This window comes from Onychomys torridus, chromosome 11 (assembly GCF_903995425.1).
Source record: "Onychomys torridus chromosome 11, mOncTor1.1, whole genome shotgun sequence".
Taxonomy (NCBI): domain Eukaryota; kingdom Metazoa; phylum Chordata; class Mammalia; order Rodentia; family Cricetidae; genus Onychomys; species Onychomys torridus.
The window spans coordinates 46,620,028-46,764,206 of NC_050453.1; positions in this window are offsets into that span (position 1 = coordinate 46,620,028).

Consider the following 144,179-nt stretch of genomic DNA (forward strand, 5'->3'; position numbering starts at 1 on the left):
GTCCTCCCCCCTCCCGCCCCCAATCCCACCTTCCCCCCAGTGCTTCCACTCCATTCCCATGTCCTCCAGGACCAAGACACCCCTGGGGACTCATTTAAACCTGGTGGATTCAGTACAGGCAGGTCCAGTCCCCTCCTTCCAGGCTGAGCATGTGTCCCTGTGTAAGCCCAAGGTTCCAAATAGCCAGCTCATGCACCAAGGACAGGTCCCTGTCACACAGCCTGGGAGCCTCTCAAACAGATCAAGCTATTCAGTTGTCTTACTTCTCCAGAGGACCTGATCCGGCTGGAGGCTCCACAGCTGTTGGTTCATAATTCATGTGTCTCCATTCGATTGGCTATTTGTCCCTGTGCTTTTTGCAATCTTGGATTCAACAATTCACGCTCTTGCAGTCCCTACTCCTTCTCAACAGTTGGACACCTGGAGCTCCACCAGGGGCCTGGCTGAGGATCTCTGCATCCACTCCATCAGTTACTAGATGAGAGTTCCAAGACGACTACTAGGGTGTTTAGTCATCTGATCACCAGACTAGGTCAGATCAGGCCCTCCCTTGACCACTGCCAGCAGTCTATGAAGGATATATCATTGTGGATTTCTGGGGACCTCTCAAGCACTCTGCCTATTCCTGTTCTCATGTGGTCTTCATTTATCATGGTCTGTTATTTCTCATTCTCCCTTTTTGTTCTTGATCCAGCTGGGATCTCCTGCTCCCCTAAACTCTCTTTCCCTCGAACCTTGCCCTTCATTACTCCCACTGTCGTCCAGGTTGTTCATGTAGATCTCATCCATTTCTCTGTCATTGGGTGATCCCTTGTTGCGACCGCCTCGCCCAGCAAGGATGACGCAACACTGGGGCTCTTCTTTACACTGTTTATTCAGGACCTTGTTAGCAGCGATGTCTCTCTCAGGGGCAAGCCTCTCCCAGTCCCTAAGTAGGTCTGGGCTACCAACCCCAGACAGCCACGTGGGCACTATCCACAGGTCCACACATATGCCAGCGGCACACGAATCCAGCCATAGCCAAATAAGGAGCTGTTTACCACAAAGAGTACTTGCCATTGGGAAGGCAGAGTGTGGAAGCCAGAGCCATCTTTATGGTGCGGCTACACGCAGCTCTCTACAGTTCCCCCTTTTGTTTTACAGAGCAACAGGCAAGAGTAGAGGTCTGATCTCTGCTAAAATGGAACATGTACTAATGTTTGTCTAGGCCTCGTCCACCCAGAGAACACTAGACCCGTCTGATACCCTTTTCACAGAGGTGGGAGTTAGGGTACCAACCCACATGCAATCAGACTAGCTCTTCTTGAGGTCAGCATATCTTAGCCTCAAGTGCAGTGCACAGGCCTCGCATCCTGTGCCTAAATATCTTTTAAAGTAGCCAACCAGGCTTGGGGGGACTGTCCTGCTTCAATGGCCATAAAGGCTTGGATAATCATGGCCACATGGCGACGCTGTGAGATCCTAATGCAACAAATGCACCACAAGCATACTAGGGAGGTGAGCACCAGTAAGCCTACTGGGGCTCCTATTCCCGCCCACTCCTTCATGTGATCCATGGCTGTAGCAATCCAGGAAGATAATCCCTCCACCAGTCTGGTATCCATTCGGGTCGAATTTACAGTGACAATAGCCACCCTCAGCTGGTCCATCAGGTTATCAAACTCTCCGGTCCAATTGCCTAAAAGATAACTAGACAACCTTTTAGATAAATCTGCAGCATGGGTAAAATTATTATATTGGACACTAGTCACACATAACCCTTCATACTTCCATTGGCAGCCGAGTTGGGCAATCTGACAGAGGGTATCAATTTGCTCTTGAACCAGGTCAATTCTCTGGTTGAACACCATCAATCCTCCTCGTATTTGAGCATTGACGCCCTTTTGCACATCCAGAGCATGTGCCACATTGGCAGAAAGATTATTCAAGGCCTGTGCCGTCTGTACAGTATGACTCATGGCAAAGGCGGCTGTAGCGGCTCCAACAGCCGCCAAGGAAATAGCTGTAACAATGGCGGCAGTAATGCCAAAATCTCTTTTTTGTCTAAATAGGGTAATAGCATTAGGAGCATCAACTGGCATAGGCACCCAGCGAGGCATACGGGTAATTATGGCATAAACATATTTAGAAGCATTCCAGCATTGAGTATAAAAACAGGTATTATTATGGCAAGATACAGGCCTCTCTTTGCTCACTATAAACAAAAATGGAGGATTCATACAAACTGGAGTAGGATTATAAGTAATATTAGCCAGTGGCTCAACTCCGTCATACACACAGCCTGTATCAGTTCTGGCAGTGATGTCTGTGGATAATGGGCCAGGCACAGAATCCCAGGAGCCCCAAGGCTTGGAGCTACTCCATGAAAACTGACTAATCCCATGCATTCCCCCAGCAATCATAACTAGGGGCTCTAAATTCATGCAACTTCCATTAATGCCGCCACACAATAGCCAATTATCAAAAGGATTAGAAATATACAACTGAGAGGGATTTTGCTCACTATGATTACTACCTGCAAAAGTCTGATTAAAGTCTGTGCTTATTCCAGGAGAAAAGGTGAAACTCTTCCCTTGATTGGCCCAGATCACAGTACGAGACTGACAACCTGTCAGGGCCAGACGTTCCCTCCATCTTGACCCCAACAAAAGGGGGCCCATTTTGGTTGACCAGGTGTATCATTTCCCAACACTTTAGCAGGCCACCATCCAGAAACCTAAGAGGCATTGGCTGAAAAACAAGGGCCTGGTCCAGGCAAATCAAACCATCCAGTCATCTGGTTATATCTCAAGACACATGGGGAAACATTTGATCTGTTTCTGACAATTTGGAAACAAAGAGTTCCTTTTAAATCAAAAGACCTATTTTCTCCTATAGGAGCTTCCTCTGGGTCCATAGGGAGGTATGGAACATCCATACTTTTATTACTTCTGAATAGCCATGGGAATAATATTGCATCATGACGGACTGGCATTGGTCTCGGGAACACTGACAGTATCCCCCATCTTAGGTCCATCATTCCCAGCTGAATCATCATTAGCGCGAACAGGGAGATCACCGTCCGCACAGACATGTTCTTCTTGGCAATGGACTCTTCTCACGAGGCGCTCAGGAACCAACACTGGGTCTTGCTGATCCTGTGGGAAAACACAAACAGAACCTCGTGCCCATGTCAGCACAGGATCAGGTCCATGCCAAACACCTGTCAAGGCATCTTTCCATTTCACCATTCCTTTAGAAGGACTGTGCTGACAATGATGCCTGTCTGCAGCAGAACAATTGGAAGCATCCAAATTTAAAAAATTCAGAGTAAATAATGCAAGAGAGAGCCTGTCCTTAGGGGTATGGCCATAGCCTATTCCCCCTTTTTGTTTTTGAAGCAATTCCTTTAAGGAGTGATGAGCACGCTCCACAATGCCTTGACCTTGTGGATTATATGGTAGGCCATGTACAAGTTGCACATTCATCTGTTGACAGAAGTAAGTGAACTTCTGTCCGGTATATGCAGGACCATTGTCTGTTTTTAACTGTTGAGGCTTACCCCATGCTGCCCAAGCTTCTAAGCAATGAGCAATAACATGAGAGGCTTTCTCTCCTGCCATTGGGGTGGCATGAATGATTCCAGAGCAGGTATCAACAGATACATGTACGTATTTGACACGTCCGAATTTAGAGATGTGTGTAACATCCATTTGCCATATTTTTAGGGGGAGCAGACCACGAGGGTTAACTCCTAATCTAGAAGGATGATGAAAAATGACACATTGGGGGCAATCTAGTACCACCTTTCGTGCATCAGCACGTGAGATAGAAAACTTTTGTTGTAATGTCCTTGCATTAACATGAAATTCTTTATGGAAAGCATGTGCTCTTTGTATGGCAGAAGCCACAAACATCCATTCCTGTCTAGTACACTGGTCCACTATATCATTGCCTTTAGCCAATGGACCTGGCAGACTGGTATGTGCGTGGATGTGTTGCACAAAAAAGGGATTCTTACGTTGCCAGATCAGTTTCTGTAATTGGCCAAACAATGAGCTAACAGGGCTAGAAGATTTGATGGGCCCTGCACATTCAAGGCTTTTCAAAGCATTGACAACATAACTAGAATCTGACACTAAATTAAATGCAAACGGACAAGCCTTGAAAACTTCAAGAACTATTGAAAGCTCCACCTGTTGGGGTGCACCTGGCAAGAATTGATGCTTTACAGGTTCAGTAGAATCCACCATATAAGCACCAAAGCCTGTCTTAGACCCATCTGTAAATATAACACTTGCTCCTGGAATGGGCTGGGAAGCAGTTACCTTAGGGAAAACTACAGGATGTTCTTTAAAGAAAGTTAATAGTGGATGTTTAGGATAATGGCAATCTATGTGTCCTGGATAGGTACAACGCAGTATTGCCCAATCATCTATGGCAGCACATAATATCTTGACTTGAGTAGAATCATAAGGAACAACTAGCATTTGTGGTGATGTTCCAAAATATTGTAAACACTGTTGAATACCCTGTTGTGCAAGTAATGCTACAGCAGTAGGATAATACTCAATTGATTTTGCAGGTGAGATTTTAGCATAAATCCATAATAAGGGTCCTTTTGCCATAAAATCCCCGTAGGTTGTAACTGGGTAGGCAGAATGCACAGGGTAATATCATATTTTGCACTCTTTGAAGAAAAGTCCTTTGTAGCCTATCCTCTAATTTTGTTAAGGCTTCTCGGGCTTCATTGGTTAGTTGCCTCGGTGAATCCAAGGCTGCATCTCCAATTAGAATATCATATAATGGTTTTAATTCATAATTGGCCATTCCTAAACTTCCTCTTATCCAATTTATATCTCCTAATAATTTCTGAAAATCATTCAATGTGCAAAGATGATCCTTCCTTAACTCTACCTTTTGTGGCATGATATGATAATTAGTTATTTTAGAGCCAAGATAATTGACAACTTTGCTCTGTTGCACCTTCTCAGGGGCGATACAGAGTCCCTTTTGCTTTAGCAGTTTTACATTTTTTAGTGCACTGCTCATAAACCAACTGCTTAATTAATGGCATGGCTGTATCAGGATCATCAAATATCTTTCCAGCTGCATCCACTAGGCGAGCTACGAAGTCTGAGAAGGGTTCCATAGGTCCTTGGACAATTTTAGTGAGATTACCATTAACTTCTCCTCTATTGGGCAATGCCTTCCAAGCTCTGATAGCAATGTTGTTAATTTGCTCATAAACCTGGATAGGATACCCATTTTGCTGATTTGTAAATCTACCTTGTCTAAGTACCATATCCATATCCCAAGCAGCTTGGCCTCCACCAGCAGCCCTGTTAGCTGCAGCCTGTTCACTAGCGAACTCTATCAGAAAGGCTTTCCAATCTAAATACTGACCAGAACTTAAACAGGCTCGTGCAAGGTTCATCTAGTCTGATGGAGTCATAGCATGTCTATGCAGAGCTTCCAACTGAGCTACTGTAAAGGAAGCTGTAATACCATATGTCCGGACAGACTCTGCTAATGATTTAATAATCTTGAAATCTAGAGGTTCATGATATCTCTGATTCTGAGGATTCTGAAATACTGGGAATGCAACTTGCATTTCCGTTCTGACTTTTCTCCATACTCTAGGATTAAAAGGCACTCTGCCCTCTGCCCCCATTGCTCCAGGATACGGAGGGGGAGCAGAAGGGACCATGCTCTCATGGCCCTTTTCTAACTGTTTGGATCCTCCTCTCTCTTTTCTTTTTCTTTTTAACCTTCACTCGTTGCAATAACTCACAAACGGATTCCACATCCTCATCATCCAAGACAGAATCGGAGAGATTGGAAGCACATGAGTCTTTCAACTCAGAAAGGCTAGGATATAAATTTGTATATTTTTTTTTACCTTTTGCCTCTTTTTTAATTTGTCCTGTCTTTCCAGGTACTGCTTTCTCTGAGGTGGTCTGTTCAGATACTGCTTTTTCTGAGGCTGTCTTTTCAGATCTTTCTTCCTGAAGTATTTCTAGAGCAGTTTGGCCATTCTCAACCGCCTCATTGCATCTCTGATCTTCTAAACATCCTCTTATTAGTTTCCAGACTGGTCTAACCCCATGCTTAAGTGTGCCTTGCTCTGCAGCAAAATCTAGGTCTCTTCCAAATTTCTCCCAGGAAGACACTGTAAGGCTTCCTGAAATTGCAAACCAAGGACCAACGACATCACACTCTTCCAGAAACCGCTCTAGGGTGCTTTTTTTTATTTTCAATTTTTTAGAGAGAAGCAGCTCATTAAGAGCCAGAAAAATTGGGTGCGAGGAGGAAGCACCCATGTTAGTATATCCTTTCTTTCCTCAATTTGAGAAGTTTCTGGGAGGTTTCTCGGAGCCTTTACCAAACAGCTCCAGCCCTCCAGTTTCACTTGCTTGTTTTGTTATTCTAATTACCCGTCCGATATAGCGGCTCTACTGTCCCGCTCCCCCTTTGTTTACAGGTGAGCGCAAAAAACCTGCTTTTGTGGCGGATCCTCAATTTACCTGAGGACGTTCCGGTATACCCCCTGACTGTGGAAAGTTCTGAGCCCCACGGAGAGACGTGGTAATTTTTCCCCGTACAGGCCACCACTTGTTGCGACCGCCTCGACCAGCAAGGATGATGCAACACTGGGGCTCTTCTTTACACTGTTTATTCAGGACCTTGTTAGTAGCGATGTCTCTCTCAGGGGCAAGCCTCTCCCAGCCCCTAAGTAGGTCTGGGCTACCAACCCCAGACAGCCACGTGGGCACTATCCACAGGTCCACACATATGCCAGCGGCACACGAATCCAGCCATAGCCAAATAAGGAGCTGTTTACCACAAAGAGTACTTGCCATCGGGAAGGCAGAGGGTGGAAGCCAGTGCCATCTTTAGGGTGCGGCTACACGCAGCTCTCTACAATCTCTGTGTCTTTCCTAGGGTCCCATTTTCTAGGTAGCCTTCCTGGAGTTGTGTAGCAGTCTAGTCATCTTTGTTTTACATCTAGTATCCTCCTATGAGTGAGTACATACCATGTTTGTCCTTCTGAGTCTGGGTTACCTCACTCAGGATGATTTTTTCTAGATCCATCCATTTGCCTGCAAACCTCATGATGTCATTGTTTTTCTCTGCTGAGTAGTACTCTATTGTGTATATGTACCATATTTTCTTTATCCATTCTTCAGTTGAAGGGCATCTAGGTTGTTTCCAGGTTCTGGCTATTACAAACAAAGCTGCTATGAACATAGCTGAGCAAATGCCCTTGTGGGCATTCCTTGGGTATATGCCCAAGAGTGCTACAGCACCGGAGATCACTTTTTAAATAAAACATCAGTAGCACAGACACTGAAAGAAACAATCAATCAATGGGACCCGTTGAAACTGAGAAGCTTTTGTAGAGCAAAGGACATAGTCAACAAGACAAAGCGACAGCCTACAGAACGGGAAAAGGTCTTCACCAACCCCACATCTGACAGAGGCCTGATATCCAGAATATATAAAGAACTCAAGAAATTAGACATCAAAATGACCAACAGTCCAATTAAGAAATGAGCTATAGAACTAAACAGAGAATTCTCCACAGAGGAATTTCAAATGGCTGAAAGACATTTAAGGAATTGCTCAACATCCCTAATTATCTGGGAAATGCAAATCAGAATGACTCTGAGATACCATCTTATACCTGTCAGAGTGGCTAAGATAAAAAACACAGAAGACAGCTTATGCTGGAGAGGATGTGGAGCAAGGAAAACTCTCCTCCACTGCTGGTGGGAATGCAAGCTTGTACAGCCAATTTGGAAATCAATATGGCACTTCCTTAGAAAATTGGGAATCCATCTCCCCCAAGACCTACTTTCAATCTTTTAGCATGCATCACTTTTTAAAATTGATTGTTTCCCTAGTTCCTAGGTATTTTTTTTCTTTCTTTTTTCTTTTTTTTTTTTTAGCAATAGTTCTCATTCCTCCCTCATATGCACTGATACTAGTCACTGGATTTATTCATATAATATGATCTCTCCAAACCTTGTTATTACTATCATTATGAATAGTTATCTTTTACATCAGTTAACAGCGAGAAAACTAAACTGAGGTTATTTTCAGTTTAACTGGGTTTTTTTTTTAATTTCTATTCTCTTAGGAAGTCTTGAGGAACCTCCAAACTTAATTGGAGTAAAATGATTGACTGCTTCTGGACACTGTGACTAGGAGTGTGAAAGTTTGTTTTTATTGTTTGTTTTTCCCACATCTGCACAAGTATTTAATTTTAAAACAATTTCACTTGGAATTCCAGGATGGTTACATTTTTTAAAAAATCTCTCTGTCTGTCCTAATGGTTCCTTTTTTGGTTTCTCAGGAAAACATACCTCTAAACACTGCCATTGTTGCTCTATTGGTAAGTTATGTTTCCTCCATTGAGGTGTTTCTGTCCTTAAATTGGTTTTTTAAACCTATTCAGATATCTCATATTGAAATGAGAAAAGATGAAATAGAAATGAGACACAGAGAACAAAAAAATTAAAACAATGTAATATGTTGATATGCTAAATATTGTAAAATCTTAAATGTAAATTAAAAAAATAAAACAACCACTGGGTGATGTTGTTGCTTTGCTTTAATCCCAGCACATAAAAGGTAAAGGCAGGTGGTTCTCCATGAGTTCAAGGCCAGCCTGATCTACAAAGTGAGTTCCAGTGTAGCCAGGACTGTTACACAGAGAAACCATGTCTTGAAAACAACAACAACAACAACAACAAATATTATAAAAACTAAAATAAATAATACATTTAAATAATGTCCAGTGAAATCAGGCCCAAAGAAAGGGCTTAGCATTGAAGAACACAAACCTTTCTTTCAGAGGATTTGAGTCTGATTCACAGCACCCATGTTGGACAGCTAACAAGAGCTTCTAACTCCAATTCCAGGGGCACTGTACACCCTCCTCTATCCTTCTAAGGTACAACCATATTCACATCACACACACATACACACATACAGAGAGAGAGAGACAGAGACAGAGACAGAGAGAGAGATAGAGAGACTGATGTAATAAAAATTTGAAGTTAAAATGTAAATGAATACACTATGCAAACAATTGAAAGAATTGATTAACTTTTTTGATATTAAAATAGCTATAATTCAGGATAATGACTAATACCATAGATAAAGAAGGATATTATATAATTACAAAGGATCACTTACCAAACATATAACATTGCTGTAAGGGCATGTGCCAAACAACACAGCTACAAAACTTTGAAGAAAATAGAAACAAGTCTGTGTATTCTGACTCACAAGATTTAAATTCATGTCAATAAATTCCACAAAAGAAGACAGAAAATAATTAAATATAGAACAAAAATATTTTCCACCAACATAATCTAATAAATATCTATTAATTTGCCAAAAATAGTAGAAGAATACAAAAGCTTATCGATGTGAAACATATATTTAGATTAAGTAATTTACACCCAAAAGATTACTCTGTATTTTGAACATCATATCCACTAATCACAGTGAGCTAAATTAGAAATCAGTAAGCAATATGCAGATATTTGGAAAGTAAAATGTTTCTAAGCAATCAATACTTTAAAGTTGAAGTTTCTTGAGAGGTTATAAACTATTTAGAGCAAGAGATAGTGGTGTAACTTGTAATTCCAGCAGGTCTGTCAGGGATGATTGAACACAAGCTCCAGCCCACCAAGAATTTCATAATGAAAATATGTATCCTATCAAATAACCAAAATAAGAAAAATAAAATGAAAATATAATTACATTAATTTATTTAAAAAATAAAGCTGTAGGATATCAAAATATGTGCGACTCAGCTAATTCAATAATGTATTGTCCTAAGTCTTTATGCTAGGAAAAATTTTCAATAACTATTATAGAATATTATTTTCAGGTGTGTTACTTTTTTATGTTGCATTTGTTTAACTCTATGAAGCTTTGTTACTATGCCTGACTAAAGCACCTGATGGTCTAATAAAGAACTGAAAAGCCAATAGCAAGACAGGAAAAGGATAACTGGGGCTGGCAGGCAGAAAAAATATATAAAAGGAGAAATCTGGGAGGAGAGATCTAGGAGCCAAGAGAGGAGGAGGACATTGGGGGCTAGCCACCCAGCTGCATAACAAGCCACAGAGTAAGAGTAAGACTTACAGAAGTAACAGAATGGGAAAAGCCCAGAGGCAAAGCTAGATGGGATAGTTTAAGCTAAATAAATCTGGGTAGCAACAAGTCAAGCTAAGGCCAGATATTTATAACTAAAAATAAGCCTCTGTGTGTGATTTATTTGGGAGCTGGGTGGCAGGGCCCCCAAAAGATTTAAACAACAACAACAAATAAATAACCTAAGTTTTAATATTAATAAAATGATACAATTCATACATAATGAGCATACAGAAGGAAATGATAAAGATAACGACAGAAAACAGTGGCTATGTAAATTTATATGTTATAGGTACTGATATATGACACTACTTAGTCATAAAGAGTGACAAACCTGACTAACTTTAGAAAGGCTGAAAATATTAGTATTAGAAGAGAAACAGGAAGAACAAGTTCTTCAGATAACAAATGGATGATACAAGGATTGGCAATATGATTGGACACATGTTATTTGGCTAATTTATGAAGCAGATACATTGTACCTCATATAAAAACAACCTTGTCTCACTGGACATGTCTTAAGATATTTTAAGATGCATTAATATTAATTCTACATCATTTCTTTTAATTTAGAAAATGAAGAATTACTCCCAAATATGTACTTTGAAGCAAGTCTGGCAAAAATCATAAAACAAAAATGTAACTGTTAGCCTATGTCTCATAAATGCAGATACTAGGACTTTTAGCCAATTATTGGTCACTTAATTCAGTACACACCACACACACACACACACACACACACACACACACACACACACACACACAGCACGTCTATATTTAACTCTGTACCTATAGAAAAATTATATGGAGTATTTATTTTATTGTAACTTGTAACTCTCAAAATCTTTCTCTCTGTGTTGACTGTTTGTGGTCATAAAACACTTCCAGCTAGCTAAAATAGGAGCAGGAATCCATTTCCAGAAAGACTCCACACTCTATGTATTAATTTCAGAGGCTTGCCATCTGAGAATAAATCATTCAGAGCTATTTAATTTCCTTCATTTTAGCTTAGAAGGAAAATGGAGTTTGGTTTATAGTATTCATTTCATATGTTTATTTCTTTGAAATTTAATTTTCAAAGCAATTAGTCACTCAACTTGAACTTCTCCTCAGTAAAGCAGTACTGCCAAGAAATTTACCTTTGCATATGTGGTATTCTAGGCACCTGCTGGATCATTCAGTATTTAATCAAAGAAGTGGAGATACACTGAACAGTCCAGAATAATAGAGGTTCTCAACCTGTTGATCATGAGCCCTTTGGGGGTTAGATATCAGATATTGTGCATATTAGTTACTTACATTAAAATTTATATAGTAGCAAAATTACAGTTTTAAAGGAGCAACACAATAATGTTATGGTTGGGGTTACTACAACATGAGGACTGTATTAAAGGGTTGCAGCATTAGGAAGTTTGAGAACCAATGCTCTAAGAAATAATTGGAAATTAATCTCATAGGAAGAAAATTAAGGTATGGAATAAGCAGTGGAAGTATAATAGAAAATAACTGAACAGTCCTTTTCAAACACTGAAGGAACTAATAGACAAGTAGAAACTTGCAGCAAAATTTGGAGAATGTAGACAGGTGCACTTGCTAGGAAGAAATCACAAAAGTGAGTCAAAAGTCTGCAGGAGATTGGTGTTAATGTTTCTTCTTGTGGGTCTAAGGAGTTTTTCACCTGGGATATGTAGCATCCTTCTGTGAGCCCAGAGGAAGAAGACAGACAATAACCTGATTTTTTTTTTTTTTTTTTTTTTTTGAGACAGGGTTTCTCTGTAGCTTTGGAGCCTGTCCTAGAACTCACTCTGTAGTTCAGGCTAGCCTCGAACTCACAAATATCTTGCTGCCTCTGCCTCCCGAGTGCTGGGATTAAAGGCATGTGCCACCACCACCTTGCCCCTGATACCTTTTTTCCCCTGAATTAGATGTTTTATTTAAAAGAATAATGCCAGTGCTTCAAGTAGGAACATACATTAAAAATCCACACAATTTGTATTAACTAGTGGCAAATAGTAGGGTGGGAGAGGGAGGAGAGGGGAATCTGTGTTTGGTATGTAAAATGAATGGAAAATCTCTTAATAATAAAAAAAGAAAAATATGTACATAAATAATATTTAGCTGATTTATTTAGATTGTTTCAGGTATGCCATGCACTTTAAAATTACAATCTGATATTCTTATTGAGCCTTTTTTTTTTTTTTACCATGGATCATTTTGATGAGTACCATGCCCAGCCTATATGTAAGAACTCCAGGTAGTAATTACTGTGCTCTCTTTCCTCTAAAACTCCAGGTTAAATTCTCTTTACAAAGAGAACCTGTGAACCACAAAGGAAGAACAGTCTCAGAAGCATCATTTTACCTCAGTCAAGTTGACCCAGTCCCAAAATAATCATGGCTGCTATGAAAATTATGAGTATGAATAATTCACTTGTATGTGAGGGGTGCATAACATGTGCTTATGGAGGTGGGAACACATGCTCACCAATGCACATATGTAGAGATTAGAGAACAACTTGTAGGAGTCAGTTCTGTCCTTCCATTAGACAGACTGCGGGAAGAGTACAGATTGTCATTTTTTATTTATTTATTTTTTAATTTTCTTTAACACTTTATTTTTTATAGGGATATTTGTGTTTTAATTTTACATATCAGCCATGGGTTCCTATGTCTTCCCCCCTCTCGCCCCACCCCCACCTTCCCTCCAGCCCCTCCCCTCCATTCCCATCTCCTCCAGGGCCAAAACTCCCCTGGGGATTCAGCTCAACCTGGTAGATTCAGTACAGGCAGGGCCTGTCCCCTCCTCCCAGGATGAGTAAGTGTCCCTGTGTAAGCCCCAGGTTCCAAACAGCCAGCTCATACACTAAGGACAGGTCCAGGTCCCACTGCCTGGGTGCCTCCCAAACAGTTCAAGCTATTGATCTGTCTCAGTTATCTAGAGGGCTTGATTCAGTTGGAGGCTCCTCAGCTTTTGGTTCATAGTTCATGTGTTTCCATTAGTTTGGCTATTTGTCCATGCTTTTTCCAATCTTAGTCTCAACAATTCTCACTCATATAATCCCTCCTCTTTCTTGCCAATTGGACTCCTGCAGCTCCACCTGGAGCCTGGCCATGGCTCTTTGCATCCACCTCCATCAGTCATTGGATGAGATTTCTAGCAAAACAGTTAGGGTGTTTGGCCATCCGATCACCAGACAAAGTCAGTTTGGGCTTTCTCTCAACCAACCATTGCCAGTAGTCTACAGTGGAGGTATCTTTGTGGATTTCTGGGGACCTCTCTAGCACTTTGCTTCTTCCTATTCTCACATGGTCTTCATTTACCATGGTCTGTTATTCCTTGTTCTCCCTCTCTGTTCTTGATCCAGCTGGGATCTCCCACTCCCTTAAGCTCTCTTTCCCTCCAGCCTTGCCCTTCATTACCTCCACTCACCTCCAGGTTGTTCATGTAGATCTCATCCATTTTTCTGTCATTGGGCTATCCCTGTATTCAACTTCATATGGAAAAACAAAAAACCCAGGATAGCCAAAAGAATCCTGTACAATAAAACAACCTCTGGAAGCATCATGATCAACAACCTCAAGCACTGCTATAAGGCTATAGTAATAAAAACAGCTTGGTACTAGCATGAAAACTGACACGTGGGCCAATAGAACTGAATTAAAGACCCTGACATTAATCCACACACCTATGAACATATAAGTTTTGGCAAAGAAGCCAAAACTGTACAATGGAAAAAAGAAAGCATCTTCAACAAATGGTGCTGGCATAACTGGATGTCAATGTGTAGAAGGCTGCAAATAGATCCATATCTGTCACCGTGCACAAAACTTAAGTCCAAGTGGATCAAAGACCTCAACATAAATCCAGTTACTCTGAACCTGACAGACAAGAAAATAGGAAGTAGCCTTGAACACACTGGCGTAGGAGATCACTTCCAAAATATAACACCAGTAGCACAGTCACTGAGAGAAACAATCAATCAATGGGAACTGTTGAAACTGAGAAGCTTTTGTAGAGCAAAGGACATGGTTAACAAGACAAAGTGACAGCCTACAGAACAGGAAAAGGTCTTTACCAACCCCACATCTGACAGAGGCCTGATATCCAGAATATATAAAGAACTCCAGAAATTAGACATCAAAATGCCCAACAGTCCAATTAAGAAATGGGCTATAGAACTAAACAGAGAATTCTCAACAGAGGAAGCTCAAATGGCTGAAAGACATTTAAGGAATTGCTCAGCATCCCTAATTATCTGAGAAATGCAAATAAAAACGACTCTGAGATACCACCTTACACCTGTCAGAGTGGCTAAGATCAAAAACACTGAAGACAGCTTACACTGGAGAGGATGTGGAGCAGATTGTCATTTTTAACTGCAATTCATCTCACTAGTCATATTGACAGCTATTCACCTCCTAAGGAGTCATAGATGCAGCATTTTTCATGATAAAGTTGCATATAACTAGAGCAAGAAATAGATCTGTAGGACAAAGTGCCTGTGGAATTCATTTAATAAACGTCTAGTTCACTATGGGTATTGCGGGCAAATACTTGACAATGTGATCATCTACCTCAACACAGTTGTCTTTGGAAATTTTCCCATAGGAAGAAACATGAGTATACTCTGGGGAGACTGTTGTCTGTCATGCTGCTGATCATTGCACTAATGAAATTTGTGTGTTCATCATGTGTGTATGTGTGTGACTTCTCAGTTCCACTCACTGCTTCAGAAACTGAGAAAGGATAATATTCTATTTATCAGTCTTTTTATCACAAGTTTTGTAGAGTTCTCTGTGACAGATGAACTCTATGCTCAGTGATAAGTCATTTTCTCCTTGAGAAAATGCCATGTAGGTGGTATATGCTCACAAGATAATCAGTGACTTAATTATTTAAATAGATAGTAATTGTTCTTGAAGATATTATTAGTATTATTTCTTTTAGTTATCTATAAAAGACATGCCACATATATTGGTTGTAACACAAGAGTACTTATTTTAACCTCAACATCAAATATAAGGCAGACAATTTTAGCCTGCCACTGAAAGAATGCATTTCTCCCATTCATCTCTTGGCCTTGATTCTTAGAATTTGCCTCAATATATAATTGAAGTTGGCTTGCTTCTGCATCCCTGCCCTACAGAGAAGGCTAAATTAGGAGAAATGGACAGAAAGGCTAGCTCTTATCAATAGAAGGATGGAATGAGATTCTTTAGGCCCAATCTTTGTTCTTCCATTTTTCAAACCCTATCATATCACCATGTTTGCTGAAGGGGAGGTATTAACAGGGTAATTGTTTCCCCAATTAATGTAATTTATCTATGTGAAGAAGTGACTAATATTAGGTAAGAATTAGACTCTATATTAATGTTGCCTTTGAATTGACTGCTTCTGATTTGAAATTAAAGAACCTCATTTGTTCAGGTGTCACATATAATTTCTAGTGGCTGAAAAAAAAAAAAAACAGCGAAAAACAATTTATACCTAAGCCAACACCCTCCTCCTTTGGTGTCTGGCAGTGAGTGATTTAAGGTCAGCAAACTTTACATGAATAAATCTTTTAATAACATATCAGTTCTTAGTTCTCCATTTGCTGCTAATGTTTTAATTTAAACAATCATTGTTGATTTACTCCTGTGTTCTTCAATACATTCAAATTAGACAAAAAGAAATCTATATTTAAGTCTTCAACTTTTATGTCTATTTTGTGAATTTATTCAGAAGTAAGAAAGGAAAGAGGTGTAATTAAATGCCACTCCACTTTTAGCACATATTAATTTGTTTGATCTTAATAATAGCACAGTGAAGGTGTGAAGCAGTTTTGTTATTCCGAAGTAGAGATAAGAAAATTAGCCTTAGAAGTCATTAATCCAAGTACTAAAGTTGTCTGAACTGGTTAATAGATGGAAGAATGAGTATTACATTACTCTCTTTGAAGTTGAATTCCTGAGTCATTAGCAGATACTTAAAAAAGTTTCATAAAATATTCTGATGACTGTGTTAGAAGGATCTTACCCTCCAAGGATAGAGAAAGTTATAGAATATGTCAGCCTTCATAAAACATGTTCATAGTAGGAAATGAGGGTACAGCTTCATACCACTACCTATGTTGTTATTTTAGGAATGACCATGGAATCATTAATGCTTTATCAAGGAACAATGGTGGTTTTGGAGTCAGATTTGCTTGACTTAACACTCTCAGATTATGTGTTGCTGTGTTAAATGGACTTTGCATGCATGTAAAATGATGACCTGAGATTAATACTCAGCAATGTAAAATTATGACAGTAATAGCAAACTTTTTAAATTAGAAAGTCACTTATTCAAGTGTCATTGGCTTAATCTAAAATTATTTAAATATTTCATAAGGTTTTGAACATATCAGATACAATCTGTTAGACCTTTAAAGTTCAATATATAATTGAATATTTTGAAGAGTGGTGAGCTATTAGACATACATTTGTCTGATTTCTAGTACTTCCATGTTTATATGGCTGTGAAATAATATCTAAAATATTCTTGTGTAAATGTTCATGAGTACATGTTCACATTTATTTTTATATAAATACTTTTTTGGATTATTACTGAATCAAAGTACAACTTCATGTATATATTTATTTATGTATAACTACATATATGAAGAGAGAGAGAATGACTGACAAATTATAGATGGAGAGATAAATCAACATCTCTTACTTTGGTTTGTTTAGTTTCCTTATGTAGATGACTGAAGTGTAACTTTTTCCCCAAGAGAATGTGACAATTTCCTTTTTGTTCTGTTCTATGAGATTTGTAGTATTTTCTAATCAATAGTTTATTCTCCCAATGATTTAACTTCAGCTTTGCAGGGGTCACTTTCGGTGGCTTTCAAAGAAATTTCCATGCATTAGTGACCATTGATGTTTTGTACATTTTTAAATCTTTAAAATTTGTCTTCATTTTTAATTTTTACTAGAGAAATACTGATATATGCTTGTTTTCTATTGGCTTTCAGTCTTTGTCTATCCCTAAGAATGTCACTTCTCTACAGCAACCAGAGAAAAATATTTTTTATCCTTTGCAAAATATCAGGAAACTTTATTTTAAAACAAAATAATAGTACAGGTTAGAAATACATTGTCAGAACTAACAATGTCCCCCATGAGTACAAGAGTGTAAAATGACATGGAAATGATTTTAATTCAGATTTAATTTCATTTTTTAAGCTCTTACCTTTACTGAACTTTAATAACTTTATAAACCCATTGTCTTTATTTGCAGCAGAGCTAACGCTAGACTGCTACCTGCCAATACTAACAGGCTACCATTTTGATCTGATGTGTATATATATGTGTGTGTGTGTGTGTGTGTGTGTGTGTGTGTGTGTGTGTGTGTGTGTGTGTATGTATGTATGTATGTATGTATGTATGTATGTATGTATGTATGTATTTCAGGAGTTAGTCCTAGAACTTACATTCTTGACTCATTTAATATCAGACACCAGGTTTGAAATACCCTAAAATCTCTCTTAAAATTTAGAAGGCAACTCCTGAGCAGAAATCAGATGCTCCCGACCAAGTACCAGGACTGTGCATTTTGGCAATAGACTAACAGGAATCCTTAATACTGGCTTCCAGATGTCACGCAGCAAATAAGCTCTGCACAGAGTTTAAGCATTGGGAGAGACTTAGAGTTGCTCCCTTTTACTCTCTAGTTTCTGTGCCCTTGAAAGCTTGTAGATCCTTTACCTAATGTTCAGTTCACTAATCTTTTTAGTCTGTTCACTGTTTCTGATAGCCTGAATTCAATCCTCACCCCTCGCTCAACATGGCCTTATGTGTTCCTGACAACATTGAATTCACTGTATATACTATGATGATCTTGAACTTCTAAACTTTCCGAATCCATCCCCTGAGTTCTGGGCTTTTAGTCATGTGCCACCATATTCTTTGTTGAGAATTGAACCAGGGTTTGCACAGGCCAGGGAAGTACCTACCCAGTTGTGTCGTATCCTTAACCTATATATTTTAAATTCTAACTATATTTTACTATGCTAAAAAGTCTTTGTTGGCAGTAAATATTGGTTTTGTTTTTGTTATTTTTTATTATTTAAAGCAGTTTTATATTTAAATATATTTCGACCATATTCATGCCCCCCAGCAAACCTTTCAAATTCTTTCCCCTTCCTAATCAACCAACTTCAATTTTTTTCTCAAAATAAGTAATTCTATAAATAAAAAAGTAATTAAATAAAAGCCCCTAAAACCAAAAAACTAAATAAAACAGTACCCCTCCAAACTACTAAACCATAACCAAATAAAAGCGCACAAAAATATCTGTGAGCCCATTATATGTTGAAAAACTACTGAACATAAAGGCTGTCCTGGAGTGGTTGATATTCTTGGTGTCACTCAAGTGAAGACAACTGCTTTTACAGTTGCTGACCTTTATCATGGCAGGTAGGTTTTCATTCATTCATTGGTTAATCATTTTTCATATATCTTTTGAAACAGAATATTTTTAACATAAATTAAGAATCTCCAAGTCATTCTCAATCTTCCCCTATATGATTAAGAAAGAGTTCTTCTTCTGATCTTGCTGACAAGGATAAGCTTCTACTACTAATTTCTACTAACGATGTTCATCATCTACAATTCTACACAGTGTGTATCATACTAACTGAAGTTTCATTAATCAACCTTTGCTTTAAATTAAATCTCTAGCCTCTCATGTCACATTCAGCCAAGAAAGTCACTGTTTATACTATATGCCCAACACAGGCATGGATATCTCTGGACAGTAGAGTTGTATGATGTGTGGCTTGAAGGAGATTATACTTGAAATATGAAACATGCTTTAACAGCAACCTGGTCAATGTTAGCTCACCTTATTCATTCCTATCCTTCAGAGGTCATGTGAATCAACTTCTACTCTCCCATAATTCTAAGCTGTATACTACATATACCAACTTTTCCTGATATTCAATTTTACAATTTTAGTTTTGAGAATTTCATATATTTTGTTTTTCCTGATACTTATTTTCATCATTTTATTCTCAAAAATTTCATAATTTTGTATCTGTCCCATTCAACGCCCACCAACTCCTCTCAGACAACTCCTTTTTCTCCCTCTCACCTTCATGTCTATGAATATATACATATATATATACACATATATACACACACATATATATACATATACATACATACATACATATATATATATGTGTGTGTACATATACATTTATACATATGTACACACATGTAGGAGCACACACACACACACACACACAGTCATATATAGTCAACCAGCGCAGCCCATTATGGAATTCATGTCATACTAATGACAGTTTCATTAATTAATTTGTTGATATGAGTATCATATACATTAAAACATAGGCAACCTACATAAATGTTAAGCTAAGTAAACCATAAAGGATGAAAGCATATCACATTGATGATTTGTGATCATTTTCTCATTATTTCAACACATGAAGATGTATATTAACCTTAGGGGAAGAATTTAATTTATTCACCATATAATAAGTTTTGGAGGTTTTGATCACTTAGGCATATTATGTGGGTTTTTTTTAGTATTATTTTATTTATTCTACATACCAACCACAGATCCCCCCATCATTCCTCCTCCCGCTCCCCTCCCCGTACACCTTCCCCTACCCTCTCCCCTTCCCTCTTCCAAAAGGGTAAGTCCTCCCATGGCCGGGCAGCAGAGCCTTGTGCATTCATTTGAGGCAGCACCCAGCCACTCTCCGCTGCATCAGTGGTGAGCATGGCGTCCGACCACAGGTAATGGGCTCCAGAAAGCCAGCTCATGCACCAGGGGTGGATCCCGAGATGAAGAGAGTGCAGTCTTTGATGAGTAGTAACTATTCTAATGTTAGGATGTGTCGACTCTCATATAGCAAAAACAGAATAGCAAATTCCTTAAGCTCTGCACGATTTCTTGTAGAAATAATCCTTCAGGGATAATATTGTTAAAAACAAATATTTCATGGATGACATCGACAACAATCATTGTTCAAAAGAAGTAAGTCAGTATCGTGGTTTAACTTGAGAAACAGAGTAAGACTGGAGCAAATATTAATTTAAATGTGGAAGGGACTCATCTTTTTCTAAGACCCCGTCTCCAATAGACTGCACAATTCACTGCAGTGTCTCCATCAGATAACCTCTGTGTCTCTAATGCTAAGGAAACTGCAGTAGTACAGGCTGGGATTCCGTAAACAGTGTCCCCTAGAAGATGCTAGACCCCAGAGATTCTTTCCTCACACGGCATACATTTGACTCAGCTTTCCATGAGTAGAACAGTAAAAATCAGCATCCACATTTCAAAACAGCCTGTTTTGTAATAATTTTTCCAAGGGATATTTCTTGGTCTTCTTGGCTTATAAATATTAACTACTGTTGGCTTTTGTTCTGGCTTTGTTTTCTGAGACACGGTTTCACTATGTAGTCTTAACTGTCTATGTATGTCAGGCCACCTTGAGTTTGCAGCAGTACTTATTCCTTAGCCTTCTGTGTTTTGGGATTACAGGCATGAGACACAAACCAAGGATCCTATTACATTTTTGAAGACTGAATTGTTAAATATTATAATTTTATGAAATTAAAAACAATGGAATTTTATTAATATTTCTATAATATATTTGTTACATTTTATAAAGATGTGAGATTATTTACTTCTCTCAAATTTTATTAAAAATGTAATTCATAGATGTATAGTAACTTTAATTATGAAAGCTATTAAATATAATTCTATATGATGTTTAAATATTATTAGCTTGAGAAACAATATTAGCTATTGTTTAACATGCCTCTGTCATTTATTTATATAAAAATGTTTACATAAATAAGAAGCAACAAGGTGGACATTAAACAGTTAAGTGTCTGTGTAAACTGACTTACTATTACGGAGGCATTTCTAAAAAAATTAGAATAAATCTGTCAGGTTATTGTTCGAATCAGATATGTTGTTAATTACTTTGACTTTTAAATCAGAAATAAATAATGGCTGTGTTTTTTGTGAGATAAATGTTGATTACTTTATGGAAAATGACATAAGAGTTATAATAGCTTGCATAGCTTCTTTATTCAAAGCTATTCAAGGATAGATGAATAGATGAATGAAAAGTCTCTCCAAAAACATAAACCTTGTGGATCATCTAGTTACATCAGATGACATCCTGAATTTAATTGCTAATCAAGTCAGTGTACGTAGGATGAGATCAGGAAGAAGACTGTCATCGTATAAGCCTTCCTATTTTGTTCCAAGACTTCTGGACACTGTCTTGAAGAAAAGTGGAAACAGAAGGTCTCTGCTGAGTATCTGTATCATTTCAAACTCAACTGAACATGCTCTGTACAGCACTCCCTGAGATTCCCTCCTAGCATAGCTGAAATTTTGCATTCCTGGAAGGGAAACATAGTGCTAGGGGGAGGTTATGATTCACAACCAATACAGATTTTTATATATTGAAATATGTGTCTCTTTTATTATCATATTGGTTATTTTCCTCATTTTTATCTTTAATCAGAAACAAGAATTAGGTTGGGTTCTTTCATAGTTGTTTTTTTTTTTTTAATTTTTTATGTTACACTATAAACAGATAATTTTACCAGTTCCTCTTCCTCCCTCCAAAATACCCTTGTATCCTTCACTTTGCTGTTTCTTGGAATCATTGTCTCTCTTTTTTTTAATATTCCTAGGTACATAAATGAACCTTTCTCAATCCATAGAATATTGAATATATAATATGCAAAATAATGTATGTATAATATGCAACTTCTCTTGCAAGAAATAGAGATCATTACAGAAAACAACTGATCAAAATGCAGAGATGAGGAAATCATTGGGTGACCAGTCTCAAATGATCAATCTATAACATAATTTCTGCACATGTGGCTCAGGGATCATTGCAGAGTGGGTAGAAAGATTGTAAGAGACGAAAGAACTTGAAGTTTGCTCTGAGATTGTGTCTCCTAGAAATCTCAGAGAGGCTGCATCTATGAGGTCTAATGGTTGCCTGAACAAGACCTGAACAAGGATGACACGAGTGGACATACAAACATAGCAGTTTACAATCTTGAGGGGACTGCACTCTAGATAAGGAACTGTGGGCAGGGCTGGAGAGATGGCTCAGAGGTTGAGAGCACCAACTGCTCTTCCAGAGGTCCTGAGTTCAATTCCTAGCACCCACATGGTGGCCCACAACCATCTGTAATGAGATCCGGCACCCTCTTCTGTTTACATAATAAATAAACATATCTTAAAAAAAAGAACTGTGGGTAACTGAGGTAATTCTGAGAGTGGAAGAAATGGAATATATCATATCTACCTCTGTTTTTCCCTCTCATTCTTTCCATATGCCTGTAACATGACCACCTTCCCAACTTACCTCACCACTCTCTTTTTATAATCCACTAAGTCCAGTTGGTGTTGTCCATATGTGCATTGGAATGGGGCCATCTACTGGAGTGTGGTGATCCTACTAGTGTCCCTATCCTTTAAAAAGAATGGTTCTGCCTTTCTAACATCGAGCACACCAATAATTGCACAGTATGGGGAAAGTCCTGGAGAATATTCTTCCATTTGTGACAGAATGTTGACTGCCGTGATCTTGTGTAGGCCTTGGACAGTTACCTAATGTTACCATGAGTTCATGATTGCAATAGCCACACCATATCAGGAAGACAGACTCTCACAGCCCTCCTCCCATTTACTGACTTTTACATTTGTTCTGTCCCTATTCCATAACAGTGACTGAGCTTTGGGGTGGGGATTTAATTTACATGTCCTATTTTGACCTATGCACTCAAGTTATTGTTCTTGTCATCCTTCTGACCAGTCATGTATTTCTTTGTTGACTTCTGTGCAATACATAAAGGAGCTTCAATGGCCAAAGTAGTCAAGACACAGATAAACCAGATGTCTGGACAGTTATATATTTACATGTACATAATCTTTTCCCTTATGATGGAGTCTTCACATTTTTTTTTTTCGAGACAGGGTTTCTCTGTGTAGCTTTGCGCCTTTCCTGGAACTCACTTTGTAGACCAGGCTGGCCTCAAACTCATAGAGATCTGCCTGGCTTTGCCTCCTGAGTGCTGATATTAAAGGCGTGCGCCACGACCACCTGGCAAGTCTTCACATTTTATAAAATGTGATCAAGTCATAGAAACTGCATTTGATCTAGCTCTAGTTTTTCACTAGAAGCTACTTGGTCCGTACCAACTTGAATTCTTCATGTCTCTTGTCAAATGTGTATATTTTATTCATCAATAGGGTCTTACTATCAAGTTCTGTTGGGAATCTAAGACTGTCTTGAATCTCTTCATATTCAGATCATTTTACATGGCAGAAACATTCTGGAAGGTACATACACAGCAGATTGAGAAATCCTGGCACCCCTCTGTTACCTTCCATGAGAAGAAAACTAATGAAACTATTTTTCCCATTTGCTGTGTCCTTGGAGGCAAAGATAAGCAGAAAGCACAGAGTTGAGATACAATCCTATGTTGCTGACCACTTTTTTCTTTTTCATCAACTATACATTCAGATCCAAAAATGCAGTAAGAAGGTGATGGAGTGATATTCCCTTACCATTTCTGTCATTTTTCAGATAACATACTGAGGGCAAAATGGCTTAGTGACCTAAATGATGTCACAAAGTTAAAGAGATTTTCTTTTCTAAATAGTGGTACTTAATACATTGTTAACTCTGTTTCAAGTTAAAATGTTAGGAAGCATGACTCAGAATTTTATGAGGCATGGAAATTTATCTGTTGTGTCTTTGATTTTTAATGCTTAAAACAGAAACTGGTTCTTTCACACAAATCAAAATGTTAAAAAGAATGTAGGTTTTGTGGAGCAGGGAGTTTCAAGAGACTGGATTGCTCTCTCAGGACTAGCTCACCTTATGGAGAGCCTGAAGAGTAATATGGCCACACTACAAAAGTTCTTTCTTCATCACAAATCTTAAAGACAAACTGTCATCTTATCCTGTCTCCTTATAAAATTGTGGAAGTCACTCAAATTACTTTCTCATTATTAAACAAAGACAAATTTAATCTTCAGTTCCTATAGCACATGTGTAATTTCACATATATGAAAAAAGGACATTCATTCCTTTTAGAAATGTTTAATTATATGAATATGCAAGTGTGAATTCACATAAACAAATTATCTTAGATTCACTTTTTGTAAATATATGCAAATTATTCCAAAGTAGGTTATATATCTGAATATATAAACAATCAAGTAATTAATCATAGAGATATCTTAAATGGAAATTTCCATGAACCATAAAATATTAAAAAAGTAATCATAATAACTCATGTGCTAATTGAAGGATACAATTAATATAATAAAATGCAGCACACAATATTTTTAAGAGAAAGTGTTTTAAATGCATATATTTAATTATGTACAGAATATAGAACTTTTAGGATCAAAAATAATAGAAACATGTCTTTGAAACTTACATTCTTACTTTCCAAGATTTTCTTGCATTTTTCTTCTGTATTTTTTTCTCCTAAATTTTACATTATTTTGAAATGTTGAATGCTATCTAAAAACATACTGTGTTAATTTATAGTGTTTTTAAATAAAATGTACATTTTTGTAAACATATGAAGTAATGCTAGCTCTCAAAAGACCTCCATTGGCCTTTTCCTGGACTCAAAGGTCTATTTTAATGACAATCTTTATTTTTAATTTTCTTTTATATTTCATATTTGCATTAATAAGGTGTATAATTTTCATTCCTAGGATTGACACAAATTAAATATGAGTTATATTTTCTTACTATCATGTGAGTTTAACACTTAACTCTATATACATTTTTTTTCATGTTTGTGGGATGATTCCTGGAATGACATAAAATTTATACTAAGAATTTAATTTTTATCATTTGTATTACTTGATATGTTACTGATTTATACTTTTTCTTTTACTATGGATTTCAAAAGTAAATGCTAGCTTTTACCTTTCTCCATGCCTTCACCTTTCACTGTGCTCTTTCAGTAAGTAAGGTTTCCACTAATACTTTACTCTGCTTGCATGTGTGTAGAATATGCTTTCCGGCTGCATTATAGACAGCCTAGGCAATCATTTAGCTTTCACCTTTTCTCGGAAAGAATATTCACATGCAATTTTAAGGGGAATTTTGAGTATTTTGTTTTTCAAGATGACAATTCAGTTAATATATACACCATCTCAGAGCTGGGATATTGGTTTCTATTTATCTAAACTCTTTGATTCATTTTGTGAAGTTAATATATATTTTATTTTATTTTTCTTCTTCTCTCATACATCATGACCACAGTTTCCCCTTACTCTACTTCTCCCAGTACTCAACACTACCTCCCCTCTCTCCGTTTTCCTTCAGAAAATAGCAAAGCTCCCAGTGACATCAACTGAACACTGCAAAACAAATTATGAGACTAGTCACAAATCCTGATCTCAAGGCTTGATAAGTCAACCCAGTAGGAGGAAAAGAGTCTCAAGAACAGACAAAATAGTTAAGAGACACTGCCACTATCACTTTTAGAAATCCCGTAAAAACACCAAGCTACACAATCATAACATATATGCTAAGGACCCAACACAGACCTATGAAGGCTCTGAGATTGTCTGCTTCAGTTCCTATGACCCCTTATGGGCCCTGCTTAGTTGATTCTATGGGTCATTTTTTTGTGGTATTTACAAACCCTGTTTGCTTCAAGCTTTCCTCCCCCTCTTCCACAGGGTTCTTAGTCCTGCATAATGGTTGACTATGGATCTGGAATCTGCACACATCAATTGCTGAATGAAGCCTCTTTGATGATGACTGAATGAGGTATAAAACTGTGAATATAGCAGAATATCATTAGGAAACGTTTCACTGACTTAAAAAAATTTGACAATTGTATTTGGTTTTATCCTAGGTCTCTGGGCTATTTGGCATCCAGTTTTGGGTTATGCAGGCAGTGTCTGGCATGGGCTCCATTTCGTGTCATGTGGGCCTCAAGTTGGAGTAGTTATTGATTGGTTCATCCCACAAGTTCTGTGCCATCATGATGACCCACCTATTGCATCTTGCAGGCATGACAAATTGAACATTGAAAGTTTTGTGGCTGGGTTGGTATCCCAGTCCCACCACTGAAAATCTTTCTCAGGCTCACTATCATCCATTACTAGAAGTCCTCACCAGGTTCACCTTCTTAGATTCTAGGAAGTTTCCACTGCAATAGTTTTCTACAAGGCACCCCAAATGTCCCTCAATTCCAGTCCTCTCTCCCTGTACTCTCCCTGCCCCAGGCTTGATCTCTTCTATTCCCATCCACACCCATCCCTAGTCTACCAGCAAAATCTATTCTAGTTTTCTTCCCAGGGAGATCCATGCATTTACCCTTGAGCCCTCCTTGTTACTTAGCCTGTCTGGATCTGTGGATTTTATCATGATTATCATTTACTTAGCAACTAATATCCACTTATAAATGAGTGCACGGCTTTGTTTTTCTGGGTCAGTGGTACATTACTCAGGATAAGTATTTCTACTTCCTTCCATTTGCCTGAAAATTCCATGATGTCATTGTTTTTAACTGTTAAATAATAATACACCATTGTGTAAATGTACCACAGTTTCTTTATGCATTTTTCAGTTAAGGGACATCTTTGTAGTTCCTAGGTTCTGGCTATTATGAATGAAGCTGATATGAACATAGTTGAGCAAGTGTCCTTGTGGTAAGATGTATATGCTCTAGTAGTATAGGAGACACAATCTCACACCAAAATCTCTGGCTCCTAAAATTCTTCTGCCTCATTCTCTGGAATGATCCCTGAACCTAATGTGAGAGCTGTTTTACGGATGTATCCATTGGAACTGGGCTCGATACAACATTTTAAAGATTTTTTTAAAATTGGGAACCACAATACATGACAAAAAGAAAACACTGCTATATCTCATTAATTCCCTTCAAATATGAATGTGTTTGTTCACATATCAATGATGTGTCAGTTATTATTTTTATTCATCATGAAGTTTCCCCTTATTTTCTGTTTGAGTAAAATGAATCTGGGTTCATGATTTTTTTTCCTTTTACTTTCTTTGTATTATTTTAAAATTTAATTTATTTATTTGATCAAATCTCACCAAGACAGTGACAGCAGAGGGTCAGTAAGAGTCTGATAAGAAAAAACTCTGCTGGTAGATGCTGGTGTTCTCAACTCCTACCCTATAGGAAACTTCTTGGAAGCTAAGTCATAAAGCAGACATGCATCCCAACTGGCATGGGCATGCTCATAAGAGCTAAACTTCAACAAATCACATCACTGGACCACAGTGAAGCAATGTGATGATAAGAAGCGCTAAAAGGAAATCCTCCAAATTTTCATCTTTTAAGACAATAAATTCAAATCAATATTACATTACTATAAAAATCATAAGCACTAATTTCACCATGAAAAATTAAATAAGTAGGCAATTATATATCTATTTCGTCTTCCTCTTATACTCAGGTATGGCCAGTTAATAAGTCAAATGGACTTGAAGAATAATTATGGGCTAAAACAGATTTAATAAATTTGTAATAATATTCATGGTTACTTTATAAAAAATATATTCTTTATAGAAAAATGTTAAAATAGACCCTTGCCCTTGATGCATAGCTTTTGACTGAGAGAATTAAGTTTTCTCTGTACTAACTTTCAAGCTCCATCAGAAGCAGTTATACATTATTCTAAAGGGATCTGTTGCCCAGAAAATAATGAGTACTTGAGATGTTTTAGAGAGAGAAACATGAATGAAAGACAAGCAGATCAATCTTTTAAAAATGTAGGATTCAGTGGTCTGGAGCAGGATGAAATATCACTCTCAAGTTGAAAGATAGCTTGCTATAGATTATACCACCTTCCTTAAAAGAAAGATGTAAGACTTAGAGGTTTTGTGGATAGACAAAAAAAAAAAAAAATAGCACAGCACCTTCCTAATAGATTTAGCTTTTTGGTGACTAAGGCAATCCTCTGCAGTATTTTCTGTAAAATGTAAAAGTTGTTCCACTACCTGGACCTCATTTTCTACAGAATCTACTGATCTCTGAAGTGTCTATGTGATTGCAAATAGAATGGAGCCTCTGACTGATACCAAACAGGAGGGAAAGGTTATCACAAGATGTAAGTAACATATCCATTGGGTCAATTGATTATGAAAAATATCCTTTAGCTCTTTAATGATACATATGTATATATAATATATTATGCATGTAAATATTTTAATTGAAATGACTATTGAAAAACTCTTCTCTCTCTGACTTTTATTTTATGTTAAACTATAGAAAGTTATCTATCCAATTTAATGTTCTTTGAGACAGTAAATGAACATGAGGACAAGTAACGAACACTATGATAGAAGGAGAGAGCAACATTACCAGACACCAACCTTCCACTGCCTCTAAATAAGAACAAATTACCATGTCCTGAGCATTTGAGACTGTAGCAGGAGTGAACTGAAAATTCTACAGCAGTATGTAAATGAAATTAAAAACATGTTATAAATGAGAACAAAAAGAGAATACAGTGAAAAGCACAATACTCTCACCATGATATGTCTACTCATTTTGGTGAAAACATGGAAATTGGTTATCTACTTATTGGTCTGTGAGTTTAAATGTATTCATAAGAGATCACATGGAAACTGAATAATAAGTAAATAAGTAAATATTTCAGTTGCTCATTTCCAGTGTTGCCCCCTCATCTACTGTTTCAATAATTGTGACTTTGCTTAGTCATTTCCAGCTGTGCTCCACAAACACTAAGTGGAAAATTCCAAAAATTTATAAGCCACTGGTTATAAATTGCAATGCATCCTGACCAGTGTGCTAAAATTGTATTTACTAATTTTGGTTTATTTTTCTTTCCCAGGTAATAAATAATCTAGCAGGGGTAATTTCACAGAATGCCTGGCAGTACAAGAAGAAACCTTACTTTGGCTTATGATTTCAGAGACCTATGGCCCAATATCGGTGAAAGTAAGACAGTGTGGCTCCATCCAGGGAAGGGGACCTAATAGCAAAAGCTTGTTCTTTGTCGCCAGATTAGGAACCAAAGTGAACAAGCAGAACCAGAGCTGTGTACAGCATTTAAACGCCTGCTGCTAGTGACCTACTTCTACCATAAGAAGATGATTTCCAAAGGATCAGTGAACTTCAACATAGTGTTGCAAGTTGGGAAGTAGGTGTTCAAAAGATGAACTCATATGTGATAGTTCATATTCAGAGCATAATGCTACATATTTCTAGAAAAGCCATATCACACTCTCTGCCCACTTGCTATTCACTTATTTCAGTTATTGAAGATAAATCTATGTTGGCACTCTGTTGGGCACCTAGTAAGAAAGTGATTCTGGAAGTAAGTGTATACTAAACAGATGCCATAGAATCCTTGTTAATTTATATAAAATTATCCAAATTATGAAATTAATAAGTAAAAGAAACTTTTATATTGAGACTGATAATATCTACTGTAAGTTATTGTTGTTAATCTCTTGATAGGTGGGCACATGCCTATTTATGTGACTATTTTTGTACATGATAAAGCATAGGCTGAGTTTGCTATTACATGCAGTTTCAGCCATGTACTGGAATGTATCCTTTGTGTAAAGAGGAGACCACAATATTGTCTATAGGTCCATTTTATCAGTTTTCCTGTTCCTGGAAGATTGATGAGATCATTAAAACACTTTTATCTCTCTCTTTTTTTTTCCAGTTAGCAGTAAGCTTGGTCAGTAGAGGATACTGGAGAATACTGCTAGGGTAATTGTTTCCAGTTCTGGTGTGTTCACTGTGTGTGGCTCCTGCAGAGTCCACAGCTTTATCCAGAATCTGGCTCCCAAGGATGCCCAGTTTTCAATACCAAGCTCTGACTGTGCAAGGAAGCCTGGAGGACTAAGCCAGCAGTTGTTCTTGGCATCTTACCAGCCTAGGTTGCATTTGTGACTGTGTCTGTTCTTTGTGCAATGCTAACATTTTCTCCACACCAGCACCTGGTGTTTGTATAATCAGCATGATAAAGTTAGCAACTCTCTTCCACAACTTTCTGGAGAAGGTCTATAAGAAAGTGTCTCTGAAGACACAATACCCAAGAGCAGCTTCTCTAACAACTTAGAAGTTGAGATTTCCAGATCCCCATGGGACAGTTTCCTAGTTCCCTCAGTACAACATCACAATGGCTTGAGATGCAGAATATCTTTAAAACTGGTCCTGTTATTAATATACATTTAAATTTTCCCTTTGCCCATACTCACCAATTCCTGGTTATTACAATTTCTTATCAAGATGCACACACACACACACACACACACACACACACACACACACTCACACACATACACAATAACACAAAACCCCTTCCCATTATACCAAACTAATGCATGACTTTTCTCTCTGTGCTGTGAGTAGTGTTTTATTTACAGAAAAGAACTTTGTGGGTTTTTTTTTTTTTTTGTATATGTGTTAGATTGATTTTGCTGTGTATATAAAAGTCTACTCATGTAAATTTTTCTACGTTTTACTAAAGATACACATAATCCTTCTCTCATACGGTATATTCTCCAGCTCCTCCAATATTTCCCCCACATTCTCCACCTTTTCTGTTTCTCATTAGAAAACAAAGAAGTATCTAAACAATATTAAGAATATTAAACAAAAGAAATGCAAACAAACTGGAATAGAAAAGAAAAAGCAGACAAAGAGAAGAAAAAGAGCCAAGGAAAAAGCATGAGATATATGTAGGCACTGACACACAAACTTGTAGCCTACTGTAGCTTTATTTTGAATTAATGATAAAGATTTTCATATTAATGCCAGGTGATAGTGGCACACACCTTTAATCCCAGCACCTGGGAGGCAGACCCAGGTGGATTTTTGTGAGTTCAAGGCCAGCCTGGTCTACAGGGCAATATCCAGGACAGACACCAAAGCTACACAGAGAAACCCTGTCTCAACAAACAAACAAACAAACAAACAAACAAACAAAAATATTTCTATATTACCTATTATTCATTTTCATATTACCTATTGTTCATGTTATCCATAGTATATCAAGTGTTTCTTATTTTTAAGCTGCACATTGAGATTTCAATGGATTTTGTTTCTAAATTTCTGAATGCTTTCCTACAAGATGGTAAGAGAATCTTGCATAGTTCCCATCAGTACAGCTGTCTTTAGTGTTTTGCTTCTCCTCCATTTATGTTATTTTTGTGTCATTTCTGTTACCTCCCATATGGATTCATTATTGTTTGTCTTTTTCTGTAAACTGGAGTTTGGGTCTGTATTTATACATGGGGTTCATAAATCAGCAGATCGGTACTCCTCAACATCAAAAATGAACTTCTTCATTCTACAATATCCTATGACCTCCTACATGGATAGAGTTAAGCTGTCTGAAAGATACAGAAAACTCCAATCACTAATTTTACTCAGCAGTCTTTCAAAAGAAATGTGACTCAGGATGAAGAAAATCCTGTATGTGTGCCTTTGCAATATTTTCCAAAGAAAAACTAGCCTTCTGTTTCCACACTAAATAAGTGAATGTCTGAGATATACAGATAATTGCATGAAATAATTGAGAACTAGCCAACTATCTCTCTTTTGTCATTATAGACATCTACGTGTGTGTGTGTGTGTGTGTGTGTGTGTGTGTGTGTGTGTGTGCACATGTATGTGTAGATAGGTACATACAGAAATACAGGAAGAAGTACATTATTACCTCTTGCCATCTAATAATACACTAATAATATTATATTATATATTATATATAATATTATATACAAACAGATATACTAAATGAAAAGTAACTTGTAATGTTTATTTAAACCTAAAAAAATGACAGTGCTATGACATTCCAATCCAGATTCATTTGTTCTGATTATTGATTTTCACTCATTTGAATTTTGTATTTTATTGGCAACTGCCACATTCAGAGGAATAGAAGAATAACAAAAAAAAAAAAAGATGTGCTGTATGATTTGCGAGAAAATGGTATATATTTTTGTTACTTTTATAATTTTCTTTCTAAAATACACTTTTATTTCTCTGACAGATTTTTTTTATGTGAAAACATCAGGATATTTATCCAAGGGGAGAAGTAGAGACTAAATGAGCCAGGCAGTATGCTACTCCTCTTACTGCAGGAGAAAGCATGGAGGCAGAACTGTGTGTGTGAATTACGTATTGAAGCCAGAATCTTGGCATGCACCTACTGTTCTACTATTAATATTTGTTTCTTTGCACAATTTCAATGTCTCTGAACTAGGTCAGCACCATGTAAAGAGTTCAAAGAAAAACATCAAAATTAATATTACAGTTAAAGAATATAAATTAAATACTTTCCTCGGGAAACCTGAAATCATTACAGCCAAGATGCAGTTTTTTCCTATCCTTTGATGACCTGGTGTTTGCAGAAAGACTTCTTAAAATATATACTTTTTTCACTGGTATAAATCTGAAAAATTCAAATATCAACAGCAAGAAAAACATGAAGCAAAAGTTAAAAATCCATACTGTGAATACATAGAATTTATTTCTACATTCTGTTAAAGGCTTGGTCACCACATTTAAAGTAAGTGTGTTACTAAGGAAAAAATGAGTTATTTGATATGTTATTTAAGTGAAAAAAGTCTTAAATTTGATTTCTTTGGTAAATATGGACATATTTTATTGTCAAAGATTATTTCTTTTCTTCAAATTGAATTTTTCTTTTTTCTTTTATTTTTCTCTAATACATTTTATTGCAATAATACTTTCCCCTTCCTCCACTTTTCCCAGGCCTTTTCTGAAACTCTTCTCTCCTGCAGATCCACTCTTCCTCCATTTTCTTAAAAAAAGAAGAAGAAGAAGAAGAGCAGGCCTCCCAGGGATGTCACCTGAATAAAGCATAAGAATTTACAATAAGACTAGGCACAAATTCTCATATCAAGGCTGGATGAAATGACCCAGTTGGGGGAAAAGTGTCCAAAGAACAGACAAAATAGTCAGAGACAGGCCCACTTCCACAGTTAGAAGTCCCATAAGTACACCCAGCTACACAACCCTAAAGCATATGCAGAGGATATCTCTCAGGCCCATACCTGGTCTGTGACTATGGCTTCAGTCTCTGTGATGACCTAAAAGCCCTGTTTAGTTGTGGTTATATGGGCTGTGTTCTCATGGTGTCCTCAATCCCTCTGTCTCCTCCTTCCGCTCCGACTTTCTGCTGGGTTCCCCTGGATCTTCTGAGTGTTTTACTATGGGTCTCTGCATCTGCTCCCTTCAGTGTCTGGATGAAACCTCTCTGATGACAATTGGATTAGGTACCAATCTATGAGTATTATAGAATATCATTAGGGATGATTTCATTGATTTTTTTTCCACAATCATGTTTTGTTCTATCCTGGGTCTCTGGGTAGTCCAGTCTCTGGCTCCTGGGCATCCTGGCAGTGACATGGTCTTCCTCTCATGGTATGGTCCTCAAGTTGGAAAGAATAGTCATGCCACAATCCACAGACCCATGGAGCCTAAGCAACAAGAAGGGTTCAAAGGGTGATGCATGGGTCTCTCTGGGGGGATGCATGGGTCTCTCTGGGATGAGGAAATGGAATAAGATTTTCAAGTGCACTGTGGGCAGGTAGGGATGAGGACGGGAGGAGTCAGGTAAGGCAGAGGAGGGATGGAGGGAGAGAGTGCTGGGAGAGATTAATGGAAGTAGGGGGCATTAGGGGGTGCAGTGGAAACTCCCAGGAATCTTTGCAGTGACTTTAGTGAAGATATTAGTAAGGAGAGATACAGGACCTGCACTGGCTATCTTCTATAACCAGGAAAGGGTTATTTCTTTGCAAAGGTAACAAATCCATTTAGAACTGAAAGAGACTTTGGTAAACAGCATCTGAATGAATAAAAGTCATTTTTATACTATGGTTATTATCATATTAGTTATTTAACATACAACAATATGCTACCTAGTTCAAACACAGGGGAAGAAATGAACATGTATGCCAGTGAGAATGGCACATGTAGACGAGGCCACCTAGTCAGAACACAAATGTATGTGACTATCTGGTGAGATGGTAGATGAGAGCACTTGATGTGCAAGAAGGAGCCCCTGAATCAATTCCTCCAACAGATAAAATCCAGGTGTGGCGGCTGTGTCTCTAATTCCAAGTCTGAAAGTGAAGGAAAGAGATAGCCCGTCTTAGAGAGTGAACAAGTGGAATGGGGTTCCCAATGTTTCCTTCTTGCTTCTGCACAGATGCAGATGAGTGTGCACACAAACATACACATACATAAAGAAATAATTTTTAAAAATATTGTATTTCTATAATTAATGGTTGACTCTAAGAAAACATTTATAGGACAGTTACTGAAATGCACAGAGTTCTTGTGCTCTTACCCAGTGTCCTCTGTGGTTGTTTTTGGAGCAGAGCTTGGTGGGACTGTGTCTCCAGGCTCAACAGTATGTACTGTTGAGAACTGAAGCAAGGAGCTGGAAATGGACTTTCTGATCTCTCTGCTTTTGCAAGCCCCCTGTCCCTTCATCCTTTCTTTTTTCCCTGCCTTATAATCTCTGTTAAATATCAGTTTGGTATACTTACTTACAGCCTCAATGAGGCAGGCCAAGAATAAGAGCCTGTTTTTACCAATCTTAATGACATCTATAATCTTACCATAATTGACTGTGGTGTTTCTTTCTTTTTCTTTCTTTCTTTCTTTCTTTCTTTCTTTCTTTCTTTCTTTCTTTCTTTCTTTCTTTCTTTCTTTTTTGCATACCCTTTTTGAAAGGCATGTGATCATCAGGTTCAGCCAAGCAGAGTCCTTCCCAGGGGCCTGGTAATTCCAGTGGGCATCCATTGCTAGTAATACCACCTCTACAGCAGCAGGCTTGTGGTTATTTAGTATATGAAAATAGTCTATGTAGATGCATCAAAACTCCTGATGTGTTTTTCTTTTTCATCTGATGTGAAAGTAGAAGTTGGAATATGGTATACATCATGTGAGTTTAAGTGGTACCATTTGCACCAGATGATAATTTGGATAGACAAAAAAAAATATGTTATAAAATGGATGAGGGTTTTCTGAAAAGAAGCCTAATAGTTCTTCTATTTGATTCACATCAGAAGGGGGAAAGGGACATGTATTTAGGTTAACCCATCATGTCCTGTAACCTCTCTCAAGAGAATCCTATGGATAGATGTGTGGGAGAAATACTTGTGAGAAAGGGAGGAAGGATGTGGAAGGCACAAAGCAGGACAGGAAGAGGGAGGAGGAGACAGGATCCTGAAGACACAGGTGAGGAGGGGGTTGGAGTTAGGTGGCGGGGAGGTAGAAGTAAAGAATTCTAGACTGGGAGGAGAGGAAGGAGACTGAAGACTGTAGGGTAGCAGCTGAGAGGTTGAGGGGGTTTAGGGGACTGGTAGGCTAAGAGCACCCCCTGCATTCAGAAATCAAGCAACACAAATCAAAGGCAAAAGAGGAGAAATCCCCAGAGTTCTAGAGTAAGTCTCAGTCTAGGTCTAATACTGGTATGGCCTTACAGTCCTGGTGAATTTGTGGTGCTTGCTCTTAGGTATTTATACAAAGCCTTATGACTACACAAATCTCTACAAATTGAGTTTATTAGATTTCTTTATACCAAGCAAAATCAGAAAGCAACCAGATGTCTTTCATTAGGTGAATGGATGAACAATCTGTGATAAAACCTAATACTGCAATACTATCCCGTCCCAAAATGAAATGGACTATGATATCTTGAAATTAAATGGGTGGCTTTTAAGCGCACATGACAAATGAAAGAAGCTACTCAGAAAACCCCAATATACAGTATGTTTCCAGATACATAGCTTGCAGGATAAAGCAAAACTATGGAAACAGTAAAACTTCTAGGTGCTAAAAATTGGGCAAGAACACCTATGAGTAAATGGAGAAGAGCAGAGTTCCAAACCCAAGAAACGACACTGATATGCAGTGTAATGATAGGCAATGGTTACTGTTTTTCCTAAGTTACTGTGTTGGATAACGATAAGTCTTTGCACCCCGATGGCCTTTCCAACGATGCTGCAATTCAAATTAAACTGAATCAGTCTGAACTGGAAAAGCCCGGGTTTAATGAGTAAATTGTTCACTGGTGATTTGCAGGCCCCTCAGAGAGGAGACCTGGATGAGAGACTGGAAGAACCACAGGTCTGTTTTCTGAAATGCAGTTTATATACCCTATGGGAGTGGCCTTGAGCCTCTGTGAGGAAGAAGCTGTGTTTGGTGGGCTTTGAAAGGGTGGGTTAGGGGAAAGAGAAGCGGGAGAGGAGTTGAGGTAGATCTTCCATCAGAACAAGCTGTGTTTGGCGGGCTTTGAAGTGGCGGGTATGAGGAAAGAGATGGGGAAGGGGAGTTGAGGTGGATCTTCCACCAGAACATTCCAGACTTTTTGCGTATAGAGATGACATGGTGCTAGGGTACCAGGGTGCCAGGGGTTGAAGTGGAGCTTCCACCCAGATAGTTTTGTGTCAGCCTGACAGTTATAGTTATCTAAAGAGAGGGAAGTTTGATTGAGATAATCCTTCCAAAATAACGAGCTCCTGGCAAGTCTGTAGAGCATTTTCTTAATTAGTGATAAATGGCAAAGTGCTCTAGCCAAGGACACATCCCTGGGCTGGTGTTCCCGAATTCCATAAGAATCTGAATAAGGAATCTATGAAAATGGAGCCAGTAAACAGCACCCTTCAATGGCTTCTGCTTCATCACAACAATAGTAACTTTAACTAAGACAGTCACATGTTATGTAACACCAAGAATAAATTCTAGTGTTCATATGGATTTTAGTTATATTTCCGTTCCAAAGCCGGTGAAGGATCTTAATAATACAGTGCATATGCGAGATGTCTCTGTATGCTCTTCTCAAGGAGTTTTGTTTCTTCATTTCTTCCTTTCTTTTATTTATTATTTATTTATTTTTGACTGTTGATGACGGTGATTTAAAAATAGATATATCAGAAGGAAGGAATGAGAAGAGAGAACAAAGGGAAGCAAGGAATGTTGGACAGAAGAATAAAAATCTAGCACTGTGAGCCTAGGTCCTGGGATGAGGAATCTGGAAGTTTGCTACTTTCCTTAGCATAGCACTAATATCAAGGAGGAGAGAGGGATAGGAGCCATCTTCCTTTTGTTGTGTTCATAATGATATGATTATTTTTTTTTGTAAAAATGACCTGTATGATAAGTCTCCAAATAATTGTAAAATGAGACAATCTTCTGCAACTCTTTGAACAAGAATTTCACATTAAGTATAAGTCATAATTCAAATATTCACCATATGGTATATTTCCTCTCATAAGGTATGAAATTAAAGAAAAGAAATGAGAACATCACTCATTGTTATTTGTAGTATTTTATCCTTTTATATCCTTGAAATGTTTAGGGCCTGTAATCTCTGCAGATGTATTTCGCTTAGTAGATATAGCATGCTTAAAATCTGGTTTTGTCTAAACTCTTATTCAAGGACATTAGTATTAATCTATGAACAGGAAAGGTTTTACACTTCATAAACTGTTAATAGTAACATTGAAGTGGGAACACTGAAAACATTGAAGCATTTTATACCTAAATTTTCAACTATTCTAAAGTTAAATTCTTATTTGTAAAATGCTGAGCATGTATGAAATTCTGAATAAAAGAAAAATGAAGGATTCTTTGAGCAACATCCTATTTATAAAGATATATTTTGTTAGGTTTCATTAGCCAGACCAGGTATAATACAGTCATAATTATGTAAAATTAACTTGATCCATTTGATACTTTATCTACAGGGATATGATCACCTTGCTTGCAAACTTCTACCTTGTCATGTATTATTGGATTGTTATAGACAAGCTTTTGATCTTTATTCTGAATGAATTTGCGAAGATACATAAAAAGGAAAAATCTGTTAATAAGTACAACTAAAACTGTGTAGCCCTCATAAGCCCTTGCATTTTTATTGATGTCATATTTAGAAAATTTATTTTATGTAAATTTAAACCTGAAATTAATTTGGAGAAATCAGAAACCAACTAGGATAACACTGTTTGTGGGCATTTAAAACTTACAGACTGTTTTAACCAATGATCAAATATTTCATATATTTCAAATAGAAAATAGGTTTATATTGCAAATTTAAACAAAAAACATCTATAATAAGTAAAAGTAATAAATTCCAATTCCATTGAAAATTGAAATCAAGACCATTTGCAATAATCTATTACCATTTAAATATCACTTAATGTTAGCGTGACAGTTCTCCCTGAATAATTATATATAACATTATTTGAGATTTTTGTTATAGTAGATCTGTATATTAGGAATTATAACTGTATCTGTTCATATTTCTCAGAGCATGATTCACTATTCATAATATACAGGATATGAAATCATCTGTGATCTCTACTGACAATGAATGGATGGAGAAAATGTAATATTTACACACACAAGAATGGCACCCACCCATGGAATAATAGAATCCTGAATTTTGAAGCCAAATGTACACCCATAGAGTTTATGACACGAAGTGAAGCAAATAAGAATAGAAAGAGAAATATTAGAGCTCATTTTCATATGAATTATAAAACATTAGTTTTATTGAAAGTCTCAGAAACACCTTGGTTGAAGATGAGGATGCTAGTGTTACTAGGATTGAGGGAATACTGACTTTTATAACATAAGAACAGAAAATTAAAGTGTGTTTTTTGAGAATAATGTGATTACTGATACAAATATCTGTAGTTCTATGTTTTATGTGTGAATAAAATAAATGTGTATTTTACAAATAATATAAATTCAAGAGTAGAGAGCACTTTAGTGCTGTCTATAGTTGCAAAGGGGAGAGAAGGAAGGTGCTAAGAAAAGATTAGTTTATGGTTATAGGACTATTGGCAGAGAGGAGGGTTGCATCTGTCATTACAGTACACAGAAGCGTTTTTGTACTTAACATTGTTAGAGTAACTAAAATTTCCAAGAAAAGAGGGTTTAAATTTATCTCGATATAAATAAATGAGAAATGTTTCTGATAAAGGTGACTTATCTATCCCAAATTATTCAATACACAAAATAAAAGCTACTTCAGTTTCATACTCAGACCCTTGAAGAAGTAGAGTTACTTTCATGTAAAAATCAAAATATTGTAACTGGGTAAATATAAAGAATATGTAATTTGATATGTATCATAGTTCAATTTTCACAAATGAAAAAATAATAGATTTATAGGGTTGGGAGATTGTCCAGTGGTTAAGAATGCTTCATGATCTTGCAGAGGACCTGGGTTCAGTTCCTAACACCCACATGGTGACTCACAAGTATCTGTAACTACAGGTCCAGGGGATCTGAAACTTTTTATTTCTATGGGCTCTTGGTTCTCTCTCTGTCTCTGTCATCTCCCTCTCAAATAAATTAATATTTTAAATAATATTTAAAATTAAATAAATTGTATTGCTTTGTGATTAACAATTGACTTTTCACTAGCTATGAACCTTGCATAAATATATTGAGAATTAGGATTTGTCAAAACTGTGAAAGGGAAGATGTTAGAATTGAAGGTTAAAATATAGGAAAAAATACAGGCTCAAATTTAAAAGCATCATCATATTTTAATAAAAAGGGCAAAGGTTTATAACCTGATACAATGTTTGCTTACAAATTTGTCTCTAAGGCTAGAAACTGAGAAGAATAGATGATTCACTTGAAGCTTTTAAAACTTATTTTATGAGTATGGGTGTTTTGCCAGCATGTATGACTATATACCACTTTTGTATGTGGTACCCACTGAGGCCAGAAGAGAGCATCAGATCCTCTGGAACTGCAATTGATGATTTGGAGCTATGTGGGTACCAGGAACCAAACCCTGGTCCTTTGGAAGAACAACCAGCATTCTAAAGCACAGAGCCATGTGTCTACCTCCCGTGTACTTGATTTTTTTTTTATAAACACACAATATAGTTAAAAACTAAATAATGACAGCTAACAGATGCTAGGAAGTGGTTTTTTCAAAATCTATTTTCTTTAACAAATATTGAAGTACATTGGAATCTAAGTTTCTAGGGAAAAGCTGGAACATAAGAGTCTGTAGCTATCAAAATAATCAAATGGAATTATCATTTCTCAAATCTTGTCAGATGTTATTGTAGCTAGTATTGCTTGGGGAAACAACAGGTGTTGTTCTGACATTGTAAAGAATTAAAGTTCCTGGCTCAAAACTGGATTTTATTTCTCTTTTAACATAGTTACAAAATATTTACTATGAGCATATCTAATATGAGCTAAACAGTTGTTCAATATATCATAATTATTACTATACATCTGAATAATAGCCTTTCCAGATCTTATATGAGAGAAATCATATATTTGCAAGAATCAAATAACTAAATTTGTAATATTGATTTAAAATGATAGAGAAGTTGGGAGAATAAGATTGGAGAATGTGATGGAAGTATTTAAATGGATTTTGGTCAAGTAAATATGTGGGAGTTACAACAGTAGAATATTTAGTTTTATGTGTGTGTGTGTGTGTGTGTGTGTGTGTGTGTGTGTGTGTGTGCATGTGTTGACACAGAGATTAGATTTAAGAGAGCAGGTGGGACACAGAGTTTGTGAAGAGTGCCACATTGTGCATGAAAGTTTATACAACATACACAAAAATATGTATCCATTAATTTTAAGGCTAATGCTGGGAACTACTTTGTCATCTGAATGAATCATTTTCCAGCCTCATTAGAAGTACTTGGGGGAAGAGAAAAAGGAAAACAAATGTAAGTGTAGTAGAATATTTTAAAGTGTGTTACTTTTGTTTGTTGTATTTGTTTAACTCTGTGAAGCTGTGTTACTGTGCCTATGTGAAACACCAGATGGACTAGAAAAGAACTGGCCAACAGTAAGGCAGGAGAAAAGATAGACAGACCTGGCAGGCAGAGAGTATATATAGAAGGGCAAAACTTGGAGGAAAGGTTGAAGAGCTAGCAGTCAGAGAAGGAGTAGGACACCAGGGACCAGCCACCTAGCTACACAGCCAGCCATAGAGTAAGAGAATATGTAAGAGAATAGGAAAAGCCCAGAGGCTAAAGGTAGATGGAATCATTTAAAGTTAAGGAATGCCTGGTAGAAACTAAGCCAAGCTAAGGCCAGACATTTATAAGTAAAAATAAGCCTCTGTGAGTGTTTTATTTGGGAGCTGAGCACTAACAGAACAAATACCAAACAACAGTATGGCACCCAATGTGGGGCACCAATTGCTGTCCTTTTTAAAAATGGTTGCTGCCTTTTATGTCACAGCTGTCTGAATGAGCACTCCAATGCAGCTGCTACCAGCAGTTGTTAGGCCACAAGTGCCATAGCCAGAGGAAAATCTGTTCCCTCTGGTTCTGACTCTTTTTTTTTTCTTTATTATTATATGTTTTAATTTTACACATCAGCCATGGGTTCCCCTGTCCTCCCCCCTCCTGTCCCCAATCCCACCTTCACCCCAGCCCCTCCCCTCCATTCCCATCTCCTCCAGGGCCAAAACTCCCCTGGGGATTCAATTCAACTTGGTAGACTCAGTACAGGCAGGTCCAGTCACCTCCTTCCAGGCTGAGCAAAGTGTCCATGTGTAAGCCCCAGGTTCCAAACAGCCAGCTCATGAACTAAGGACAGATCCTGATCGCACAGATTGGATGCCTCCCAAACAGATCAAGCTATTCAATGGTCTTACTTATCCAGAGGGCCTGATCCAGCTGGGGAGCTCCACAGCCTTTAGTTCATAATTCATGTGCCTTAATTCGTTTGGCTATTTGTCCCCGTGCTTTTTGCAATCTTGGATTCAACAATTCACGCTCTTGCAGACCCTCCTCTTTCTCGACAGTTGGACACCTGGAGCTCCATCTGGGGCCTGGCTGAGGATCTCTGTATCCACTTCCATCAGTTACTAGATGAGAGTTCCAAGACGACTGTTAGGGTGTTTAGTCATCTGATCACCAGACTAGGTCAGATCAGGCTTTCTCTCCACCATTGCCAACAGTCTACAGAGGATATATCATTGTGGATTTCTGGGGACCTCTCGAGCACTCTGCCTATTCCTGTTTTCATGTGGTCTTCATTTATCATGGTCTGTTATTCCTTGTTCTCCCTTTCTGTTCTTGATCCAGCTGGGATCTCCTGCTCCCCTAAGCTTTCTTTCCCTCAAATCTTGCCCTTCATTACTCCCTCTGTCGTCCAGGTTGTTCATATAGATCTCATCTATTTCTCTGTCATTGGGTGATCCTTGGGTCTTTCCTAGGGTCCTGTTTTCTAGGTAGCTTCCCTAAAGCTGTGTAGCAGTCTAGTCATCTTTGTTTTACATCTAGTATCCTCCTATGAGTGAGTACATACCATGTTTGTCCTTCTGAGTCTGGGTTACCTCACTCAGGATGATTTTTTCTAGATCCATCCATTTACCTGCAAAACTTATGATGTCATTGTTTTTCTCTGCTGAGTAGTAATCCATTGTGTATATGTACCATATTTTCTTTATCCATTCTTCAGTTGAAGGGCATCTAGGTTTTTTCCAGGTTCTGACAATTACAAACAAAGCTGATATGAACATAGCTGTGCAAATGCCCTTGTGGTATGATTGAGCATTCCTTGGGTATGTGCCCAAGAGTGCTATAGCTGGGTCTTGGGGGAGATGGATTCACAATTTTCTAAGGAAGCACCATATTGATTTCCAAAGTGGCTGTACAAGCTTGCATTCCCACCAGCAGTGAAAGTGAATTCCCCTTGCACCACATCCTCTCCAGCATAAGCTGTCTTCTGTGTTTTTGATCTTAGCCATTCTGACAGGTGTAAAGTGGTATCTCAGAGTCATTTTGATTTGTATTTCCAAGATAATTAGGGATGTTGAGCAATTCCTTAAATGTCTTTCAGCCAGTTGAACTCTCTCTATTGAGAATTTGCTGTTTAGTTCTATAGCCCATTTCTTAATTGGACTGTTGGACATTTTGATGTCTAATTTCTTGAGTTCTTTATATATTCTGGATATCAGCCCTCTGTCAGATGTAGGGTTGGTGAAGACCTTTTCCCATTCTGTAGACTGTCACTTTGTCTTTTTGACCATGTCCTTTCCTCTACAAATCTTCAGATTCAACAGGTCCTATTGTTTGATTGTTTCTCTCAGTGCCTGTGCTACTGGTGTTATATTTACAAAGAGATCTCCAGTGCCAATGCATTCAGGACTACTTTCTACTTTCTCTTCTATCAGGTTTAGAGTAACTGGATTTATGTTGAAGTCTTTGATCCACTTAAGTTTTGTGCATGGTGACAGATATGAATCTATTTGCAGCCTTCTATACATTAACATCCAGTTATGCAAGCACCATTTGTTGTAGATACTTTCTCTTATCCATTGTACATTTTTGGCTTCTTTGTCAAAAATTATATGTTCTTAGGTATGCAGGTTAATGTCAGAGTCTTGAATTTGATTCCATTGGTTCACATGTCGGTTTTTATGCCAGTACCAAGCTCTTTTTATTACAGTAGCATTATAGTAGAGCTTGAGGTCAGGGATTGTGATGACTCCAGAGGTTGTTTTATTGTACAGGATTCTTTTGGCTATCCTGGGTTTTTTGTTTTTCCATATCAAGTTGAGTATTATTCTTTCCAGGTCTGTGAAGAATTGTGTTGGTAATTTGATGGGAATTGTGTTGAATCTGTATATTGCTTTTGGTAAGCGCTATTTTTACTGTTAATCCTGCCTATCCATGAGCATGGAAGATCTTTCCATTTTCTGACATTTTCTTCAATATCTTTTTTCAGGGACTTATAGTTCTTGTCATATAGGTCCTTCACATGCTTAGTTAGCATAACCCCAAGGTATTTTATATCATTTGTGGCTATTGTAAAAGGTGATGTGTCTCTGATTTCCTTCTCAGGCTGTTTGTCTACTGTATATAGAAGGACTACTGATTTTTTTGAGTTGATCTTGTATCCTGCTATGTTGCTGAAGGTTTTTATTAGCTATACCAGTTCCTTGGTTGAATTTTTGGGGTCACTCATGTATACTAACATGTCATCTGCAAATAGGGAGAGGAATTCTTCCTTTCAAATTTGTATCCCTTTAATCTCTTTATGTTGTCTTATAGCTCTGGCTAGAACATCAAGTACTATATTTAATAAGTAGGGGGAGAGGGGACAGACTTGCCTTGTTCCTGATTTTAGTGGTATTGCTTTGAAGTTCTCTCCATTTAATTTGATGTTGGCTGTTGGCTTGCTGTAGATTGCCTTTATTATGTTTAGGTATGTTCCCTGTATTCCTGATTGCTCCAAGACCTTTATCATGAAGGGGTTTTGGATTTTGTCAAATGCCTTTTCTGCATCTAGTGAGATGATCATGTGGATTTTTTCTTTGAGTTTTTTTTTTTTTTATATGGTGTATTACATTGACAGACTTTGTATGTTGAACCACCCTTGCATCCCTGGGATGAAGCCTACTTGATCATGGTGGATAATTGTTTTGATGTGTTCTTGGAGTCTGTTTGCCAGAATTTTATTGAGTATTTTTGCATCAATGTTCATGAGGGAGATTGGTCTGTAGTTCTCTTTCTTTGTTGCATCTTTGTTTGGTTTAGGAATCAGGGTAATTGTAGCCTCATAGAAGGAGTTTGGTAATATACCTTCTGCTTCTATTGTGTGGAACAATTTAAAGAGTATTGGTATTAAGTCTTCTTTGAAGATCTGGTAGAATTCTGCAGTGAAACCATCTGGTCCAGGGATTATTTTGGGTGGGAGACTTTTAATGACTGATTCTATTTCTTTAGGGGTTATTGGGCTATTTAAATGGTTTATCTGGTCTTGATTTAACTTAGATATGTGGTACCTATCCAGAAAATTATCCATTTCTTTTAGGTTTTCAAGTTTTGTGGAGTAGATGTTTCTGAAGTATGACCTGATGATTCTCTGGATTTCCTCATTATCTGTTGTTATGTCCCCCTTTTCATTTCTGATTTTGTTAATTTGGGTGCTCTCTCTCTCTGTATTTTGGTTAGTTTGGATAAGGGCTTGTCTATCTTGTTGATCTTCTCAAAGAACCAACTCTTTGTTTCATTAATCCTTTGTATTGTTCTCTTTATTTCTATTTTATTGATTTCAGCTCTCAATTTGAATATTTCCTGGGGTCTGTTCCTCCTGGGAGACTTTGCTTCTTCCTTTTCAAGTGCTTTCAGGTGTGATGTCAAGTCACTAGAGTGAGATTTCTCCAGCTTCTTTATGTGGGCATTCAGTGCTATGAATTTCCCTCTTAGCACTGCTTTCATAGTATCCCATAAGTTTGGGTATGTGGTGAAATCATTTTCATTGTTCTCTAGGAAGTCTTTAATTTGTTTCTTAATTTCTTCCTTAACCCATTGGTGATTCAGCTGAGCATTATTCAGTTTCCATGAGATTGTAGGATTTCTGTAGTTTTTTCTGTTGTTGAAATCTAGCTTTAAACCATGGTGGTCTGATAGAACACAGGAGGTTATTCCAATTGTTTTGTATCTGTTGAGATTTGCTTTGTGGCCAAGTATGTGGTCGATTTTAGAGAAGTCTCCATGGGGTGCTGAGAAGAAGGTATATTCTTTTTTGTTTGGGTGGAATGTTTGTAGATATCGATTAAGTCCATTTGAGCCATAACATCAGTTAATTCCATTATGTCTCTGTTAAGTTTCAATTTGGCCAATCAGTCCAGAGGTAAAAGTGGGGTGTTGAAGTCTCCCACTATTAATGTGTGGGGTTTTATATGTGGTTTAAGCTTTAGTAATGTTTCTTTTACATATGTGGGTGCCCTTGTGTTTGGGGCATAAATGTTCAGAATTGAGACTTCATCTTGGTGGATCTTTCCTGCGATGAGTATGTAATGTCCTTCATCATCTCTTTTGATTGATTTTAGTTTGAAGTCTATTTTGCTAGATATTAGGATGGATACACCAACTTGCTTCTCAAGACCATTTGATTGGAAAGTCTTTTCCCAGCCTTTTATTCTTAGGAGGTGTTTGTCTTTGAATTTGAGGTGTGTCTCTTGTATGCAGCAGAAAGATGGTCCTGTTTTTTTATCCATTCTGTTAGTCTGTGTCTTTTTATAGGTGAATTAAGTCCATTGATATTAAGGGATATTAATGACCAGTGATTATTCGATCCTGTTGTTATTTTTATTTTTTGGTGGTAGTGTGTGTGTACTTTACTTCTTTGGGGTTTACTGCTGTGGTGTTATCTATTGCCTGTGTTTTCATGGGTGTATCTGAATTCCTTAGGTTTGAATTTTCCTTCTAGTGCTTTCTGTAGGGCCGGGTTTGTGGATAAGTATTGTTTAAATCTGGTTTTGTCTTGGAAGGTCTTGTTCACTCCATCTATGACGATTGAAAGTTTTCCTGGGTATAGTAGTCTAGGCTGGCATCCATGGTCTCTTAGTGTATGCATTATATCTCCCCAGGTCCTTCTGGCTTTCAAAGTCTCCATTGAGAATTTTGGTGTTATTCTGAGGAGTTTGCCCTTATAAGTCACTTGGCCTTTTTCCTTTGCTGCCCTTAATATTCTTTCTTTATTCTGTATGATTAGTTGTTTAATTATTATGTGGCGAGGGGACTTTTTTGGGGGGTTTAGTCTGTTTGATGTTCTATAGGCTTCTTGTATCTTCATTGGCATTTCCTTCTTTAAGTTGGGAAAGTTTTCTTCTATGATCTTGTTAAATATATTTTCTGTGCCTTTGAGTTGGTATTCTTCTCCTTCCTCTATCCCTATTATTTGTAGGTTTGGTCTTTCCATGGTGTCCCAAATTTCTTGGACATTTTTTATCATGACTTTGTTGGTTTTAATGTTTTCTTTGACTGATGAATCTATTTCTTCTGCTGTATCTTCAACACCAGAGATCCTCTCTTCCATCTCTTGCATTCTGTTGGTTATACTTGCCTCTGAAGTTCCTGTTTGTTTACTCAGATTTTCTATTTCCAATGTTCCTTCTGCTAGTGTCTTCTTCATTTTTCTATTTCCCTCTTCAGGCTTGGATTGTCTCCCTTGCTTTTTCATGATTTTCATTCAAAGATTTATTGTTTTCTTCTGCTTTTATTGTCCTTTCCTCTAGTTTTTTTTTTTTTTTTTATAGCGTTCTTCCCATTTTTTGTTTGTCTGTTCCTCTACTTTATTTTTGATTTCATCTATATAAGGCTCTAGCATCTTCATGATGTTACTTATGAGGTTGTTTTCTTCTTCTTCTTCCATTCCATGATGTTCAGGTCTAGCTGTTGGAGAAGGGCTAGGTTCTGGTGATGCTGTATTGCTCTTTATTTTGTTGTATGTACTTCTGCCTTGACATCTGCCCATCTCCTCTTGTGTTCGTTCTTGGTATTATCAGTGTACTTGGTCCAGAGAAAGTTGACAGATTTAGGGCACATCTCTCTGGTCCAGATGGAAGTTCTGTGCCAGATGGGAGAGCTGGTCCAGATGAGAGTGCTGGCCAGATAGGAGCTGGGGGCCTTGACTCTGAGTCTCCGGATTCCCTGGGGTCTCCTTATTTTGTCCAGAAGGGGGCTCCTCTTGTCCAGATGGGAGTTCCTCTGGTCTCTGGTACAGATGGGAATTCCAGGGCAGAATGGAAGCTTGGGGCTGGTCTCTGATTCCCAGGAAGTGGCTGGGGTCTCCTGCAGATGGGTGTGGGGGCAGGGTGTGGAGACTGCAGTTTCTGCCTCCAGTCTTGGAAAAAGGGAGCCTTCCCACAGGGCTGCCAATTGGCAGGAACCTGGGGCCAAGTTGGTCAGGTCCTCCCGGAGTGGCCTGTGTCCAGTGGTGGGACCCAGGTGCAGTTGCCTCTCTGACTATAACCCAGGCACTCACCTCTAGTCCAGATCTGGTTCTGATTCTTACTAGGCTACAAAAGGAACTTAACTAAACCTCTCTCCCACTAAAGAAACACAAGAATCAAAGGTTAAGGTGGAATTGTGCTCTTCAGAGGCTGAATAGCAAGGGGATCACCAACTCTCCTTGCTCTTGTTGTCCAAAACATCCTGCTGCTCCTCTTTCTCACCTGGCTCCTCCCTACCACTTCTTGTCAGCTAGTTTCAGACTCTGCCTGCTGACCACAGGTGAATTTTATTTCATCAAACTCTTCTTTGCATCACTAAACAAACATTCCAGAGCATAAAAAAGTCACACTCCTTGAAATAATACTCTACAACACTTAAGTGAGGCTGAGTTATAAATATGTGTATTATGTCTGCAACTCCATGAATTTCTTCACAGGATTCTTCCCCTGGAAGCACAGTTAAGGAAAAGATGTAATTAATTAATTATTAATAGAACAAACAGGAAATGTATTTTGTGATGTAGGTCATTTAATGGAAAACTTTGAATGCCTCAAGGCTATATTGCTTTAAACTTGGAATGTAACAAACTTAAACTACAAAACCACCCAGAATTTCACAAGTATTCCCACTTTTTCGTTTCTTCTTCCCATTAAGTAATTTTATTATTCTCTTCTTCAATATGAAACCTGAAATCTTACACACTTGTGCCCCAAAACAAGTCTGTGTACATGCATATAGCATTGTCTTTTAATAAAAACATGTCCATAAAGTTTATCTTAGGGGTATATACATAATTAATGTCTTCATGATATTGCCTTTATTGTTGTATTTTATGTATTCTCAATCATATTATTTATTATGTAATTTTGAAGTTAATATAAATTTTATATATAGTATGATATAGATATCAATATATACTTGAGGAATATAATTGAAAGGTTTATACTTTATGATGGTATTTAAAGAAATATTTTGTGCCTTAATTTTGTTTATATTAAATATGCTAGATTCAATGAAACAATTTCACAGCAAATGTTCTTTTCTATCTTTGAATTTAAAATGGAAAGTAAATTTCTGCTCCTGAGTGGTGAGGTTCTCCAGTACTAAGGAAAGCCCTCCATAGCCTGTGCTCATGTACCTGTATGAATGTAATGACCAATTTTACTACCCAGAAATGTCTCTAAATACTTTCTAAATCACATCTTTATCTAGAATATTTTTTATTTCAAATGCATATTATATTTGCACCATTTTCTCCACCCCCTCTCTATCCTTCAGCTCCTCCTGTATTTACCCCGATGTGCTTCTTCTCAAATTCATGATGCTTATTCTTTAGTTATTATTAATATGTATATAGAAGCAAATTAATATATACATAAAGCTTTCTAAATCCATTTGTGTTGGATATATATATATATATATATATATATATTTATATATATATATATATATATGTGTGTGTGTGTGTGTGTGTGTGTGTGTAAAATGTTTTCATTGTTCACCAGTTCTTATTGGATAACCCCATTTGAGTGCACATTCTTGGAGAAGATGATTCTCCCTCTCTCATTAGCTATTATTTGCATGAAAATTCTTCATATAAGGCTCGAGCTGTTTTCCTTTCTTTATCCACACTGGCATGTCAACTGACAGTTCATTGTTCAGGGCTTGCCTAGGAAACCATATTGTAAATTCATGGGTGCAGCTTCTCTGTCATATATAGAAGATACAATCTCACAGAGCATGTCCCAGTCCTCTGGCTCTTAAAATCATGCCCCCTTTTTCTACGATGTTGCCTGAGCCTCTGATGTAGGTGTTGTGTTGAAGATACATAAATTTGTGTTGTGTATCTCATGGTCAGTTGTCTTTGATATTTTGAAAGATTGTTGATTTTTATTTTTTTGTCTTCTGAAAAAGAAACTTCTCTGATGAGGGGTGACTTTTACAAGTAGGTATCACATTAAGAAATTGAGCCAGGCAGTGGTGGCGCATGCCTGTAATCCCAGCACTCGGGAGGCAGAGGCAGGTAGATCTCTGTGAGTTTGAGATAGCCTGGTCTACAGAACTAGTCCAGGACAGGCTCCAAAGGTACAGAGAAATCCTGTCTCAAAAAAAAAAAAGGAAATTGAAATGCAGAGAGAAATTGTACTAGTTTAGGAAAGTTGCTGTAGTAGCTTCTCTTTGATGGTCCAAAGGTAGTTGGCTAGGGTTGAATTTCCTCCTACTGAGTAGGCCCAAAATCCAATTAAAAAGCTGTTTTTGTGATTGATGAGCATTAAATCTACTTGTTTTCATAAGTGTTTGTTTTTACTCCACCAAAAGACACTTCCTGGTGTAATTCTCAAAAAACTGAAACTATGTAATGTACTAAAAAGTCTGGTAGTGAAAATGATTATCAAAATTCTAATAGTTTTGGAAAGAAAAAGTGATAGTTTAGTGCTCAGCCCTAAACTGGACATCTCTATCACACCATCCCATACAGGCTCAGAGAGAATTGTTGAAGAGGGGAAATTTTAAATATATTATATTTATTTTATGTATATATACATATACATATTAAAATTTAATTCTTTTGCAATATTAAAATTGCTATGTATATTTACTTTTACTTTAACAGAAATACTGTGGTCCTTTCTGTATACCCTTCCTATAATGGAGTAGTACCCTGTACTTACATATAGGACTGTAGCAATAACCCATGTCTTTGAGGAGGTTTCCACATCAAATGTATTATACAGAAAATTATCAAATATACCCAAGATAGTAAGTGTTTGCAAGACACAGTGAAGCCACATATTCTTTTTACAAATCCAAATAAGTGCAGTTGTTTGAAACTCTTATGAATATTCTTCAAAACCTAAAAATATAACTATCATAAAATTTAGAAATTTTGTTATTTCTTCAAAGCAGTTTGTGATATTTTTATGTTAAAAAAGCTGTCAAGTCAGATAGAATTTTCCTTGCAGTGTAGTTTGTAGGGCAAAGGCAGTTCAGTGATTCTGGGAAATTAGGGATATAATATTTTTGTCTTTTTTTTTTTCTTAAAAGACAAAAACATTAAAGGACAATACCTTCTTCAATGTAATTTCTCTTTGCAAGAGATAGAGACCACTCCACACAAAACTACAGTCAGTGAAGGTACAGAGTTGCAGAGCAGTAGTGCCAATGGATAAATCTACACAACAAATCCTGTTCCAAAGGCTTAGGGATGCTTGAAAATGATGGGGTAGAAATATTGTAAGAATCCAATGATGAGGAAGTTTAAGGTGAGATTGTGTCTCCTCATATTGTCAGAAGCTACACCATACCATCTTACCAATGCAGCTGCCTAATTATGAAAGCAACATGGAGGACATCATTAGAGGTGAACATGGAAGGCAGAGAGTCAATGAAGCCTCAGCCCTAAACAAAGAACTGCAGCCAAGTATAGACTGCTGAGAGTGAGAAAGTCTTCCCCAGGGAAGAGCACACCAATTGGTTATCCAATACCAATTAGTCAGCCCTAAGAACATGCATAAAAGTAATATTATGAAGACTGATCAGGTTGTACACACAGATACACACACAACAACAACAGTTAAAGAAAGAGTCCATGAATTCAAAAGGGAACAAGAAATACATAGGAGAATTTGGGGGGAGGATAGGGAAGGAGAAAATCACATAATTATAATCTCTCTCTCTCTCTCTCTCTCTCTCTCTCTCTATATATATATATATATATATATATATATATATTATTGTATATTTACAATCTCTCCCTCTACATATATATTATCTATTTCATATATTTCATCACAGAAAATGAACAGTTTTACATACTGATGAAAAACTTATAAATTCTTTTTCTCTGTAATCTAGTGAAAGCCCACATAAATGCTGGCCTCATATCACAGATAGCCAAGATACAAGCTTAGCTAACGAAGGACTAACAAATGAGATTGGAGTTTGTCATGAGGGGATATGAATATATAGAGATTAAACCTATTTGTAAAAAAATAAATTACTGATCACCTACAAAGGTTGGATATCTGGGAGGAAACAAATGAATTAATGGGATTTAAGAATGGTGAAAAAAGAACCACTTTGCTTTATAAAATGAAGTATTAGTTTTAAATAATTAAGCTATCACCAATGCTTCTGAAACATATCAATTGTGGAAAAAGTAAGCATTCTACTGAGGAGTTGTTGGGAGACATGGAAGGTGTTAGACGAAAGGGAAGGAGGCAGTGAAATAGTAGTATTTTAATTGAAAACACATACTTAAACATTCTAATATATGAGTGTCCAACAAAGAATATGTCATTTAAAAAAAATTGTATGTACATGTGTGCTTATGGGAGGGAGGGGAGAGAGAGTCAGACAGACAGAGATAGAGACAGAGACAGAGAGACAGACCCATCCTTGCTCTTCCTCATTTTCCTACAGTATAACCGATAAATTGGTAATTAAGGTCCACTCTTGTAGGAAGACATTGCTGGCTGGTCAGTGGTTGCATCCTTCCCATGACCTAGCAGTTTATCTCAATAAGCTGGAAAAAATGGAGCTGTCTCCCTCCAGCAAAGCTCCCTGTTCTTTACCTGCCCTTATCTGGAGAACATCCCTGGGCCTAGATGACTGACCTTATCTAAAAGCTGTTTCTAAATGCCTCTTTAGCTTGACCTTTGGCATAGATCTCTGCTGGGAAGACTTGTGCTAGCAGCTTTCTGATACAGGACTCTGCTACCCCATAATAAGCCTTGTGATAGAAGTGAGCCACTTAATGCAGATTAGGGTTGTCCCAAGGCTCCCCAATCCTATATATTCCTTATACTCTGCAAGAAAATAGAGCTGATTCACTGAAATCTGTCTCAGAGGGCTGACTCAGTTCCTGTTCATAGGCCACTAAAGTTTCTGTTGATCTTTTTGTCTCTTTACCCTTTGACCTGGTGACTGAAAGGCCCAGAGGGGAAAAAAAAAGACTCCTACACCCTCTTGAGGTTTGTGTCCTCATCAATAAAAAAGTTTAAGCTGTGTGGTGGGAAGGCAGGAAGGTCTCTATGAGTTTGAGGCCAAGTTAGCCTGTCTCAAAAAAAAAAAAAAGGATAACAAACCATGGTTATCAGTTGAAGATAGCTGGGATAAGGATAAGGGTTGTGTCTACTTTTTGTGTCAGCACTGGAACCTCATCTGGCACAGACCCATGTAGACCCTGTGCATACTCCCAGGCTCTGTGAGTTCATATGTGCCCCTGTCCTGCTTGTTTTTTTTTTTTTTTAGATGACCTTGTTTCCTTGGTGTCCTCATCCATTTTGGCTATTATAATCTTTTCATCTCCTCTTGTGAAGGGTTTCCTGAGCCCTGGCCGGAGGGATTTGGTGGAGATTTTTCATTCAGGATTGAGTGTTCCAAGGTGTTTCACTCTCTGCACATTTTATGGTTGTGAGTCTCTGTATTTGTTCCCTTCTACTATAGGAGGAAGTGTAACATGAATCTTAAAAGGTCTTATAATAAAAAATCCAGAGCCAGGTATTGTGGTGAAAGCAGAAAGATCAAAAAAGCAGAACAGCCAGCAACTAGCTCACCTCTACAAAATCCTCAGCCTCAAGAGAGAGTGAGTCCCTGTTTCTTCTCCCCTTATATAGTTTCTCTGCGGGGACATCAAATCCTGGGATTAAAGGCTTCCGATTACTGGGGATTAAGGGTGTGTGCCATCATTTCCTGCTCTCTTTCCAGTGTGGCCTTGAACTCACAGAGATTCAGACTGATCTCTGACTCCCAGTGATAGGATTAAGGGTGTGTGCCATCACTGTCTGGCCTCTATATCTAATCTAGTAGCTGTTCCTGTCCTCTGATCCTCAAGGTAAGCTTTATTAGGGTACACAATATATCACCACAAGAACATTTCTCTAAAGATGACTGACCAAGGCACTGATTTATGAATATAGCAGAATGACATTAGTAATCATTTTATGGCTATATTCTTTTGGCAGAACAGTAGTATTTGGTTTTCCCATATTCTCTGTTTGATCTGGTCTCAGATTCACCTGAGTAGTTTCAGGGATGGGTTCCATCTCATGGAGTGAATCTTAAATGTGACTAAATATAGGTTCATTACTCTCACAAGCTTTCTGCAATGATGGCAATCATGCATCTTGCAGGCAGGTCATTGTCATTGTAGATCTGTGAGTTTAGAGCTGGGTTTCTGCTTACCTTTCTCCTTTAGTAGTGCACAGAGGGCCTTTAAGTACCGTGAACATGAGACCACAGGTGTGAAGGCTCTTGGTAAGCACTGGCTACTTCCCTGTGATCAATGGGTTTGGAAACAAAAACTCAAGGACAACTTTATTGGAATTTGAAAGAGGAACTTCAGTTTAAGAGAAGCTGTAAAAACTCAGCAGCTACCTAGAGGAGGGAAATTGAGAAGAGAAGGAAAAACATCTTAATCTTACATGTAAGTCACACATATGGGGGTAGGGGTGGGGATAAGCTTCCATGTGGCAAGGAGGAGGTCTTTAGAAAAAGTATTAAGGAAAATATACTTAGAAAAGAGTTTCAAAGAAAAAAAGTACACTTTAATGAAATATGGATACTAATTTACATGATTTTGATCAATATTGCTTTACTAGGAGCAAGAATTCTGGGAAAGAAAAGTACAGTAGCTCATTAAAGTTAATATTATTCTACCTCTTCAGCATGGAAGATGAACCCATCCTCCTAGGTTGGACTGCTAGTGAAGGAGATTTAAGCTGGCTAACTGGAATGTTAGTGTCCACCTAGGCCAGAGATTCTACAATCAGGAGATTTTTATTATTCTAACATAATCACTAAAAATGATTTTAACACAAAGCCATTTTCCTCTTTCCAAAACCTGAATAAATAAATCCAAAACAACAAAATCCCCAAATACGCTTCATATATAATAAAACTCTTACATTTTATAAACCACAGAAAATATTGACAAAACATATTATTTGCTCTCCAATGATATTTAAATAATTTGAATATTATCTCCTATGAACTAAAAAAAGAATGTAATTATAGGGATGCTTTCAGAAAACTGTTTCAGCGTAGATCATAAAAATGACAACTTTATAAGAACAGTATAATAATGGGACTAAACTGTTTTTCTAATGATTTCACCAAATCAATTTGTATAGTTTTTAAATTTTTTCTCTTCATATTTGAGGTTACTAAGTTGCCTTTCTTTGTGTTTTTATCATAGCATGCATACAGTTTTCTAGGATGCTAATTTTACAATCTGTTTAAATTTCAAAAGAAAACTTCAGATAATTTCCAAAGAAATTAAAATAATTGCTGAGGGGAAACTGTTTTCTGGAGATTATAATTATTAGTTAAGAGTTGTCTATTCATTATTTCTTATCTGAAGAGGAGAAACTTTAAAGACAAAAGTTTTCCATGCAATAACCCTTGCCACACTATGTAAAGTTTCCCACATGTTTGAAAGATGGGAGGCAGGGGAAGAAAGTAAGAAAGAAAGGAAGGAAGGAAGGAAGGAAGGAAAGAAGGAAGGAAGGAAGGAAGGAAGGAAGGAAGGGAGGAAGAAAACATTCATGACAACCCATCATACGCTATTGTCAAATCATTAGAGAAGCTATGAGAGAGTTTTGAGTTTATATACTACTATAGAGGCATAGAAAGTTGAAACATAGATTCAATAGTCTCCATTCTCTTCCTTATGTCTAATCATTCTATATTCTGAAATGTCATAATTTCTCCCAGTATTTAATACATTTTATCATTAAGAAGTTTTCATGTAAGAAAAATGATCTACCAAAGCTGAGAGGTTATTTCATGGACTCAGGTTATTTTATGACATGGTTATTCTGGAAGTTTGATATTTAATATCAGTCTGAAAAGAAATTGTCTACATTGTTTATTCACTTTGTCATAGCTCCATCATAATATATGAAAAGGACTTTTAATAAGCTATCATCTACAACAACAAAAACAAAACAATATGAGTGTAGAATTTGAGAAGGAACATTAGAAATTACAATTATACTGAGAAATTGGGGAATGAATTTACTACCAAAATAACCTAAGCATTAATATGTAGTCTCCTAATAAAATGCTTTTACCCTACTTCTGCTCAAAGTTCATCACCTCTTTTTTCTTTTTATAATAATAATAAAATAATAATAATAATAATAATTATTATTATTATTTTATTATTATTATTAAGAAATGTTTTTTTACATTTTACATACCAACCACAGATTTCCCCCCCTTCCCTCTTCCAGCCTTCCTCCCCAAACCACCCACCATTCCAACCTCCTCCAAGGCAAAGTCTCCCATGGAGAGTCAGCAGAGCCCGGTACATTCAGTTAAAGCAGGTCCAAGCCCTTCCTCTCTCTGCCAAGGCTGCGCAAAGTGTCTTACCATAGGCACTGGGCTCCAAAAAGCCGGCTCATGCACTAGGGATGGGTCCTGATCCCACTGTCTGGGTGCCACCTCAACAGTTCAAGATAAACAACTGTCTCACCTATGCAGCGGGCCTGCCTCCTTCTAAGTGAGATTTAGCTGAAAGAGTTGCGAGTTTGGGCCTATACCACCATACATTTACATTTATCTTCCTTACTCACGCTTTTTTTTTTTTTTTTCCTACATTTCAGATAATGTCCATGGGCTTCGGTTTAACTTAAATCTGACATTAATGGAAAAGCTGTATTCGGGAACTATAAAACAATTCATTATTAGATGAACAACAACAATTTGGATTTTTTTACCATTATATTCAAATAATATTTTCAATATCTATGAAATATTCGATGCAAGATTTGACTATTCTCACTTATTAGATACATATTGCCAGATTTGGTTTCTGTACTGGCTAACTAAATATGCTAATCTATAATAAAATATAATCCTCCTTTTTGATAAAGTACAAACTTCACCTAAATTCCCATAAATTGCATTATTTCATTAGAATATCTTAAAAAATGTATTGATTCTTCTATGTTTCATTATTTTAACTGTCATTTAAAAATAAATATAAGCAGGGCAATGGTGACACATGCCTTTAATCCCAGCACTCGGGAGGCAGAGGCAGGCAGATTTCTGTGAGTTTGAGGCCAGCCGGGTCTACAGAGCGAGATCCCGGAAAGGCGCAAAGCTACACAGTGAAACCCTGTCTCAAATATCCAAAACAAATAAATAGATAATAGATAGATAGATAGATAGATAGATAGATAAAATGTGTTTTGAGGGTGGTTTATTTTAAGAATCTATTTAATATACACATATGGATCCTTTGCCTGCATGTATTTATGTATGTATGTATGTATGTATGTATGTATGTATGTATGTATGTATGTATGTTCCTTGGGCCCATGCAGGCCAAGAGAAGTAATCTCATCACTTCCCACTGGACATACTGATGGTTGAGAGCCATCATGTGTGTTCTGGGAACTGAACCTAGGTCCACTGGGAGAGCTGCAAATGCACTCAAATGTTGTGCCGTCTCTTCAGCCCCACAGGTCTTCTGTCTTTCACAGTATTGGTTCTACAACTTCCCAATCTAGCTGACAGCAATTGGGTGCACTGTGTGCAGCAGGCCATCTCTGCAGATAGAGAAGGGGTTCCTTTTTGTGCTGTTTGTGATCACCACCTCCAAAGGGATGCACCATGGAGGTCACAACCATACCCAATCAATGTGGCATGTGGCCAGCAGAGACCGTTGACCTGGTGCTTGTTGAAGACTCTACCAGACTTAAGACGGGTTTATTATTGAGCTTCCACTCGCCAGTAAACCAACAACAGCTTTTTTGGCATAGGAAGTAGCCTTCATGAAACTCAATCGCACCTATCTCAGATCTTCCTAGTCACTGGGTTTTGAAAGATGATTGTGGATTAGTTCCTGGAGGCTTTCGTAGGCTGGGCATCACCTCTACACAGCACACAATAGTACTCTCAAACATGATTCCCAAAAGCAGAACACTGCAGATAATGTTCTTCTTTCCATAATGCACAAACTACTGAGTGTGGATACCCTCCAAAGTGATGAAGATATCCTTCTACTTCTTATATTTGGAGGCATCCTGAAAGACCATCTTCAGTGGAGGATCACCAAGGCTAGGGGCATAAATGATGTAGCAGTGGTAGGTCAGTGAAGGACACAATAAACAGAACTGTTGCACTCTTATGGAACACAGAGATGGTGGCTTTCCTTGGGGTATCACTTAATCTGTAGTTGAAGATCTGCTGGCAAGTTTGGCAAAAAAGAATTAAATATTAAATGAAATATTAAAACAAAATTTAAATTCTTTGACAACATATGAGTAGAGGTACCTTTATATTAGATGGTACAATCTAATAAAATCACAAGGAAGACAGCCAAAGTGAAAACAGAAAGATAGTAGAAAAAATATTCCCAAATCAGCACATTAACCACATAATCTACAAAAGTAAACCTGGGGAGTATGTGGATAATATTTGCCAATGTAATATTAACATCAATATAAAGTGGCATGCTCAGGAAGTAAGAAAATGTAAAACTTGGTGTGTGTAAAAACAGTGCAAGCTCTATGACTGCAAAAGAATTATGATCCTTTAATATATTATTTAACTTCAAACAAAATGATCAAATGCTATCTCATCCTTAGTCAAGTAATGACTGTGGAAAGTTGCACATGTAGGATGTATTAAAGATTTGAATTAGTGCAGCCAGAATTTGCAGGGCCTTTTTGTCTGGAAAGCATTTGACTTGTGTGATACCATTTTAAACAGATGAAAAGCAGGCCCAGGAAGATTATGTAACTTCCCCAGAGACTCTCAATAAACATAATAGCTACTATTTTATTCTTGTTTTATTTGAATGGATAACTGAAATGCTAAATGTAGACAATAATGGAGTACTATCTTATAAAATTGTACATAATGAATACTGCAATGTCATTATTGATTAAAAACTCATTTTATAGCTTAATAAATGTTTATCAAGTTTAGAAAATGCAGTGGGAAGCAAACACACATACACTACTGAAATATATGGTAAGATTGCCTTAAGTAACCTAAAAACATGCAGTAAAAATTTAATACAGGAAGCATTTCTTGAAAGTTAACATAATTTTAACTTTTTGTAATTTTATAGTGGTGGTAATTTTGTGTAATTAATTACCTAATATCATCTTTGTTTGCTCTAACACTGTTATACATTCCAAATTATATAATGAAGAGTGTATATGGGCCTAATCTTCCCATGCACGTGTTCTGTGCATATAATTGTACTATGTAATTAATAAGCTTGAAACCTAATTATAGAAACATTTTATCAAATGCATGACATATGTGAAGATCACAGTTCTAGCGAACCAATGATATTAATATTTGAAAATCATCTTTAAAGTTAATGATGTAAAATTATGCTGTGGATATTGCTCTGTGTAAATAAAGTTCTGATTGGCCAGTGGCCAGGCAGGAAGTATAGGCGGGACAAGAGAGAAGAGAATTCTGGGAAGTAGAAGGCTGGAGAGAGAGGCACTGCCAGCCGCCGCCATGAGAAGCAACATGTAAAGACACTGGTAAGCCACAAGCCATGTGGCAAAGCATAGATAAGCAGAAATGGGTTCATTTAAGATAGAAAAAGTAGATAACAAGAAGCCTGCCACAGCCATACAGTTTGTAAACAATGTAAGTTTCTATGTGCTTTCTTGGTTGGGTCTGAGCTACTGTGGAACTGGCGGGTAAGAGAGATTTGTCCTGACTGTGGGCCAGGCAGGAAAACTCCAACTACAAAATTATGTCTCCAGTTCTCAAAGGCTTCCCTAGGCCTCCATCACCTGGTCTGTTTTTACTATTATTAAATTTAGTTATGTCCTTTGTGCATATATTTACACACACAAATTTATAAGGCTAACTCCCTGCTCACACTATTGTTTTTTAAGGGTATTTTGTACTTAGAAAGATAGTATAGAATATGATTTTGAAGTCTGTGATGATGAGAACCTACAGAATGGTCAGAACAGCTGCTGTCAAGAAAGCTCAACTTCACATAGATTATTCTTGGGTTATCTAAATCTGTGTCACACTGGCAGCTTTTATTTTACAGATTCCCGAAATGTTTATTGAGGGTTTATTTTTTTTTTTATTTTTTTAGTCATTTCTAATCTAGATGTAATGTCTTTGTTTTGAATAAATATAGAAAGTTGTATTAATCATTTGGCAAAACAATTGTGATTTTTTTTTTTTTTAGCTTTGTACTCTTGCTAGATAATGATAAACATTTAAGAATTGGAAGTTACCTTGGTGACAGGCTTTTCTTGCAGGGAAATTTTCTCCACAATTTGTTTCTTTTTCCTTGGAAAGTACAGCTTAATTTATTCTTACTTATATGGCTCACTGTACCGTATAAAAGTTTCATGCTATTAAAGTTCAAAAAACTTACAGCTTATTCTCCTACCATAAAATATAACAATAAAATATTTTTTAAATAGGGAAATTTATTTGATGGGATAATTTAATTTTTAATCATAATTTTATTATTTATTATATATTGTTCCTGATTGTTGCTTTTTTTTCAATTTGAGGAAGGTAATCTCTATAATTCTAAAAATAAGTTTACTTTAGGGCTTGTAAAATGGTTCTGCAGGAAGAAGCGCTTATTTTATAAACCAGAAGACCTGCTTCATAGAATTGTCAGTACACAGAGAAATATTGCACATTTATTTGTATTTTCCTCTTCCAAAATTAGAATTATCTGTAATATTTGGGAATGATCATATATAATTTCTAAATTTATTTTATGTATTTTTCATCTTCTTTAATAAATTATATATTTAAATCATTAAAGAACTTTCACTATCAAAACATTTTATCATTTAAAATTGGTAATGTAATGATTTTTGACCATATCTCCATGGTGTTTCTATTATTTGTTTTCATTACTGATTCTGTAAAAACTTTTAAAATTAATTATGGAAATCTAGATATATATATTTTATAAACTAATTGCTAATAAGAGTAAGTTTGTCCTATTTTATGTAATCTTCAATACTGCATGTGATAGTTAATTTTACTTAGAAAACGAATTGAGAGATGTTTAAAATATCAATAAAGCCCATTTCACGGTGGTAGCACATACCTTTAATCCCTGCACTTGGGAGGCAGAGCCAGGTGAATCTCTGGGAGTTTGAGGCCAGCCTGGTCTACAGAGTGATATCCAGGACAGGCACCAAAACTACACAAAGAAACCCTTTCTTGAAAAAAAAAAAAAAAAAAAAAAAAAAAAAAAAAAAAAAAAAAAAAAACCAAAAAAGTAAAGCCCATTTCAAATATACTGAGGATTCCAGCTACTAAGATCAAGGCACTCTCCAACATACAGTTGGATGCCCTGGCACTGTGGATGCTGAGCTTCTCATTTACTCTCTATCAGTCAATTAGACACTCTATATTTGGTCTGGAAAAATGCTAATGTAGTATATTATCAAATGGACAATTTTTAATTCTTTATGTATAATTAATCCAATATTGGGTCAATTTACTAAATAATGCTGTGGTCTAAAGCTAGGGGTTACCAAATTTGCTTATTCTAGAAAATAGTTTATAAAAAAAAATCTAATGAAACTGCTCTTTTATTTTAATGACTTTCAAAGGCTATGTCATTTTCATTTATGTGTCTGTGGGTCACATGTGAATATATGCCAGAAGTGTGTAGGTGCTTGTAGAAAGTGGAATAGTGTCTCATATCCCTGGAGCTGGAGGTACAGGAAGTCCTGAGCTGCTGGAATTGGATTCTGAGAATTTAACTTATGTCCTCTAAGGAAAGTAGTAGGGGCTCATACCCAGTGAACAATCTCCTAATAACAATACCTATTGTTATTAATTTATAAAATAAAATTTAATTTTTAAAATATGAAAATAGTTTAGGGAAGAATTCGATGATGGATAAGCACTACAAGTAAATCTATGATCTATAAATACTAATAATTTAAAATGTGTATTATTCACATTTCATAGTTTCATATGAAAATTATAAGAATTTGATAAAGAACTGTAATGGAACTTAAAATTTGAATTATGAACAGAAAATCTAATGTACTGAAAATTTGTTTCCAGGATATTAAAGGTAATATAAGATGCAATAATATTTACATAATTATTGTGAGTAGCTAATGCCCATACTATCAAAATATTATACACTATGAGTATGATGCTTAGTTTTGAATCTGAATTTATAAATATTAATGAACTTTATACTAAACAACATACAGACATATTGTCAAGAAGCACAATATCTATTTAAAGTTTTAACAAGATGCATCTTTCTACCATGAAGAAAGGTGAATTTTCTCAGAACCAAAACAAAAATGATAAAAGCAAATTCATTTATATTGAAAAGATCTCAGGAACACTATGGCTTAAACAGGAGCTTAACAAGGACAACAATCAGAGACATGGTAAAGTGGATGGAGCGAATCCAAGAGTATTCAAGTCTGCACCAGGACATAAAGCCAAGTAAGAAATGCTGAGAGTGGGGGAAATAGTCTTACTCAGAGAATAGAACACCAGTGAGTTATCCCAACACCTAATGGTCAGCCCTGAACACCTACCTACAAATAATTTTATACTGACTGAAAAGGTTGTATTTTTGTATTTAGGAATAAACACACACACACACACACACACACACACACACACACACACACACACACACACACACACACAAAGCCCAATAATGAAAGAATAAGGCACAAATTTAAGAGAAAGTAGGAGTATATTGAAGGATTTGCAGTTAGAAAAATGGAGGAAGCAATGATGTGATTGTATTATAATATCAACAAATTTCACTGAAATAATTTAAAAATAAATTCAGCAATTCAATAATACATGGAGTCTTGACTGTGTAAATATTCTCCCTTTGTTTCAAAGCATTTACCTTTAAATTATGATACTGAACTAAATGCATATTCTATACAGTGATATTTATTAAGCACAGGATTTATAATTATCTGGGGAAGATTTTTCTTTGTCATATTTATCTTCTTTAAAATGCTTCTTTGTCATATATACACTGATTCATTAATGTACAAGTATGTTTTTTCTTCCTACTTATTTTACTGTAGGAATGCATACACACATGTATGTATATACATGTATATGTGTATAGAGAGAGATAATAAAATATACATGAGTGGTGATGTACTGTGCACTATAATAAACTTATCTAGTGATCATAGGACAGAGATAGTCACTAGATTAGACATAGATGCCTGACAGTGGTGGCACACACCTTTAATCCTACCACTTGGGAGGGAGAGATATGTCTGGACCTCCATGAGTTCAAGAACATACTGGGAAAAGAACCAGGCATGGTGACACACATACCTTGAATCCCAGCACTTGAGATCTCATGTCTTTGCTTGGAAGTCACACATGCCTTTAATACCAGAAAGTGACATAGCTGGGTGGAGAATGGTGTATAAAGCGTGAGGAGACAGGAACTAAGCAGCAGCTCAACTTAGACTCTCAGGGGTGAGGACTCAGAGGCTTCAGTCTGAGGATTCGTGGAAACAGGTTAAGCTGAGGAGATGGCGAGGTGAGGTTAGCTGTGGCTTATTCTGTCTCTCTGATCTTTCAGCTTTCACCCCAATATCTGGCTGAGGTATTTTATTAATAATACCATTTAAGAATTCATTATATATATATACTGATAATAAAACATTTATTAAAAATTATCTGGGTTTACAGTTATTTTAGCTAAAGAGGTATATTTTATATTACTTTTGAAGTAAGATAAAAAGCTTTATCAAGTACACATACCATCCATTCTAAGGCTAGAAGATGTGTTTTTCAAAGGTCTCTTATGTCCTTTAAAAAATGAAGGCTGACAACTTAATTTTCATGAAGGACTTGCTGACACAGCACCAAGTATATTACATGGTGAGTTAAATATTGGATTATCTTTTATTAAATGACATTTGTGTTTATGTTTTGAGAATAAGTTTCTCAATATCTGTAGTTAACTACGTAATTGTAAATAAATATTTATAGACTTTTATATCATCCACTATCCCACATTACCTATATTTTACTACAGTTTATGTCCAAAAGCTAAATCATTTTATAAATATTATTTCTGTACTCAAATTCAACCAAATGCTAATTAGTAGCACAATTATAATTGTAACAACAAAATTCTTCCAGGAATCCCATGTTGGACATTCAACTAAAATTATTATGTGGCTAAATAGGTTTTCCTCCCTCACCTTGAACTGAGTAGACAATCATTAATGAGATGTTTGCAGTGATTAAATAAGTATTAAAAAAACATCTTTTGAATATAGCTAAATTGAGATTTTTTTCCCATCAAATAGAGTTTTATGTCACTTAATTGACATATTTTTCTATTGGATATCAATATTTGGAAGGGAAGTTATATTTTATCTTGTATATTTCCTTTCAAACTCAAGGACAAAATGAAAAAATACAATCACATGTATGCATTTTATATGTAATAAACCAATTTAGCTGATACTCTTGATGTTTTAGTGTATCTGGTGTTAAAGAATTGCCTGCAATGCAAACAATTGTTTTATTCTATCATTTTCAGTTATTTGTGATCTCTCATTTCAGTGTAGTTATGTTTAAAGCCATTTCAAATTATTTCAGAACCTTCTTGTTTTCAAGTGTCTAGGGACATGACCTGAGATGCGTTAACTGGAATGTAAAACATAGTCTAAGTATTTGTTCCAATGTTTTACTTTCTTTGAAACCAAACATAATGCTTATCTTGATTAATATGTGTATTATTAATAAAAAATTATTCCAAATACCTAATGAGCAGCAACTGAAATAATACACTGAATTCCTGTCTGTAATAATATTCTGTAAATACATGGTGTAGCAACTTTATTAGTTATTCATGCAATGCTTTGAAAAAAATTGACAGATATAATTTAAAAGATCACACATTTATTTTAACTAAGTTTCAGAATATTTAATTTAACTCAAGTTATACAAAGTTTAGAACAGTTGCCTGGATGGCACTGTGTCTGTGAGCAGAATATCATAGTAGGAAGAGTCTGTGGTGAAGGCAGCTTTACATTGTGGGTGAGATCAGGAGATGAGAGCTAGATGGAGTCAGGTGTCAGGCTAGTAGCCAGACTTTACCCACTACATGTTTCACAGCCTCCTGTATCATAGCAATACAATGAGAGAAGAGCATGCCAAACACGAGCCAATGATAAACATTTTAAATTCAAGGACAAACAGCCACAATACAAAAAAACATTAAGTAGTCCAAGAACTTTTCTTGAGGAGGAAGAGGGTTATTAGGTGACACACACATTGCAATTCAGCTATCCTTGCTAGTACACTTAAAATCACATTAAGTTTCAAATGTTTATCTATCTGTAGTATTGACAAAATTGTCAAGTTAAAATATAACTTTGCTGTATTGGAGACAAAGTAGTAACTGTTCTGTAATCATTTAATCTTACCTTATAATCCCCCAAGGTCTCTAAAAATAAGTAACAGAGAATTTATGAGGAATGCCTTTATCAAATTGTGTAATGTGTATCTAACCTTGTTTTTCGTCAGAAGAAACTAATAGCCTAATTAGAAGATCCACACATCATTTCACACTGGAAACTAACTTCATAAGGGCACATCTCCTGACATTAAGTATTATTTTGAAGAGATGGTAAATCAATGATACTTTGTGTCCGTGTTTTCTTCTCTGTAAAATCAGAGCTTTACAAAGAATGATTTTACATCTCTGTCAATGCTGTACAAATTATGAAACACCTCTGAAAAGAGAGCAGGGGAACTCAATTGTTTTTCAGGTTTCCTATTTGTAATTCTCTGTTTCATTAACCATGATCCATTTTGGCACTGACAGCTATTGCTAAACAGATGGTCTTGGTTTTTAAAGTCCCAGAAATGTTATGAGAGTGATCATGAAAATATTGTGTACAGACAAAGACTCAATCATGCTAAAAATGGTGTCATTTTAAGTTTGCTTATATCGAGTGACATACCTATGTTTTAAATTTGTTGACAATTTTGTTGTCTTACATCTATTTGCCTCCAAATCATAAATATAGAAACATGCTGTTATCTTCCTCTGGAACAAGTCCATAGATTTTTATCAGCATTTTTTCACCTATAATACTTTCACTTTCATAATTCTGTCTCAAACAGAATTAAATATGGATATTCAAATCCCTAAAGAAACTTATGCCATATTTTGTTGAACTATATGACGCAGTTTATGGTCTTAGTTAAGTCCAGGTTCTGGCTTAATTTTTAAGAACCATGAAGTTTAATTTGCCTGATAAATGTGCCAAAGACTTCCAATTTTTATCAGGCTACAATTCTCACCACTTTTCATATTGATGAATATCAGTACATGATCAAATTTCATAATCAAATGCTTAATTAATAAGTCATACTTCTGATACCTCAAAATGTCAAAATCTTTACCTTCCTCATCACTACTTGCTGAAAATTCCTTCATACCAATTGTCCAATCTAACTCTCTAGTGATGGGTTTTTTTCTCTTCCTTTTAATTTTTTAAAAATAGTTTTATTATTTTTTTAGAACTTCCCATACACGGATACTGGATGTGTTCCCCCTATCAAGTCCATCTGTTTTCTTATTGTCAATGTCATGATCTTTTCTTTATTATTGTTACATGCATACACATTTCATATATGTGGGAGTGTGTTCATGTACGTACTTATGTACACAGATTATTCAGTTCATTTATCTTTGCTTGCGTGTATGTCTGTCCAGGGCCACTTGAAACTGAGCAGCCTGTGTTAGGACTGGACAGCCCTGGGGTTGAATTTCATCTTCGGAGAAAACTGACTTCCTGCTCATACACAGCCAATCTTAATCATTAAGCAACTAATAAATCTGGTTGCTTGTCTGAAGTTTATTTTTCCCTGCACTCATTCATGTATCCTCGTGTTGTACACAACTGTCTTTATAACTTGAATTATATGATAGTTCCATAATTACACACGAACCTGTAGCAATCAGTTACAACACAGGAATTTTGGGATATGCTTTTCTGGGAAATACCCTCTAATGACGTCCCCTATCTAGTGATATGCCATGACCAAACTTCAGTAACCTACATCATCTAACAGAATCAATATCTCATATTTCTATGTTTTCTCTGTGAAGTTTCAAATTCTCAAGTCAACTCATATGCTTTTGCAAAACTTTCAGGCATACATTATTGAATTTGTGTCCTATGGCTTTATGGATGTACAATTCTTTCTATTGATCATCATACGCCAAACCACTTACATTATTATACATTTTTCTGATATGTTCCTTAAACTGTTATGGTCCTTATATATGTAACAACAATCTTAGTGTACCCTCCTAAATGCTCTCTTTCCCCTTGCATAACTTTACACCTTAGAACCATCTGACAAAGGATATATTTCACTAATGTACCATATATTGTTTCATGTGTTACCTAGAATGTAAATTCCAGGAAACTAGAGATATTTGATTATAAATGCTTCGCATTTATTAGAAGTACTTATTTCAATATTATTGTATTGATTTCTAGAACTGCAATACTCATCTCTGTCAAATAATGTGTTATTGTAAGAATATATCAAGACAGTATATTTTCTTGAACAGGTATAGTAATTTCTAAAATAACAAAATCATCAAGAAGTTCAATTGCAGCATGTCCTTGATATTCTTCCATACTGTGTTTTCAAACAAATTTCATTATCTTAATATTATTAATTTTTAAAGACATTATAGCAAATTGGGTTTTGTGTTACTGATCTGTAATCCAAGCATTGTGTAGGCTGAGGAGAAAAGACATTTAGTTTGAGACCAGGTTGGGTTACAAAAGAATTTTATGTCAAATTGAGGAACATAACAAGAAATCATTTCACAAAACAAAACAGGAAAAAACAATAAATAAGTAATTTAAAACAATAAGAACAACACCATGTGGAACATGGCACCTTAGGCTTTTCTATGTGTGTGTTTACCTATATGTTTATATTCAAATATGTACAAGTGGTTTTGGCGGCCAGATGCCAACATTAGTGGTTCTCCCAAACCACATTACAGATTATTTTCTAAGATGAGTTCTCTCACTGATCTTGAATCTCACCAATTTGCTAAGACTTGTCTTTCTGTGTTGAACTTTCTGGGACTGGAGTTATAGCATGTATTCTGTGCCTGAATGTTTACATATATAATTTGTATCTAAATACAAATACTCTTACTTGAACAACTATTTGAATCATCTTTCAAGCCCCCAGATATTTTTAAAGATGTTGTTACTACTTATGGTTGCGAGCAAGGATGTTGGAAACAGTGGGAAATAGATTGAATTTCCAGTTGTCACTATTGACCTGTCAATTCAGTGTCACAAGCTAAATGTTGTGCTAAAGATATTACAGCCATTTTATTTATTTGTAATTAATGTTCCATTGTTTCTATTTTACTATCAGAGTCAATAGAAGTCACTCTCTTTACTAAGAACAAATGATGGCTCCAGGATTTATAAAGTAGATGGTAGCCCCTCAATGATTACTGACCATTACAAAGGATTCTTTCTAGTGGATGCAAAATAAGCCCAAACAAAAATGAACCAAGAAGTAAAATAAGACAGCATAAGTGGAGAAATACAGGAGGATAATACTAAAGAATGATGTCTCTGTGGTTGGGTATTATGAACTTCAAAATTTCTCATCATAAAACATTGTTATACAGGAAACACTCAACATTTAATTTATGTTCTACTTGAGGTTTTCTTTTAATGGTTAAAGAAACTTATGACATCTTAATACATATTTAATATATGATATTGAACAACTAGAAATAACTATGGAAATAAAAATGTTACTATAAAGATGATATTCAGTTTTCAATATAAATTAAGTCATTGGAATATACATGAACCATTTGACCAAAAAGATAGGGTTTTATTGTTATATACACAGAAGAGAATCAAATTAGAATTCTCATGCATTATGGCTACTAATGTTTTCAGTATGATAATTAAAAGAGTTCATTGGGGGGACACTCAGATCTCCCTAGGGAGGGGAAATAGAAATTTTGTGAGTGAACTGAGGGTAGATGTGTATGGGAATGAGTGATAAGGTTGGGTGTGGGCACTGAGGGGAGAGTTCTGAGGTAGACTGCTATAGGGGAAGGGGCATTTTCAGTGAGCAGAAGTCCGGCTCATGGGAATCTCCCTAGGAGTCTATAGGGAGGACCTCAGCTTAGACTCCTAGCAATAGTGGATAAGGAACCTGAACTCTCTGTCTCTTGAGATTGGTGCCTGGCCCAATTGTCACCATAGAGGTGCCATACCGCAACCAATGGAGGGAGATGCAGAGCTCCACAGCCAAACATTAGGCAGAGTTTGGTTAAGTGTAAAATACGGTTTTTCTTTCCAGTCCCCATCTCATTGTGTCATACCATGTTACCTACTTTATTGGGAATTGTTTTGATTTCCTTACATTAAGATTTTCAATTTTTTGTTCTTATACATATTATAGTCCTAATATTATGCTATTGTTTTATATGTTATTTTATTTTGAAAAAATATAATTTTTATCTCTATTTTAGCTAAAGCTTAATATAGAAATCACAGTCTCTGGAGTGATAGTTGCCATTTTTCCATCTTATTATAAATGCTTTGATTCACCTGATGAGGAAAGTTAAACTGAGATGCTCTCCTGCGTTTTAATGGTAAAATACCAGAAGAGTTGCATCATGTCTAATGTCTGTATGTGGACATGACTCACGTTTGGAGTATTGCCATGGTTAATACAACTGGATTTTGAAGCTTATAAGCTCCTATTTGCCCACTATGATCACTATATGAATCAGAGAAAAAAGTTGCTTGAGAAAGAATCAACTCCTTCCTTTCTGAAGCTTCCATCTGGATATCAACAGCATATGCTGTGTCAAAACAAAGTTTGTCAGGCTTAAGTCTCTCTCCTTTTGTTCTTGAGTTTTAGCATAGTTGTATTTGAAAAGATGGTGCAAGTGGTATCTATATAAATTTTGCATCATGAAATGGAGGACAGATGTATTTACTGGTCATAGGACTTATCATGTAAGGAGCCTAATAAAGTCATTTTGATGGTTTCCATCATTTGAAGAATGGCATACAGCAAATGAAGAGTGGTCTGTTTCCCTTAGATGAAATAAAATTGACCAAACTGGCTTTCTCTAGACCATTGCCAGCAGTCTACAGAGGATGTATCATTGTAGAGAAAGCCTGATCTGACCTAGTGTGATGATCAGATGGCCAAACACCCTAACAGTCATGCTGGAACTCTCATCCAATAACTGATGGAAGTGGATGCAGAGATCCTCAGCCAGGCCCCAGGAGTCCAGTTGTTGAGAAAGAGGAGGGACTGTAAGAGTGTGAATTGTTGAGAACAAGATTGGAAAAGCACAGGGACAAATAGCCAAACAAATGGAAGCACATGAATTATGAACAAAAGGCTGTGTAGCCCCGAGCTGGAGCAGGCCCTCTGGATAAGTGAGACAATTCAATAGCTTGAACTGTTTGGGAGACACCCAGGCAATGGGACCAGGACCTGTCCTTAGTGCATGAGCTGGCTGTTTGGAACCTTGGGCTTACACAGGGACACTTTGCTCAGCCTGGAAGGAGGGGACTAGACCTGCCTGTACAGAATCCTCCAGGTTTAAATAAATCCCCAGGGGAGTCTTGGCACTGAATGGAGGGGAGGGGCTGGGGGGAAGGTGGGGGTGGGGCGGGAGAGGAGAGGACAGGGGAACCCATGGCTGATATATATAATTAAAACACAAATATAATAAATTACTAAAAAAATAAAGAAAAAGAAAATCCCTTTTGCTTAGGATAATTAAAAGTTTTGGAAATTGTGATGTCATTAGTTGTATCAACTTATATCAGAAATCTTGATCATAGTAAAATGTCAGCTTCTGTGTTATGTAGAATTTATTTACTTAGGGTTATCATAATTGATTAAACCATTAATATGAGTTACTTCAAAAAAAATTGACCAAACTGTTTCTAGAAACAATAAGTTGTTCTGTAATAGAGACTTTTTGTTTTTGTTTTTGTTTTTTGAGTCAGGATTTCTCTGTGTAGCTTTGTGCCTTTCCTGGAACTCACTCTGTAGCCCAGGCTGGCCTCAAATTCATAGAGATCACCTTGCTCTGTCATCTGAGTGCTGGGATTAAAGGTGTGTGCCACCACCGTGTGGCCTAGAGACAAACTCTATAAACACAAAGATATACACACATTCATACAGGCATAAATATATACATACTCACACTTGAATAAATATGAGAGTACAATAGTGGTAATAAAGACATTTCATCACACACTTATTCTTTAATAATTAAGGACGGTTTCCAAATGGAAATGCGGTTATATTTTAAAATTGTAAGGAAAGACGATCTCATAAAAGCATAATTCTATGTTATTCAGCTAAAGGTTATTAGTAATAACCATCCTATATACTGATATGTAAATAGATTGTGAAGAAAACTCATTGACATCAGATCAACAGAGAGGGGCTTAAAATGATAAAAAAAAATGTTTAAAGCATAAAACAGTCACATTAAGATTGAACATTTCACTTGATGTCTGAGGCTGGAAATATTGACAATGATTTCATTATGGCATTTTTCTGGGCAGAGCAGAAATGGGTTATAATTGTAGCATACTGACAGACTCATCATGGAGGAGCAAATATTCCATGAAAAAAACCCTGAAATTTACAGAGATATGGATACACCAAACTCTTTGAAAATCTTCACTTTGGTATCTTACAGTGATATTTTATTTGTATTGAAATGTGATTTTTTTGTATGTTAATAAAGTTGCCTTTGGGTCAGAGCAATAGCTGAGAGCTGAAAACCTTACCCTTCACTGCTGCTCTGTCTCTCCTCCTCCTCCCCAGAGCTACTTCTGTGTGTTTTTTCTTTTTTATAGATTTTCTGTTCTGCTTTCTCATTGGTTATAAACCCAGCCACATGACCTCCTTGTCACTGCCTGTCTGTACAGACCTCCAGGTCTTCTATGGTTGGTATTGAGATTAAAGGTGTGTGTAGCCATGCTGGCTGTATCCTTGAACACACAGAGATCCGCCTAGCTCTGTCTCCCAAGTGCTGGGGTTAAAGGCGTGCACCACCACTGCCCAGCTTCTGCTATGGCTTGCTCTGACCCCAAGGCAACTTTATTAACATCAAATAAAATCACATTCCAATACAAATAAAATATCACTATAGTATCTTCAGGATATTTTGATTTTTCATAAACTGTGATGGAAAAATGTCTAACATTCTATAACAAAAGAAACATCTATGACCTACTTAAATTCCAATGTTTTAGCTAAAACAATACTTTTTTCCCCATTGATTAAATGTAGAAAAGAGGTATTGAAAGGATCAAAACAGATTGGTGGTTCAGTAACAGTTAAGCTTTTAGAGAATGGAGGAATTCACTGAAATAATTTTTCTTTTTTCTCTGTGTAGCTTTGACTGTCCTGGAACTCACATTGTAGAGCAGGCTGGCCTTGAACACATAGAGATCCACCTTGCTCTGTTTCCTTGTGCTTGGATTGTTTGAAAGTAAACTAATTAAATGAAGAAATTTAAAACTAATTGTTATTACATAATTTAGAGATAAATGTAGCAAATTTGTTCACATATTTCCTCAATAATTTCATATAAGAATGAAAATGTAGGCACTAATATGCACTTGAACAATATTACAATTACACAGTCTATGCTGGTTGACACAATTTTGCTTTATTCTGAGTAGTTTGTAAGTATCTTTTCATAGCAGTAAATATTTGTACATGTCTTAAATATTTTGTCATTTAATATTTTATTTGATAAAATTTTGTGCATTGAATATTGACATGTGATTTTGAAGTATATATACACAACTGAATTTCTAATTAACATTTGTATTCTTTACTCTAGTTATTTTTTGATGACATGTTTATATGAAATTAAAAATTATTATTCAGATTGTACATATAAAAATTGAATTAATAGAACCTACCGCATCATGTGTGTTCACATTAATTATTTGATAATATAGTCAAATGCAGCCTAAATGCTTTATCTTGTGGTTTGTTAAATTTATTCATGTTATTCTGAGAAGAATGCTCTCCTGAAAGGGATTTTCAATCAGAATGTTATGTTTCTAAGAAAGTGTTGCTTCTCATTAGCTTTGTTACAAAATGCAAATCCCTTCAGATTTCAGAACTTCATTTTCTTATGTGGGAAATGAGATCCATGTATATAAATTAAAAAAGAGAAATAGAACAAGTTTTCTAATTTCACCCCACAATGAGACATACCCAGGCCCCCCACAAATTACAGGTAGACCATAGAAAAATAAGTTCATCACTTAGGAAAGAGCCTCCGTTTTAATAGTGTGAAAATGTAAAGTTAAAACATCTTTGACTGTGGAAGCTTTATCATAATAAAATGGTTTAATTTCCCTGAGCATGAAATATACTCTCCAAGGAGCCTACCTATTAATGACATGCTATGATTAATTAATTGGTTCTGGGAACTATTATACCATATTAGTCACTTTCATATTAGTGTTCCCAAGAGTGGCAAATAAATAAGACTGTGATTTTGCTTCTACATGTCCAGTGATTTCCTGCCAAGATATTCTGCTGACATGAACTTTCCCTGCAGTTTTTCACTATGTATTCTCTCAGCCAAGTAATTCAAGAATGTTTGATAGAAAAGTCGTCTGTTTGAACAGGAAAAATTAACCCTCCTATCTTTTCTTTTGTGTGTGTGCTATAGGCATACATTTCCTTTGGAGGCATAACAATGGATGACAACTGGGTTACTGAGAGTGCTTCCTATGGGAACACTGTGGCCAATGATAATGTGACAAATGATTATCTTCCTTAATACCAATTCCAAGTCTGTGGTAATCTGTGCAACAATAAATAATCCTCCATTTTTTTTTCTACTTAGGTCACTGTTGTCAATTTAAAAATATTTTCACAACTCACAGTGCAATTTTGCTTTTTCCTCATTGCATCAGAAGTGAGAGTGGTGTTATTTATTTTCTTGCATAAATGAGCATAAGCTAAAGACACTTAGTTTTTAAAAAGTTCTAATTAGTGAGGCCTGCACTTGTTGACATGCCATCATTGGATATACACATCATAGGTTGAGAGGAATCTATGAGATTATTAATTAGTCACTGCTTATTTTGGTACTTACATGTAATGAAATTATGTCCTTAAATATCAAAACACAACTTAATAACTCATTATTTATATCAAAGTGTTTAATTAATGAAATATGTCCTTATTTAAAATAAATACCTTCCAGAAATATTGAATCACATTTCCTCATCATCCCTTAAAAAATGAATAGTTACAATGAGATGATATAATGAGATGATTGCTCCTCAGAGGTATTAACTTTGCAAAGTTCACATATTCATTATTATGGTCTGAATTTTCAGACATCAGACGTAGTGTTATTTTCTGTGCTGCATTGATCCTATTCATTGAGGTGGCCTTCAAGAAAGTAAAGAGATGAAGCCTTCTTCTTCACTCATCCATCAGAAACACATACCCTTGATAAAAATCTTATGATCAGACAAAGACAGGATGCTTTAACTCATTTTCAAAATGAACCCAAATTATCATCAATTTTACAGTGACTATGTTTTACATTCACTCTCTTAGCAGCTCTCTGGATCATGGAATATTGTTAACCACAGGCATTAAGATGTACAACAGCTAACTCAACTTTCCTCCTGTATAATAAAATGTGTATCATTTGACCTAAGTCTCCTCTTTTAAATTTTTAAAATTTATGTTTGAGGTTATAAAATGTAAGATTTTATTTATCCTTTCCATTTTTTCTCTCTAAATCATCCCATAGGCTTCTCCTTGTGATCCTTCAAGTTTTTTGCCTCTTGCCTCTTTTTCCACTAATTGTTTTGAGTGAATATATGTATATGTATGTACATTCATCAATACTGTTACAAATATAGGACTTTTTATTCATGTACATGTAATTTATTAATCAAATAATTGATGAATTTTAAGTCAGTGTCTCCTATGGGCAAGGCTTGACTTCAACTAGCTATGCAACTGAAGATGCCTTTGACCTTCTGATCTTCCTCTCTAGACTCCAGAGCCCTGGTGTTACAGGAGCTGGACATCACTCTCAGTGTCTGTAGTGCTGAGAATCAAACTGAAGGTAATTTGAACAGTACGCAAGCAACTATCATTTCTTCTTTGAAGAGCTCTTACCAGCTTTAAAGCCCAATCTTAAAATTTTTGTCTTTTAAAATGTGTGTTTAATGATTTATTACTTATGTATAATGCATTAATTCACTTTTACCACCTAGCTACTCCTCTGTTCCCACTACCCTGGTAAAGACCTTCATTCCTTCAAGCACCTTTCATAGTTTTTGTGTTGTTACCCACTAAGATTAGACAAGGACATCTGTGTGATCATGGGTTTTAACTGTTCATCAGTTGATAATGGACTAAACAATGGATATAAACATAAAGACAATGACTATCTCCCCATCAATTCAAAAGTCAATATTTATGCAGGGAGGGATAGATCCTCATGAACCCCTCCTCTACCTGTGATTGACTAATAACAGTCCAGTCTTGTACAGGCCCTACCTAAGAAGCTGTGGGTTGATCAGGTATGTGGTCATAATGTTTAGTTCTTTGAATTAACTATACTCTAAAGTTTAGTTCTCTGTTGGCTATATAGCTGCACAATCTTTTCTCCCATTCTAGTTGTGACCTCTTCCCCCAATTGAAAGTTTATTTTACTAGATAGAAACTTTAAAAATCCATTGATCATTATTCTTCAATATTGTCCTGAATTCTGAATGTTTAGAAACTGTTTAAGATCTCTTTTTCTATGTCTGAATTTTTTTTTTTCGTCTACCAATTTCAAAGTCTCAAGAAGGAGAAGATTCAGTTTAATTCCATATGTGGGTATAATCTTTTGTCATTCTTACTGAAAAGGTAGTTTTTTTTCTCTATATTATAGCTCCTATAAATTTGATAAAAATATTATGGCTGGAAAAGTTATGAGCCCACAAAAAGGTCAAACTACCACATTGCTGCTATTTCCATAAAGACATGTGGTCAAAGTGCATTCTAAGCATTTTTTACACTTTCTGACTGGTGCTACTCTCCATTTGGAACAGAGAAGTATCTTTGTGTATGGTTTATGTGTAGTCTTATATATGGTCAAATTGCTGAGAGTAAGTGAAGAATGAATGCTAATCTTTAATGAGGATATGTATATCACACACAAACACACACACACACACACACACACACACACTCACACACACACATACACACTCACTCACACCAAGGTCCTGATAACATCATAGAAAAAGGAAAGAACTAAATTATGAGTCAGAGGACAGGGAAGATTGCCATGGAATGTGTCCATACAGGCACCTCATTGTCATTATAGCTATACTACTTACTTCTCTGTCTCTATGAGAAAATACCAAGACTAAGGTAACATATAGAATAAAGAGTTTATTGGGACTTACATTTTCAGAGGGATGAAAGTTGATCATTGTAGAGAAATATGGAACAAATGGCAGAATGACAACAGGAAGAAATTGCTGAAAGCTCACATCTTGATCTACAATTACAAAACAGAGAAAGCAAACTAGCTGGAGGCAAGGCATTTTTAGCACCAATGTCCACCCTCAGTGTCTTACTTCCTCCAGCAAGGTCATCCCTTCTATACCTACCCTACTTGCACTGCCAACTGAGGATCATGTACTAAAATGAACTCTATGGTGGCCATTAACAATTCAAACTACCACAGTAGTTACTAAGACACAGTAGCTATGGATACCTACACAGGATTGGTTCCTCCAACTTCCAAGGACAGATAGAAGGGATAGTTATGAGGTCCCACCCACTCATAGGACACTAAAATGTGCTATAAAAGAGGGTTTTCATTTTCTCTGCCCATGTAATTACTAGAGGATTGTTTGAGAAGAAAGGAATCACAGAGACAGGAAAAGGTAAATCAGAAGGTATTGAGAGGTGAATATAATAACAATCATTTTGTGTATGTATGTAATATATATATAATGAAACTGACAAATGGAAAAACATAAAAATACAAAAATAATTTATGAAAATTTTAATGGAATTAAACACACTAATAGTAAAAGCATAATGAAAAAATACAATTCTTAATTCAAGTAAAAATTTTTTTGCTTTTATGAATCTCAAGAAATTTACCAAAAAATAACTTATTAGTCTGCTAATATAATAAACAAGAATCATATTAACAGTAATATATATATATATATATATATATATATATATATATATATATACACACACACACACACACACATATATATATATGTAAACATGTATGGAGAGAGTGAGAGAGAGAGAGAGCCAAATCAGGATTTGAAATGAATTACAAAATTTACAAGTATTTAAGTATTTTAAAAGTATTTAGAGTACTGTAGATCATTTATTCCTTGACGACTTTAGTGATTATTTGAATAGAATTGTCTTGTACTAATTCATTTGTTCTCTGAGTTCATTCATATTGATGTGCATTTTCTTTCTAACCTTTCTTTCCCTGACAGAATTTAGTCACTTGTGTGTCTGTATATAGATTCTGCAAAACTTCGCTTAATTCATACATGAATGCTTCATTCATAATTCAGCACATGTTAATTAGGAACTGTTATAGCCGTCAGAATTCTATCAATAAATCATTAAATAACAGTTACCTTTGTTCAGAGGATTGACAGAACCTTGAAAATGACTCTTTCAAAAATAACAGCTTTATAAAACATGACTTTTTTCTTATTTCCACCACTTTTAAAAAATAACTTGCATATAATATATATATATATATAATACATATATATATGTATATATATATATATATATATATATATATATATATATATATATAATTTACAAATGAGAGGAAAGTTGAGATACCTTAATAGACAGTATCACTTGGCTTACAAAATTTACTTCAAATTCTGTATGATATTTTAATTATAAGTGCATATTATTGATGCATTGTCTGAAAGAAATCAATTTAGAGTAATTTAGTTGCTCTCTTCTGGTGACTTACGCACATAGGTAAGTAAACTTAACTAAAGTGTTTGAATCAAACAGAACCTATAAACTTGTTGGCTTCAAACTTTTTTATGCTATCCTTTGGATGATACATCCAGATATATAATGCATCAATTTCATTAGCTTCAAAGATATGAAATGACATTTGGCACTGTCTATTTTTCATATTATTTTTTACCCTTGGAGTTTTTAGGACATATAAAAATAGTCTACAAAAAAGATCACAGATTAAAAGATTAAAAATGCAGAAGGAATAAAATTTTAGTAAAAGAATATGAATGACAATCTTTTTAACCACAAAAGAAAAAGAAAATAAGGAACAGTAGGAAGAAGATGTTGCGATCTTAATTGGAATAAGAAGTGCTGGCCTAGTGTGCACTAGACCCTGGGACTGACCCATGGCAATAGTAATTCAATACCAACCAGGTTGTCTGTATTAAGATTAGTGTAAAAACATAAAGATATTTTATTTGTAAGTTTAAGACACATTCATTTGTAAATCTGAATTTGTGAAAGGATGGATGCAGATTATTTCTACTATTTGTGCACGCTTAATGTAAATGGAATTTTTGTGAACTCAATAATGTTAACATTGAAAAGATTGTATGAACTTGGTCATCTGCAATAGATTATTGGAGTAGCAACAGGTAGCTTGTGAAAATGATAAAAGGTATGTGAATACAAAGCATAGTAAAGAGAAAAAGCAAGTTAAACCAGGTATAAATTATCAAAGTTCAAGTTGATGTATGCACTAATTTTTCTGAACCCATTAATGTCCAATGTCCAATTAAGTCAAAGCCACAGATGTAATTTATGAATGTGTGCAAATGGCATAAGGTTAAAGTTATGTAAACTCATCTATATGTTTAAAGTAGGCATATAAAAGTGGAACTCCTGGCAAGGATATTTGAAAGAAACAAACATTATCTGTGAATTGTTAAAAATTAAAACTCTAAGGTACATTTTACACACACACACACACACACACACACACTCACACACACTCACACACACTCACACACACACACATAGACACAAATTAAGGAAATATCTTTAGCATTCAATTTACAAGGAGGATATTGTGTCCATGAAGAATACACTTGAAGTGAAGATCAAGTGCTACATGCCTGAGTCTGCCTTTAGTACCATACCTGATTGTATGCAAATAAAGTAGGGTGTTCTTCAAATTTGAATTATTTGAATTATTCATTCCAATATTACAAGTTATGAGTGTTTAGTTATTATACATTTCTGCCCTCTGAAAAATTTTGTGAGAATCAGAAGAAACTAAACAATGGAGATAAGAGCACAAAGCCTTCACAGTTTGCAGTGATATTGTGTTTCCCAAAATATTGTGCACTCTAATAAACTCATCTGGGATCAGAGAACAGAACAGCAACTTGAAACAGAAGCCTGAAAATGGTGGCACACACATCTTTAATCCTGTCACTTGGGAGGCAGAGATCCATCTGGATTTCTGTGAGTTTAAAGCCACACTGAAAACAGCCAGGCATGGGGACTCATGCCTTTAATCCCAGGAAGTGAGCCTTTAATCCCAGGAAATGATGACAGAAAGCAAAAAGGTATATAATGTGTGAAAACCAGGAACTAGATGGTTAAGCTTTCAGGCTTTCAAGAAGCAGTTCAGCTGAGATCCATGTAGATAAGGACACAGAGGCTTCCAGTCTGAGGAAACAGGGCCAGCTGAGGAATAGGCTAGGTGAGGAAGCTGTGGCTTGTTCTGCTTCTCTGATCTTCCAGCATTCACCCCAATACCTGGTTCAGGTTTGTTTTTATTAATAAGACTTGTTAAGATTCCTGCTACAAAAATTTATTAAATAAAGTAGATATATTAGAATGATAACTCATTTTAGTAAGGACATTTCTTACTCAAAGTTTGCTCACAAGACTTAGATTCATGTTCATTTAAGATACATTTATTTTATTTAGGATTTGATGTGAAGATCTCCCTCAAGGGACTAGACACAGTGTCTGTGACTTGGTAGTTTCCTGCAGAGCTTGCCAATCAGGAAGAACAATGACAGAAGTATAGAAAGTGATCCAAACTATTGACTCTGATGTATGGAAAATCAGCAGTGACATAAACTCATTCTGCCCCAAAATTTACAACTTTGAATAAGAATATTCTCCTGTATAGCACTATCCATTTCGAAATCAGAATGGGACTCAAAAAATTGAACAGAGAGATTCTAGAGATAATGGTGGTTTTGTGAGACAAGTCCAGTGAACGCTAATGACATCTAAAGGTACTATATAAGCACAGCACCAGAACGTTGTTCAAACTTCCAGCACAGAGTTAATCTGCCTTATTAACACCTTTCAAATCTAAGTCAAATGTTTTCCATGACTTACCTGCCATATGAATTCAGTTCTATAAAAAGAAGGGACTCATAAAAGATTTTGTTGTTTTTTGTTTTGTTTGGTTTTTGTTTTTTTTTTTTTTTCAAGATAGGGTTTCTCTGTGTAGCTTTGTGCCTTTTCCTGGAACTCACTTGGTACTCCAGGCTGGCCTCGAACTCACAGAGATCCGCCTGCCTCTGCCTCCCAATATTTGGGATTAAAGGCGTGTGCCACCACCGCCTAACAAGATTTTATTTTTATTAAGAAAAAAGTTTTTATTCATTTTACATACCAAAGATCCCCCTCTTCCCACCTCCCATCCCTCTAGCCTCCCTTTCCCAACCACCCCCCATTCTCTCCTACAAAAAGATAAGGCCTCCCATGTGGAGGTACATTTAGTAGAGACATCTTCAAGCCCCTCTCCCGCCATCAAGGTTGTGTGGGGTGTCCCATCATAGAAGTGGGCTCCAAAAGGCCAGCTCATACACCAGGGATGGATTCCGATCCTACTGCCAGGGGTCCCCCAAGCAGATCATGGGAAGATTTTTAAGTGTAACTTACAAGAAACAGGTTTTTAAATAAAACTGGAATATACTTTTCTCAAATACAATGGCCTCTGTCTCCTCATCATCCATACAAAGTGCTCCTTCTATGAAATCACAAAGCTCAATACGTTTTTTGCTTGATTCAGCTAAAGTCCTAGGCCTAATTACTACAACTATTATCCTTGCTACCCCTTAGTTCAGCTTTGGTGTTTATAATACACTAATTTTGTTCACTCTCTCTGTTTTCATATACAAATGTAATAAAGAATGTCAGAAAAGGATGACACATGCATGTCTACATGTGGTGATGCTAATGTGTCATGAAAATGTCTCACACTGGCAGTGATGTAAAGTTTATAAATATGTCTGACACTGTCCTCTAACATATATTTCAAAAGAACTCACATATATTGGAATGGCCATAAATTTAAGCTGATGTTTTCCATGAAAGAAAGATGTAAAATTAGTTATAAAGACCTAATTAAAATGACAATAAGTTACATAATTTTAGTTGGATAAAGATTTTTCCAAGTTTTGCATGCAATCAAACATCCTTGTGTATCACAGAAATACTCTAAATGTTTACATTAAAAGAAGATAAAGTAAAATGATGATGATGATGATGATGATGATGACGACGAGGAGGACTATGATGATGATGACAATGATAATGATAATGATTTAAAAATACAGTGGATAAAACACAAAACATATGAATTTTAATCATGTTGTAATGACACAAATATCTAAAGATGCCTGTAATTCAAATGAAAGCAAATCTCTTGGAACATTAGACTGCTGTTTTCTCAGTACTAAACTAATTCCTCTTCTAAAGTGAAATGTTATCTTCAAGGTGACTTTCAATTAGAGTTTTCCACTTTAAACATCCATAGATACACAGAGACTTATAAATTTATTAAATCCATGGAGTATGCATGCTCTCGATCTGTAAATTCATGGGCCAAGGTTTTTGAAAAGCAAGAGAAAAGTTAACTTATATTTCAAACTACAAAGAAATATTCCCAAAATTCACTACTGTTCTCTTGCTTTTTTAATAGTCTTTGTGACTTTTCTCAAGACTTCATGAATGTTAAAATTAATGTAGGATATCTGTATATGTCATCACTTCAACAGTGCCAGCTACGTGATCAGGATAGCTACAGTAAATGGCTGTGAAGGGTGCATTTTTTAAAATTTACCAGTCTTAACAACAGGCCATAAAGTGAAAGTGTCACTTCTTAATAAAATGGAAAGTGAATTTCTCAGAATTTAAAATTACAGTTTTATAAATTACTATACAAAGTCTGCCACAATTAAATCAAAGCCAATTCTTGAGTTACTTATGACAATCTGTTAATAAATCACATACACAGGAAATTTATCCTGAGGGGGAAAACAGTTTTGCCTAGATTAAGACATGGAATATCACATTTTCTTTTTAGATATGCTTACTTTCAGCTCCCTTTCAAAACAACAACAACAACAACAACAAAAAAAACGTAACTCCTTAATTATATGCTTTTATTTCCACTAACATCTCATAAGAAGATGAACTGAAACATTAGTAAATGTGCTACATTTACTACTTACTCATGCAATACACAGTTTATGAAGTGAGAATTATTATTTTATTTTGACTCTGAGAGGAAAAAAATAGTGCTATTAACACAGCAAAATGGAGATTAAATAATACAAAAACACAAAATAAAACTGTCTTAAAACAAGTAACACATAACATCACTAGTAGGGAAAAGAAAGACACTCAGACACAGGGGTCTAGCTTCATTCTCCCTCCTGTAGTTTTCTACTTTTCTCAGTGTTGTTTGTTAAGATGCTGTTCTTTCTCCAATGTATGATCTTCACTTGATAAACCATCCATGCACCTATGACCTCACAGGAGGCCATTGCTGTAGGATGAATACATTTTGGAAGAATTGCAAAAAACAAAGAGAAATATGCTAAAATTTTCTGATAATTACTTTGCATTTTGAACCTAGTATTTATAAATATGATTCAACAGAAGCTACAATACCAAAAGTAAAGCCAAAGCTAAGTAGAAAGGTGAAGCCAAACACTATAGAATTGTAATGGATTAGTGTGAACCTACCTACGAATTCTAATGTGAAAATACACAAAGAAAACTACCAGGTTACATGTGATAGCACAATTTAATTTGCATTAAATTTATATGACATTTCTTATTTCCCTGGTGTTAAATGTTTGCTTATAATTGATTTGACTCAATGGATGATAGTGTAAAATATGCAAAATGTACATTTGAGGATGGGCATGAGAAATTGAAGGCCATGTTTCTGAAGATCCCTATCTAGACACAAATGATAAGGACTACTGATGATTATATAATACTTGATAGTTTAACTTTTTTTTAAATCAATACTTTGAAGAAACTACAAATAAACAAATTTCTGCTGCAATTTGCAATTAGTAGCTTAAACAATCTGACCTAAGGCCTTGTTTTTCTTAAATGCGAGTTCGTAAAAGCATCAATCTTCAGAGTGGAGTACTAGTGAAGTATTTAACTGAAGTATTTAAGGTCATTGCATCTCAAAAATTTATTGAAATAATAGTAAAAGTATGACAATTTATTACTAAATGATTAAGAGTTAGGAAATCCAAAATAGGAGTCCTTAATTCTCAAACAATTGTACACATAAAATAAGAACTTCACAAACATTAAAGGTAAAACATGTATTTGTATTAAAGACTCATAGTTATGTGTCTGGCTTTCATAAACAAAAGACATATTTAAACATGTCTTTTGTCTCTATGGATACATTGATAATATCTTCTCTGCCTTTATGGGCTTGTGTGTAACATACTCTCTTTATGAAATACAAACAAAAATATAAATGGTTAAAAAGTATCATGTTTGAAATTATTTAAAATAAAATTCACAAACTTTGCCTCATAAAAGTCAAATGGTTTTTGAATCAAGTGTTTAATTATTAAAGCAATCTTGAAATTTCTGGTTAGAGCTAAAGTGTGTTCATCCCCTGCCTGCCATGTGCCTTGTGTAGATGCGTGTCCCTCTTGCATGAGCAGAATAATCACATTTGAAAAGTTCATCCAAATGTTTGGTGCATGTCTTTCCTATTATCTCTCTACAAGATTTACAATATAAACTCCATGCTATTTATTCTTGCTCAATAAATAATTATAGAAGATGTGAGCACACAATTCACATGAAGTCAAGAGCCAAACATGGCTTTATTCCTAACCATGCATAGTTGCCCATTTAACTTTTTTTTTTTTCAGAAAATAATGGCATCTAGAAAATAATTATTCTCATGAGAAAAAGATTTGGTGACAGTTTGGAAAATGATTTATATTTGTGTACATTTCAAGTGAAACCATTTTGTGGTATTGGCAGGCTTCAAGAATGAATTTTTCTCCCTTGTTTATATGGCATGAATAAATCATACCAATAAAGCATTTTATTAACTCTTTATAACATGTACAATACTCGTTTGTTTTGTCAATAAATTGCTGATTTTTATTGGCCATGTCACTTTCAAACAGAGCATAAAATGCAGCTACATAAGGGCCTGAGGCATAAAGCAAAGGTTTTCCTGACAGCATATAAAATGAGAGATGAAAATGTGACAAGTAAAGAGGAAATTTAAAATTGGTTTCATGAACATTGTAATTAGCATAAAAAACAACACACACACACACACACATTGACTCTTGTTCTTAGATGAAACCTACATTGGTGAGCATCAATTCACATAATATTTATTTTTAAATGATGTCTTTACATAACATTTAATAAATCTATTATTAATGTGTTGATTTTACTATATATTACAAACTTTTATTTTATGTTCCAAAGTCCAATATAGTCTAACAATGTATTTTACAATGTATTTTAGTCACTACTTTTTGATTTTGAGATTTGAACTGAACCTTCTGTTTTCTTGTTTCCATATTTTAATGGTAGCACTGTCTGAACATTTCTATTATATCACTATACTTGAAATTCTTAAGCATTTTTCTTCTTTCTTTATTTTTTTAGTTCTTTGAGGCTAGAGGGTCTCAGGCATGCTAAGCAAGTGTTCTACCAATAACCTATAATTAAATCCTATTTCCCTTACTGTTCTATAAGATTTTTATTGAAAAAATATTATTAGATACATGTATTTACTAAATTATTTATGTGAAAACACTTCTTCATGATCTTTCTCTTTATTTTTGTTACAAGCATATATATGTTTCTAGATACAACCTACTCAGTCTGATTATTTGCATGTGTGGTTTCAAATCTGATTACTTATTATTAGATAATTAATTGACTCATTAGTTCCTAACAAAGGCTATTTCTCGAAGTATAATCATTTCTTAGTTCTCTGTAGTTCTTTGTGTAGGATTGGAGACTCATGATCTTACCCTCATTCGCTTTAGCTTGTCTGTTGGTGCTGATCTGGTTCAGCTCATTTTCATGCAGTCATGTTAGTGAGACTTTATGGGGTGTAGCTCTGAAATTACTGGGGTACACATTATCACAACAAATGCCCTGATCCTTTGGTCCTTAAAATCTTTCCACTGCCTCTTCTACAAGAAACCCTGAGATTTAGATAAGGGAGTTGTTTTGTAGATAGATCCATTGGAACTAGATTTCACAACTCTGCATTTTGTTTGGCTGTTGTTTTCCTTAATGATCTCCATCTGTTACCTTGATAAGGTATGAGGACTGAGCTTACCTGTCAGCATAAGGACAAATATTTAGAATGCAGTTAGGGGTGAGACTGGTTTAGGATAGTGGCAGTTTGTGGGTTCTCCTTTAAATAACTTTATTTCACCAGGCTTGTTATTTGGCTAAGCTTCCATGACTAGATTTGGCTTCCCTCTTGTTGAGTAGGTTTAAGTCAATTAGAGAGTATCAATTACCAAAAAGGTATCCATGCCACTACTGAGCCCTTTGGATTTTTGTATCATGATGGTCACTGTGGTGGTTCACAAGTGTCATACTTGGGTGTGATCATTGGTTGAAAACACCATTTGGAAGTTTGCATGGAGCTTCCTGTTAGCATAAAAGTTCAAAGAGGAGAAATTCAGGTCAGTTCCAGATCAGATATCTCCAAGGAGCAACCAAGGGCAATAGCCAAAGACTGTAATTTTGGGGAGTCTCTTGGAAACCTTGACCAACACTTCAAAGAGGACGTCTCATGCCCGATGTTGGAGTCTTTGTCATGTTTATTGTTGTTTCAGCTTTGGGAGTGGACATTATCAGCCAAGATGTAAAATTTTCATTTCATTTATATATGTATTCTATATACATTTTATTACATAGATTTTTTAGGTAGATGTTGATGGAATGATTTCTTGTAAGTTTTTCATGCATCCCCACAGTTATTGAATCCTTCTCCTTCTTTCCTCTGTAATTATCTCCATCAATAGTATGTTTGATGTAAACCGTTTGTCTGTTTTCTGTCATCTCTAACTTTGACATTTGTCTACCCAGCATTTATTCAACAAGCTGGTGTATAGCAGATCATTTAATATCTCATTAATTATGAACATAAAATCTCCACACATGTGGTATCCTACAGTATAGACTTCTAAACTTCATTTTCAAACAATGAGTGTAAAGTGTTCTGAAACTGTGGGTAACAGTTCCAAGGCTAATTTGCAACATCTTAGGGGAAGATTCCTAAATTTCCCCCACATGAAGCAGAATGCTACATGGTGTTCTTGTATAAAGGTACAAAGAAATATATGTAAAACCTTTATCACATGCTGAGAAAACATCTGTCTTGACTATGCTAATTTTCTTCTTTGCGAAGAATGAGAGAGTGTACCATAAATCAACATCTGCAACACTTCATTTGGAAGAAAACATGACTCAGGGAAACTGGGGTGGAAGTGTTGCAGAAACTGGAAACTTTGCTGTGACATAACTGATTCTTAAAAATAAATGCATTCGAGTAATACTAAATCTGAGAGAAATTTTTAAAACAAAGCATATAAACCTCAACCTCAGTGAAATAACTAACAGGCAGCTATAGTTGGCACCGTTTCCTTCTACCCTAATCCACTGGTGCTGCCATGCTTGTCTGGACTAACATCAACCATTTCAGTCTAATATTCAGAGTTGGAAATCACTGGGTAAAAAGACACACCATACAGAAGGACACACGACAGGGCAAGCAGACAGATGAAGATCACATTTACCTCCACAGTTATTCACAGAAGGTATTCCTAGAACATTTGTCACAAGTGAGGGATGGAAATTTACCATCTGATGAGAAGAATAATGTTTCAAATGAATTTAATAGTATAAAGCTATTAACTACTTCAGTGGAAGCAATACAGTTTTTACTAAAGTAAATGGGCTTTAACTCATGCAACCATTTTGGAAAGTTGATTTCAAATTCTTAGTGATTGTGTTTTCCAATTTTCATGTAAAGGGAGATTGGAGGAAAATGTAGATGTGGGAGGAATAACGACCTTTTAAAGGCATTGTTGTAAAATAACATGAAGGGATGGGAACAACGGCTCAGCATGATAGAGTATAGGTTGCTTTTCCAGAGGATCTGAGTTGTTTCCTAGCACATACACAGGCTGTCTCACAACCTTCTTTAACTCCATTTGCAGGAGACCCAAGCTGTCTTCTGGCCTCTGCAGGTACTGTAGCCATAGGTATGTACATATATCCAGACAAAACATTCACACACAAAACAGAAAAGCAAAAGTTTAAAAAGAAAACTTCACGTGGAAACCTGTTACTTCAGAAGTATCCAACAATACACAACATAAAAAGAGTTTAAAGCTTACTCAATAAGAAGAGAACGAAGTACACACTAAATACCACAGGATAACAAAGAGAAGCCCAAGCCAGGCAGTGGTGGCTCACACCTTTAATCCCAGCACTCAGGAGGCAGAGGCAGGCAGATCTTTGTGAGTTCCAAGCCAGTTTACAGAGCGAGATCCAGGAAAGGCACAAAGCTACACTGAGAAAACCTGTCTTGAAACAAACAAACAGCAACAACAACAACAAAAAAAAAAAAAAAAAAAAAAAAAAAAAAAAGAGAAACCCAGTAGAAGGAATTTGTTAACTCCTTTGGAGAAATGAGTAAATAAGAGGCTACAGATCCCTAATCATAACAGGCTCTTGCCAATGAACTTGATTACACTTCAAAATTTGATAATAAGAGCTATTCAAGGTGATTTATTTTATGTATTATGATGTGTAGTAATGTTTTCCATTGGTATTTTTCATAGTTTAATGTAAATAAAACTAGTCTACCTGAGTATGATACAGATCTTTTACATTTCAAAATCATAAGCAATGTGTAGAAAACAAAGCTACTTTTTTCCTCAAACTCAAATTCAAATGTTTATGCTCGGTATTTTTTTTTTTTTTTTTACTTCGGTTCAGTGTTCAAGTATTAGCAATGATTTATTTTTAATCACATGAAACTGAAGAAAAGAAAAATGACCTTGTTGACTGTTTGTACTAAAACAGGCATGTAAGAGGGCCAGCATTTCAGCAGTACCTTCTCCAGTTTCCTACAAGGAGCTGCCCAGGAATTCAGCAACCGCTATTTCTCCTCATTGTATATTTTAATCCCAAATGAACTTTGATGTTTATATTAATTTTATTCTCTCCTATCTGAAAAACTGCAGTAACTTTGTTTTCACTGCATCTCAAATACTTTCTACCATTCAGTCTCTTTTTTTATTTATTCTAAAATCAGATATTAACTTCAGCCTGTACAATTAACACCTTCAATGAGTCGTTACCACCAAAAAATAAAAACCTCATTTCAAAACATTACAATTCAATGTTTTCTTGACCTTCCTCATTCTATCCAGAACATGAGCTTCTGTGAAGCTAGGCAACTTGATAAGCAAAATGTTCATGGCATTCTTCACCCTTATCCGTTTGTCACATCATTACCCTGTAATGTAAAACTGCTTTGCTTCCATATCGCCTGTCTCTAAATTCAACTCAGCTCTTCAAGCTCTAGCTAGCTTAATTCTTGCTTATTCCCCAAACTCATTTGTAAGGACTCCAGGCAAAAGTGTTACTGTTTCCAGCCTAAATTCTTATGCAATTCAACATCTGTCTACACTTATGAATGCATTATTCACTCTTCCATAGGACCATGAATGCTATTGCATATGTTTAATTTATAGATTGGTTTTAGAGATATATTTTAACACAATCTTTATAAGAAGACAAGCACCAGACATAGTGTAAATGCTTGACAAATAAAGATGTTTTTTTTCAAAAAGGAAAAATAGGAAATTATAGGAACATTATTAAAAGGGAAAGTCAATTGATGGTGTTGAAATAAGTTGATTTTCTCACATAGGGTGTTTTCATTTTTCTGTAATTTTTCTTCACTGATTTTATGATTTGGCAGTTATGAAATACAGCAGATTTAGGCACTGCATTCATCCCCATAGGTTTAGAATGGTTGCTATAAATACGTTTAAAATATTCAAAATACAAGTAAGACCAGAATTATGAGTAAAAATACCAAAGCAACATCCTTACTATTTGCTCCTTCTTTATACTTTTTACTTTTCTTCAGTTTTGATGTCTTCATATGAATAATTATGACAATTGTCATATCATTGTATTTTTGTCATTTTTATTTTTGTATTTTGCAACCTGCTGTTTTCATTCAGATAACCCCTTTAATTGAGCATAATTAAAAATCTCCCATAGGTCTGGGTGTAGTTCTATAGAAATTTGAGTTATCAAAACTCATGCTACAATTTCATCCCCATTAAGTTTTATGAACACTCAGGGCGTCTGAAGGGTGATGAAGTCTAACATAAGCTGTCCAATGGATGCCATAATCTCAAAAAAAATTATACATTATTAAAATGGGTCTATGTTTTTTATTGAATTTATCATTGTTTCATAATGACACCATGACTTTTTTCTTGTAAACCCACTCACTTTTCATATTTTCCTCCTTTATTCCACTCTAATCTTCAATCTCTGGTTACTTCAAATCTTTTATTTTTTCAAAAACCCACTTTTGAGCACTCCAGGCAAAAGTCTGTTCCCTTCATGTCATATTCATACTGATACTTAAAATCTTTATGTTGTGTGATAAACTCTCAAAACCCATATTAAACCAGAAGGATATCTACTTCATTCATCTGAATACCAGATATAAGTTCCATTTCAGGCTTGACTTGGCACACGATCTCTCCAGAAGTGAATAGAACTTGGGCAACACTTCACACATTTCCATTTTCAGATAACGAGGATAAGATAGCCACTTGCATTGGTTGCTCAATTACTTTCTAAGTCTTGAATCAGTTGCTTGGCTATGGACATGAGAAATGTTTATTGACCTGTGACCTCCAGACAGCCTCAGGAGTGGAGTGAGATAAACATTAATAAAACTGAAAGGGCGAAAAATTTCACCACCCCATTAAAAAATACTTCCTGTTATACATTATATTATACAGTGTATTATCAATATGTGGCGCAAATGCCTATTATGCAAATTATGTGACCTGGGTTATTTATCCCTAATATAGTTTCCTTTTTTTTATCATACATAGAAATCTGCATTCTAGTCTATACCTTTTCCCATGTAAACTATGTTCAAATTCAACTAATGTATACTTTATATAAAGCATCCATTTCATTCAGTAAATGTAAAGAGGACATGGCTGAGAAAAATTTAATTTCATAGGATTATCTTTGTAGAGCCCAGATAATTTTGGACATGAATTAAAATGCTAGAGTATTTGTAAAATGTCTACATAACAGTACAAAATACTGAGTATCCAAAAGAGTTAAAACTACCCAGTATAGAAGTTAATCTCTGGTATATATAGCATGCATCGTAGACAATCTTATTGGTAAAATGAACTGTGCTCATCAAGTGACTTATAAAATTAATCTTGAATGCAGGTAAAGGTAGAATAGGAGCTGAGGTAATTACTCAGAGGGAAAGAGGTAAGAGTATTTGCCACCAAGCCACACATCATGACTTAAATATTGGGGTCAACATGAAAGGACGCAAATACCAATTCCTTAAAACATTCTTCTGACATTCACATATATTCTGTGGTGTTTCTATATACATACACACACACACACACACACACACACACACACACGAGAGAGAGAGAGAGAGAGAGAGAGAGAGAGAGAGAGAGAGAGAGAGAGAATGGATGATCAACATATAGAGTAGATAGTACCTAATCCTATGAGCAAACTAGAGAAACACTGAGCATTAATGAAAATAGTATAATATGACATATATTTTAAAGCAATCTGACTCATAGTTCCAAACAAGTGGTGTGGAAATTGGTTAACAGTATCATGATCCCAGCTTGAGGTTGTAGAGGCTCTGGACAGAAAGGCAGCAGGACCGTTATGGAGCAGTAAGTACAGTATTTAGATAGGAAAGACATGGGCTTTTGTCAAAGATTTCAATTGTCTGACCACCTTTAACAGAGACAAATAAAAAAATGAGGGAAGCCATTCAAAATTATTTGACTTTAGAAACAACACTCAAAGAATGTGCTTCTGTGAAGAGGGACCCAACACACAATAGTTGAATAAGTAGCTGTGGGTAGAACATAAGACTTCAATTGTATCTTATTAAGTCAAGATCGGGACAAGCTGGAGTAAGTTCTCTCTTTCTACCATGTGAACCCAAGGGACTGAACCCATGTTGTCAGGCCAGTGCCAAGCCTTTACCTGCTGAGCCTTCTCACCAACCCAGGTAATAAATTTAGAGGGAAAACTATAGATCAGGTTATTACTGATTTTCTGCACTTGTTGTTACTTATAAAGCCAATCATCACCTAAAATATTGTTATTACATCTTATTATAAATCAGCTTTCCTTACTTCCATGTTATATATTCCAGTTTAATAAGAAAATCACTACATACTGACCACACTTGCATGAGGTTTATTTGTGTTTCTATAAAAAAAAAAATCCATATAATTTGTTTTGAATTTCTAACATGAAAAAGCTTTGTCTTTTTTATTTGGTATCATATTACACATAATATAGACTTATGGATACTTCTTTTATTACCTGTGGATACTTCTTTTATACTTTGAATTGTAACCCAATATTTCCTTATCTTAATATTACTTTATTTTATGATTGAAATTTTATCCTTGTCTATTGAGACATTTTAATACAGATCTTATATCTTTTAGTGCATGTTCTGATTGGATTTGGTTTTAGTGATTGTTTTGGAAGAGGGGGAGATATTGCTAACTTTCTCATACAAGACACCTCATGTTTGTTTTCTACTCTTTCTCTCCTTTTCTTAGAATCACCTACTTCTCCAAGAATCCTTGAAATTTTATCAATGATAGTAGTATCAAAATGACTATGTCTAAATGTGTGGTTCAGTGTTATTGTGCTTGCCCAACAAGAGTGAAAGTCAACTTCAATTCCAGTAGCAATCAATCATTAATAAATAGCAATACCTTGATATCTAATGTTTTTATTACAACTAATGTGACATTTTAAAGCTCTTGGATTGACAGATGAAACAGATGTATGATCAAATACGTCAGTGAACCTATCAGCCAATTATATATGTAGTTATGTTTTTATAAGCAGGTAAATATCTTTACTGAATTCAAAATGAAGTGCAGTAGAATCCTTGGCTTTTATCTATTCTGGATCTCTAGTTTTCTGCAATCAGCATGGAACTTGACTCTGACTCTGTGCCATAACTATACTCAGCTGATTGATTTTAATATACACAGATAGTAATAGCAAAGTTGTAAATCATTGTCCACTTGGAATGTTCCAAGAACAAGAGCAAAGCACTTACAAAAACTTTCTCTTGACTTCGTCTAATAGACATCATTTATTTTGAAGTTACATTGGCCACCTGTTTTCCCCCACCCCATCAGCTGCATGGATTCCTACTCCTGAAATATCATTAGATAATTCTGTCATAATCTTTATTTTTATGGGACTGTCAATTGCCTAGCAAATTTTATTTGAATATATAAATGTCCACTCTTCATAAAAGTTAATGAGTTTTGCAACTTTAAAATGTCATAAGTCCTCCATTGTAATGACATACAAAATAATTTCCACAGCTGCAAAATTCTGTTCTTCAGATGTTACATTCTTTCCAATATTTAGCATCCAATGATCTTTTGATTGCCTTGTAATTTTTTCTCTTTCATTAAGTTGGAGGCATTCAATATGCTGACTTTTCATTGTGATATTTTTTGTTAGTCATACAAATGTTATTTTATTCCTCAAGTGCTCATTACTTCTCTGCATCTTCCCTTTTATTGTTGAATAAAATTTATACGGTTGTAATATTCTATTTACTTGTCCATATATTAAGGATTATATTCCCTACAATTTCTAACAACACTCAATAAAACTGTTACATACATTCCTGTGAAGAGTTTTATTAGCTTATTTTTACAATGAACAACTTGTGGTAACACTACTGAGCTTTTAAAAACTCTACAACTCTCTCAAGAGCAGATAAATTTTGCATTCCTTCCTGAATAGGATAGAATATTGCCATATATTTTAACAAATATTTGATATATTTTTCTGGATTTCTGCCATTCAAGTAAGTGTACAGATATAGGTCATTTTTAGCATCAACCCCCTGTTTAAAGAATTGATAATTCCAGGTTGTCATATCCAGGACAAAGTAGTCAATTATGAGATTACATGCATACAATTAAATGATTACACACTGAACAAGTTGTATTTAAGTATTTAGAAATATATACATGTATAGAAATATATACATATGTATATACATGTATATATGTATATATATAACATCAATTAAAGAACAAGAGGTCATGAATTTGGGAGTGAGCAAGAGGCTTCATGGGAAGTATTGGAGGGAGTATATAAAATGGAAGAAATTATGCAATTATACTATAAATTTAAAAATATTAAAACATGAATAAAATGTTATAGCACAGGACAGACAAGATTGCTCAAGGGGTTAACAAAAGTAACTTGTTACCCAAAAGTTATGAACTCATTTCCATAGAACCTTCAGTGAAAGAAAAAAGAATTTATTCCTGAAAGCTGTCTTCTGATATCTAATGAATGTGTAAACATCTTAGCATGCATTCATATGTGCATGATTATATACACAGCACACACACACACACACACACACACACACACACACACACACACAAATGCATGCACGTGTGCACACACTATCAGAACACACACACATTAAAAGCAAAAACTAATAAGAGTGGTTAAATTATGTTCTCTACTTAAATTATAATCTAATCACCTTTTCATTATTTTCTTTTGGGAATTTCAGGGAGTTGTCCAATGTTTTAATTTACACTCACTTGACAAACTTTATAAAGTGCATAATCAGTTCATACCATCTGAAATCCCGGTCTCTGGGTGTGCAATGAGCAGCATGCTCAATAAAAGTCATTCTCAGAGAAACTGTATAGGTTTCAACCAGCATCTCAGATGAATTAAGACCTACTGGTGAGATTTTCCATTGATGCTATAAGATAAGCATGGTATTGAAAATATCTAAATAAATGACACATTCTACCATTGTAAAACTCTGTACCTTTGTGAGTAAAGTTTGATTTTCTTCTCTTCTAGGTAGGTTTTAGACAACAGAAGAGAGTCACAATCATTTTCAGAGTCTTCACAGAAGATATTTGTATTAATCCTCATTACTAGTTTTTAAAACACTGAGAAGTACTGGAAGGAGGAATGGTTACATTCTACCAGGTGTTTCTATGTGTGGATGCTTAAAAAGCCTTTGACAATATTGAATTTATAAAGTTATTAAAGATGGTAGTTTAAATGTTGATAGTATATTCCCATTGTCAAAACATTTTAAGAAATGTTTTACAAATAATGTGCTTACTTCACAACATGAAGTTGAACATGTAAAGAGGGTCTCACATAATTTTATCATAGGTATTCTACTGAAAACAATCATTTAGTAGATTTAAAATATAATACATCTTTTTCTTTTCTTTTCTATTCTTTTCTTATGGGAATTGATATCACTATGTATCTTTGGCAGGCCTGCAACTCACTATGTAGCTTAGAAATCATGATCAGGTATCATTTTCAATTGCTCCTCACCTTAATTTATGAGGCAGAGTCTTTCACTTCAACTGGAGCTCATCAGTGTGTTTATATTGGCTGGTGAGAGAGTCCACAGGATCCTGCTGTCTCCTTTCTCCCCACTAGTGGGATTAGAGTCTCACACTGTCACAGCAAGCTTTTTGCATGAGTGCTTGGCTGGCACTTATATTAGGGGAACCAGCATCCTAATCCTTGTACGTTGTCTGTATAATCGGAAAGAGATGACCTGAGAACCTCTGAAAAAAGAAGCTGCGCTTAGTATCATGATATTCTAGACAAGCAGCAAACCATAGAAAGAGAAAGACATAGGAATATAGCATTCATATTTTATGCTCATAATTCTCTGATCCCATGTTATACTTTATTTCACACCAATGGCAGGACACTTTACATTCTCTCCAGCCCCCCTCTTTCCCTCCCTGTCCTGTGTGTGTGTGTGTGTGTGTGTGTGTGTGTGTGTATGTCTATCTCTCCCTCCTCTCTCCTGACTTCTTTTTCATTCTCTGATCTGAAACAAAGGAAAGGTGAAAGCTGGTTAAAGATGGTTATCGCCAAACATAACGCATAAAGAAAAAATGCTTAGCTGTGAGATGGCATCCTAAATGAGATTGTGGATAAAGTTATCAATTTGGTGATAACTAAGAAAACATGAAAGAAGTCTATTCTCTGCTAATGACACTGCATCAAAATTGACTCAGTGATGTGATAAAGTAAGGCAAGATGCTAACTATAGTGTTATTCTGCAATTTTGTTGATATCTATCTATCTATCTATCTATCTATCTATCTATTTATTTATTGTGGTTTTTCGGGACAGGGTTTTTCTGTGTAGCTTGGCGCCTTTCATGGATCTCTCTCCGTAGACCAGGCTGGCCTCGAATTCACAAAGTTCCGTCTGGCTCCGCCTCCCTAGTGCTGGGATTAAAGGTGTGCGCCACCACTGCCTGGCTTGTTTTGGATTGATTTATTTATTTTTACTATAGGGGTGCCTCTTGCCTGCATGTATGTATATATACACATGTGTGTCTGAAGCCTATGGATATCAGAAGAAGAAATCAGGTGCTCTGGAACTGTAATTCCAGATGTTTTTTAGGCATGATGTGGTTGCTGGGAACTGATCCCAGGTCCTCTGAAAGAGCAATAAGGGAAAAGTGGGATTTAGCTCAGTGGTAGAGTGCTTGCCTAATAAGCATAAGGCCCTGGGTTCGGTCCTCAGCTCCGGGGGAAAATACAGAGCAATAAGTGCTTTCAACCATAGAATATAAATTTAGATTTATATTCACTGGATTTTAAAATAATCAACTTTATTTTCAAATCCCAGAGAATAGAAACACAACAGGGTGTTGATAACCTGAACGTGATTTTACTTTAGCTCTCTGTATCTAAATTTCTGCATAGAATGAAGGATTGAAAGACCAAGCCTTCATCAATAACGACAACAGAAAAAGAAACAAACAAAAAAGCAACCATTGTTCTTCAGTCAGCTGACATGGCTTGCTGCCTGTGTTCCTTTTTTAACCCACGTGTGCAGCACAGCATGCTCCTGGGAATCTGCCTGCTTTGTCTTGATGTTTCTGCAGGCACTTAAGAACCTTCTGTTTATTTTTGAGCACGTGTGGTCAAACAACAAATGGAGACAATATTTTTGAGTCATTTCACACTTATAACTCTTTTTGACTTTTACACTTGGAGATATATTTGGCTAGATTAAAATATAAATAAACCTCAGAAAAACATCAATAAAATTTAAACATTTTAAACATAACAAAATGATGCATATTAATTTGTTGAGTCAGAAATTCTATTTCAATTTTGTTGGGTAGTTGCTATTGGCTTCTTCTTGGCTATGACTTGTGGAAACCGAAATAAATCAATGGAGGGCTGATTTTGGCACTTTTTTAAAAAAAGGGATTTTGCTTTTAATCTAAACATTTAGGTCACTTGTATAGATCTCTGACAGATCATGAAGTTTAGTAAAATAGATTTGGTTGCTGGTTATACAATTCTATTTTCCCATGTATTAGACTTATCGTTTAAATATTTGGTTAATTCTACGTCTTCCTTTTTTAAAAAAAAAATTCACAGTAGCCATATAATTCTCTTACATGGAATTAGTTTGCTTTTATGGAATCATCCATATGGAATATTTACCTGTCTCTCTGTGTAATCTGTGTAGAAAACTTACTGGATCATTGTTCTGTGTTTTTTTTTTTTTTTTTTTATGTTATACTGAATGGCTTCCTTATTCATCTTCTAATTATATTTATGGCTTTAACTGTGGATATTATGTGTCTAATAACTGTACTGCTTTTGCATTACTTTGCCAATGTGTATGGTGTGTGTGTGTGTGTGTGTGTGTGTGTGTGTGTGTGTGTATGCATGTGCGTACATGTGTGGAATCTATATTACACATGTGCAGATTTGATTCATTTCCTACAGCTGGTTCTGTCCTTGCATCATGTGGGTATCAGTGTTCAAACTCATTCATCATGCTAGGTGGCAAGTGTCCATCCACTGAGCCACCATTCTTGACCCCAGGTGTATTCTTAAATAATAGTTACTGTTTTCTTTTCTGACTATTTATTCCTCAATTTTCAAATTTTTCTTTAATCACCTATGATTTCTTTATGTTTAGCATTTACTTATTTTTAACTGAAATGTGTATTTTTGACATTTTTATTCATTAGTACTGCATTTGCATTTTCCCACCCTTTCTGCTTCCCCTTCAGCTCCTCCTAAGCACTACCACTTCTTTCTTAACTGGTGACCTCATCTTTGTTTTTGTTACATATATACACACGGTCCATTTAGTGTTGTTTGTATATAAATGTGTTTCATGCTGAGATGTAAGGACAGGATGATCTATCTAGGAGCTTTTCCCTGGACAAAGTGGACTCTCCACCTCTTAGCTATCATCAATTCTTTGAAGCTTTTCATCTAGGTGTGGGGTCCCCATCCACACTGGATAGTTAACTGGTGATCTCATTATGTGTATCTTCTTTAGGCAACCAGAATGATTTATATTAATTTTCTGATCCTTAATTAATGTTTTCATTCAAAAGTACATGCTGAAGTATTCTTATATTTGGGGATACACATTTTCTGGTTTTATTTTGTTATTATCAAGATTATTATATGATCATAATGTTTCTCTTCCCAAAAAATAACAATATAAGATTCAGCTCTTTTTAATTGTTCATTTAAAATATGGTGGCTATTTCTGATACACTTTGAGTCAATGATAAAAGTTTCCCAGGTTTATGACTATAGCATTGTGTCTGGTGTTCTCTAGTGTATACTCAGGCTCTGGGCTCCTCATTTCTTAAGATCTTCCTCCATTCTCCATTCTTTCCACCTTAATCTGAATAGGCTCTTTTGTGTCTACACTGATATTTTTGTACACAAGGTCATGCTCCCATTTAACAATGCATAACTTTGTCCAAGAATATTCACATAGCCTGCCAGTCACTCTTTTGTCCTGTCCCTGAAATGTGAGACATTCTGTCCATATCTACAGCTTAGCTTCTGCAGGTAATCATGACCATTCAGTGACAACTGAAGAATGTGTTTGCACTGATTAGTCAGACATTTCTTTATCTTCTTTCAACAAGATTCCACATGTGTCTGCTTTGTAGTAATCACTTGATGGCTGCTTTCCCATCCCTGCCTGAATAACGTACATGGATTTATCCCATAATTCAAACCTAGGAAAAACGTGTTGAAGTAGTAACAATTTTTGTAAAATATAATTGATGTATGTTTGCAAGATAGCAGTATGAAACATACACATCATATTATTAACATAATTTATCAAGAAACAGAGAGCTCTTGAAGGATGTTTATAGCTGTATAGTGAGGAATTGGAAGCTATTTATGAACACTTGTTTTATTTATTATATCACTAAAATAAGATTTAAAATATCATAAAGTATTTAAAAATAATAAAGTGGGAAATATACTAAAATGTTTTAACTATCTTTTTGGTACTCTTTCTGAAAGTATAGCTTCTGAACCACATACCCCAGAATAAACTACTGTGATTATTTTAAATATAGAGTTTTGCTCACCATTTCCCATGTAACCAAGCTAGACAACATTTTTAACTTCAGAGGATGCTGCACTGATTATAAATTAAGATTCATTTTCTCAAAAGAAATTGGAATATTTTAAAAAGTAATTTTAATGTTTTGGGGGCTGTTTTATTTCTTATCACTTTGGTGTATGAAGTAAATATGATTTAAGTATATTTTTAATATATTCTCTAATTTGGGCTCAGATCTTCAGACAATCAGAGAAAGTATAAATCATAAGTAAGTATATCACTCACATTAAATATTTGTGTCTAGTTAATTCACTAAAATAATAAAATCTGTCTATTTCTGTTATCTTTAGTTTTGCAAGATAGGTAACAATGCATATTTTAGTAGAGGTTGGTTGGTTGCAAAATAGTTCCCATAGATCAGAATTTGATTTCTGATGTGGGCAATTCAATGTATCATTTATCATATCATTCACAGGTGTTCATTATGAAAGCATCGTATTCTAGTGGAAAGAGCAGCTATTCTCTCAAGATCATTCAAGTGCAAAATTGCATTAGAGACTATGATAAGGGATTAAATGACTATCAGTGCTATCTTTATGCCTTATTTTGTAAACAATTGAAATGGCCCTTACATTTTCTATGTCCTCTCCATAAGGATTGTAATATATAACCCTTTCAGAACTAATCCAAGATACTCTTTCAAGAAAGAGTCAGATAGATAAATACATAATAGGATCTCAATATTGTTGAACAATTAATGTTTTCTAGTGATTATGTTTTGTACATTTCAAAATTGTTATTTCAAATATGCTTAATAATGAAGTATCTAACCTGGTAGCTCATCCTTTACTTGTATATTTGTTTGTGTTTGTTTTTAACATGTACTTTTATTTATGTGCAAGTGTGTATATGCCACACAAAGTGACTGTAGAAGCCAAAGGAGTACCTGGTATTCTATATATAATTTTGATCTACCCTACATGTGTGCATGGAACTTAGATACTCTGCAAGAGCATCAAATGCTCTTTGATATTTATCCTTCTCTCTAGCCCTAGATTTGTATATGATTTCCTCCCATCCTGTTTATGTAGATCATTTCAATCAGTACACAATATGCACATATATCAAAGTATCACATGTTTTCCATTTATTTCAATAATGTTTTGTTTTAGTTAAATTCTATTTAGTTTCCAAAATGACTATATATTTTACCAATACTGTTATTATTGATCCTAGACTTTTATAGAAATGAAATAAATTATGAAAATAACATGAATATAAGGAAATGCAAGTATTATCACCACTAATCCAATAGATTATAAAATGCAAATGGTTTTTATTTTAGTTGTCTTTAGCAATGGCTTTAGATTATATGCTACAACCTTGCTCCTTATTACTAATATTCTCTTTTATGTTATATTAGCTACTTTTTAATTTTATCTATTTTATCAACTTAATAAATGGGGAGTAGTGTTCAACTTCTAAAATGTCACTTTATTTCTCATTAGTTTTGCTACGTGTTATAGTTACTAAATAGGCTTCTATTCTTTTTTTAAAATGTATAACGAGAGGACTATTCATTTTAGCCAAATAGTCCCGATGAGTATGGCTATGGCAGAGATTTTACAAGATGATTTCTATTGTTTAATTCATGCATTTAGTTTTCAGGAGTTATGTGGATTATTTCCTATTAAATAGGTTCAATAAAACCTTTTGCATGTATCAACACTCCCAATTCCCTCATTACATGGTGCTTTACTTGGTATTTCAAAGCTTCCTATCTATTGTAAATCCCATTCTCAAATTAGTTTCCTTTCTCATTCACATCTTAATAGACATAAGTATCTTGATTTACTTCTATTGAAAACTGTGTCTACAGGTAATGAGGGATGTATTCACATGAGTGGACTCTCTGTAGATAATTAAGATATACTCAGATGAATGGACTGCCCCTAGGTAATGAGGGTGTACTCAGATGAGTGGACTGTGGGACATAATGCTTTAGACTCATTGGAGAGAAGATTGGGATTGGAAATATCTTAATTTGTTTTCTTAATTCCTTAATGAATTCAATGGTCTTCACTCTTCTCATTCTCAGTTTTGTTGTTTGAATTCCCTGTTAATTTTAATATGGAAATTTGTTACATTTTTTAATTTTAAATTCATCCACTAAGGTAGAACTATTTTCTAATTTCAATTTATCTGTGCAAATTCTTTCTAAATTTCACAGAAACATTGTCATTTAAGATAGGCAAATATCAAACCTATGTGTAGATGTTCAAATATGAGGTATTAGTTCCAGAAACCTAGATTTCAGAGACTGGTAGTCAAAGTGTGTATCTGGAGTTGAAGAAGCAGTTAAATGTGCAATCCCTTTTCAGAGTCTTGCAAAGGAATCCAGACAATGCCTAGCTGGGGAAGGTATCTCCTAAGTCTGGTCCTCTTGGGTCATTTAATTTCTTCCTACCTCATTATCACAGACCATCTTATTTATTTTTCATCAATTAAACCAGCATATAGACATTGTTCCTTTACTCCTCCTAGCTTTGTGAGTTTTCCAGCTCCCCCTTCCTTCTTTCTGGTCTTTGCTTGCATGTCATCCAGATGTGTAGATGTAATTGTTTTATTAATATAGAAACACAGAACCAATTGTAGAGTTAAAAGCCCCAAGAGGTCAGAGCAATAGCTAAGAGCTAAAAATATTTTTTTTTTTATTCCTTTACATCGCTGTTGTCCTTCTTCTCAGCAAAAGACCTATTTTTTTGTGTGTTTGTCCTTTTTATTGACTTTTTGTTTTGTCTTTTCATTGGTTGTAAACCCAATCATATGACCTCCTCGTCAGTTTTTGTCTGTACAGACCTCCAGGTCTTTTATGGTTGGTATTGAGATTAAAGGTGTGTGTCTCCATGCTGGCTGTATCCTTAAACACATAGAGATCTGCCTAGCTCTGACTCCCAAGTGGTGGGATTAAAGGCATGTGCCACAACAACCTAGCTTCTGTTATGGCTTGTTATTAGCTCTGACCCCCCAAAAACTTTATCTATTAATATATAAATAAAATCACATTTTAGTACAAATAAAATATCACCATACAGATGAGCAAGACTTTTATGAAAAATGAATATAAACCTGTACCCCTTGCTGCAATCTCTGCCTCATTAATAAACGCACTCTATTTTACACCATGTGACTCCACAGCATAGGACCTAAAACAAAATATCCTTTTTATTTTCTGCTTCTCTCCACCACAGGTCACCAAGAAACAAGATTTCTGAGGGAGGAAGCTTTGTCTTCTTTGATAACTTGTTGACCTCGTCTCCTGTCGAACTGCATGACAAACAATGCACATGTCATAAGTTTTAATGAGCGGGTCAAGGAACCCTGAAACCGAAATTAAGGAGTCACATTAGTTGGGGATTTAGCTCAGTGGTAGAGCACTTGCCTAGCAAGCGCAAGGCCCTGGGTTCGATCCTCAGCTCAAAAAAAAAAAAAAAAAAAGAACACCTTCTGGGCAATCTGTCAACAATTTAGCAATACAGAAAGTGAAAGAAATTCCCTATTTGAAAGGAAAGGGATTTTATCATAAGAGACTTATTTTTTTTGGCAGGTTGGTATATGACCTGAGATGGAGTCGCCACACGTGTTTCCCTTAGCTGTCAATGGTCAAGCATGATTGAGTTCACTTTCTCTCTGGATTCAGAATCGGACCACAAATGAGCCCGTTCATCTGTCTAGCACTTCTACTTTCCTCTACCCTTCACAAATATGAAGAAAACTTCACTACCAAAAGTAATGCGATTTTCTATTATCATCCAACTTAATCTTAATATTTTCTTAATTTTCGTGTAATATTTTCAGTAGTTTTTTTTTTTTTCTTCCAAAATAGGCGGATCCTTATGTTGTCATCAGCACTTCCTAATGGATACTCTAATATAAGCCAGAGCAAATATAGTTTCTGTGTGTGTGTGTGTGTGTGTGTGTGTGCACATGCGTGCAAGTGTAGTGTAAGTATAAATACCTAGGATGTCTTTTAACTGTATACTGTTTTCTAGTTTTCTGAATGAGGCCATGACCACCCTACGAGTTTTGTTGCAGTCAGAGAAGAATGAGCACACCTGTATCCTGAGGACACTTACAAAACACTTATTTTCTGAATTTGATTTTTCCCTTTTTTAAAAAGTATTATATTTGTGTTTTAAATTTACACATCAGCCATGGGTTCTCCTGTCCTGCCCCCTCCCGCCCCCGACCCCACCTTTCCCCCACTCCCTCCCCTCCATTCCCATCTTCTCCAGGGCCAAGACTCCCCTGGGGATTCATTTAAACCTGGTGGATTCAGTACAGGCAGGTCCTGTCACCTCCTTCCAGGCTGAGCAAAGTGTTCATGTGTAAGCCCAAAGTTCCAAACAGCCAGCTCATGCACTAAGGACAGGTCCTGGTCCCACAACCTGGGTGCCTCCCAAATAGATCAAGCTATTCAATGGTCTCATTTATCCAGAGGGCCTGATCCAGAGGGGGCTCCACAGCCTTTGGTTCATAATTCATGTGCTTCCATTCCTTTGGCTATTTGTCCCTGTGCTTTTCCATTCTTGGTCTCCACAATTCACACTCTACAGTCCCTCCTCTTTCTCGATAATTGGACATCTGGAGCTCCACCTGGGGCCTGGCTGAGGATCTCTGCATCTACTTCCATCAGTTATTGGATGAGAGTTCCAGCACGACAGTTAGGGTGTTAGGCCATCTGATCACCAGACTAGGTCAGATCAGGCTTTTTCTCGACCATTGCCAGCAGTCTACAGAGGATGTATTATTGTGAATTTCTGGGGACCTCTCCAGCACTCTGCCTATTCCTGTTCTCATGTGGTCATCATTTATCATGGTCTGTTATTCCTTGTTCTCCCTTTCTGTTCTTGATCCAGCTGGGATCTCCTGCTCCCCTAAGCTTTCTTTCCCTTGAACAAACCTTGCCCTCCATTACTCCCACTGTTGTCCAGGTTGTTCATGTAGATCTCATCCATTTCTCTGTCATTGGGTGATCCCTGTGTCTTTCCTAGGGTCCCATTTTCTAGGTAGCCTCCCTGGAGTTGTGTAGCAGTCTAGTCATCTTTGTTTTACATCTAGTATCCTCCTATGAGTGAGTGCATACCATGTTTGTCCTTTTGAATCTGGGTTACCTCACTCAGGATGATTTTTTCTAGATCTATCCATTTGCCTGCTAACCTCATGATGTCATTGTTTTTCTCTGCTGAGTAGCACTCCATTGTGTATATGTACCATATTTTTTTTATCCATTTCTCATTTGTGATTCAAGAGTGGTGTTAGAGTCTATGGATTTATTGTTATGTTAAAAATGTTTCTCTTTATGCTCACTCTGCAATTGGTTTTATTTTTATTGAAGGGAGACATCATTTTAGAAATAATATTGATTTTTTTCGTAATCAACTATACATTTGCTCCATTTATTCTTCATAGCTAATGTTCTTAAGAGTCACAATGTGTTTTCTGTAGAACTATTAGTGCACACTGTAGGGGAGATACTTAATGATACATGTACTGTAACTGTCTCTATTTCCCTGAGGAAATAACTTTAGTTTTTTTAAAAATGGCATAGTATTAACAATAAAAGTCAACTAGGAAAAAAATGAGAATCTATAAAATTTGTAGACACAAGTGAGCCTTCAAGGAGAGAAAGTATGTTGATTACTCCTTTACAGAACATATGAATATTTTTCTATAACATTTTGTATTTTAATGAGAAGGGACATTATACCATGATTTAATATGCCTTTCAAACAGTTTTGGTAGCTTTTTAAATTTGTGTACACTATTTTATGTGTCTGTTTATTTTTTCTATTATCTATTCTCTAAAAATATTTGGATACTTTAACTCAATTGTGTATTCTGCTTTATCATGTTCTTATAGTTTAAAATTTGTAAGATTAAAGTATGATTTACAAATAAGTAAAAAAAGAAAAAATACACTATTATTTTTTACATTATATTTTTTCTAAAAATTCTTTTTTATTTTACATACCTACCCTAGTTCCCTCTTCCTCCCTTATCCCACTCCCCCTCCATCCACTCCTCATAGTTAGTGGGAGCTCAAGAACTGTGGATTGACATCTGGGGAACCTGCAGGTGACCCAACCAGATCCTCTGAATGTGGGTGACAGTTGTGTGGCTTGATCTGTTTGTGGGACCCCTGGCAGACATATCCCAGGTACATAAACTGGCTTTTTTGAGCCCATTCCTTATGGTGGGAGGACTTGCTCAGCCTTGATCCAAGGGGAGAGGCTTGCTCCTGCCCCAACTTGGGATGCCAGTATTAGTGTTTAAATAATTAAAAAAGTAGTGATCTTTTCCATTTTGATAAAAAAAACTTACCAAAAGCATATTCATTTAAAGATAAGATATAATCATTTGAAAATTGATTATGTCCAACGGAATTTCAAAGAAGAATGTTTTCCAAAATGAAAATTCTATTTACATAATCTAAATACATACTCTATCTACATAGTATAAAATAGTCTAAAGCGATTGAAATGGTACTTAATTGCTTAAATAATAGCAGATAAAGTTTTCTATATTGTCTTTTATATACTTGCAACAAGGATAATAAGTAAGTTTATAATGTTTCTGGGAGCTATCTAATCAACTACATGAAGAAAATACATTTTTATTAAGAAATGTTTTTATTAATTTTACACACCAATTATAGATCCCCCTCTTTCTCCTCCCACCCCTTCAGCCTCCCCCAACCCACCCCTATTCCCTTGGAAGGACTCCCATGGGGTGTCAGCAGAGCCTGGTACATTCAGGAGAGGCAGGTCCAAGACCCTTTCCCTGCCTCAAGGCTGTGTGAGGTGTCCCACCATAGTTACTGGGCTCCAAAATGACTGCTCATGCACCAGGGATGTATCCTGATGCTACCACCAGTGGGCGCTTTAAGCAGATCAAGCTACACGATTGTCTCCCTTATGCAGAGGGCCTATTCTAGTCCCATGTAGGCTCCACAGGTGTTGGTCTAAACTTCATGAGTTCCCATCAAGATCATGATGAGGAAACCTGAAGAAAATGCTTTTAAACAGACTAAAATGTATTATAATCAAGATTTTGGTCCTGTCTTTTCTAGCACATTAAATGGCATATGACACAATGAATTCTCTCCTCCTGGATAGTTAGTATTTCTTCTTAACTGATGACAACTCAATATGATTTTTGGTTTTTAATTCTTTATAAAGGATATCATCACCTCTAGGTAAACTTTTTATTTTAGTTTTTGAAATATTTAAATGTAATTTCAATGAAAATGTATTTATTCCCATACATAGTTTCATTATGTTTCTCAAATATGCTTATATTTACCACTTTCTCATATCTGGTTTCTAGTATTGATCTTGCTGGTCATCTGTTTTGTGCTGCACTTCTATGTGACAATCATTCCTTTAGTTTTCATATTTGTTTTTTAATTACATATTCATGATGCTTTATAAAATATATGTTGTGCTGCTACCTAAATGATACTGAAATTAAAGAATTAATTTCTGTATTTATTTCATTAAAAACTTGAGCTTAGTGCCTTTGAATTCATTTTGTTATTGTTGCTATACCAAAGAGAAGTAAGTGCTTCTAACTTGATATTAGTAATATTTCCTCAATCATTGCTGTTATTGCTGTAAAATCTTATAAACTTGCTCTAAGTTATACAATATTAATTTTGAAAAAAATTCAACCATAACAAAGAGGGAAAGCAATTTTTCCAGATTATACATCTCCAGGTTGGAAATTTTTGGTCGGAAAAACTATAGTATGCTATGGACTCAAAGCCAGAAAGGCTAGTCCTTGACAACATTGGAGGATGTGCCTCCTCGTGAAGATCACAGCTTAACTGGACTGACACATATCGACTCTCTTGATAATGTTTCAAATTTTGACTTCATGATGAATAATCTATTTATATTAGGCAGGTTGAGAATAATTCTTTCCCTTTCCTGCAAAGCCAAAATACAGAGGAAAATAAGGCACACACTGATCCAGGGGACTCTGAGAGCTTTATGTGTGAATTGTCCCCCAAATAGGAACCTTTTGTTTTGCCTAAGTGCTAAGAATTAGAGTAGTCAGTATGTTAAAGTGGTTTTCTCAGACTAATCATTTTTGTTTCACCCTAATAGTTGATCTAACTTGATTTCTTCATTTCTGAGGACATCCTGACTTTGTTTACCTCTCAAATTCTGTTCCTTGTTGATATGTAAAATTATTTAATGAATTAAAAATGTTAAGTGTGTAATGCCTACAATAATTCCATGAAACACATGAACCAATATAATTTTGAATGTTTTCCCCTTAGAAAAGTTATATTAAGAAAATTCCAACCTAAGGAAGGTACATTCACCCATGAAAACACAAGTAATAGAAAATACAGGTAACCCCACAGTAGCAAAACCCAAAGAAGGTAAATGGACATACAATATCACCAAAAGATAACAGGAATTAATAATCACTGGTCATTAATATCCTTTGGTATCAATGCATTCAATTCCCTTACAAAAAGACACAGGCTAACAGAATGGATACAAATCAGGATCCATCCTTTTGCTGCATATAAGAAATACACCTCAACTTCAAAGACAGACACCATATAAGAATAAAAGGCTGAGAAATGACTTTCTAATAAAATGGATTTAAAAAGTAAGCTCAGTGGTAAAGAGCACTGACTGCTCTTCCAGAGGTCCTGAGTTCAATTTCCAGCAACCACATGGTGGCTCACAACCATCTGTAATGAGATCTGGTGCCATTTTCTGGCCTGCAGGGACACATGCAGGCAGAACACTATAAAATAAACAAACAAACAAACAAACAAATAAATAAATAAATAAAAGCAAGTGTAATTATCCTAATATCTAACAAAATAAACTTCAAACTAAAATCAGTTAAAAGAGATGAGGAAGAACATTGCATATTCATCACAGGAAAAATCCACCAAGATGAAATCTCAATTCTGAACATTTATGCCCCAAATACAAGGACAACCACATATGTAAAGGAAACATTACTGAAGCTGAAATAACATGTCAAACACCACACACTAATTGGGGGAGACTTCAACATCCCAATATCACCAATGGACAGGTGTGCCAGACTGAAACTTAACAGAAAAAAAAGGGATCTAATAGATGTTATGAATCAAATGAACTTAATAGATATCTACAGAACATTCCACCCTACACAAAAGAAAGAGGGGAGATAACAACAGACAATGAGGAAATCCAGAGAATCATCAGGTTATACTTCAGAAACCTGTATTCCCCCAAGTTGGTAAATCTTAAAAAAAATGGACAATTTTTGGAATAGGTACCACATATCAAAATTAAATCAAGATCACACAAACAATTTATGTAGACCTATTATGCCTAAGGAAATACAAACAGTCATTAAAAGAATTAAAAAAAATAGCTCAGGACAAGGTTTCAGCACAGAATTCTACCAGAACTTCATAGAAGAGCTAGTACAAATACTCTTCAAATTGTACTGCACAATACAAATGGAAGGAACATTGCCAAATTCTTTTTATGAGACAACAGTTACAATGATACCCAAACCACACAAAGATGGAACAAAGAAAAATAATTATAGACCAAGCTCCCTCATGAACATTGATGCAAAAATACTCAATAAATATTGGCAAACAGACTCCAAGAACACATAAAAAGTCATCAACCATGATCAAGTATGCTTCATCCCAGAGATACATGGATGGTTCAACAATAGAAAATCTGTCAATGTAATACCTCATATAAACAAACTGAAAGAAAAAGAAAAAAAAAAAAAAAACATGATCATCTCACTAGATGCTGAAAAGGCATTTGACAAAATTCAATACCCCTTCATGATAAAGGTTTGGAGAGACCAGGAATACAAGGAACATACCTAAACATAATAAAGGCAATCTACAGCAAGCCAACAGCCAACATCAAATTAAATGGAGAGAAACTCAAAGCAATTCCGCTAAAATCAAGAACAAGACAAGGCTGCCCATTTTTCCCATATCTACCCATATAGTACTTGACGTTCTAGCTATGCAATAAGACAACAAAAGGAGATCAAAGGGATACAAACTTTCCCTATTTGCAGATTACATGATAGTATACATACGTGACCCCAAAAATTTCACCAGAGGATTCCTACAGCTGATAAACACTGTCAGCAATGTGGCAGGACACAAGATTAGCTAAAAAAAGCAATAGTTCTCTATACACAAATGATAAATAGGCTGAGAAAGAAATCAGAGAAACATTACCCTTCACAATAGCTAAAAATAATATAAAATACCTTGGAGTAACTCTAACTAATCGAGTGAAAGACATGTATGACAAGAACTTTAAGTCTTTGAAGAAAGAAATTGAAGAATATATCAGAAAATGGAGAGATCCCCCATGCTCATGGACAGGTAGAATCAACAAAATAAAGATGGCAATCATCCCAAAAACAATCTACAGATTCCATGCAATGGCTACAAAATCCCACCACCATACATCAAAAACCTCGAAAAAACAATTGTCAACTTCATATGGAAAAGCAAAAAACCTAGGATAGCCAAAACAATCTTATATAATAAAGTAACCTCTGGAGGTATCATCATCCCTGACTTGAAGCTCTATCTACTATAGGGCTAGAGCTAAAGGAATAAAAACAGTTTAGTAGTGGCACAAAAACCTACATGTGAACCAATGGACCTGAACTGAAGACCCTGACATGAATCCACACACCTATGAACACCTGATTTTTGACAAAGAAGCCAAGACCATACAATGGAATAAAAGAAACATTTTCATCAAATGGTGCTGGCATAGCTAGATGTCAACATGTAGAAGATTAAAAATTGATCCATATCTATGCATGCACAAAACTAAAGCCCAACATAAATCCAGTTACACTGAACCTAATAGAAGAAAATGTAGGAAGTAGCTTTGAACACATTGGCACAGGAGACTACATCTTAAATATAACACCAGTAGCAGACACTGAGAGCATCAATTGATAAATGGGACCTAGATCAACTGAGAAGCTTCTGTAAGGCAAAGGACACAGTAAATAAGACAAAACAACAGCCTACAGAATGGGAAAAGATCTTCACCAACCCCAAATTTGACAAAGGACTGATCTCCAATATACATAAAGAACTCAAGAAACTAAACATCAAAATACTGAACAATCCAGTTAAAAAGTGGGCTACAGAGCTTAACAGAGAATTCTCAAATTTGAATCTCAAATGGCCAAAGGACTTTTAAGGAATTGATCAACATCCTTAGGCATCAGGGAAATGAAAATCAAAACAACTCTGAGTACCATCTTACTCCTGACTGAATGGATAAGATAAAAAACACTGGTGATAGCTTATGTTGGAGAGGATGTGGAGCAAGAGGAACACTCCTCCACTGTTGGTGGGAGTGCAAACATGTACAGCTACTTTGGAATCCAGTATGTCAGTTTTTCAGAAGATTGGGAATCAATCTACCTCAAGACCTAATGATACCACTCTTGGGCATAAACCCAAGGGACACTCAGTAATACCACAAGGACATTTACTCAACTATGTTCATATTAGTATTATTTGTAATAACCAGAACCTAGAAACAACCTAGATGGCCTGCAACTGAAGAATGGATTAAGAAATTGTGGTACATAGACACAATGAGGTACTAGTCAGCAGAGAAAAACAATGATATGAAATTTGCAGGCAAACAGATGGAACTAGAAAATATCATCCTGAGTGAGGTAATCCAGACTCAGAAAAACAAATATGGTATGTACTCACTCATAAGTGGATACTAAATGGAAAGCAAAGCATAACCAGAGCACAACCCACAACTCCAGAGAAGCTAGCTAAAAAGGAGGAACCTAAGAGGGAAGTGTAGCTACAGTTTTCTACAGTCCTGCCTGGCCCATGGACAGGATTATTCTCTTTCACCCACCAGTTCTGCAGCCACTCAGACACAACCAAGTAAACACACAGAGACTTATATTGTTTACAAACTGTATGGCCATGACATGCTTATTGTTATTTAATTCTTATATCTTAAATTAACCCATTTCTATAAATCTATACCTTGCCACGTGGCTCGTGTCTTACCAGTGTTTTATATGTTGGTACTCATGGTGGTGGCTGGTAGTGTCTTCTCTGCCTCAGCCTTCCACTTCTCAGAATTCTCTTCTCTGCTTGTCCTGATTATACTTCCTGCCTGTCTATTGGCTGATCAGTATTTTTATTTATCAATCAATCATCCACAGCATGGAAGCATGGATCACCCACGGAAGAGGAAATAGATGAGATCTCCTGAGTAAACTGGGGGTGGAGGGGGCAATGGACAGTAGGGGATAGAGGATGGCAGCATGGGGGAATGGGAAAAAATGAGGGAGATATCTTGATAGAGGGAGACATCATGGGGATTGAGAGAAACCCATTACAAGGGAAGTTCCCAGGAGTCCACAAGGATGACTGTGCCTTAGACTACTAGCAGTGGTAGAAGGGATGCTTGAGCTGGCCTACACTGGTGTTCAGATTGGTGAATGCCCTAACTGTCAGTATAGAGCCTTCTTCTAGTAACTGATGGAAAGACATACAGAGAGCCAAGGCCAAGCATCAGGTCTAACTCTGGAAGTCCATTGGAAGAGAGGGAAGAAGAATTCTATGAGCAAGGGGCATCAAGACCACAATGGGGAAATATACAGATACACTGAACCAAACTAGTGGGAACTCATGAACTTTGGACCAACAGCTCTGGAGCCTGTATGAGACTCCACTGGGCCCTTTTGCAATCATGGGGCAGTTGTGTAGCTTGGTCTGTTTGAGGGCCCCTGACAGTAGGAATAGTATCTATCCCTGGTGCATGAGCTGGCTTTTAGGAGCCCATTGCCTATTGTGTGACACCTTTTACAGTCTTGATGCAGGGGGAGGGGCTAGGACCTGCTTTGTAGTCAGGCTTTGCTGACTACTCCTGGGAGGCCATACCTTTTTACAGAAAGGGATGGGGGGATGTGAAACTAGGGGGTAAGGCTGGGGGTAGGGGAGCAAGAGGAGGCATGGGATGAGGAGGATCTGTTGTTGGTATGTGGAATGAATTTTTAAAAAGTCTTCAAAAAATTAAAAAAGAAAATTTCCATTAAGGGCTATTGGTGAGTAGCTTAGCATTAGTGATTTAAGAGCATATGCTGCTCTTAAACAGGACCAAGATTTGATTCTCAACATGCATGTTTTGTGGCTCACATCTGCATGTAGCTGCAGCTGCAGGAGGTTTGATGTCTCTGGCTTCTTTGGCACAGTAGTCACATGCACACCTCCAAACAAAGATGCGTCCATATACAGATAACTAAAATTTTAAAAAAGTCATAAAAGGAAAAGAGCCATTAACTATAATAGCTCTCAACTTTTTATAATAACTTTATAACATTTCATTTAAAAAGTAATACATTCAGCAAATATATGCAAAAATATTGTGCAGAAATAAGCTCTAAAAGTTAACATCTAAATACATACACAAAATACAAATTATATAAAGTGAAACATCTTTAAAAATATAAATGACATATCAGATGATTAATTCAATTATTGAATCTTACAGTGATCCTCATAATTTTTCTACAAGAACATATTTCATAAATATAATCCAGTTTAATCCATAATGCTATCTAGTGATAAGCACATAAGACATTTGACCATATGAATGATGCCTAGGGCTGAATATGTCTTTTAAATTCAACAAATGCATCTATTTATTACTGAAAGAAGAAGTGAAAATCTTACACTGTATAAATGTTTCTATTCTCTGTCATATGGGTATGGATCTCACTTTCCTTTCACTTATCAAAAATTATATGATATACACAATCAGATTTTTCACAATGTACAATAATCTGCCTAATCCTATAGCATATAATATTTGTGCAGCATAAAGCCATTCCTAGGTATTAGCAGATCCGTGGCAGAAAGGAGGAGGGTATGGAACACAGCTATGATTATTGCTCAGTAATAAAGTCTGGCTGTTTTTTTAACCCTCTTAATTTTCAAATTCTAATTTTCTGTGAGCTATACAATTTGCCTTTATTAATTAATTCTAATTTTCAAAAGTAAAATTAATTTAAATATAATCATTCTCTACATGCTAATTTTTAAATATTTGTTGAGATTTTGGATGGAATTTAGGAATACTCAATGTTTATGAAAATTATATTTTATGGTAAATATCCCTGGTGTTTTCTTTCCATCATGATATCTTACAAGTCATATCTACTCTGGTGATCGGATGGGCAAACTCCCTAACTTTCATGATAGAACTGTCATCCAGTGACTGATGGAAGCAGATGTAAAGATCCATGACCAAGCCACAGGTAGAGCTCCAGGCATCTAATAGACAAGAAAGAGGAGGGACTGTATGAGCAGGAGATATTGAGACCATGATTGGAAAAAGCACAGGGACAAATAGCCAACCTAGTGGAAACACATGAACTGTGAACCAATAGCTGAGGAGCACCCATAGAACTGGACTAGGCCCTCTGAATGAGTGAGACAATTGATTAGCTTGAACTGTTTAGGAGGCCCTCAGGCATTTGGACCAGGACCTGTCTTTGGTGCATGGGTCAGCTTTTTGGAACCTAGGCCAATGCTGTGACACTTTGCTAAACCTTGGTGCAGGGAGGAGGGGATTGGACCTGCCTCAACTGAATGTACCAGGCTGGGCTGACTCCCCAGGGGAGACTTTGCCTTGGAGGAGGTGGGAATAGGGGGTGGTTTGGGGGGAGAAGGCTATGGAGGTGGGAGGAGGGAGGACAAGGGAATCCATTGCTGATATGTAAAATGACTAGAAACTCTCTTATATAAAATTTTACAGAAAGAGTTAAATCACACAAAAAAGAAAATGATAAAAGAAATACAATTGAGTGTAGAAAATACAGTTTCTAATTTGGACCACTGAGAAACTTGGCATTAAAAAGCATGAAAGAGAAGGCAGGGAAACCTAAGATCTGAAGGAGTAGGAAGCTAAGAAAAGTGAAATTAACCAGAGGTGGGAGGAGAACTCTCACTGAACAAATAGAACACTGTTAAAAGCAGGACAGGATTTCTAGACAACCACAGTACCAAGCAGGGACATGTTCATACTGGTATCATTGAGGATGTTAAAAATATTACATAAAAATTAATTGCAATTGTAGGGTTTTGTTTGGTTCATAAAATTTAAGATGTTATTTTTTGAAATTTTTATGTCTTGCTGCACTAAATCGACAAAGAACTGAACTGTCTTACATGCAGGTTCTTCTTAATATAATTCGCTTCATGAGTCCTACTAAGACACTAAGTACATGATATAAAATCGAAAGTAATTAAAATCAGCATGACATATGTGATTAACCATGTATGGAAGATCCCTGTCACTGGATACAGTATGCAAATGTGTTATGGATTGAACTGAAGCAATTTCCAAATCGAATCCATTAGACTAGCCACACAGTATATTTAAAAAACTAAGAGAGGTGTTGCAAGGTTAAAGGAAATCTTATTTGAAACAAATTCTATGGGAAATGAACAACCTTCAGAAAGCTAAGAAAAGGGAGATGAACAAAGGAATTGTTTAATATTTTCTTTATGTGGCTTTAATTAGTTGATTTTACTCTAAATTTTGGGTAATCAAATACTAACTTAATAAACTAAAGCAATGAAGATCAATGGGTGGTCTCTTAGTCTGTGACAACAATATTCACTATAGTCATAGAGATTTGTGCATTCCAAATTACATACATCTAATGGCTTTGGGGTTTTTAGTGAGTTTGGCTCTCATCAAAGACAGCTTTATGAAAATTAATTACCCTTGTTATCTTATGTCACTCAGTGGTTTGACAAATATTTGCTGTAGTTTATTATACATGAAAAAGGACATATAACTAGAAATTATAGCAAAATGATGGGGAAAAAAAGCAGTTTAGACCTTCAGGAACTTATTTCATATTGAAAGAGACAAAGTTGTAAATGACAGTTACAATATAGTTTTGCCCTCAGCTCCAAAATATATATATATATATATATATATATATATATATATATATATATAGTTTTGTATGTTGATTAACATAGGCTCTATTAGGGAGAACTCGTAAGTGATAAAAAAAACCCTTTACTATAATGCATTAAATTGATGATCCTAGATTTCTGATAATATAACCATCACGACATATAAGATTTTTTTTTACAGTTTTAATATATCCCTTTGCATTTTGTAAAAATTCCATACGTTTTAATTTTTAGGGGGAATTTCAGAAACATATACAATGAAATATGATTTTTGTCTCCCTCTGTCTTTCCCCTTCCTGCCCCCAACATGTCACCTCCCATAAAGAGACAGATGAACTTAGATAATGAAAATGTATGAGGAAATTAGTCCAATGTACATGTTCAGAAACAAGAGCAAATGAGCAACCGAAGTTGAAATGGAATTGCAGGCAGAAAATAATGAAAAATCACTAGCATATTTTAAATGTACAGAAAATTTTGATAGAAAAATTGAACTGTGAAATTTAAGTTAAGGGACAAGAGTGTGGATCGCTCAGTGCCAGTCTTTCTAAGGGCTCTTATTTTGTTCTCTGACACACTGTAGCTGAGTCACTTTTCTTTTTAGAATTTATTTCTACATTTAATTGAAGTCATCATGTATTGGATAAAATTTTCAGCCAAACATTCATACCCTTGGTCATTTTGTAACTGTTTTCTCTAACATTTTAAATCCCTGTCTTAAAATAATAAAAGATTTTTTTTGCATGTTATAATTTGGATCCTGTATTCCTTAAGATTTAACTGCACAAAATGTTGCAAATGTATCTTCTTGGAACTTTTGACTCCAATAATCTTGTCTTGTATTAATTTATTACATTTATCTTGAAATTTTTTTATCTTAAAGAAGTGGAAAATTTTGCAGATGCTCCTTGTTTCTTGTGTGTATTTGAAGCACACTTGGTAATGGAAAATGATGAAATAAATTACAATTTTGTAATTATATAAAACATTTTTTGTACTTTAGCTTGTACAATGTGTGATCTTTGGATTTATAAGTGGTTCTAATAGTGCTGAGGCTCAAAATGACCAGAAGCAAAATATAATGAATACCGATATATGGAAAATAGACACTGAACAGATTAAAAGTCTCTACTTTGGGATCATAAGTAAAAAACGAAGTCATGACATGTTTCTATACAAATGTTTTATCTACTGTTGTAAAATCATACAGAAAGTTTGAACATAAGGATATACATTTTCTATAGTGCAATGAGAATGTGAAGGATATGGCAATTCTCTGCATTGTGACAAATAATAACCTAATAGCCATTCCTTTTATTTTATTCCAGCTACATTATTTTATCCAATTTTTAATATATAACATATTCAGAACATACACAGACACACACAGACACACACAGACACACACACACACACACACACACACACACACAGATACATTCACAAATGATTGAATGCATTCTAGTCCTTCATGATATATATTCACATATATTCACCACTACTAAAGGACTCATAGAAGAAAGAGTTTGTTGTTACTACAGTTTCAGAGGGATATTTAGAATCATTGACTACCATGGTGGGAAGCATAGCAGCAGGCAGGCAGGCAGGGCACTGGAGCAGTAGGTGAGTGCTCACATCTTGAAAAGACAACAGAGAGAGAGAGAGAGAGAGAACCAGCTAACTGGGAATGGCTTGTGATTTTGAAGCCTCCAAGTCCACCCTAGTTGATATATGCCCCAACAAGGGTATACATCCTAATATTCCCCAAACATTCCATTCCATTTTGAGCCAGCATTCAAATATATGAGACTATGGGGGCCATTGTCACTGAAATCACCATAGCCACAGAGTGAGATTCTGTGTCACAAAAATGTAGATAAAAAAATAATAACTAATTTTATTTTTCTATGCCTACATTTGGCCATGGCATTGATATGAATTTATGGTTCTGGTTTTAATTTATGAACATGAAGCCATTGCTTTCTTAGTTACAAAAAATTTAAAAAAGATTAAAAATCATCGATAAGTCTTTTCATTAAGAATTTTTTAAACCTAAAATTGATTAAAAATTAATTGCCTTGCAGTCTGAAGGTAAGCTTGTTGGATAGAGTATATTTTTAAATGAGGCCTCTGGTATAAGTCTGAGGTCCCTCAGAGATTCACCAGTGTGACCACTAATAAATTTACCAAAGAATAGGCATTTATTCAGATATTGTGTCAGTTATACAACCAGGACTCAGATTCAGAATTCCCAAATGCAAGCCCCAGCCTCCTCAGACAGGGGTTTATAAACACAAACAGCACATAGATACTCTCTGTTCTGTAAGCAGAATGTCCTCTTGTGCAAAACAATCTTGTTTACAGAAGCAGAAACAGCAGTGAAAAATGTAATCCTTAACAGCCCTTAACATTTGGAGGTCTAATTTTGCTTTATAATTCTCTTAAGCAGAGAGATTTTCAACTTTTAAACATAAATTTGCCATCAACGTAAGTTTAACCATCACATTCCCCACTTGAGTTATACCCTAAGTCAAATCCTTGATGGCAAGTACCTGTTAATATTGGGATTTAATTATCATCAGCTTAATAGCTCCTAAGTGGGAATGCATATATCTGATTAAGGCATTAGTTATACTGTGGTCAACCTTAGTCAGCAAGAACAGGAGACCTATGTGCCCTGAGATGGATGACAGCAGAGTTACTAGCCAAGAACCACAGAGAGAAAATGGTTGTCACTCAGTGGCATGAGCAAGGGAGAGATAACCCCCTTCATCTCTCAACTCTTACTGCAGTCAGCAAAGTTCTCTGAGTCAAGAGAGTGGGAGAGCTTATCCTGTCCCTCACTGGCTGCAGCACTCAGGAGAGTTACCTGCGGGAGAGATAGGGCCCCGCCTCTCATCTGCCATATGGTGGAGTGGGCCAGGGAGAGATACCCTCCTGCATCTGAGAGTCCTGAGAGTGAGAAATCTTGCACTCTAACTAACCTGCTGCAGCACCACAAGGAGCAGGCCCTGTACCTTGCCTGGACAAAAGAGTAGTGCTGGCTGGCCCAGGTGGTGTGGGTGTGGGTATGTTGTTGGTAAGTCAGCCCTGAAAACAAGAGACCAAGAGAACTGGAGTGCTGCAGTTGATGAACTAGCCAGGGCAATGCCTTCCCCTGTAAGGATTGATGAAGGAAAGCTGGTGGATTGATCAATCCAGCTACCAACCAGCCCCAGAAACAGGGTTATGAGTTGACTCGCCCCAACATCCACCTTATCTAATGAACTGCTGGAGCATGTGAAGGGGCTGGACCTTTAGCTCTAAAGCTGCAGCATCTCCATGACACAAGTCAACAATAGAATGATACCCAAGAGTCCCAATGAGGCCACATCATCTGCTGTGTAGCAGGAACTGGAGAACTTGAATCAGATCAATGGTTCATTGCAACGAACACTTTCAAGTAAAGATCTATGGACTAAAGAGTTCAATGTGTGACTCACACTTTCACACTACAGCATCCATACAGGGGCTTTGTTTTAATGTTAGTTTGATTGTTTGTTTGTTTGTTTCTTTATTTGTTTGCTTGCTTTCTTGAGTTTTGAATCGTGTTTTGTTTTGGGAGGAGGTTGCAAGGGCAGAGGGTGAATGTGAAGGGGTTGGAGATGGATGGGTGTGATGTGAAACCCACGGAGAATAAATAAAAATAAATGAATAAATAAATAAATAAAAGAGGAAAGAGAGAGAGAGAGAGAGAGAGAGAGAGAGAAAGAAAGAAAGAAAGAAAGAAAGAAAGAAAGAAAGAAAGAAAGAAAGAAAGAAAAAAGAGGGAGCTATAACAAGAAATCCATGGAAGTCTTCTTATGCTTAAAAGGTAAAAGGAATTTATTAAGAAAGAAAACTCACTAAACAGAACAGGATAATCTTCTTCCCAGGGTCCTGGAAGGCTGAGGTACTGTCCCATGTTGTTCTTGTTCTTCTGCCTGAGTCAGTCTGCACAAACCCACAAGGGAGAGAAGAAACAGAGTACCTGTGTTTCAAGTCTTAAGGGTAGCCCTGAGGCCATGTCCTCAAGTGCTCATTCTTCAAGGTCATAGGTAGGTAGAACAGGTATCCACTATAAGGAGCCATTTTTACCCTCTGCATAGGACTTCTTTTCTCTCTCTGAGGCATTTTCAAATTTTTGACAATTTATTCCTGATAATTCCTAAGTGATTTGCATAGAAGTAGCAGGTTTCCCCAAGGCCATACAGTAACCTTCTTGCTCTGCGTAAAGCAGATCAAGTGCCCTACCATGTTCTAAGACTACCTCAGCTAATGAGTTGACCTGTTCTTCTACTTTTTCAATAGGATTTTCTAATGGAAATGAATCCTGGGTCATTTGATGTCCTGAATTTTTGTAGTTGACAACAGTCATTGCTATGCCTATTGATCCCAAGAGCAGAAACAGCTGATCTCAATCCAAAGATTACTATGAGGGACATAAGGAGAGAAACTACATGTTTTTTTCTGCCCCTGGGTGCTGAAAAGATTTGCAAAAACAAATGCACTCTCCCTGATGTATCATCATATACAAACATCCAGTGAAATGGGAATACTAAGATACACAATGTTAGGGCTGGATGAACATGACAAATAGCCCAGCAGGGATGTAATCTCTTATATTATGCAAACCATACATTTTCAACAGAGAGTTGAGGAAAGGAATGTCCACCTGACAAAGTGGTGGACAGGAACTATGAGACATTTATTGCAAATTTTCATCTGATCTTAAAGTGGGATCTAGACATATACCCCATGAAAGAAGAGGAGGGAACATACTCAGACAAAACAACCTTATTAATCTGCCCCCCAGGTCTGTCTTATCTTTAGTGGATCTTTTCAGGATTTAGTGGTGTTCCATTTTTCTACAGCTTGGTAATCATCCCTTGTGACCTGACCTGGGTATGATATATCCAGATGTTGATGTGTAACTTGACAGCAGTGTTGGTGGTAAAGATGAACAGGTGTGATCCCTTCCAGTGGGTTCTCAGTTTTCTTTAGACCTAATATTCCCACCTTTCGTTGAGGATAAGGGTTGATTTATTTTTATTTGTAAGTACTCCTAAGCAGAAATTATGATGCCATTGTCAGAAGCGATGAAGACTTGAATGCTAGTCAAAGGCCAAGAGTTGGGGGTTCAGATAGTGGGGGCATTCATCAGAAGGTGGTTCCTCCAACTCTGGAATTAATGATGCATCCAGTTTTTCCACAAATGCACACTACAGAAAACTGGATCATTACCCACCCACTGTTGAATGATATTTTGTTTTTGTTCTGACAAATAAAGCTTGCTCAGAGAGAAGGGTAGAGTCAGCCACTAGTTAACCATAGAGGCAAGGCAGTGGTGGTACACACCTTTAATCCCAACACTCAGGAGGCAGAGACAGGAATATAAGGTGGGTAGAGACTGGGTCTTCAACCACACAGCCTAGACAATTCATAGACAAAAGATCTCCCTTTTTAGGTCTGAGTCAGAGAGGTAAGAAGTGACTGTGGCTGCTCCTTTGCTTCTCCGATCTTTCAGCTTTTACCCCAATATCTGGCTTCAGGTTTTTATTATTAAGACTAATTAGAATCACTACAATCCACAGTGATATACTTCCTCCAACAAGGCCACACCTCCTAAGAGTGCTGCTTCCTGGTAACAAATCATCAAACACATGAGACTATGGGGGCCATTTCTATTCAGACCACCAAAATTATTATATTATTTGCTCCTTCCCTTTTCTTTCTCTAGCTGCTCCCATGCACATCCTTGGCTCTCATTCAAAATTATGGCCTCTCTTCCTCTAATTGTTTTTACATATGTTCTTATGTACATAAAAATATATATCCTAAACATTGTACAAATTACTCATTCTGTAATATGTTATATATGTATCATATAGATATAGATATAGATATAGATATAGATATCTTTTAGTTGACTACTTGGTATTAGATAACTAATTGGGAGGGGTGTTCCCTGAAGAACACCATTTCTTCCACTCAGCATTCTTTAGTAGTGTGCAGATCCTTGTCTAGAGTTAAGATCCCTCAAGCTTTCTCTCTTACATATTAGTGTGTCCATTGATGTGATAGTTGTTGATGGCTTCTTAAGGCAGTCCTGTTGATGAAACTTCATGGGTATAACTTCTCTGGTATTCCTAGCAGAAATTCACAGGAAATGTTCTATTGTGCTGGCTCTTTGAATCATTCTGCTACCTTTTCATAATGATCCCTGAAGCTGAGGTGAAGAAATTGTGTTGTGGGTGTATCAGCTGGGAAGGGGCAACATTTGTTTACTTGCTGTCTGCATTTCAATCAGTTACAGTGTTCTATTATCTTCTCTATTGATTACAAACAGTTGTTTCTTTTATATAAATGGTTTTATAGGATATAACATGTATTGCTTTGTGTTCATTGAACCATTTTGTGAGATGTCATTCTGTATGCAGTAAACATGTGTCACCTGAATGGCCAGTAGCCAGGCAGGAATTATAGGTGGGGCAAGCAGAAGAGTAGAATTCTGGGAAGAGGAAGAGAAGAGTCAGGAGTCACCAGCCGGACACAGAAGAAGCAAGATGATAAGGCAGAACTGAGAAAAGGTACCAAGCCATGTGGCTAAACATAGATAAAAATTATGGGTTAATTTAAATGTAAGAGCTAGTCAGTACTAAGTCTGAGCTAATGGCCAAGCAGTTATAATTAATATAAGCCTCTGTGTGTTTACATGGGTCTGAGTGGTGAAAGACCAGGCAGGACACAGAAAATACTTCCAACTACAGAAGCAAGGCTTTCTCCACATGTTTAAGAACTAATTTATATACAAAGCATGGATCATGAACCGCTGACATTGTAGTTTAATTGGCTAAGAAATTACAAAATCTCTAATAAAGTAGCTCCACAACATCTCAGTAATTTTTAGTTTTCAAATGTATTTACTAATTATCATATCATATTATATAAACATATTGCAGCATGGGTAGTATATATTTTCCTATGGGCTCAATTATGACAAAAAGTGACTGATGGGTAAGTTTTCTAAGAAAAATGATATTATTAAGTGAATTCAAACCATGAATCCATCAAAATAATTTCTCCCCATCCTCTTTTGATACATCTATCAGTTTAAGAATAGTAATATCAACAATAAATTGATTTTAAATTTGTCTTTTTATCAAATATTTGAGTAAACTATATTTTCATTTTTTTCTCCTTTTGAGGTATTTGAATTTTAACTGGACATTGGTTTGATTTTTAGATTAGTACCAAAAGGACTCTTCAAATTGGAATTCAGATTTCAAGTAAGTTTAAAATATACTCCAGAGTTTCCCATACAAACATCAAGATGCAGTTAAAACATTCCATGCAAACTGTTACTTCTATACAAATTCAGATAGCAGTCTCCTTGTTTTCTGTCTCTGTGAGGAAGGCTGCACTGTCCTAAATGTGCTTGGCATGCAGCCAGAGCTGAGGACTCTAATCCTTGTTCCTTCTTGATCTTCTGATTCATCCTCCCGATTAATCCTTCTCTGCTTGCTTCCAGTGTTGTTAATAGTGGTCCTGGTCATAACCCTGGCAATCAATGAAGTTGTTTTTTCAAAGAGCAAGGACAGAATACAAATGCTGAATCTTTTGATCCAGCTTTCTATATCTACACTGGATTTGTCAAGCAATAACAAAATATGTATATCTAAAGGCTTCCTGTCCTGCTTTGTTCTAGGAGGGGAACCATGTTACCTAAACATACAGGTACAGTCATTTGGCAAAGAATAAACCCAAAATGAGATTTAAGTGGGGTATGGTTTCACTATGATACAGTAAACTATTTTTTCTCTTCTGACAGGGTGTCTGCTCATATCCTAGTAGAAAATATACGCATTTATTTTGTTAATGAATCTATCAGTTAAAAATAAGTGAAGTTTAGGTCCATCATCTCAGCTTCAAATTTTTCTCCAGTAGCAGACCAGTTGAATGAAGAGTAGACATCAACCTCAATATTGTCTCTCTAAAATAGTATCATATGGATTTGTGCATCTTTTTGAATGACAACATATTTGTTCAAATTAGTGTATATTTCACATACCAACTACAAATTCCCCCCCTTCATCTCTCCTCCTGCTCCCCTTCACCAGCCCATCCCCATCCCCTCCTTTGAAAAGATATGGCCTCCCATGGGGAATCAGCAAAGCCAGGCACATTCTGGTGAAGAAGATCCTAGCCCTTCACCCTGCATTGAGACTATGAAAGATGTCCAACCATAGGCAATGGGATCCAAAAAACTAGTTTATGTACCACGGGTAGACCCTATTCCCACTTTCAGGGACCCCTCAAATAGACCAAGCTATATAACTGTCTTACCTACACAGAGGGCCCAGTCCAGGCCCATGCTGGCTCCACAGCTGTAGGCCAAAAGTACATGAGTTCCTATTAGCTTGGTTTGGTTATATTTGTATGTTACCTGGGAGCATGGGGGGAATGTGATGGTTGAGCTGGAACAGGGACAGAGTGGGAGAGCAATGAGGGAGATATCTTGATAGAGGGAGACATCATGGAGTAAGGAAGAAACCTGATGGGAGGGAAGTTCCCAGGAATTTATAGGGATGACCCCAGCTTAGACTACTATCAGTCTTGGAGGGGGTACCTAAGCTGCCCTACACCAGTGATCAGATATGTGAGTGCCTTAACTGTCATCATAGAACCTTCATCTAGTAACTGATGGAAACAGATGCAGACAGCCACAGACAGTCAACAAGATGAGCTCCAGAAGTCCAGCCAAAGAGAGGGAAGAGGTATTCCATGAACAAGAGCATCAAGAACTTGATGTTCAAATTAATTTTAACCTAGATTTGCTTAATCTACTTGAGAAACATTACCATTCATGTACATTGTGGATTGCTTAGAAGTGGGTTCTACTAATACCTTCTTTTGATCTACTCATTACTTTTAAGTACATAGAATTTGTATCATGTAAAATAATGGATGTTTTTCCAAGCACTGGATGTACAGCATGTGTCAAATATACCCTCCATTCTCAGATGGATATAGGTGGAGTTTTTCTGTCCTGGCCACCTGCTCCCAAATAACTGGCAGCCAGTTTCCAAAAAAATAAATGCTCAGCCAATAGCTCTGGCTTTTTTACTAAATATCTCTTTCAACTTAATCCATTTCTATTAATCTATGTGCTGCCCTGAAGCTTGTGGCTTTTACCTCTATCCCATTTTGTATGTCTGAATCATTCTCCATCTGATTGGCTACCCCAATTCCACCCTTCTGCTTCCTAGCATTCTCAGGTTGCCTATCCCCCCCTATCTTTATTCTGTTCAGCTATTTGCCAGTCAGATTGTTTATCAAACCAATCATAGCTACAAATCTTCACAGTGTACAAAGGAATTATTCCACAGCATTCCCCATTTTTGTATAATTAAAAAGTTTTTAAATGCAACATAGTAAGATTATATACAATGAAAATACTTATTAAGTAAGAATTACAGTTACAATATCCAGTCTACTTGTATTTGACAATGTTAGAGAAAATATTCTATTATCTGTTTTATTTTGGTAAGTCTAAAGTTTCACATCTAATTTACTCTTTTATCAAAACTAATAAAAACTATAATTATAACTATATAGCCTTCAACTCCATCAGAGACCTAAGAAGGATATAATATTACCTGAGTGAACAGGAGGTAACAGAAATAGCTAGCTGCCTGGACAGTCACCCAAAGTTCATCTTTATCATTGGGGCACCAGTCTTCAGCATGCAAGTCAAGCATATCTGACACTTTTCTGTGAAGCAGGAATTTTGAAGAAGTGTCCCACTTGTTTTGGCAAAGTTCAGCAGTCACTTTCTTTTGTGTCCTGCTTGTCCAATTTGTAAACCACACTATCAGCAGTTGAGGCAAGGGAAGTTTCTTGCCCAATGGCTAAGTTTTGCCACAAAAAAAGTAAACATCATATGGAGTTTCTTCAATGCCCATCACCTTCTCTGAAGTAGATTGGTGCTGCCAGAGCAGGCATTTCTCATTATCATTAAAAGCTCTAGATCATTAAACAAACTAAATGTCATATTCTGTATGTCTTTTAATTGTTTGACGATATATATATATATATATATATATATATATATATATATATATATGAGACATTTAAAACATACTTTACAGGACTATAAGTTTGACTATTGTGAGTGACTATTAACCTGTATATTTTAATTATACATTACATTTTTAAATGAGCTGCATAAACAAAATACCCCAAACAAGATTAGAAATATACATACTGTATAACAGAAATAACTTTAAATTTGTGTAGTTAAGATTAATAGTTGTTTTCTGACTTAAAGTCGATTCAATAAACCATCCTCTTATCTGGTCATTTCTATATTATATACCCATTTTTTTTTCTTTCAGAAAGAGATCTTTGAATCTGACTCCTTTGGTTTTTTTTTTTTTTTTAAACCATGACCAATAATAATTTGCAAACAATCCTAAACAAAGAAAAACATCCACAATTCACCTTTTGGGAATGTGGGCATTGATTTCTTTAGAACACTTCTTGTTGTTTAGTGGATGTTAACATCTTTTAGGAACCCTTGAGAAAATCAGGATAATTGTTAAATCTTGGCTGGAGTGAAGCTGTGAAATCTGTGAAGCTGGATCAACTGCCTTGAAGCTGTTTGGGATGCAGAATTTTGAGGAGACTATAACAGAGGGATTTTGAGATGCTGCCTCACCTGGGCCATTCATTTTCATTGGCATTTGGTCTCCTTGTTATGAAAATACATAAACTTTTAAAGGTAACATACATTAGAAGTATGGAATATGTGGTGTGCACAAGTTAGTTGAAGATACTTTGACGTTTGAGCAGGTAAAACATACGTTATGTGTCTTGTAGTTCCTCTCGGAATATTCTTCTGTCTGTAGCCAGGATTTCAGGGGATCTTCTCAGATCAATCCTGATTTTCTTTAATCCATAATGAATCCACAGCCTCTCATGTCCTTCTTTCAACATGACATGATCATCTCCTGCTCCCTCTGTTTCTGGCTGGTGACTCCAGATGCTGCCATTCTTCTCATCATCTGAGATTGGTCCTCCAGTCTAACCTTATTCTTTTCAAATATCTGTTTATTAAACCAGTCACCACAAAAAATCTTCATAATGTACAAAGGGATTATTCCACAGCAGGTGGAAGTAAATTTTAAATAAATTTAAAAACATGGAATGTTACCAGGCAGTGGTGGCACATGCCTTTAATCTCAGCACTTAGAAGGCAGAGGCAGGCTGATCTCTGTGAGTTTGAGGCCAGCCTGGGCTACAGAGTGTGTTGCAGGAAAGGCAACAAAGCTACACAGAAAAATCTTGTCTCCAAAAGCCAACAAAACCCAAAACATGGAATATATCAGATGGAGGTTTTATTGCTGAAAATAAGATAAAATATAAATTTTAGAAATTCAGCGGTATTATTTTATGTGAGGCAGGTAAGAAAACTATTTTTTGAGAAGGTGCCATTAAAAGGATGGAATTGCTGAGAAGGGCCATGAATATGTGAGAAAGAGTTGTTGTTAACACAGGAAGTGGCAAATGTAAATCAAGGACTTAAGATTAGACTATGGTTTAAGAAGTTGCAGGGACATGTAAGTTGGGAGGAGAATGCAGAGAGAATGTAAAGGAATATGTCTCCTTACCTAATAATGTTACCTAAGCACTGAGTGTTGTTTTCTTCAAATTTCACATGTTACAACCCTAACACTTGAAGTCACAGCATTAATGGTTAGGGGCAGAGGGAAGTATATGGCTTATACAATCAGGAATGTAAATTTTGTTCTTATATGGAATGCCTCTGTAGTTTTCTTCTCCCACTTCAACAAATGAAGATACAAGATGAGTTGAAGCAATAACATGTTTTCCCAATGTGTCTCCTCACCTCATCTACCCATAAATGATTCATAGCAGAATATGTAAAATGCCAACCTCTCTAGCAAATTATGTTGGCAGACTTTGTGATTATCAATTACACATGCCATGATTATTACATTACTAAGAAGATAACAAGACTTAGTAGAATAAAAGCAGTCTGTGCATTCACATGCTTAGAGTTTGTTCCAGTCCAGGAATTATACTTCTTCCAATCCATGCCATTGCTGTCCACTAATATTTCCCTCGTATCCACAGATCACAGATTCATTTCAGGAGCCACTTCCACAGGCATCTTCACCAACACCCTTTCCCAACCTTCTAAACTACTACCAAAACACCGTGGAAGTGTAAATCCTCAATGAGGTCTGAACAGATGCCTCTTCCCCATTTGGCTCTGTTGATTCCTCCCCTGTTTGCAAAAATTCTTTGATACAATTCCAGAACAGCACATGCATCTGCTTCTGTTTAATGTTTTATAGGCTGATCCTAGTGCTTTAACTAAATTATTATTATTTGTACTATATGTTCAATGTTAGAGAACTTGGACTTGAACTGCTTTTCCCTAGCTGCACGTACTAAGTTTTGTCTCATTAGACATTACAATTAACACTACACACCATTCCAATTAGATACAGGTAAGAATGTCTTAAGTTAACATGTGCAGTCTGAATTACTGATGTTCCCCAAGTCTGCAGCTTTTTGCTGTTTAGAATTGACAACGCCATCAGCTAGTTCCCTCTGTCTGTCTTTATCTCTCTCTGTATCTCCATTTTTGTCTAACTATGTCTCACTCTTTCTCTCTGTCTCTTTCTCTCTCTCACATACACACGTGCATACACATGCGCACACATACACATGCACACACACACACACACACACACTTTCACATCTGACTTGTGTTGGCATTCTATCTATTTTACCTTTAAAATATAATAACTCCAAAATAGTAAATGAGAGTGATGCTTTCAATTTTACTTTCCCACTCTCACATTGTAAATAATTAAATAAATGCCTAGAAATATCAAAACACTTCTAAGGAAATTTCTTTGGGGAACTCATAGACATTATACAGTATTTTACTATGAAGGCCACAAGAATTATGAATTAACCACATTCTATTTTGTTTGGAGATTCTGTTGTTGCTTTATTTAATCCAGTCTCTACACATGCAACACAGTGTGAAATGCCAAGACACTTTAGCTTTACAGTCCCTACCTAGATAATTTCTTTCTTCCAACATTGTAATTTAAATTAAAGAAAAGTAAGCAACTTTACAGAATTTTCTCCAGGGACCTATTTCTAGATGCTAGTTTTGACTTTACACAAGTACTTAAAAAATGTTTTCAAATAAAGAGATTATTTAATATTATACAGTATATTTAAGCATTTTAAAAACAAAATGTTCTAAATTTTTATTGTGTAATATTTCCCCCACTTTTAATTTGCTATCACTTTATTAGGTCTACATGTTTAAATTTCACTTTTGGGTGCTACAAGCATAAGAATGATTCTAAGTTAAAAGTCATTGAAGTGTCAGTAAATATAGTATATATGTCTTCAAAAGAATCATTAGTTTAACATTTGGTTTAGTATGTGTCATATAAACATGTAATTGTTTCATCATTCTCTAAATTTTAAAACCTGTTTACTTTAAAACCAAAATAATTGCACATTTTGAATGAGTTTCATTAAAAAACATGAACATTTTAATATCTCTTCCATATATGTACATGCAAATATATGTATGTTTATTTATACGTACATGTATTATATACACACTCATGCCTATATCTTTATGTCTATGATTCTATATATGTATGCAAATATACATATTTTAAGATTACTTAAAAGTACAAAGGTAACATCATCGTAATTTTAAAATAGCCTTCCATGACAATAGTATTTATTCAGAATATTGCTTCAGGAATAGAGGATTGCGCTGTGTAAATAGTGAAAGTTCATTGATGCCATTCACTGTCTGGCGAACTTAGTAAGCAAAGGAGAAACTTCAATAGCCTCCGTGTGGGTCAGCTACATTATATAAGGTTGTGGAAATAGGTACACAATGATGCTTAGGCACAGGAGAAAACCACTCTTGGGAAACATCTCCTGTATATTGAGTTATAACAAAGGATTAGAGAAGTATTAGTTTTCCTTACTATTTCATAAAACTTCACACTCCACATTAAAAAAAAGGGGAGGAGATCAGAATGGTGAAGAGAAAGCATGGCTATTATTTCCAGAGTGTTCAGCAAGAATGTATGAGAAACACTTTAGAAAGATGGCACACCTGTCCTGCTCCTTTGAGGAAGCTGACCCATAATATCCGGTTTATAGTTCTGCTATTATTAGGTTATTGTGTTCATGTCAGATCTGTCCTAAAATAGCTCAGTGTTTGTTGCTTTTTTCATAGTAAATGTTTTCTGCATTACGTTTTTGGATTTTTCTAATTTTTAGGTCAATAATAGGAATTTTATTTTCATCAAATACAAGAATTTTATTACAGACATTTTCAGAGTCTCCAGGTATATGTAAATTGCAAACACACATAAAGCCAGAGGGACAATTGCACAGCTTAATGCCACGCTTCAAGGATACTGTTAAGGGTCACACTGACATGTTTAACCTCCAGCAATGAGCAGAGATGCCAGTAAATTCTGACAGTAAGCAGAAATACTTTTGTTAAATTGCTATAATAAATTGTTAAGCTGCTTTAAAGGCAGGGGATGACATGGGGTGGGGATATGTAATCCAAGACCTTATAACTTGGGAAAATTAGCTATAAATTTTCAAATGTGAAAGCATCAGCAAGAGCTGTAGCTTAAAATAAACCAGAACATGAAATATTTTTACTTTTGGATTAATTCTTTAAAATGCTTAATTTGCACATCTCTTTATTCAAAGGAATCATAAGCATAAAAATTTTTATGCAGGGAAATGTACATTTTTTTCTTTTCTTTCTGGTGGTTTCAGAAAAATGGGAAGGGTAAGTGGGTGACACATACACTTTCACAGAGCCAACATTAATAGTGACACTTCTTTAAGAGGTGGAATACAGCATTAGCCTTCCTTTCCTCTTGTAATAAAGATGTTATGAAGCAAAAGAAACATATCTATGAGGAACTGAATTGGAGTTTCAATAACAATGTCCAATATGACTAGGTAATTCATTATTAATCATTATTGGACCCTCCTGAAAGCATATACCTACCATCTGTGAATAATTTATCAATTGTGTTGAGTAGTGCAATTAAATGGCTTCAAATTTGCAGATAAGAAAAATAGGATCCAGGAAATTAACTACTTTTAAATATAAAAATACCTATTTTCAAACCATGATGAATTTACAGTAAGTGCTCATTTCTCAATGAAGTATCTCATTTTCCAGTCTCAGTGACAAATCATATATTTTAAATAATACTGCTAAATCCTAAAATTTCAGTATAACCCTTTTATAATGAATGTTATTCAAAAAACATGCCATCTTATTTTAAAATATAATTTTAACTCCTTGCCAGCTTCATACTCTAGCATGTGTTCCCTATAGAAATAAAATCCTTATGTGCAATTTTAAAGTTCATTTTTGTCTCTATACAGCGCATTATTTCATTTGGCAAAAAAAATTTAAAATCTCCCCCCAACTTTCATCAGATTATGGGACCAGGTTTCACTTTGAATCCCAAATTTAACAGATCTCATTTCATCAGACTTGTTTGGTCTGATTTAGAGAAGTACTGTGCTTTAAAGTTAGTTCCTCTGAAGCTGAAAATCTTGATACTAGAGTATGTTGACTGCTTTCCTACACTTAAAACAAAGTAGTGAGAAAGGCACAGGATAGTCCATTACCGTAAGACAGAACATGTGAGGAATAAATACCTTTAAGTCTCCAGTTCACAGCAGTTAAGTCACAGCAGTTGACAAACATATTCAGATAGAGGCTGACTATTTAGTGCTACATAGGAAAAAGTCATCTTGAATCATCATATTGTGTAATTGATTGTTTTTTCTCTCTCAAAAGACGTCTTTCCTTTTATACAGCAATACCTCAGTGGTCTCAGATAAGTAGTTTATTCTCTTTGGATCATTTGAGAATAATGATGAGGTGAGAAATCTTATGCTTAAACAGATAGTATGAATAACATATCATTTAAATGTGATAATTACTATAATTTGTTATATGATGTAATTTAAAACAAGCATGTAATAAATATATGTACATATGGATATAATATTGACCTATGAATTCAAATCACATAAAAGAATGTTGAATATGTTAAATTCACATATATTATATATACATATGTTAGAATATTGAGCCACCATTTTGTTAATAAATTTAACAGAAAAACTGAATTACACATATTAAGAAAGAGAGAAAAATAAACAAAATGTATATGCTGTCAGTTACTATAAGAAGTATTTTACTAAATCAACTTGAAATGAGGAAACTTTTATTAAAGTTTATGGTTTGGAAGTGTTACATGGATCACTTATTCTCATAGCTTAATCACCAGTACTTTTTTCACTTGCTTTTTTTTACTCATTCTTATCCAGGACTGGTGTGGTATATCAAGGCTTCAAGTGAACATTCTCCCAAATATGAGTGATACCGCGTTTTCCTGTGTCCATTTGCCATGAGCAATAGAAAGACCATAAAACAGTGTCCAATTATCCTTACTCTGAGCCACATCTTGTGGAATTCTCTCTTTTTTAAGTATTGACAAGATATAAGTTTACTTCTCATTGGACCAAACAAAAAAGGTAGAGCCAGCTTTGCCCATAACGCAGAAAGGGAGCACAGGACTGAATCTGATATTTCTGACTCCTAAAGTGACCACAGGAGCTTAAAATTGGCTTTGTTCTTGTCACCCCAAGACCCTTAAAATAGACTCCAGAAGGCATATAGCACTTTCACTGAACTTAAGTGAGAGTCTGAAGCTGAAGCGGGTGTCCACCTAAGGCACATCGAGATTAACACAGCACAGGCTGTGTTACAGTGCGCTCTTCACGTTGCCAGCTGGTGCCAGCTCTTCTCTCAGCAAGCTCCTCAGCAGGCCATGGCTAATGCACCACAGCTAAACAGTCTTTACAGAAGTGACTTCTCCTACCTTGGGCCCACATTTCTACTGACTTTTTTTTTTTTTGTATTTGTATCTTTTCATGGTTCTTTATATAGCCTACCTAAAAACATTCTCACAGACTGAGAATCGTGCTCTTATTACCTTAACAATACCAATTAAAGAGAAGACATGTTTAACAGTGATTAATCTTAATTTTTCCATTTTAACAGTACCATTAGAAAATCTTTGTGTATGTGCATGTGGTGTGTGGGTGTGTATGTTGATATGTGCATGCCACAGCACCCAGGTGGAGGTCACAGGGCAATTTTCAGGAGTTAGGGGTTAGTTCTCCCTTCCACCTGGTTTTCAGGTGAAAACTTACTTGTAACTACCAGGCTAGCTATCCCATAAGCTTGTGGGTTATCCTCCCATCTCTGACTCCAATCACATCATAGTGGTGTTAGGTTTACATATATATATATGTACTACCCTTTGGGGCTTTTACATGGATTCCAGAATATCCAAACTTAGGTTGCTACAACTGCTTAAGAAGCACATTTTTGTAGCACGAATCTTAAAAGGTCTTATTAATAAAAACAAACCCAGAGCCAGATATTGGGGTGAATGCTGAAAGATCAAAGGAACAGAACAGGCCACCTCCAACCTCCCCTCAACAACTGATCAGCAGATCCTGTTTCCTCAAATTGCAAGACTCTGTGTCCTCATCCAGAATGAATCTCAGCTGAACTGCTGATAAAAAGCCTAAAAGCTTCTAGTTGCTGGTCCTAATGCCTTATATACTTTTCTGCCTCCTGCCATCACTTACTGGGACTAAAGGCACGTGTCTTTCCCAAGAAAGACATGAGATCTCAAGTCCTGGAATTAAATGTGTGTACTACCATACCTGGCTCTGTTTCTAGTGTGGCCTTGAACTCACAGAGATCTTGATGGATCCTTGCCTCCAGAATGCTAGTATTAAAAGTGTGTGTGCCATCATTTACTGGCCTCCATCTAGTGGCTGTTCTGTCCTCTGACCCCAGATAAGTTTATTAGGGTGCAAAATATATTGGGAGACACAATATATCACCGTACATTTCACTCACTGAAACTAAGCCCAGACTAAAATTTATCCATTCTTAAGTTTATAAGCCATATTTTGAAAGATATAGTTACTATTTAATAAGTGAGTATGCCATTGTTAATTGGGGAACTTGCCATAGGGCATATAATGTCAGAATGATCCTTATACCCCCTAGAACCATACTTCATGATACAGATGCTGCATGAACAATAAAATAAAATATCCATGTTTGTTTTCAAATTATATTAAATAAAAATATTTTCAATAAATACTATAACTAATTTTTATTAAAAAATAAAGCAAATATGGGGTAGAAGAGATTGCTTACTAGGAAAGACTACTTAGACAATCACAAGGATAGGTCTTTGAGTCTCCATTACCTATGTAAAACAATGAGTCATGGCAGTGCATGCGTTAGCTGGCCACTAAATTCAGTGAAAGACTCTGTTTCAAAAAAAAAAAAAATACTATAGAACAAGACACCAGATGGCCTTCTATGGATTCTACATGTCTTCACACTCATATGTATATCCATTATACACATAACACATCTCCCTAACAAAACTTCAAGATAATGTTGAAGTTAATTCATTGCATATAAGATTGGGAATGTTTTAAAATTTTGATATCGAGTAAAAACTGGATTGCAAGCATGAACTTGGATTTACATTTTTCATATAAAGTAATCAGAAATAGTTTGAAGATACTTTCCTTTGGTAGTGGCTGGCAAATGTATTCAAATCCATTAATAGCATACTATAGATATTTATAATCATATTTAATGCAAGTTAAATAAAAATATTTGCTTAGTCTTTAAATGTCAATTTTTTTTATTTTTTAAATTTTTTTATTATATTTGTGTTTTAATTTTACACATCAGCCATGGGTTCCCTTGCCCTCCCGCCCCCCACCCTCACCTTCACCCCATCCCCTCCCCTCCATTCCCATCTCCTCCAGGGCCAAGACTCCACTGGGGATTCATTTAAATCTGGTGGATTCAGTACAGGCAGGTCCAGTCCCCTCCTTCCAGGCTGAGCAAAGTATCCCCGTGTAAGCCCAAGGTTCCAAACTGCCAGCTCATGCACTAAGGACAGGTCCCGGTCCCACAGCCTAGGTGCCTCCCAAACAGTTCAAGCTATTCAATTGTCTCACTTATTTAGAGGGCCTGATCCAGCTACGGGATCCACAGCCTTTGGTTCATAATTCATGTGCTTCTATTCATTTGGCTATTTGTCCCTGTGCCTTTCCAATCTTGGTCTCAACAATTCATGCTCTTACAGTCCCTCCTCTAGATTCAATAAGTAAGTTAATATTTTATTGTTCACAAATATAAATTAATAAACTTTCATTGACAGAATAAAAACTAAAACCATAAAATAGAACTGATTTCATGTTAATGATGTGTCAATGTTCTATGATTACTCAATGTTTTATATAGTATTTATTATATAATATATACTTTCCAAAATACCATATTAAGAATTAAATCCATGAATATTATTATAGGTAATAGCTGATGTTATTAATAGTTAGTGAATTTTCTACAATAAAGACTTGTTCACATATTTTTAACTATGTAAGAGCTTTTGTTCAGATGTAAGGCTTAGCAAATTATATACGGCCTCTCATATTTTATCATTGTAAAAACAGCACAGAAAGCCGGCTTAAATCTTTAAGATCCAAAGTGATGCTTGCTAGCTGTGTTGTAGGTAAGGTTGCTTTTTCTATAAATGGTTGTTCTTTGTGGCCTGCAGCTTTGCCTGTCTCTTTGTCGCTTGGTACGCAAAGACTGAGAGCAGTGTTTTAGTTGGGCGATGGATTGAATATTCTTCTGTATAGATGTGGTTATAAATGGATGATATATAGCAAGTGACCATGCCAGATAGACTGTTGGAGAACTTATGTCTCTAGAAGAAAGTGAAGTAGAGAACTCAGGTGTATAACACAAAGAAAAATTAACTATAGTCGCCACACCTCAGAGTCAAACACTATAACTTTTAAGAACATTGAAGAGAACAGGGACTCAGTGTATATTATTGTACAACTATACTAAAGGCAATTTAAGTATTTCCATGTTCTTCAAAAAATCTGAAAAATGTTACTGTTTTATATGCCTATCCAAATAATGATTATAATTTTTTAAATCAGAAAATCCTCCAAGGTTTTGCTGTCCTGTATATCTCTATAGAAACTAAAACTTACAGTCATCTGATGATGTGCCTATCTGAGTACCACAATCCAGAAACCAAGTGTCTTAGCCAACCACATAGTAGTTAATTATCATTAGAAGGTTCACAAAAGTTCTGCTATTTAGGACCCTGGCCAAGCCAAATTTGGACAAAAACTGTCTGCTCAAATGGATGTGATTCCAAGTTACTAATCATAATTTTTAGATCAGTAGACTATGAGACAATGCTACTCACTCATATTGCCTGTGGGAGAGCCTGATCATGCAGATTGCCTAAAAATGTACTGTGACTGCCTGAGTACAGCCAAAAGTCATCTAATTTTGGTACCCCACTGTGTTTATGTTTTGTAGATGCTTTCTAATTAGAGTAAAAAGAATATTCAAATTAAATGTTGTTTATTGCATAGTGTTGGAAATGCCTAAAGGAACTTAAAAAAATCTTGGAGAAGTAGTCTATATTCATACTGCTTTTATATCACAGTGACCATGTGAACACAGGAATACCTTGAGGCATTTCCTTTTGCCAAGGGTTTAATCAGTGTTGTCTTCCTTAATTTGTACAGGTGTATTTGAAGTTAAGCACTACTACTGATATTTTACAGATAATGAATCTGAAACTTAAAGCAGTTAGTATATTCAGTGCAATATAATCATTCCATGGCAAGACAATTTGTGACCCCAAGCCTAGTCTGACCTCCAAACTCATACCCTGTACAACCTCATTATTCTGACTTCACGCTTTGTAAAGCATGATATGGTATGATGTATGAACTGCTTCAGTTGGCTAATTCTAAATTATATGAAGTAGATCACTATAGTGTTATCATATTGAAGATAATAAAAACAAGATGACAAGATTGCACTAAAAATCAAGATTACTTATGGGACAACATCAAACGCTTTAAAAAACATTTAAATTACTGTATATAATAGTTCACATTTTCTATTTTGATTTTTTTTTCATAGTAAAGCTTCTGAGTTAACTCAAAAGTTTAGGGAAATTAAGGAACTGCCTCCATGTTGGACTCCTTCTGAGCCACACAGTCCATTCTCTTCACTATGACAGTTTAAAGTAACATTCAGTTACTTCATTTAAAATTAAATTAATTTCAATAAATTAAAATTTAATAATTCACTTCTTGATGTGAGAAGTCTTTAGGTTTTCAGAACCGTGTCTGGGTAGTATCTAGACTGTTACATACAATTGGTTGAAAACCATCATATATGGCAGGGATATAGACATTATAATATAACATATAGATGTACATTTATTAAGTTAACACACTATCAAAGACTAACTCCAAGACTTTCTATTAAACAGATTCACATAAAATCTAATCAAAGTGATGTCAAAATACACACACTGCTGAGGCCAAAATAAATGTTACAGTCTCCTTTCCTCCTCTTCCTCCTTTCACAAATATGAAACAAGCAACTTATTGAGGAAGAATGTGGGAATCCTTAGCTAACCAACCATCTTGGTCTCAGATATCTTACATAGGCAGTGGGCTTACACCACAGCCATATATTCTGGTCCTCATCCCCTTCCTTACTTTCTGCTTGGGAATTAGAGAGACTGACTGTAGGCTCTTAGCAAACATCCCCCAGAAACCCATGAGATAAGACTTCCACTTATGCCTCGAAACTCTGACTTCTTTCTACAGACACCCCCGCCAAGCTGTTTGTCTCTAAAGCTATCTATGCCTTGATCATAAAAAAAAAAAAAATTGAGATTAAAGGAATATATAAACTTGATGTCAGACAAATGGTTCAGATTCTCTCTATAAATCTGAAAATCTAATTGTTATATTCATTCAATTATGATGAAAATGTAGTGTTGGTAAGTATGAAAATACTGTTTTATTTTGATCCATTTAGTAAAGTTTCAAAGATTCCTTAGTGATAGTTTATAATATATATGTGTGTGTGTGTGTGTGTGTGTGTGTGTGTGTGTGTGTGTGTATTTTAAATGTTCCAGTAGATGTACTATTCTGTTAAAATTTAAGAAGTGCTATGTACAATTTGTCATGCAATGTATATACTATAGTATCATATTTTGTTATTTATTAAATATATACTCATTTAAAACAATATGTAACCAACCAAATACGTTTTATTTCTTCAATACTTAAAATTAATCAAAAAATTAATCAAGACAAGTTAACAAAATTCCACATGGGATTGAAGCTAGGGGTGCATTTGTGTTACGAATGAATACTTGTATGCTATTGAAATCCACACATTGAAGTCCTCACCAAGAGGATGGTATTAAGAGGGCTTTGGGAGCCAAGTAGTCTTTATGAGGGAAATATTATACTAAGAAGAGACTGGAGAAGAACCATATCTCTCTTTATGCTTTGCCTTTACTGTCCAGATTAGAACAAAGATAGTGATCTGCAATAAAAGAAAGTTTTGAGCAAGGCCTAATCTGTCAGTATCTTAACATTGAATGATCCAGCTTCTCTACTTGTGAAATGTAATGACAGTTATATAGAGCATGCAGTTTATAGACGTTGTCATAATAGTTTAAACTCACCAACATAATATGTACATAATATATAATGATCAACAAGCGAATGAGTGACATGGTTAAGCAAGAGTTAACAATGTTAGACCAGTAGATGGCTCCACCAGCAAAGACTTCTACCTCCAAGCCTAGGAAACTGAGTTATATCCTTAGACCCTCATGGTAGAATGAGAGAGCAGATTACCACTTATTTTCTTTTGACTATACACACACACCACACACACACACACACACACACACACACACAGACACACACACAAAATAGCAACAACAACAAAATAATGGGAATTGACAACCATTGATCATTAATACCTCTCAATATCAATGGAGCCAATTCCCCAATAAAAAGACATAAAATGGAATGAAAAAAGGATATATCTTTCTTTGAATATAAGAAATATATCTCAACATCAAAAACAGACATTATCTCAGAATAAAAGGGTTAGAAAAATATTCTACAAGCAAAAGGACCAAAGACACAAGCTGGTGGAGCCATCCTAATATTTCACAAAATAGACTTTCAATCAAAATTTATCAAAAGATAAAAGGTATGTCATACTTATCAAAGGAAAAATCTACTCAGATGGCATCTCAAGTTTTAACATCTGTGCCCCAAAGGTAAGGGCACTACATTTGTTAAAGAAATATTAGTAAAGCTTAAGTCACACAGCAAACCTCTTACATTAATAGTCTCAGACACACATAGCCTAGTCTTACTAAGGGCCATGTAATCCAGAAAAAAAATCTAAACAGAGACATATTGTAGCTAATATAATTTATGAACCAAATAGACCCAACAGATATATACAGAACATTTCATCCAAACACAAAAAGAATATACCCTCTCTTCAGCACCTCACAGACCATTTTACAAATCTGACCACATAATGGATCACAAAGCAAGTTCCAATAGAGAAAGGAAAACATAAACAAGTCCCTGTATCCTATCAGAAAACTGCAGATTAAAGGTGTATTTCAACAACATCAGAAAGCCTACAATCTCATGGAAACTGAACAACTCTCTACTGAGTGACTACTGGGTCAAGACAGAAATAAAGAAAGGAATTAGGCTTCCTAAAATTCAATGAAAATGAAGGCACTAGATACCCAAACTTATGGGACACAATAAAAGTAGTGCTAAGAGGAAAGTTTGTTGCAGTAAGTACCTTCAAAAAGAAATTGCAGAGATCTTATGCTAGCAGTTTAACAGCACATCTGAAAACTAGAACAAAAAGAAGCAAACACACCCAAGAGAGGTAGTGTAGTTGGAAGTTTTCCTGTGTTTTACCTGCCCATGGTCAGGACCAATCTCTCTCACCTGCAGTCCTGTAGCTGCCCATAAAAAATCACTCAGATATCATATTAATTATAACTGCTTGGCCATTAGCTCAGGCTCAGTACTGACCAGCTCTTACACTTAAATTAACCCATAATTCTTATCTATGTTTAGCCACATCGCTTGGTACATTTCCTCAGTTATGCCTTGTCATCTTGCCTTCTCTGTGTCTGGCTGGCAACTCCTGACTCATCCTACCTCTTCACAGAATTTTCCTTGTCTGCTTATCTTATCTATAATCTCTGCCTGGCTACTGGCCAATCAGCATTTTATTAATCAATCAATCAGAACAACACATATTCACAGTGTACAGAACAGCACTCCACAGCAGAGTAGAAGACAGAAAACAATCAAAATGGGGGCTTAGATGAATATAATAGATAAATAGAGAACAATACAAAGAATAGGTGAAGCAAAGAGTTGGTTCCTTAAGCAAATCAACAAGGCCGGGCTATAGTTGCACACACCTCTCTAATCCCAGCACTTGGGAGGCAGAGCCAGGGCGATCTCTGTGAATTCAAGGCCAGCCTGGTCTACAGAGTGAGATCTAGGACAGGCACCAAAACTACACAGAGAAACCCTGTCTTGAAAAAAACAAAAAAAGAAAGAAAAAAAGTCAATAAACTCCAAAATAACAAAATCCAAAATGAATTGGGGGACATAACAACAGACACCAAGGAATTAAAAGAATCATTAAGACATACTTCAAAACCCTATACTCTAAAAAATTGGAAAATCTAAAAGAAATGGAAAAAATTTCTCAATAGATACCGTTTATCAAAGTTAAATCATGATCAGATAAACAATTTGAATAGACCTCTAACTCCTGAGAAATTAGAAACAGTCATTAATAGTCTGCAAAACAAAACAACAACAAAAATCCAAGGGCCAGATGATTTTACTAAATTCTGGAAGATTTTCAAAGAACAGCTAATACAAATATTCTCAAAGTATTTCTCAAAACAGAAACTGAGGGATGATTCCCAAATTTATTTCATGAGGTCATTGCCACTCTGATACCCAAATTACATGAAGATTCAACAAAGAAAGTTATTTATAGACCAATATTCCCAATGAACATGGATCTAAAAAATAAATCTCAACAAAGTGATTGAAAACCAAATCCAAATCACGTGAAAAGGATCATGCTCCATGATCAAATAAGCTTCTTCCAGAGGTGTAAGGTTGTTTCAACATATGAAAACCTGTTGATGAAATCCACCATATAAAAAAAAAAAATTGAAAGAAAAAAATGTGACTACTTTATTTAAAACATGGATGCTGGAAGAGCTTTTGACAAAGGAAAACAAAATCACTTTGTCATGATAAAAAAAAAAAAGTCCTATAGCTATTAGGGACACCAGGGACATACTTCAAAAAGTAATTACAGTAATCTGATAGACAGCATCATATTAAACTGATAGGAAGTTATAGCAATTCCACATGAATCAGGAACAAGACAAAGATGTTCATTCTCTCCATATCTATCCAACATAGTATTATAAATTCTTGCTAGAGCAATAAGACAACATAAAGAGATCAATGGGATAAAAATTAGAAAGGAGGAAGTCAAACTAATTGGTATTTTAAACAATATGATAGTATACATAAGTGACCCCAAGGATTATTCCAGGGAATACAGCTGATAAACACCTCCATCAAAGTGATTGGAGACAAAATTAACTCAAAAGAAATCAATAGCCCTCCTATATATAAATGACAAAGGGGCCAGAGCAAGAAATCAAGCTAGTAACACCCTGTACAATAGTGACAAATAATACAAAATATTTGGGTTAACTCTAACCAGAACAAGTGAAAGATTTGTACAAGAAAAAATCTTCCAATCTTTGAAGAAAGAAATTTAAGAAGATATCAGAAAATGGAAAGATCTCACTTGCTCATGGATCAGCAGGATCAACATAGTAATAATGAGCATCTTACCAAAAGCAACCTACAGATTCAATGCAACCCCAATCAAAATTCCAACACAATAGTTTACATACTTTGAAAGAACATTACTCAACTTCATATGGAAAAAAAAACAGGATAGCGAAAACAATCCTTTATAAAAAAAATTCCAGAACTATAATCATCTTTGATTTCAAATTGCAGTACAGAGATATAGTAATTATCACCTTTGGTTTTGGCATAAAAACAGACAGGTTGATCAACGGAATCAAATTGAAGACCCATTCTCCACACCTGTGGAGACCTTGATTTTTCTTAAAGAAGCCAGAAATATATATACAAGTGAAAAGCATCTTCAACAAATGCTGCTAACTGGATAACAGCATATAGAAGAATGTAATTAGATCCATATCTATCACTCTGGACAAAACTCAAGTCCAGGTGATTAAAGACCTCAACATAAGTGCAGTTACACTGAACCACAGAAAGTGGGGATAGCCTTGAATACACTGGCACAGGAGATGACTTCATGAACAGAAAACCAATCATGCAGGCATTGAGATCAACAATTGATAAATGGGACATCATGAAACTGAAATGGCCATTGTCATAGGACAGAATGGCAAATTATCTTCATCAACTTCACATCTGATACATTAGACACAGGGTTAATATCCAAACTATATAAAGAGCTTAAGAAAATAGACACCAATAAACTAAACAATCCAATTTAAAAAGTGGTGTATAAATCTAAACAGAATTTTAAACAGAAGATTCTCAAATGGCCAAGAAACAGTTAAAGAAATGTTCAACCATGGGAGACCTTGCCTTGGAGAAGTTGGGAATGGGTGGGGTTGGGGGTGGAAAGCTGTGGTTGGGAGAATGGAGGTTGAGAGAATCCGTGATTAGTATGTAAAATGAATAGAAAAATCTCTTAGTAATAATAATAATAATAATAATAATAATAATAATAATAGGAAAAAATAAATGTTCAACCTTAGCCAGGTGTTGGTGGTCATGCCTTTAATCCCAGCACTTGGGAGGCAGAGCCAGGAGGATCTCTGTGAGTTTGAGACCAGCCTAGTCTACAGAATGAGATCCAGGACAGGCATCAAAACTGCATGAACAAACTGTGTCAAAAAAAAAACAACAACAAATAGTTCAATATAAATATAATAAAATATAAATCAAAACAATGCTGGGATTCCATCTTACACCTTTCAGAATGGCAAAGATCAAAAACACTAATGACAGCTTATTTTAGAGAGACTACAGGACAGGGTGAACAATTCTCCATTGCTGGTGGGAGTGCAAACTTGTACAGCTATTTTGGAAATCTATATGGTACTTTCTTACAAAGTTGGCAAATGATCTATTATAATATCTAGCTTTATCACTCTTGAGCGTGTACACAAAGGATAATACATCACACCACAAAGATACTTGCTCAATTCTGTTCATAGTGGCTTTATTCATAATAATCATAAATTAGAAACAGCTTAGATGTCCCTCAACTGAAGAATGAATAAAGAAAATGTGGTATATTTAAACATGGAATATTACTTAGCTGTTAAAAGAAAAATTACATCACAAAATTTGAAGGTAAATGAATGGAACTAAAATAAAAATCATCTTGAATGAAGTAACCTGGACCCAGACAGACAAACATGGTATGTACTCACTTATAAGTGGAAATGAGCTGTAAAGTAAATGATATTGTGTTACAATCCACAGTCTCAGAGAAGTTAAGTAACAAGAAAGGCTAAAAGTGAGATTCATCAATTTATCTGGGAAGGGGAAATAGAATAGATTTTGTAGGTGAACTGGTGGTGGGTGGTGACGGGAACAGGACAAATCTAATGGGTAGAGAGGGATAGCAGGAGGGAGAGTATTTGGGAGAGACAATGGGAATGGGAATCCTTCAGTGAGATAGCAACACAGTACAATGTAAATTCCGGTCTAACTATGGTTGTAACTCTAGGGAAAATTCCTTGTAATGGGTCATATGGAGCTTTAACTGGCTATCTTCTGTAACAAGGCAAGGCTTCCAGTAGTAGGACTGGAACACCAACCCAGCCACAAAACCTACATACATTTTGTTTTGCCTTCATGACATGCTGGGGTAAAGGTGACACAGAACATGTGGGGGTGGCCAATCAATGACTGGTCTAACTGAAGACACATGCCATGAGAGGGAACAAAATTCTGTCAGTACCTGGGTGCCTAGAGGGCCAGAAACCAGAGGCTGGATAGCCCAGAGACCTAGGACAGACTCAAACACTACTAAAAAACAGAAATTAAGTATTTTCTGAAGATACTCTTTTGTACTTCTAGTATGGAGCCTAGCATAATCATCATTAGAGTGGCTTCATCCAACAACTAATAGTGCAGATGCAGATACCCACATTCAAAAATTTGGCAGAGCTTGGGGAATCCTGCAGAAGAGGGGGAGGAAGGATGTTAGTAGCCAAAGGGTTCAAGGACACCACAAGAAAATGACCCACAAAAGCAACTAACCAGAGCATATAGGGGCTCGTAGACACTGAACTGACAATCAGGTACCCTGTATGCCTCTAATCAAGGTCCTTTGCATATATGTCATGGTTGTGTAGCTTAGTTCTCTATGGGACTCCTAACAGAGGGAGTAATGGCTGTCTATAAATTTTTGTCTGTTTTTGAGAACCTTTTCCTCCTACCAGGTTTCTTTGTCCAGCCTTAATGTGAAGGATGTGCCTAATCTCATTGCAAATTGATATGCAATGTTTGTTTTATATCCATGGGAGGTCTGTCCTTTTATAAATGGAAATGGGGGAGGAGTGGATCTGGAGAAGAGTGGAGATGGGTGGGGAGGGACAAGGAGGAGAAAAGTGAGGGGAAACTGAGGTTGTAATGTGTTATATTAAATAAAATAATAATAATAATAATAATAATAATAATTAATAATAATAATAATAATAATAATGTTAACTTTGCTCCATTGGGAATATCCCT